The sequence below is a fragment of the Apteryx mantelli genome, chromosome 21 (assembly GCF_036417845.1).
Source record: "Apteryx mantelli isolate bAptMan1 chromosome 21, bAptMan1.hap1, whole genome shotgun sequence".
Taxonomy (NCBI): Eukaryota; Metazoa; Chordata; class Aves; order Apterygiformes; family Apterygidae; genus Apteryx; species Apteryx mantelli.
Window position 1 is genome coordinate 5,583,947 of NC_089998.1, and position 122,263 is coordinate 5,706,209.

The 122,263-nt window shown below is 42.0% G+C and overlaps 1 protein-coding gene across 1 annotated transcript; it reads left to right on the plus strand.

The window, feature by feature from the left end:
* Window positions 1–345: 345 nt before the first annotated feature.
* On the plus strand, window positions 346–100,449 carry MED27 (mediator complex subunit 27). The gene is made up of 8 exons (XM_067308919.1): window positions 346–578; window positions 3,665–3,809; window positions 38,198–38,328; window positions 68,562–68,655; window positions 81,329–81,436; window positions 88,440–88,481; window positions 97,343–97,420; window positions 99,960–100,449. The coding sequence occupies exons 1-8, from the start codon at window positions 373–375 to the stop codon at window positions 100,092–100,094; spliced, it is 939 nt and encodes a 312-aa protein (XP_067165020.1). The 5' UTR covers window positions 346–372; the 3' UTR covers window positions 100,095–100,449.
* Window positions 100,450–122,263: the final 21,814 nt, after the last annotated feature.

Here is a 122,263-nt window from a genome sequence, read left to right on the forward strand (position 1 = left end):
GCACGGCCGGTTCCTCGCGGCTCCCCTCACACGCCAGGGGCGCAGGGACCAGGGCGGAGAACCACCTTCGCGGGAAAATAACCCCCGAGGCTAGAAAAGGCGGGCGAGGGGCTCGCGAGCGGCCGCCCGAAGCCTCCCCCGGCCTCCCCTGCCCCACCATGGGGCCGGGCGGTGCCTGAGGGAAGCGCCGCCGCCGCCCTCTCGCGCCAGCCCCCCATCCCGCGGCCCAGACTACATTTCCCAGGGTGCCCCGGGCCGCCGCGGCCTCGCCGGGCTCCCCGCGGCCCGCCCCCCCGCGGTCTGGACTACATTTCCCAGGGTGCCCTCGCGGCCCGCCGCGGGGAGGCCGGGCCTGGTCGGTGGCGGGTTAAGATGGCGGAGGGGGTGCTGAGCCCCGGGGTGAACCTGGAGGCCTTCTCGCAGGCCATCACCGCCATCCAGGCGCTGCGCTCCAGCGTGACGCGGGTCTTCGACTGCCTGAAGGATGGGATGCGGAACAAGGAGACGCTGGAGGGCCGCGAGAAGGGCTTCGTGGCCGCCTTCCAGGAGAGCCTGCACTCTGTCAGCCGCGACCTGGGGTGAGCGCGGCGCCGGCCCCGAGGGGGCTCCGCGGCCGCCCTGGCCCCCTCCGCCTTCCTCCTCCTCCGCCCCCCGGAGCCGCCGGGCCGGGTGGGGAGAGCAGGCCCGGGAGGGGGCCGGGCCCCGCGGCGGGACCCCGGGGCCTCCCCCGCGCAGCGCGGCCTCGCCGCTTCTGTCCCAGGAGCAAGTTTGGGGGGAATGACCGGGAAAACACGCCGGTTCGTGTTTTCGATGCTGCGCCCGTTACCTCGTGCTTTCATTCTGGAGTCTCCAAATGGATGAATGCTGCCGATAATACTTATTTATTGTTGTTGTTGTTATTTTTAATAAGGAGCTATTGGTGGTTTTTCCTTGGGCCAGGGAACGCCCTTGGTTGTGGGGAGATTTTTCTCTGTTTTTCTCAATCCTCATTAAAAAAATCTAAAAATAATCACTTTACTAGCTGAAAACGTTCAGTAGCATCTGAGTGGGTCAAGGATGACCTTATTACCTGAACTTCTGTGACTGAAAAGTTAGTGTATATTAGCGTAGTTGCGTACATGTCTTGGTGTGAGCTGGTGTATTTGATGTGAAGCCACGGGACCAACGCTGAGGTGGACGGAAGGACGGTAACCGCAGCCCAGCGGCATCACCCCAATGTCCGTTCAGTTCAGTTGGGTCCCGAACAGGAGCCGCCGCCTGGGCAGTGTCCCAGGACAGGGCGAGCGCGTGGTGACTCTTTCCCAGAATATCTCCTGGCCTCCAGCGATCTAGAGTTCAGGGACTTCTGAACGAGGAGTCGCATCTTTCTGGCTTGTAGTCCTTGCTGATCTTTATTCCATGAGTTTATCCAGTGGCTCTTCCAGCAGTGCAGACTTCTAGCGTTCATCGTGTCCCGTAGTGATGAGTTCTCCGGGTAGAAGATGCGCTTCCTTTAGTTTGTTCGGATGGTGATACCCGACAATAAAATTTGTTCTCTAATTTTTCCCCTCTATTAGGAAAGATGGCAATCAATCATTCTTATTAGTGATGTTGTACACAACTTTATAGACTTCTGTTATATCCCTTGTTTTCTATCCTTTCCAAGTTGAAGAGGCTTTGTTGTTCCTGACATGATGCTGTGCCGTTCCTTTGGTCGTCCTTCTCACCTTTTTCTGTAGTTTTGCTTTTTGTAGCTTTGTGATAGGGATGCTGACCTGCATATGGTGTTCAGGATGTGGGTGCACCGAGCTCTAAAGGCCTAATGTTTTCTGGTTGGTTTTCTGCTCATTTCTAAGTAATCCTGTTGTTATATTTGTTCTTCTGCCTGCTTCTGAGCATGGAGCCAGTATTCTTAAAGAGCTATCGATTATAACCCCAAATCTTGCTCCTAAACAATAATAGATAGCTATAGGCTCTGACCTAGCTTTTCTCATGTGCAATATTTTACAATTCTCTCCATTGCATTTTATCCAATGCTTCAGTACTGTGAAGTTCTTTTTCAACTCTTTGTGGTCAGTCCTTGTCCTTCCCACCATAGATGAGAGTAGCTTCATCATCAAACTTTGTAATTTTGCTTTTCAACCTCTTTTTCAGAACACTAATAGATATTTTTATCAGTACTTTGGTGACCATTTTTTTTTCTGTTTCTTTGCTAGATAATATATTTTTGGTCTTTTGATGTATATTCAATTTGTCTTTTTTTGAAGCATAACTGCTCAAAAACACTATCATTTCTATAGTATCCAAATATTGGATATTGTGTTATGTGTTTGGGAAGCATTGATTTCAGGTAGCAAGGGGATGCCCCAAAGTGCATTGACATTAAAGATATCAGTGAACTTCAGCTCGTGTCATGGAAGTATAGACTGGGATTTCTGTCCAACAAATTTATAATTAGTGTGTCCATTCCCGTTTATTTTATTGTATACCTATGTCAAGAAATATGAAGCACATTCATAAATGTTCACAGCACCAGAGCCTTAGAAACAGTATAGGCCATAGAAACTTGAAGGAACGTTTATTAATAAAAGAGAATTTTGTGGCAGGAAAGTGTAGAAGCTTCTGAACTCTCAGTTCTCTGGTCTTTGGTGTTTATTCCCGTAAGCTTCATTAAATGCCAGCTGAGATATTTGGGATCTTTCTTTCAGAGACTTTCATAAGTCATCCATGTAAGGGACTGAATCCTGCTCTTAATTTAGTGGAAGTTCTGAAGTTCAATCAGAATAGGATTTGACATTCAGGAGTCGAAAGGAAAGGTACCTGATTAGTCATGTTGCTTGAAAAACTGTATTTTATATCTGTGCAAAGTGGCCAGTCCTCTTCTCAAGTTGATTAATGCATGTTTTTTAAATTGCTTAACTCTTGTTATTATTAAATGCAGTGTTTGACAAATGAGATATGAAGCAATAATAGATCATTTTCACAGTGGGCTTTTTTTCAAGAGAAAATGGTGCTTATAATGCTGTAGTTTAGTATTTTATACAGGTCCACAGATGTATGAATTGCTCATGGAAAAGAGGAGATACTTCCATGCCTGAGACCTTAGAATGCACATACTTGATTAGAGTAGTCATAAACTTTACAGGATCATCTTCAGGATTAGGACTGATATCAGTTCTGTGAATTTACATGAATAAAATGTTAATTTCTAGTACTTTAATGAAATGATGAGGCATCTGCCTGCTTTATGGGGGGGAAAAAAGCTTCTACTCGTACACAGTATTGCAGCCAGTGGAGAGGCTCAGGTCAGCATTTTGTTGTTTCTGGGAGAATGCTTTGCTCAAAAGATGCCTTGTTCTGGAACCGCTTGCAAACAAATACCACAGTGCTTGTAAGCAGATCCACAATATTTTGACCCTTTCGAGGCTGCCTTACAAAGACCCTCAACTTGTGCTTTTCTCTCCTTAAAAACAATGAGCTTAAAGACTAACAGAGCACTTAAAACTGTTTGGATAATGACCCTGATTAAACTTTTTTCGGAGTAGGCAGATATTTAAAAAAACATGTCGATATTTAAATAGAGTTCATATGTGATTGCTGTCTCTGCAGTAAGACTGTACATCTCAGGTATCTGTATCTTCAGATCTGGCATTAAAAGGCGCTCTTCTCTTTTCTTTTCTTTTAGCGAACTGGAGCGTCTGAGCAATCTAGTTGGTAAACCGTCTGAGAACCATCCCCTTCACAACAGTGGACTGTTGAGCCTAGATCCTGTTCAGGACAAAACACCTCTTTACAGCCAACTTCTTCAAGCCTACAAATGGTCAAATAAGGTAACAGGATATATCAGTATTAAATAACCTACTTCTTACAGACCTCCATCTTGGGTAATTTAGTTGGTATTCCTACAGAACATTTGATCTGCAATACAGTAGACCTCTGAGTGTTTGAGACTGTCAAGACTGCTGAATTTGTTATGAAGTTGGGGAGCATAATGTATATCTCAAACACTATTTTTAACCTTTGAAGTACATTTAATTGAGGGGAGAGACTACGGCAGTGTTAAGGTGCTCCCTTGTTTTTCTGAAGTGGTGTCATCTCCCAAGTGGAATAATACTTTGTGTTAGCTGTTTAGCTCCTTGTCTTATGTAAATGTCAAACAAAAGTGTGTTCTGTCCTTGCATCTGACAGTAAATGTTGTAGCAGAGGGCAATAGGATGTTAAAACAGAGAATTAAGAGCTTATGACACTTCTAAACTTATTTCTAGAAAAGAGATTTAGAGGGAAGTTGTTATCAGAAATCTTGATGGTTTTCTATACCTTTTGCTGCTGCTAAAACCATATGCACTTGATCTCTGAGGTAAATTTGGTTTGAAAATCTTTGGCATAGCTCATGGTTCTGGTCTGTATATATTGCACTGAATTTAAAATAATGTAAAAAAAATAGTTTATGCAGATGTTAATGCTTTTTTTTAAGTTTTTTAATGAATTATTTATGTTGGAGAAAACTTACTTCTGTTGAGAATAATTCAATTCAATAATCCTGTTTGAATATGTCTAGAGACAGAAGCTGGATAGATATCTTTCCTTTTCTGCTCTGAACATAGTCTGGTTGTGGTGGATCAAAAATATCCCTTTCCTCGCATCTGATTTTATTTAACGAATAAACATTGTATTACTGCACTGATTCTTTTATTACAAATCCCAATCTGAACACCAATATGCTTCTGGTTGCCTGTTTCCATCCTGACTTTAAGCACATTTATTACTTTTTATAGTAATATTTAAATGAATACGTATTTTAAAGCTTTTTTAATAATTTATTTTTGAAGTACTAATGAGCTGATACAAAATGTAAAAGATGGGTTCATTTCTGTTATAATCATGGTTACTAGTGAGAGATTCCACAGTTGTAGCTCTTAATAACAGTGTGCAAGACAGCAGGAGTTAGCAAGAATAATAAATATGAAAATATTTGGGCATTTAAAAAAAACAGTTCCACTCTAAAATACTTACCATGATATATGAGCAAGGAAGATTTTCAGGCTGTACAAGATGTTGGTGGGCAAATTCTTGTCATAAACTGAGCCAACTGCTCTAGTATTATTCAGATTTAAATTAAAATCCTACAATAATGTTTGTACAGTCACTTTTCAGAATGCAAATATGTGTTAACATCTTGTAAAATCACTAGAATTCAGCACTGATGGGAACATGGAGTGGTTGGAAAATGGGGGAAAGGAGGGTTTTTTAAGTAGAGATTTATTTATTGAGAAAATGTTTCATGTTTGCTTGTGTTGCTTGCTGTTGCTTATAAACAGATTATTGGCACTGAAGAAAAACTTGTTTTGTTACTTTTAGAAAAAAAATATAGGTACTAAAGCTTCTAAACTCATAATGCAGTTAAGTCTTTAGTGATTTAATTTCTTCAGATGATTGTCAGAGTAAACTGTTGTTAATGAAATAGTGTTGGCAGAGTTGTTCTAGTGGAGTTTTTTTTATTTACTTAGTGTTATGCAGCTTTGAAGAGCAGTTTTTCATAATACTGTGCACTGATTTCAGAAAGCTTTAGTATCCTGTGCACTCATATGTGGCTTTAAATGTTCCAGGAGAAAAACAGTATTTTATTCTTCTACCTCTGTTGCCTTTCATTTCTGTTTATGGCTAAAGTGAAATATACTGTTCAAGTACAACTGGAATAATTATCTTCTACCCAATGTTTCTTCTAAACTTGTGTCCTGTCTAGGGTTTGTAGCAACCAGCAGGCTTTTTTTTTTGCCAGTGGATGGATAGATTGCCTGTGTTTCTAATAGCAGATGTGTTGTTACCTGTGTGAGGGTGTTAGCTGCTGGCTTTGCCATTAACAGCAAAGATTCTAGCGGAGCTCATATATACAGCTGCTTAATTCTGCATTACTAAATATACTTCCCAAATAAATGTTATTTCATTACATCTTTTGGCCACCTTCTGTTCTTACTATGTGTGTCTGGTGTTTTCTGTTGCTTGGAAGGGAGGATTCAGATGTGGTGATGTGTCAATACACTTTATGCCTGTCCGCATTTAATTTTTAATTTGTGACCCCTTTGTGGCTTGCTTGCTTGTATTTTTGATGAGCTGAGATAAGGGCATTTTCCTCTCTCTTTGATTGTTCATGCATTACTGATGGCATGAGTAGCCATACAGCTGCTGGGGAGGATAGATGGAGTAGCATTTTGGGGCTATGGTGCAATTCCAGAAGGACGTTCATGAAATGTAAGGAAAATGAACACAAAGACTTTAAATGTTGAGTATATGTGCTATTTATTTATAAAACATAGGAAGGTTGGTAGAAGAGTAACTTGTAAGACAGAAAAGGTCAGTAATAACTGGGCTATCTCGTGAGAAGTAAATAATTGTTCAGTATATCTTAGTACTGTACATTTTAAAAAATGGCTTTGCTACTTTTTTAAATCTAAAACTGAAAGCACAATTATAGTGCTGAAGTGGTAATTAAAAATCAGCTTTTCATGAGGTATGTCTTATAATAGTCTGTCTGGTTAAAAACTGAGATTCTTAGTTGATCCACTTCCATTGGCATTTTTGCTTTGGAACTGGTATTCTCAGCTCGTCTTTGAAGAATATAGTGACACCAACCTTCCAAGCACCATAACCATGTGAAGCTCTTTAAAACATAGTATTACCAAATTGTTTGTCTTTTTTTTTTTTTTAATAGTGTATGAAAATATGTAAAACTTCAGTTTCGTAAATCTAAATGTGGATCATATTTACCTATGTGACTCTTCTCACAGCAAAATTGGTTACACAAATACAAGTTTTCTGTTTTTCTTAAGTTTCAACTGGGGCAGTATTAACCATTGCTTTTGGTGGTTCATGAGACTTTGAATGTTAGAATAGTTGCTATTTCTTTAGATTAGCAGCTTTGTTTTGATGCTGGGTCAAGACTTCTCATAGCAAATAGCCAATTTTGATTCAGTCTTGCATGCGTGAACAAGCTTTTTGAGTTAAGTAGCAATGCTGTGTAGTGAAGATTCCATACTCGCAAACCTAAATAGGAAATTCTCTGTTTAAGATGTGAATATTGACATAGGAGATTAGGCTTTACCTGACAATGTTTAACTTGTTTTATTTACCGATGATAAATGTGTGTAATTGTGGTTGATTATGTATTTTGAGGAGACCCACTTTCAGGTGGCAACTTACTGACCTAATGCTTTGGCTTAGTGTCATAGAGGTGGGTTGCATTCACTGTGGTTTCAGAGAGATTTGCTCCAACACTTATTTTACTGCTCCTGTGAGTCACAAAGCTAGTCCCTGTGTTTCTGAGCATCTTAAGTTTGACTGTTCCAGGGATACAGAAAAGTACAATGGAAAAACTAAAACTTTCCATACAGAAGTGTGTTATCTTGGCAGCTCTTGTTATTTATTAGCACCTGCTATCCTGATATTTACTTATTGTAGTTTATCCAATAGTTTTGCAGATGGTAGAATTGTCCATGTAATAGAAGCAGCTGTTTGGGAACACAACAGCTTGTCAGATGTATTAATTACACACACAGGCAGCTGTAAAGGAACTTTATTTTTACAGGTGTTTAATAGAGCTTACAAGCTATAGCTGGCATAAACACTGGAAGTATAAGTCGATCATTTTGCAAGCAAGAGCTGAACAGTTTTCTTTGCTTTAGCTAACTGAATTCTTTTTTTATGTGTTGGTAGAAATCGTCCAGGTAGATTACTTTGCTGACTTTGGGGTGCATGGAGGAATGTAGTAGACATGAGTCAGTAGTTAGATCTACTTTTATAAAATGTTTTGTTTTTTTTTTTTTTTCTCCTCCCCTTCAATTTTGTTTAAGAGAGGCTGAGTTCTTCATTGCAGTGGAAGTATTATTTCCCAGAAGGATCCTTTCATGCCCTCTAATGTAATCCTGAAGATATAATCTTAGAAAAAAATTAGGTTATTTTTCTGCATGGGTAATGCAGCTTAAGTATTGTTGGTAAGTTAGGAAGCTCTCAGAAATCAGCAGATTATTTTTTTTAACACAGACCAGTTCTGCCTAGTAATTGTAGTTCGTTTCTGTTTCTAGTAATTATGTACATCTCAGCTGTTGCATTTTTTTGTAATGTGCTTGTTATTTCTGAGCAGCTAATAAATCTAAGATTACAGTAACGGTTGCAAGGGTTACTGTATTGTGTGTGTGTGTGGCCCGATACTAAAAGCAATCAGTACCTGACCTGCAGAGTAATGCTTCGTTATTTCTTGTTACCATGTACTGATTTGTTGCGTTATATTAGAATTCACAGGAAACTGCCACAGGAGAGAACACCTCAGCTGTAAGTTTAGGTGAAAGGAATTGTTGAAAGTGACTCATTAAATTAGACTGAAATACTATATATATATATATATATATATATATATAATTTTTTTTTTTTTAATCAAAAAGAGTGGCCTCACGTTTGTGACAGAGCAGGGGAAGGACTTGCTTCTGCTGTAGTCCAACACGCTTGCTTTAACCCGTGCCCTTACGCTGGCCTTCCTGATTCCGGGCTGCTGCTCATTTTCTGCCACAGAGCAGAACATGCTCTTGTTCGTGAGAGCATCCTTTACTAAGCAACTGTGTATTTCTTCATATTTGTTCTCAGTACTGGGTGATGAAGGGGCTTTGTGGGGGAGAAAATATTGATTATGTGATACAGTCAATATTGTGATACATATCCCATAGATAATCCATTTGTTAAAGCTTGTGATAGTATAGTTGTCTGATCCAGCTGTAGTAAAGCTGGCGATCAGGGCAGATACACATTTATGGAATGCTGGAGTTTGGGCTAACTCCTGGAGTGGAATAAACTTTTTGTTTTTCATGTGCCGCTTTAGTGAGGTTATTGCCTGTAGTGTGTATTTGTTCATCCTCTTTGCCCTTGGCATAGCATTTGCATACCCTAGCCCTGTGCATGCCCGAGGCAGTGTCCGTTAAGGTGTTTCTGTTGACTCCAGTGGAACAGAAGATACGCAGTGTATTATGTGTCCATGGAGCTAGGCAAATGCTTTTACACTGCAAGTTCTGCCTCTCTTACAGGGATGCTTTCAAGTGGTTCATGCACAAGATTTGAGCATTAATTACTGGTAGAGATTTTTTGCAGGTTTATTTGAAGAACACTTGCAGAGTGTCTCAACCACCAAGCTAACGCCGTAGAATCACTCTCACGACCAGACTTAAACACTGAGTTTGTTTGATAGCAACACACTGGAACAGCCTTCCTTGAGCTGGTGAAAGTGATTGTAGTAACAGTGGAGTTCACGTGCCCAGGTGAAAGTACTCGTTTTCTACAAGTGTTCTCCCCCCCCCCCTTTTTTCCCCCTCCCAATAAAGAGTGTGTTTTCAGGCATTTGAGGAATTTAAAAAACAGTAGTACAAATGGGGGAAAACTTAGAACAATTGTCTTCTTGAATAGGTGGTATTATTTTAAAACTTTTCCTGGAGCTGAACCTCACTGGAGTACAGTGCTGTGTGCGCTACTGTTTTCAGAGTTGCGTTTGTCTGTTTGCTGAACTCAAACGGCAGCGCTCGTATAGTCTGAGCCCACGTGCTGAAGTGTATGTGAGTGCTGGTGGTGGTGGTTTTATTGTAATGAGATCGTAGTTACAAATTCTGTTAATAGTGCATTTGGTAATGCTGTTATCGCTACTTAGGGCAGAAAGCCAAAAAAAAACCAAACCCAAACTTTTCCAACTTTGTGATTGTCTGGGTGAGTGTGATTTAAGTCAAATTATTTTATAAGTTTATCTGTAAAAAGAAGGTTATGGCAACTTGCATGGGCTTTACAATATCAGTGATGTTGTAAATATTCTAAGTGAATGAAAGTGCGTAAATATTGTTATGAATTTATTTAAAAGTAGTAGATTGGCAAATAGAAACTGAAGAAAAACTACTGTTGACATGCATGTTGAAATACATTAAAAAATATATGGATTTAAATCTGTTACTTCATAGCTTCCTCTTGTTTTTTACATAAATTTAAAATCGAACTGTTGAGATAATTACCATTAATGAGTTAAAATGATTTTCTGTCACATGAGAAAAGAGAAAAGGAATATATAATTTTTGTTTATTAAATTATCTTGATATGTTCCCTGATAAATTATTTGTATAAGTTGTTTGTTGTAGGTCTCAAAAAAAGGAATCAATAGAGCCTGTAGAGAAAGTCCAGACTTGTTAGACTGCCCTCGGTAGCTTAGTATTGATTAGACACAAATATTGAGTTTAACGACAATAAATGCCATTAAATGTTAACCATAATAGTAGAGGAACACCGTTGAAGTAACTTTTTTTTTGTCTTGATTGTAAAATGAAGTACTCATTCCAAGGAACATTAATTTTAATTTCTGGATGCGCTCAAACATTTTGAATTTAATGTAGTTTTACAGTAGCATGGACAATGTAACTGAGTTATTATGTTGGCAGTTCTTTGGAAGTTCAGGCAGATGGCCAAGATTTTGTCCTTTCAGGCCTTTATTTTGTGAAAATGCAGTGCTGTAATATTTTGGCATACTGTTGCATGCAGATCCAACTCTTCTGCTCAGGTTTCATTCACTCAAATAGTGAAACGTTTTCCTTTCAAGCATATTATAATATCAGTGAGCTGACGCCCATAGGTGGCATTGAGGAAAACAGTATTGCGAGGGGGTGCAGCAGGGCTAGTGGGGCAGCTCTAGATGCTGGTATTCTCAGCGAGCAGGACTGCTAAAGAAGTTATTTTGGGGACAAGATTTGAAGTGACCCAGATCTCTTGATTTGCCCCCCAAAGGGAATAATGAAAAATAAACTAAAATTTGAATTGAAACAAAATGACTGCTTGCCTAAGTCCCTCCAAGGATATTTCTGTTGCACTCTTCTAAGTGTATTTTAATTTGCTTTGTAAGTGCAGAATCAGTGCTTAAGGGAGGGACCCAGAGTGGAAAGGCTGTTACGGATTACCTTTTCTAGACTATTTCCCTGTGTAGATAAGCACTTGGTGTTTATGTTCCTATTACTGGAGAAATGGATGATAGGCATATTGGTGTTTTCTTGTGCACAGGGTACAAAATAGGAGCTGGGCCACTTGGATTCTATTCTTGACTTTCTTATTAATTTTCTTTGTAACCTTGAACAGGATGCATGAATCTTCCATGCCTCATTTTTCTTAGGATAAAATGGGATAATAATACTTAACCTACTTCTCGGCAGAGTTTCTAGTCTAAATGCGTCTCAAGTGCCTTGGGTTCTTTGGACAAAAATGCTCTGTAGATGCCAAGTATTATCCAGTTAGTGACTAATGTTGTTTGTCTGGCAGTCTGGAAAAATGCCCTTTATGGGCTTTTAATTTTCTGCGATTTTAGGCGAATGTTTTGGTGAAATGTCCTTGCTTCTTCAGAATTCCATTAATGATCTAGTTTTCTAAATGAATAGGCAACAGGTGGTTACCTCATTGCTTCCAGCGGCAGGAGTTATTAATTATTGCTCAGCTGTCTGCCTGAAGAATTTTTTTTTTTTAATTGGAAGATTGGTTTTAGTGACCAGCAAAGAGAGGAGTGACAAATTCAGGTAGTATGCATATTATCTTTGATATTACAGTACTGGTGGGGAAAAAAGCACTGAAAAAGGCATTAGGAGGAAAAAAGGCTTGTGCCAAAATGTATAGCGGGGGGGGATTAAAATAATCTACCAGCATGTATAAATTATTAGAGCAGGAAAAAATGCATGACAAAGACTTTCTCTGAGGGTCTCTGAGCTTTGAAGGATATTTTAAAAATATTAAAAATAGTGGGGGGAAAAACAGTGAAAACAGTGAAAACAATCAGGAAAACAGGGAAACTTGCAATAACAGTTCAAAAGCATAGGTGGACTTGCCAACTGCTGTATGTTGGATGGGGTTTATATTCCCTAGAAATCCTATGTAAAGCAGCATCTGTTGGGGGCATTAGAGATGGATACCACCACTTATGTGCATCTTGTTGTTGTTGTTGAGAGGGTGCATCTTCCCTCCTCAGCTGGGAATCGGTGGCATTTGGACATCTTGGGACTCTGTTTCTTTGCCTTTGATTCCTATGCTGTTTTTGAACAAATGAACTGAGCTGGGGCTGTCCTGTTTTACTGCTAATATATAAACACTGTGAAAATGTTTTGACGCCTAAGAATTGAAACAAAAGGAAGTGAAAATTCTGAGTTTTGTGTTTTGTTTTGTTTTTCTTCTTTGCATTACTGAAAAGATGGAATGGCAGGTGGGACTCTGCCATGCTTGCCTTGTTGGGCCAGTATAATTCCCTTGCAGGCTGGTTGAATTTCATTGACATTTTAGTAGAGTAAGGTTTGTTTGTTATTTCAGAAAGAGAAGAGTGATGCCAAGTACTTTGTCACTTTAAAAGTGAGAAATAATTAGCCTTTAATTCAGGCTTGTTTGTTGTGTAGTTTCAATGTTTTGTGTCCATGATCTTTCCAGATTTGTAATAATAATTTGCACTAGGATGCTGCTGTAAAATAAGGCAATATGTGTTTAACCAGAAATTGCCTTTCTTACTCAATTTTGTTAGAATACTTGGTTTCAAATCTGAAACAGCCTGAGAGTATGATATGGTGCTTTTCTATTGTTGTGCCTTGTGTGTGTTGTTATTCAACAGTATTTTTCAAGGCTCTGTTCAAAATAATGCTGTAAGCAGTACTGGTCTCACTTTTCCTAATTATGAGAAGTGATATATCAATACACACTATTATAAATCACAGCCCCCTTGTCAGCTGGTGGGAATTATTTCATGCTTTGCAACACCTTTATTTGCTAATGAGTGTGGTTTTTTTTCTGTTTCTTTGATAAGTATTAATGTTCTAGCTGTTAGCCTATTTCAGGATGGAATGATTGATGTTGCTCTACTTCAACCAAAATGCTTCTGCCCCCTCCCAATTCTTCTCCCAACTACTTTTTTTTTTTTTTTTTTTTTTTTTTTTTTTTTTTTTTTTCTCTGCAAGGGCTCTTCATACAGTTCACTCTGGAGGGCTGAATTACGTAGTTTGCAAGCCAGGGATCACTTTCCATTTCTAAGCTGCATGCTGCAGTCATCAAACAAAATTGGTAAAAACTTCATTGTTTATATTAAAGACTTGTTTATATTACAGACTTTGATTCAAACTAAGTCATGTATATACACAGAAAATGAAGTATGTAGATGAATAAGTTATGATACAAATATTAGATTTGAAGAAAAGGATTCACTTTTGGAAGCTGAGAAATGTGACAAAGAATAACTGGAAATCCATGTTGTCTTGGAATTAATTGAAGAATATGTAGGACATCAGAACAAGAAGAGCATAAGAAAGCATTGGACCCAGTGTTTCTTTGTATTTCATATTTATTTGCCAGCTAGCTGTCAGTGGCTCAGGCTGATGTGCTACCTGTGATGAAAGCCCAACTCTCTTCCAGTGCATGGTGGCCACCATGAAAGCACAGAGGATGTTCTCAGAGACTTGAGCCCTGGGGTTGCCCCAACAGAGTGCTGTGCAAAGAGAAGGAGCGTTACCTAATTTTCATTGTCCTCCTAACAGCTTGTTTTTCTAAGGCTTGTAGATCCTCAAAAAACTTGAGCTCTTTATTAGTCCTCCTGCATCTAAAAGTATGCAGGAATGGGATAGGAATCGATAAATGTGAAAAACAGCTTTCTTCTGTTTCATAGGATAGATACAACTTAATTTTGGCTATTTTTAAGTTTATAGATTCCCTTAGGTAAACCAGATAGAATTTACTGAATCTTCTATGGCTATCTGTAAACCTATTTGATATGTAAAACAATATAGAGGGGTCTAGTCTTTAAGATTAATTCTTTTTTTTTCTTTTGTACATAGAGAAGTTTTCTGAATAAAAGATGATCCACCTTTAGACTGTAGTTTCCTTTCTATGTGGAAGATAGCACAAAAAAGCCCCAAACAGACTTGGTTTTATCCTATGTGAAGTTGTTTGTTTGTTTTTTCTCTTATTTTTTTATTTTTTTCCTCTTCATAGTTAATCTAAAACTCCATTTCACTTATTTTGTTGTCTTAAATTGTCTCATAAGGCATAAAACCAGAATCTCATGTACCTACAAAAGTAGGACTTGCCTATAAATTGACTTTAGGAAAAATTTCTTAAGGTTTGGCCCCTATTATTTGTAGTTTCTCAGTACTAGACTGTAAGTTTTCACTGTGTTTCAAAAGAAATGGTACTGCTGAAATACCCCTTTGCAGGCCACAAGTATGAGTGAATAATGCTTTGGGTTTTTCATTTCTCAAAGGAAGTTATGTCTCACTTCCGCTAAGGCAAATTGAAGATGTTTGTAAAGCATTTTGGGACCTTCATATGAAGGGTATTCAAGTAATACGAACACTAATATAGTGTAACTGATAGAGGCGATAAGCAGCCCATTTTTATTCTTTATATGGAAAAGCTTTTCTTATAGTTTCTAGAGGAAATCAAATAAAATGGAAATTTTAATGATCTCACCCTGTTGCTCCCAGCTATTGTTGCTGTCAGATCTTTTAGCGTGGCTGTTATTTGTTGTTTTATGCAGAAGTACACTCATCTCTCTAATCTTCTGGGGGGTTCTCTTTTGGAGTTACTGAAGTTGGTCCCCTCAGACCGTTCACAGAGAGACTTAGTTGTCTGAATTACATATGAGCAGTACGTGATTCTTCCCGGGTGTATCTTAATCAGATACTGTTGATTACAAAACATGGAAATCACATAGAAGCTAATAAAACTGGAGATAATGTGTGTCAGGAGCTGTATATAATCAAAATGCCATTCAGATCACTGCTTTGGGTAGTTTCATGGCATTGTACATTTGGCAAAACTGTGGCAACGGTTGCGTGTTCAGCAATAGTTAATATAAAGCTTCAAATGTTGGGAACTTGTAACCGTAAGTCTGTGGTGATTCTTGAAATTTCTAGCCTCTTGGGATCAATACATACTGATTTTATTTCCCCGAGAGAAAAGGATAATTATGCCCTGCAAGAGTGTTGTCATTTTGTGGCTCTGATGCTATGACTGTTGAAGAATGTGACTGAGAACTTACAGAGCATACATCACTGTTGTTGCTGAGCGGCTGCCTAATTTTTACGTAGATAAAGGGGTATTAAAAAGGATGGGCAGTTGACCTCAGATGAGCTTCCAGAATGAGTTTTTTGTTGCCAAAACATGCCTGTTAATAAACTAAAGTTTTGTTAGATCAATTGAAGAAAGTTGTCCTCCTCAAAGGATTGTTAGGAATTCCTTAGGACATTAATGGAGTGAATATACATCTTGCAGTAGGTGTGGTCCTATTATATCCTCCTGAGGGAGAAAATTCCTTATTTTTGCAGGTGAACTTTGTTTCAGATTTGGCCAGGTACCTGGCCAAGCTTTTACAATACATGAATTTTGTATATTAGACTGCTTTTCTGCTTTGTGAAAGAACTCTGAATGACTCTTCTTGTGGCGAAAACTAAGAGCTAGCTCTGCTGCAGCTGTAAAATGCTGCCTCTTGAGCAATGGACTTGATTTTTAAAATTTTTCTTAATTATATTCCTATATCTTGGGTCAGCTGGGAGCAGAAATGTGGCAAAACAATATCCTAAATGTGGTAGTAGGAATTGTAGCCTATATAACTCTATGGCTGGCTGTCAGCCTAGTTCTATAGCTAAAGAAACATTTTTTAGCCCTCAGAAGTTTGAGTAGGGCCACAGTGGGGCAGACTGGGAGATGAAAGTACGAGCACTGCACTCAAGGCTACTTGAATCCAAACTGCTTTTGTTGCCGTGGTACATCTTGGTGGTATAAGCTCTCATTTAAAAAAAATTAGAGTGAAAAATCCCAAAGGCTGGAGCTGAAGGTGATCTATTAGTACATGTTATCATTTTCTCAGCCAATATGAGATTAGCCCCAGCATGTAGCAGTTTATTTTATCTCATTTGAAATGTCCTGAATATAAGGCTTCCACTTGTACAAGAAACAAAACCATAGATAAAATCTTTTAACCACTGACTTATGTTCAGTTACAGTATAGTGAGGAAAAATATCTGCTCTGGTTTAATAAAAGTAGATTTAATGAAAGTTGATTGATTCCACTGGGTGCTGGTCTTTTTGCTTTTTTGATCTTATCACAGAAAGATCAAAAGTTTATGTATCCTGAGCAGCAGTTACCTTGTTGTGTTCTTTTTCTAAGGTTTTTGGCTTAGTGTGAAGCATTCAATCATACTCTGCTGTTCCACTGAGTTTGCCGAGAACCTAAGTACTCCAGTTAAATGCCTAAAGCTAGACTGTGAATAATCTGAAAGCTGAAATTGCTCATGACTCTAGTTACACACTTGTTAGATGTCTTAGGGAATTAAAAAAGCCTTTCTTGGAATGTGCTTTTTTTCTTTTTTTTCCCTATGCTCATGAATTGGCTTGTTCCCAGATAACTTTTCTTCAAAAGCAGATATAGTGACAGGCTGACAGAAATAAGTAACATACTTATTGGGTGGAATTAGTACATATCATCATATTATGAAACATAAAGAACATGTTGAAGCACTAAGAACATTTCCAAAGATGCCTTAGATTTGGTTGGAAAGCAGAGTACAACAGCTACATCTTAAAAAATGAAATAAAAACTCAATGGCCTTTGATATTCAGGCTTATGCTTAAGAAGAAGTTATATTCAAAACCAGCACCAGTCTTGATTAATTTGTCTGTTGTAGTTATATTCTCTAAGCTTCTGTAATTGTCAGCGTCATGATAAAGTAGGTGCTCTATATACTGTGTGAGATATTAGACACAAAGGAATTGCAATTCAATGTGACATTTTATAGTATATTCTAAAATAGATGTATTTACTTATTATATGAAATTGTAATTCCTGTGGAAGTCAGTGTTGAAAATATTCACTAAAAGCCTTATAGGTTCTGCAAGCATGCAAAGAAGAAGGTGCAGTGTCTTCGCTGAAAACATTGCACACTGATCTAGTGCTTTATGCTGAAAGAAGGGAATAAACTGCATGCATGTACTGGTACCTGCAAGTATTGGGTTAAAGTGAATTATTTTAATCTTTCCATGTCATTAGCAATTTAGTGTTTTCTCTTTATTTTAACATGCTGTTACTGCTACAGAAAATGTGGAGAATGTGGACTAGAGCTGAAAGAGTCTTCAGGTGTCTTTTAAACTGTTTTAAGCTGTCCGTGGTTTGAAAATATTCAAGAATCTGTGATATGAGCTGTTTGACATTTTTCCTGTTCCAAATGCTCAAAGGAATAAATCTACATAAAAAGCAACTTAGTTTTAAAAATGAGAGAGTCTTTGAGACAGTGACTGAAATCTCAGAATGTTACTTTATTTCCCTCTTTTGGCTGACCACTACAATAAAACAGCTGAATCAAATACGTTCTTTTATGTATAAAATATATTTTTTGGGTCTTGACAGCTTGTTTCCAGTTTTAGTCTAATTCAGTTTGAAACAGCTGTTCCTAATCTCTGCAAAACAGTTTTTTGATGGAAATCATGACATTCTCAACTACAGCAGTGTTACTGGGCTCTGTCTCATATCAGAAGTTGGCTTTTCTTTATGTTAAGAGAATTCTTCATTCAGGGAAAATGTCACTTTTACATCAAATAAGCTGCACTTAAAAGAACAATAGCTGCTTCCCCCCCCCCCCCCCCTTTAGAGTTTCCTTTAGGTTGGATATGTTTTTCTTCCCACAAGACTGTTTTAAAACAAAAAAATCACTGGATGTTTCACCATTAGTTAGATTTTTATTCTAATGTTCCTTGCCCTACCCATATGCTTTCTGTTGGGTTCTATTTAGAGTTTTCTCTGCAGTTGTCTCTGCACTGAGACTTAACAAGTTTTCTGGCTTGCCTTATGGTTCAGTTTTACTCTGGAGTTAAATCTTGTATTTTCAGAAATTTCAGTGTAGCATTTTCAGTTTGCTCAGTGCCATTTTTTTTTCTTTTTTTTTTAATTTGATTGCATTGCTTGGTTCATCTTCTGAAGCTCTTTGTAGAGATTTCATAGATCGCAGAACTAATCAAATCTGCAAGTTCTTTTATGCATGGTAAGCAAAAGATAACCTGTCATGTCCAATTTCCTCATTCTTTTGGACATTCTGGCATGTAATATGGAGTGAAATATTTGCCGGTTTTCAGGCATTAAAGCCATTGTGATGTTCTCCTAGCCTTAACAGGGAAGACAGAGGAAAAGAGTATTTGTTAGTGACTTTCTGTGCGAAAGAATTTGCTCTCTAGTTGACTGTGTGAACACAAATGGATGATGATATTGTGCGTGGACATTTCAGGAGATTTGGGATGGGAAGGATGAGGGTTTCAAGAGTTGCAGTGTTGCCAACTTTACATGGCACTGGAGGAACTCTGGAGTTCTACTTGTCTCTTCTGTCATTAGCTGGCTGGGTGACATTTCACAAGTCACTTCACTATGCACGTCTGTGTTTCCCTGTCTAGAAAATCATGGTTGTGGTGCATAATAAGTACTCTGAGAAGCCTGACAGAGACTGCTGCATAAGAGTAGGATCACTAGTGCTTGCCGATCTCGTTCCTGAGCCCACTGTAGACCACCATACTGAAGTCTCTTCTGGGTTATTTTTTTTAAGGCACATTTTATTAGTTGAAATAAAACCTGATGTAGAACGTGACACAAAAGTTATTCCCTTTAGCACAGACTATAGTAGCCCAGAAGCCTTTTTCTCTGTTGGCCTTCAAGAAAAGTCAAACAACTCAACTACAGTCCTCATGCCTTTCTCGCAGTTCTCTTGGTACTTCAGTGAAAATTCATAGTTGATTCTGTTGGGCTGGATAACTGAAGCGTGTCCTGTTAAAACCTTTATTAGAGCAGGGCACCTTTGAATCATACCTTTACTACTTTCTTGCAAAACCAGGGAAGTATGTTTGGGATTGTGAACATGTTTTTTGTGGCTTATACATCTCTGCTGTCCTCCCTGTTACAAGTCTTTATGAAATGTAACTTCTCTTCATCTGTAGTCTGGAATTGAGCATGTGGTTCCTGTCACCCGCACGTACCTGGGAAATAAAACTGGCTTGAGCTATGGCTCCGGGGCTAATCTTCATCTGAAATTGTGCTCTTGAGACAGAAAAAGCATTTATGTAGTAACTGTTTCATTTTTTGACGTGCTTTATGAAAATATCTAGTGAGAAGCTGTCCTGGTTCATGGTTCTGCAGTATTATCTCCCCACAACCTGTCGATGGCTCTGATAAGTAACGGATAACTATGCCACTAACAACTTTGGGGAGATAATGTGTTTGAAGCAGAAATTGATGTGTCTGTGCAATGGAGTGATTAAAATTGCCTTATGGTGGTATAACTTGTAAAATACAGTAACAGTAGAGGAGAAGACTGGTTCCAAAGCAGAGCACACCATGAAAAAGGAGGGGGGAGAGGAGGAACCTTGCTGGGATTTTTACCATGGGACCGTGTCAGAGATCAAATGATTCATCGGACAAATGCTTTAATAGTGCTTCCTCGCTCCTTAAGTTCTCATGTATTAAAGGGGAATAGGAAGGAAATGCTTTACTACTTAGAGCTGTTAAATGTTTTCACTTCCAAATTCAGCATTCTGTCTGGCAAATACTTTAGGAATGTTTATAACTTTCCTTGATATTTTTTTTTTTTTCTTCCCACAGTCTAAAGAACCTGACTTGGGACTACTTTAGGATTAAGTGAGATTACTAGCATCTTCTCTCCATCCCTCTTGTGTACCTTCTATGAATACATCCTAATAACTATTGATACTGCATTCATCCTGCAAGAAGCTAAGACCTTTAATGTTTGCTGATGCTGCAGTTTTGATGTTGTGTTTTTCTTGCAAGTAAAATCAATCGAGACAAATCTTGGTAACTTTTCCAGCAAAATAAAGTGACTACACCAGGCAGACATTGAACGTTTCTTTTTTTTAAATATGGGCATGCTCTGAGATCGCATATACAAGGTTGTTCCAGTACAATTGATTGGTTGATCCACTGGATTTAAAGGTCAACTGTAATCACATTTCAGGAAGATTGAAGAAGGTATAAAAGTGCTACTGTGCTTTCCTTAGCTGTATACCCCCTTCTGGTGTTCTTTGGTTTTCCTCCCGTATGTCTTAATTTACTCAGGTAAAATAGATAAAGGGCACGAGTCGATATTTCCTCAAAGCCAATACCTTCCTTCTGGAAGACCTGAAGTGGATGAATGGACTCTACTACACTCTACAGAAATGGAAGTAAAAAATCTTTTTGAGGCGAAGGCTGCAGCCTAGCTGTTCTGTTAGATGATCCATTCAGTTGCTAGCGTTGGCAGATCCAAGAGATGATGATGTCCGTTCAAAGTGCAGCACTGTCGAACAGATGGAAGTGAGAGACTGCACAACACTTTTAATGGGTGGAGACTTTTGGTTGTGGGGAATCAAAAGAACATCTTATTAGTGGTGTTTTATGTGACAGCTTGGTGCTATGTAGTTGTCCATAGAGACCAAGGGGCTTTGGAATATTATGTTTTGTAAATGTGGTGTTTCAAAATCATGTTTCCATGTAATAGACAACCATATTTGCATACAGATATGAGTAAATTTCTTGTTAATTTTTTGCAACAACCCAAATGAGACAACTGTTTTGCTGTAGCAGATTGCATCAACTAGAAGAAGCAGTGACATGGAACATCCAGGTTTTCCCTGCAACGTAGCAAAAGGAATCCTGCAACAGAAAAGAGGGTGATGGAGTAAAGGAAGACTTAACTTAGGTTCATAAACCAAAACATGTTTCTGATTCTTGAAGATTTTTCCCTCATGACCATTTTGTTGCTATATTCATTTGATAGGAGTTTGTTCATAGTAAGTTTTGCTTTTTCCCTATATTAACAAAACTTGCAGTTCTTCTGTGTGGATCTTTAAGAGAACTATGGGGGAGAAAGTGTTTAAAACAGCATAAACTTTAATGGCATGGGAACTGTTCTTGGACTGGGGGAATGCTATGTTACAAATGTAATTTGTAAAATTACTTTTATGCTAATCTTTGAACGAATTTTTAAATGATTGTTTATGGTTTTTTTTTTTTTTCTGAATAGTAGTGTGTATTTGATGATGGTGTGCCAGTGGTGATACCATAATAGGGATTTCACTAGCTTACCAGTACACTGAATGATGACTCTAAAAAGGGTCTTATTAATGCTTTCTGTTGCTTTCAAAAAAAAAAAAAAAAAAATCTGTTACAGGGAATATTAACTGTTAAACAAAGACTAGTCTTAGTAGAACTCCAGAAGTCTAAATTAACTAACAAAGTACTGTCCTTGGTACATTTTCATAGGTGCTAATTTGCAAAACGTAGTAACTCCCAACTGTGGGGAAATGAAGGGTCTATGGCTCTTCACTAAGCATCCATGACCTGCTTTTAAAATTGACGCTGGCGTGCAGCAACAGTTGCAGAATGTGCTTGAGGGGACTGATGAGACATTTATCGTGTGTTTATTTAAGAGTTTGCTTTTTGCTTTCTCACCACAGTGTGAGGTCTGGGAAACTAATGTCTCCTATTCACGATGCTTGTGGTAAATATGGAAAGAATATTTATTAAATAAATAATGGACCAGGCAAAGTTTTTTAGAGGCTTGAGTGATCAGAGTGGCAGCAAATCCTTTGCGATTTTCCAGGGACTGCTGAAGTCAAACAGTGCCTTGACTGACCGATTTTGCTTAAACTTATTTTATAACCCTTGGTGTTGTCTATCTTCATTAAAAGGTTACTTATTGAAACAGTGAGTCTTCTAAAGTGCACATAAAGTACTGGAAATATTCTTTTTGTATATGCAGTGGCATGTCATCCTGATCAATAGGCTAGAAAGACATTTTTGCAGGGACTTCAAGGAAGTTAAAAGCAGGAATAACATATGTTCAGGAAGCTTCCAGGTGACAAGGAATTGTCTGGTTGTAAAAGATTGTTTCTGTAAGGAGAGAAATCTGCAAGGCAAAATAACTCCCCTTAGACCTGTTGTAGCGGAGTGCTTACTCTTATGCCTTTTTCCTCCAGTGTTTTTTCCCTTCAAATCACTAGCTCGCTTCCTTTCTTGAGTTTGGTAATCCTAACAGCAGATTGCTATTTTGAATGAAAACAGTGTAAAATAAGATCCGTCAGTTGCCAACAGAAAACACCCTTTAGAAAAAGGGAAGAAAAATCCCTTATTATCAAGAGTATTTAACCAAAGTAGGTATTTAATCTAACTTAATCATTTGCATTCTTGGGGAGAACGCTACCAGTGGCAGCTGTCATGGCAGGCCAAATGCTGTGCATATACGTGCTGGCAATTACTTTGCAGGTTCTCTTTGAACTCTTCTTGCACAGTGTGTTAATCGGGTTGAAGTGCAGAAGAGAAATGTATTTTGAAAGCATCTTCCTTGAGATGAATTAATTTAATTTCCTACTTGATTATTAATTTAATGATCAATAATGTTTGGTACTGAGAGCAATAATAAACTTTCTGCTTTCATGCTTCTTGTGCAAACTGAACGCAGGTGCAGCCAGCTGTGTGTTTCCATTCTGCCTTCTCTCAGAACACTGTCTTGGGCTTTTATCAGTGTTCAGACAGTGCACTCTCACTGCACTTTGGAAATGCTTCAGACCAATTTATTCTGCTTTTTTAAATCTAGCAGCCTCCAGTTGGCATCTGTTATCCCTGTACGTGTATATGTTTGTATAGTTGCCCACTCCTAACAATTTTAACTTTCCTCATCTACAGCAGGGTTTGTAGTGGAATCTGCTTTCCAGAAGTTGTTGCGGCCTCATAGGGAAACTTTTGGAGTTTGGGCAACACTGTTATAGGCAATGTTTGTTCCAGTGAAAGATCATGATCTCTGTTATTGAATAGTTGAACAACTATTTATCTTTCTTCTTTGATAAGAATTTGACTGATTGGCTTTATGGTAAATCACTGTCCCCATTTGTTGCACTTCTGTCCTCTGACTTCATTGTGAGTAAGTTCAAGGAACTAAACTGGCAAAAGACATTTCTTGGTGGGACTGTTTTTTTGTCTAGTTCAGTCTCTGGACTGGCCTACCACTGGGTTAGGTGCTCACAGTCATGGGAGGGGTGATCCTTCAGGCAACAGTTCCCTGGGTCTTTCAGCCCTACTGTAAAACTGCAACTCTGAGACCTTCATTTCCCCCTGCCTTGCACCAGCAATTATCATCCAGTGAATTTTGATTAAAAAATAAAAATATTCTACAGCAAAACATTTTTCTTTAGTTGACATAGTCTCGTTGCTAAAACACAGAAGATCTTGGCATAATCTGGAGCTTAACAGTGTCACCTGTCATGGTGTGTGTGTAAGAAGGTGGTACTGCCTCTGTTCAATGATAACCTTACCCTTTGAACAATTTTTTTTTTTTTTTTTTTTTTATCATGGGAAAGTTGCAGAGGAAGAAGGCTCTTTTGCTTGACTTTAAACCTAGGTTTTCATCCATGCTGTGACTCCCTAGAGAGTATTTCCATGTTTGAAGAGGTTCCTGTGGCCAAAGAGACTATAATGATTTGGACTTTCTGAAAAGTTGCAGGTTGGGTTTTCAGAATATTTAAAGTCCTTGCATGGCTGGTGTATCATTTGGTCCCAATGACCTGGGAATGTAATAGTTTAAGAAAAGTTAGTTTGAGCTCCTTACGCATTGCTGTGAAGCCTTTCCCCTGTTCTTTGTGCGTACGTGTGTGTATGAGCACCGCTGTGAGTCCATTGCCTCTGATCAAGTCCTTAAGGTCTGAAGCAGTACTTACGTTTGAAACCAGCCAGCCGCTTGTCTGCTCCAGAATGCAGTTGGAAACTTCCCTTGGCAAATGTTGTTTTTGTTCCACCCAATTAAATAAGTCTGCCAGAATGAAAAACAAAAAATAAAAAACCCACAGCTTGGTAATGCTGCCCAGTTGCAGTCTGTGCCATCTCCATGGTTTTGAGCCTTCATTATGCAGCTTGCATTCAGCACACTTTTATTTAAAGCGGAGCTAAAAGTAGAAATAGCTGACGCTCAAAGCCGTTCTGTGTGATTCAGAATTATTGGGAGGGGGGTGGGACAGGGAGAGCAACACTGCTCGTGCTGGGCAATTTAGGTATATTTATTTGCACGAAACTATGCAGGACCCTCCAAAAAGCCTTAACTATGCTTTATCATGGAATAAAAGTTTACTGAACTAATTAAGTTCTATTTTGTTTTGCTTTGTTTTTTTGTATATCCTGAAATGATGGAATTTGGTTTGCTATGGCTGTTGCAACAGGCCCACAAACTAATGCTACTACATTATTGCACCATCCCTGTGCCCACTGCTTTTCATGGAGCCATCTCCATATTGCAGAGCCATCTGTTTTCCTTACTGTCCAAGCATTAGGCTCAGTAGTATAAATTACTAACTACTCCATGGCTTTCAATTGTTCCGCTTGCTTAGCGTGCCAGAAGCAAGCCTTTAGCTCTTTCAGCACCATTTATGAGTTTTACTTGCTCTTTTGTTTTTTTTAAGTGCCTCAGGCAAAAACTGTAGTTGAATGAATTGTCAGTTGTTCATGTTGCTATATTGTTGGCATGATAAGAAATAAACTTTGGGAGGTATGTAGGGTAGTGTCCTTGTTCACAAAAGGCTCCCTGGCTAGAGAAGTAACAGAAATGAGAAGTTAAAAATTCATGTTTTTTTTTCCTTCCTTTTTAAGCAAAAAACCCTCCAGTGTGCTTTTTTTCCTAGTTTCCTTAAATGTGTACTGGTTTGTCACATAGACTATATGATCTCATACAGATCTGTATGATCTCTGACGAAAGATCCTTTTGGACTGTATAAGTGCATGCACTGCTGAAGAGTTAAGGATACTTTTGGAATATTTAATGCTGGATTCACCAGCTTGTGCCTGTTTCTAAACATAAGTGTAGTAGAGCATACTTTTTTTTAATGTAGTTTCCTTGTCTATCTTGAAGACTAAAAGCTGCGATTTATTTTTCTTGTATATACAATATGCTTTTATCTTCTCACTTCACTGTTCAGATGAAGCCAGTCACTTCCAATGACTTTCCAATGTTTTGCACATACCGCGGCTGCAGCAGTGAGCAGTGTCCCGAGCTAAGCCGCATGAGGGGTTTGCTCCTGAACAGCTTGGTATTGTTAGGAGGGAGGGTGTTAAATTGCCTTTTGAGGGGGAAAAAGAAAGTAATGAATGAGCGATCTTTTTTCCAGAATATAGCAAACAGCATTTTGTGGCTTTTCAGGAACAGCAAGTTTTGGAGGACAGCAGACCACTTTTTGATATATCGGGTGCATGGTGGTTTTCCTGGAACCAGCTGATAAATTTAGCTCTGTTGCCTATGTAAATGGGTGGCTTCCAGCTCACAGTAAGGTGATAATTGAAATTGTGGCACAATGTAACATTTGGGAAGGGAAGGCAGGGCAGGTCCTCCAGGTCAGCCAGACTTCTTGGTGTTTTCCAGCTCAGGATAGAAGGGTGGTTTTGATTATATACCATAAAATGAATTGGAAAGCAAGGACAACATTTTTTTTCCCCCTCTGTGTATTTCAGATACCGTGTCAGATACCTCAGATTGAGCCGGAGGGTCTAGCTGACTCTAGCTGAATCTCTGTAGCATCTGAAATCTCTTGAGGCACTGCGGCTCTTCCGGTGAGCTTGCGAGCTATGGAAGTGAGGAGTGTCGGACTGGGCAGCCTCCGCCACGGCAGGAAGTACCGCAAGGATGGATCCTGCCGTCCGCTGTGTGATCAGTTCTGCTGGGGATTTCCATGGGGGCTGAACTGTTTGGGGCTTGGATGGGAGACACTGAAGTGGTAACTGGGTTATGGAGGAGCGCCTGCAAGACAGCAGATGTGTGAGAAGTCACGCATGTGTCAGTATCTTCTGAGGTCCAGAAAAACGAATCACTTAGGTTCTCCTGTGGTTTTAACTGTGTCCCACGGCAACTTAAAAATGGCTCAGTCTCAAAGTTAAAACTCTCCTGATAAGACCAGAGCAAAATTCTAGCTAAATAAAGAATTTGTAGTGTTTATTGTTTCCAAAAAGTAGCATTTCAAATTGTGTTGTGGCAATTAGTTACACGAGTATTCAAGGGCTTGTGTGGGTGGGGACACTTTGTGCTGAATACAGTGACAGCTGCAAGTCTAGTCCCCAGAAACTTGGGATTGGCCCTGAGTGTCGTTCTCTTTCCCCTCTATTCCTATTTTGAATCCACTAAAGAGAAGCATATGTTTTCTTCTATCAGATACATTGGTGTTACCTTGTGAAGGATGGCAAGGTCATGTGTTTATATGGCAAAAGAGGAAATCTCAAATAATGTTTGAGCTATCTTAGACTTGTTTTTTTCTGTGATGTATTAAAGATTTCCACAATATACGTGGTTAAACTTCCATTCATATAGGTATGCATGCACTGATGCTACATTGCTGCTCCTGAAATTGGTACTGTTATATTATTAATACTGCAGATCGTGCCAGGAAGGTGTCTTGCATTTAATACAGGACGTAAGAAGCTTTGCCTACTCCGTATGAAAATCTCAAATTGGAACTGAAGGTGCTATAAAATTTTAAAAGGGACAAGGTCAGCCTGAAAATTACATGTTTTAAAAAACAAAATCATGCATTTTTAACAACAAATTTCCTTACCTGTATTAGTACCTGTACTACTACCATTTTGGTTATTACAGCTTAAAATGGTTTTAAGCATTATTTTAATTGCTTTTACTACTTTGTGATCATTTGACCAGGTGCCTGTTAATTTGGGGTTTCCCACTTGAGACATGTGAGAACTGATCAAAAGCATTTGAGTGCCTAAAATCCTTCTGTATGGTCAAACCAGTTCAATTTATTTTGCTTATAAAAGAAAAAATAATGGATGACTTGATTATTCTGTATCATCATCTTTATTGGGGGCAGGGGGAAGTGGATTAAGCGCTGGAATATGGATTTGCCTTCCTTGGAAGACTTGAAAGACATGTTTGCATTGGGTATTTTTTTCTTTTTAATAACTACTATTGCTAAATTCTGAAGACAGAAGTATCTTACATTAGGTGGGAGGCAGGACTAAATATTCATAAAGGTTCTTTTGGACTGGTTTAATATTTCCTAGACAATTGCAGAAAGGATGGTATCCGACTGTCCAGGGTCTTAACCGTGACCTAACCCTTTTTTCCCCTGTGGCATGTTCACTGACTACATGCTTTCAAAGTTGAGGACTCGAAATGAGAACGGCCTGTGTCCATGAGAACATGTTGTCCTCCAGAGCTTAGAACTTAATTTGAAAGTTCTAAACTTGGTTTTAACTTATTTTCAGCAAGGAGCTGGCAAAATGTGTTTCAATTCCAATTAGTGCCTGATTGAGACAGAAGATGAGTGTACTGCTACCAACTACTCCTGTATCTCAAGCGGTAGAAGCAGAGGTAAAGATTCAGACCTTGCTCATGGCCCGGTTTAAAGCCTCTTTGGACTGTGTTGAAGAATTGCTGAGCATCTGACTACAATTAATGCCTATAGGAACTCTACTCTACATATAGTAAGTACTATAAAACATCTAGTGGTGTTAAAAATGCGAGATTCCTCAGATCCACACCCAAAATGAGTGGAATAAGAATTCTGTGGATAAATTTAGTAATATTTGTAGAGGAGTAAGATAAAGAGTATCACAGAGGAAAAATCTGAGGCGATAAATGTGGAAATTGTGAAATACTGTAAATAACATTCTGTGCATGCAAGTAGGTGCTGAATAACTGCCTGTTCCAGCTATGTGATCCTGCACACTGCTAAGTCAAGGTTCACTGGAAAAAAGAATGTGACTTAAATTTGAGTACTCAGCCCATGGAGACTGATTTAAGATTGCCTGGGCAATATGAATTCAAGCATTTCCTAGGTATTGAATGCTTGATTTGTAACCTTAACAATTTTTAATGTAACTTTTTAGCATACGTAACAATACATGGAAAAAATACTACTTTCTTCTTCCTGTATGTTAGTCTTCAAATCAGAAATTATTCTTGGGTTAGCACAAAGCTCAAATCTCATTATAAAGGGTGTGTTATAAATACCTAGATAAATACAATAAAAAGTTTTCGGGAGAGGGTTTCTTCCTTTTAGTGGTAGTGGGAGAGGGGTAAATGAAATAATTGATGTGCACTGTTAGCTGTCGACCAAGTTTCATGTGGCATATCTTTCCTTTGGCATGCATATAGCAGCAGCGCATTTTAGCACCTCGCCTACAGCATCCACCTCCTGATAGCAAAACTTGCCAATAGAAAAGCATTCAGCACTTCATTATTTCTACAACCTGAGTGCATTTGCAAATTAATTGATGTGTGGGAGGAAAGACATCTGCTATTGTAGAAGCTCTTAACTAAAACTAGAAATAAACTGGTTAGCCGCAGTCAGTGGATATGCAGTTGCAGGTGTTGAGGCTTCTAAACGAAAGTGGCATCTTGACCGTTTTTCTCACCATCTTTAATACATTATTTAAAAAAAAAAATCCTGATGTTGCTCACTGACTAGTGAACGTGGAAGCAGGCAGTATGGTAAAGATAATACATATATACTTAGATATGGGTAGTTAGCAAGTCGTTTAATATTTGTTGCTGGCTAAGCACCAAATGAGATTTTTAATTAGACCTGTAATGAATGACTGGGAGCATTTTAAAGGCTCTTAATTCTGTGGTGTAATTGAGTTAATTACAATATCATTATAAGCTCCCATGAAAATAACGTGAAGTATATTCCATTTCTTTTACTCCTAAAGATCTTTCTGAGGTGCCCCTGGCTTCATCTAAAATATTCCTACAGAAAGTCTTAAACAGTGACAGAGGAGGAAAACTGCTTTATGTTCCCTTCCACCAAATGTTTCTGTTCCATGCATCGTGCTGTTGCCATTCTCATGGTGTCTGAGCTGCTTTTCTACCTGTAAATTGCTGGTAACTTCTCGTAATGGAGTATGTCTGTCTTAGCTTTCGTTGCAGTGTGTAGTATTTCCTTGTTTTACTGGTTTCTGTTCAGTTAGCCTACCCAAGTGTGGCAGATGAGAGTAAGAATATGTGATCTATTTTCAGAAATAAAGATTACAGCAGCTTTAGAACTGTTACTCTTTGTGCTGTGGTAAAAAATATGTGTAGCAAAAGAGGTGTTTTTGCAAAGCATATGGCTTTTACACTAGTTCAGACTACAGTAAGTTTTGGATTTGGTTGTAAAACAACTCTTTGCTTTTTTGCACTCTCTAGTCTGAGTGTGACATCTTCAACAGATCGACAGATAAACTCTTGGTAAGCCGTGTCTTTCCTTTCAGAAGAGGAGATGAGATTCTCATTCGTTAAAGTTGATGAGGAAAACCGCATCTGTATAAGTCTGTTGTGTGCTTAGATGTTGGGATATGAAAATTTGATAGATATGCAGCTGAGCACCAGTTACTGATTTGGGGCTGTAGTCTGTTTACAGACATAACATACAGACATGTGAGCTTTGCTTTTGCTTGTGCTCCAAGCCTTATTAGAACATTTGCTTTATCTGTTTTCAGAACCGTGCGCTTAATCTTGGAACAAGCATGTTGCTCAAATCCACCTTATCTCTGTTTTGGCTAATAGGTTGTCTTGTTTGCTTTTGGTAACCCTAAATTATCAGGATTGGATTTGTTTAGTATTTTAAATTCTACAATGAAGACTTATTTCCAACCTTAATTAAGTCTGCCAGGATGGTAGAACTGCCTTTTCTCTTTCAGTAACTTTGCTGGTCACTCTTCTATATATTCCATCCTCTTGACTATTACAGATTTTGTAAATAGTTTAGAAATGCCAGCTTGTGATGTATGGGCCTCTTTAACATTTCTTTGATTTATGTGCAGTGCGCTGAAAAAAAGCAGAGAAAGCATATTATTCTGGGAAAAATGTTGCCAGTCTTCACTTTTTTCAGTGTTAGTTAAAAGCTACACTTTTATCAATCAAACCTGATGGATTCTGTCTTCCTTCCTAAAAACATTCATAACTTAACTCTTTGGAGTCTAAAGAAATAATTTGACTAAGATTTTTATAAATGTCTACTTGTTTTTTGAATGTCTAAGTTGAACTTTCTTTTAAATGGATTTTTCAAAGTGGGCTTTTTTAGGCATTTCAGGTTGGTCATCTAAAAGTAGAGACATTCAGAATCACTAAAGGTGGTTTATTTGTTTTTTAAATGAAGTTTGGCCGTATGTTGCTGTTATTAATAGTTCATTGCATAAACTGGTGTAGTAAAATACATTGTAGTCTCTAGCAACGTGAATTAAAATGATTTCCTTACCTTGTGTACAAATGACAAGGTTTGCTGATTTATGATTGTCCAATTTCTTATATAAACATTGTAATGAAATGCAGCGTGCTAATTCTGTGTAAGTTCAACATTCTGTTTCAGACAAAATTCCTGAAAGTTCCTCTTGTAAACCATAAAATTATATTCTGAGGGGTTAAAAAAAAAGTTTTAATTTACAGTTTCTAGTTAACGTGTAATATTGTATTAGCTGGACAAATTCTTCAGTGAATCTTCAGAATGAGGCGCTCACTGCTGCTAGTGATGAATTGCTCCATCTCCCAAAAGCTGATGTGAGGTTGAAAACCAGGATTCAAAGATGTATCATTAATTTTGAACATAGAAACGTTGAGTGAAAAGAAAAACTCTTTGTAATTACCCTGTGACAAAAAGCAGTTTCAGTTTTTGTTGACCGTTACGTTTCAGGATTCTGCTTGCAAATCCACTGCTCCTGGTTGTGCCTTCCAGCGGGGGCTCTCGAAGGCCCGGCAGTGCTGAACATGGCATGTTGCGAAGGGGGAAACAGTGCATTTCTTTCCAGTGCTCATCCTCCAGAGCGCAGCTGATCTATAACTTCCAACCACCCAGGGTGATTCTGGGGTTTGTCTGTGCTAAAATCTGGGTTGTTGCAAGGGAAGGTGAGAATTTAAGCTGCTTTCTTTAAGTACATATAACAGTGACCTGTACTGATTGCTCTTATTTTTGTGTGTGTGTCTTCTGTGGGTTAGTTTATACTGTCTTGGAAGGGGTATAAATTAATCTGATGAAGAATATTCTTGTACTGTAGTAAGAATGTTCCTGTAAGGAAATAGGCCACATATATTCTGTTCCAGATCTAACTATACTGCTTAAAGCCATTATTGGTTGTCATTGCTAGCCAGCTGGAAATTAGCATTCCCATCAGCACTGCTTCGTGATGCCTGTGAGATAGAAGGAAAGACGAGTTCATGCTTAGAGAGCTAAGAATGAAGAAAACAACTGAGCAAAAAAATCGGGAGATGTGACCCTTTTTTCGTTCTGTGTAGTAGCAGAAGGAACCATTTGAGGAAGAAGCCTCTCTTCTGATTTGGCAAATTCAATCAGACTAGTTTAAACGGTGTTCTTGCAACCCCTTCTGCTGGCACAGCGGTGTGATAACCTCTGGTAGAAGCAAGCGGCGATGCCTGATGTAGCTTTGCAGAGTGTATCTGTTTGTATTGGGATAAACTGTATGCTTGAGTTCAACTCTGAAAGTATGACTTCCTCTTCAGGAAGGCCATGAGAGGTTGAATAAAGCCATGTTTTGGTATGTTGACAGAAAAGGCTAGACTAATAACTGTTCTCTGACAATTAGTATGGATATTTGCTAGTCCAAGTGTATTGTGCATTTTAATGATTGTGAGAGCGACTAAAGCTAAGGAAAGGCAGAAGTTAGCAGAAGTTAAAATAATTGAATTTAATGAATTAGAAAAAAGTATATTAGCAGGATGAATATGAGCCAGAGTCATTAATGCTACTCTGCTGCATCCACTAACAAATTTCTCTCTCGTGTTCTCTGACCCTTCTTCCCTGCTGCCTCATTGTGTAACTGGACTGGTTGGATTTGGCATAAGCTGCACCTTGTTGTAAACATTTTATTGAAAAAGAGTATTCAATTCTTTATTCCAGTGTAAAGTAGTTTACTTGTTATGGTGGGAAAGCCCAACCACAGCGCTGCAGATCGTGGCACACTGCTGCACACTTCCAAGGGTGTATATCTGTAGCTTATTCGAGCCCTTTTTTCTACCACCCAGTTTTAAAGTTTCTTCAGATTTCTTATTTAAGAACCTGAGCATCCCCTGTTACCAAGGCAGCAGGCCATCCTTGATATCGACATAGCTGCCACCTGAGCCTCTGACACCGAAGATTTAGTCTAGGGCTTTAGAAAATATTAATTTTAGCATGAGAACAGTGTCTTCAATTTGAAGTTCCAGTAGCTTTTTGAGGCAGCACAGCAGCACTGGGGAAAGATGCTAGTTGTGTCCTTACTCAATCTTGAGTTTTAATGATGACTTCTCCCTGTTACAGGCTATTTACCCTGTGCAAGGAGAATCCCCTTGTCGAAAGGAATTTAGGGTTTTTGTCAAATAAACTTTTTGGTCTTTAGGCTTTAATGGGATCCATTAAGTGCAACACACCAGTGTGAATATATAACATAGGGTGATACTAAGACTGTTTTCACATTAGTGGATTTGATGACCTCTGTGCCTACTACTACCCTTTAAGCCGAGATTACTTGAAAATAGTACTGTTTGTTACTGCACATGTTTTTATTCTGTGATTTACATGCAGAAAGCAATGTAATAATTTTACTCTACTTTTTGTGAGTCTTTTAGGTATCTGAGTTGTAGCTGCATATCCAATTAAATGGTGGTTATTTCCATTTTGTTATACTTCAGGAGTGCATCCCCAACCCTTCGGAACACTCACAAATGTTTATAAACAATTTAAGCATAAAACATGGTTATACCTCTGAAGAAGGAAATGAGGTAGTATACAGCCCCATATTATGATTACTCTGCCGTGTTTATTAATTTCAAATTTTAGATTTCTTTGAATCTCAGGCCCTGTTGCCTTTGTAGTGTCCCTTTGTGTTGATGTTATCCTAGAATCGTAGATATGTCACTAGTGTAACTGGTAACACCACCCCCCCCCCAAAAAAAAAACCCAAACAAACACAAAACCGGTAATCAAAACACTTTAAAAACTTGGAGTGATAGTGGTTTTTGCGGAGACTTTGGACAGTGCAGCTGATTTTATTGGGAGCAAGATGCTGATGCTGTTGAGGTTTTGAGCAGCTCCCGCAAGAAAGTGCCTGGATTTGCCATCTTCTGCATGGCAAAAAGCCAAAGATCTGCAAGGAATATTGGAATAGGGGGAATATTGATGCAGTCATTCATCAGCAGAATGTCAATGTGTTTTTGGAAGAAAAATATGGGACAAACACTTTATGGCTGGAATATCGCACCAATTAAACGGCACTCAGCAAAAACCTGAGTTCAAAGATGATGGGCAGAGGGTGTCCTGAAGACAAGGCATGGAAAGAAACAGATGGAGAAACATGCCGATGCTTTGGGTACTAATGTATCTTAAAAAGAAACATTCTTATGTATCCGTGTGTCTAAATTTGTTTTTCAGTGCATGGCCCTGGGATGGGAGGAGAGAGGGGAGGGAAAAGCGAGGTTGGTGGTGCAGAAGCGCCTGCAGGTGGGTTTCCTCGGAGCGCTCCCTACCCCGGGTTTATCCATCAGAGCGGGGCAGTGGCGCCGTGCATCCGAGCGCAACACAGACGAGAGCAGCGGCATGCAAGAGGCTTCAACCGAAACGCGAGCTCGTTAGTGCCGCAGCTTGGTTAGGTCAGGGAGCTCAGGAAAAGAGGGAATAACTTTCGTATAGGGATTTAAAAGAACGAAATGGGGGTAGCCTTTGTTACCATCATGGATGCGTATTTGTTGCTTAGGTAATCTACTAAACTGGGAAGTGTTTCAGGGGATAAATGTTTAAAATAATGGAACAAAATGTCCTAATTGTAAACTAGAGCAAAGGCACAGTGTCTAGCTTTCCTGTTAATTGAAAAGCCTGCAGCCCGGTTACCCAAGAGGAAAACCAATGAGTAAATAAATTGGAGACTCTGCTCTTTTGGTTTATTGATACTGTTTTGGCCAAGTCAAGAATTCAGCTACCCTAAAATGATCAAACATTGTTTAGAAAAAAGAACTTCCAAACTCGCCTCATTATCTGAGACAAGCTTAAAAAAAAATCAATTAAAGTAGTGTAATTTTTCTCTTGCCTACGTTAGTCTGCAGAGATGAAACTGGGGGAGTGTCCTCCTTGCTTGCTCATTGCTCTTTTCAAAAGAAATACCACGGTTTTATCATAAATAGATGAATCCCTTGTTAGCTGAAAGGGAGAAATAATTTAATGATGAGGGGCACAATACTCTGCATCTTAAAAGGAGGCAAATGTGCATTCATTTGCCAGTATCATAGTGAACCTGGAAAATTCCATGGTGGAGAAGTATCTGTCAGCCACTTCTGTGAAACTGCATTTTGCTAAGAAGTGGGAATAAACAACTTTTTATATTACCTGTCTCTGAGAAAACCCTTTTCTGTTTATGTGGTCTATAATATTTAGATGAAAGTGTTCTTGGAAAAAATATTGCTGCAGAATAATGTGGTCAAAAACAAAAAAAGTCTTCTGATTTCGCTTTTTAAAGCAAACTAATTGGTGCTTTAAAAGCTTTAAAATTAATATGTAAATGTAATTTTCAACTGGGAGTTGACATGATAATTGTAAATGCTCCAAGTGATTCCCCTTCCCCCCTCCCTCTTCCCCTGCAACTTTAAATGACGTTGTAAGTAAGTGGAGTGTAATGACTTGTTTGGTCAGCAGTCAACACGTGTAAAATCTCCAGTGCATGAATTATGCAAGCAAAAGACCTTTAGACCTAGCAGGATTCTAACGAAGAAGCTTTGATTTGAAAAGGTTTAAGTTAGCATTTATTTAGTACATGTATGTAGCTTCATAACACGCGTTGTAGAGTAATTGTGCTGGCTAAAATGTAGTCTGTCAAGCTGATGTCAGTACACTTTACTGAAGGAAGGGGCCTTAATGCTGCTGATTAGCAGATGGACTGTAGCAGAAATTCTCTGTCTGTTCCAAAGTGTAATGGTCATCCCTAGAAGATAGTGCAATTTGGGGGTGTGTTGGGGGGATGGATTGCTTTGTTTTGGAAAGAGGAGAGTCATCAGGATAGAATAAATACAAGATATTATGTGATAACTTTAAATCTTAAGGCTTACGGAACTAAATCCAGACTGTATTTATCTAATACTCCTTCGCTATTTAAATTGTTCTTGTGAAAGCCAAAGATATATTTTATGTGAATGAAAAATTTGCCCTCCTACAACTGAAAAAAAAGGGAGTTCAAGTGGTCTCTCTATTACAATGAAGTTCACTTTATGAGGAAGCTTGAGAACCGTTATTATATGAATGTAGTTTTCATATACTCAGGTATGGCATGAAAATATAGATTTTGGCACCTGGAAAACATTAGCGATAATCTCTTCTTGAAAATATAGACTGTATCACCATTAGCAAATGTAGAAAAATCCTGAATCTCAAAAATAATGAAATTTAAAAGTAATCTGAGTTCTGTTTTTATTTACCTTCAGGTAAAGCTTTTGTATATATTCAGATGTTATTTTCAGTAATTTTCCTACACCATGAGAACTAGAGTCTTTTTTGATTTTAAAATGTGAAATTCACACATCTGCTTGATGTGTGGATCTCCTCTCCAGTCTTAAGAAAAATATCAGCTATCATGAGACTCATCATAAAACTGTACAAGTTGGCACTGGTGTATATCCTAGCTGCTAAGTGTTATAAATTGATTTTCTTGTTGTTTTTTATTTCTTCATTTTCTGAAAAAGGTTTTATGTTTCATCTGCATGTATTGGGGAAAAAGGATCAATCTCGTTGAAGGTTTACAGAGGAGCATTTCATTAGGAAGTAAAGAGCTTAGCTTCTCATAAAGCAGGCAGAATTCCCCACAGCTGAAAGACATGGATGTCTTGCTGTAATAAAGCCTCTGAATGATGGGGGATTCCTCAGTGGCTGATAAAGAAATGATTTACGATGCTACCTAGCATGCCAATATTCAAGTTCAGTAAGCATTTAGCATATTTTATGGATAAAGCTATTGCTGTTGATCATTTTGGAAGCCGGTAAGGTGTTGTGAGCATCCCGCAGGAAGCCCCATCCCGCAGGTGCCCAGCGTTTGGCTGCGTTGGGTCCATTAGACGTGTAAGAACAGCTCGACCGGGTCAAACCAACGGCTCATCTAGCCCAACATCTGATGGCCAGCAGTGGCTATGAAGAGATGGCTATGGAAGACTAGAAAAACAGGATGGGCACGCACGATATTCTCCCCAGCCTTCTTCCAGCCATCGGCAGCCTCCGGCGCAGGGACTTCTTGAGCCAGAAGTGGTTTCTGGGTGTTTAGTAACCCGCTAAGGATTTGTCTCCCATGAGCTCGTCTTCGCTTCCCTCATACCCGCGTGAGCTTTTCAGTACCCAGGCAGTACGCTGCACGAGGGATCCCTGAGGTGAAGAGGAAAGGGTTGGAAATGGTGTCCTTTTGTTGGTAAGCAAAAATTTTAAGAGGTGATAGTTTGGTATGTTTTTAGCCCAGATCTGCTGTCATGGCTGACGCTGGCAGACAAGTGTGTTTATTTTGCAAGTGGAAAAATGAACTATATGCACTGTTTGTTATCCATCAGTTCCTTTGAATCTCATGGCTGTATTTTTGATACTGCTAGTGCTGCTCTGGAAGAATTTTTGGGCCTGTTTCAGCTCCTCAGAAAACACAAGGAAAAATTTCCCAATCTTTCAGCTAACATCCCTGCTTCCAAAAAAAAAAAAAAAAAAAAAAAAAAAGCGTTTTATGGAATATGGTATGTGATACTTTAATAATGTATAAATCAAGTTGGACAGAAGCTGCCTGTCAGTTTTATTAACTTTGACCTTTTATCCCATTATAAGATGGTTTGGTTAAATATTTAATGGGCCCTTATAGATTTTGACAGCTGGATCTGCATTCCTGGAAGCATAGTAGATTATGTATAAATACTTATAATTAATAAAAATAGTTTAATCACTGGCACGCGGTGAAGCAGCCCAGGAAATCGGGAGCCCTCTAAGCCTTGCGGGTGCTGCGAGCGTTGACGTTTGAGTCAGACTGGCTCACTGGATAGCTTCACTCATTTTTATAGCCATTTTGGAGTAGATCGTTTTACCTAGCTTTCTTGCCCGTATTTTCAGTCTGTCCTCGGTGGAATAGCTACGTGAAAGACAACTTTATTTTCTGAACGTTTGTAAGCCGTAGTTTCCTAACGGGAACCTTTTCTCTGTAGGGGTCATGGGATTAGTTTTGTTAACTTGTAAAACTGTTAACCTTTTCCAGAACAAATCTTTAGAGGTTTTAACAAAAACATTGATGTGGCAGTAGAGTAATGAAAAGAACTGCATTTGTCTATCACTGAACCTTGAGCTTTTTTTCTTCTTCTCCCCCCTCTTCAAAAGGGGGGACTAAGAAAGTGGGTTGAAGCCGTTTAGGGGTGAACTTGTAATTTGTTGCACTTGAGGCTGGTTTCAGGGCAGACACAGCGCTGTGGCAGTTCTTAAACCTACAGGCAGTGAGAACTCACTCAAAATCTCACAGCTTCATGCCTGTCCTTCATGAATTTATCTTTCATTGGCAAGTAAAATAAAAGGGTAGAGGAGGAAGCTACTGAACGTGAATCTTTCAGTTGCAACACTTTTGAGCGAGGTGCTAGCAGCTATTTTAAAGACCTAGGGTTTTCTTTATAAAGCGCCAGAAACTTCTTTGTGAATGTTTGCATTTTTATGTTCGAGAAGAAAGATGAGAATTATTTCTACGAAGTCTGCTTACGGAGTGAAGGGATTACACATTTCTTCCTCTCGTCTTCTTCCAGCCGTGCTCCTCTCTGGATGTGGTGTTGGCTATGAGCCCCTCTAGGGAGGGAAGCCTCTTGTAAGACCAGCGTGGTAACTTGTCAATAACAAAAGAAAGTAAAGCTTGATCCTCAGAGAGGAGAAACAGTTTTAACATGTAAAAGCAAGTCCCAGTTTCAGAAGAATTAGTGACTTGAGGAAGTCTTTTGATTCATCTTCTTATTCGCCCTGTGGCATAATTTCTATTTAACTTCTGTTTCACAGCAGACTCTTCTATATGTATTGGTTGGTGTCATCTCCCATCCAAGCAATATATGAAATACCATGCATTAACTGACTGGCTGTCATTTTAATCAAGTGTGTGTGTACAGATGGTAGAGGTGTGGCATGAGTACTACAGTGGGGAGTATTTTAATGTGTATATTTTTTTATTATCTAGTTGCAGTACCATGCGGGGCTAGCATCTGGCCTTTTGAATCAGCAGTCTTTGAAACGTTCGGCCAACCAGATGGGAGTATCTGCAAAACGCAGACCAAAAGCTCAGCCTACAACTCTTGTCTTACCTCCTCAGTAAGTAATGGAATATTTTGAAGAGTTTGTGTCGTAGGTGGGATTTTTCTTGAACTTTTTATTTTAATTGTTTTAATTAAAAAAAAAAATCGGTAATAACTTCTTGCTTACATTTTTACTTTAGAAAGATGAACATTCAGGTTGTTTGGGCTTGTGGAGTAGTCTGTGGAAACAATATTTTATTTCTCCCCTTTATGAAGGGACTCTGACAACAGAAAAGTTGCAAGGATCCTTCTTTGTAGGTGACTGTGTAAACTTTCACAACTCTCAATTGTCATTGAGGCAAGATGTTTCCTTCATTAGTATGACTTGAAGCTTCAAGTAGGACTTTTCTGAAGGTCCTAAAAGGCTGAAGCCAAAGTCTTTGTGAGTACTTTCTTGACAAATGTCTGTTCTGAGTCCATCTGTTCACCATATGTTAATTTTGCATCAGATCTAAACCTCTTTTACAGGTGACGAGCAATTATAAGGACACTTACAAACTGTTTAAGGACACAGGCTATCAACACTTTAGGCAGTCTGTGTACTGATGCCAAAAACAGATGCCCACAACTAAGCTTATAAATTAATAAAATGCCTAAAATATTTAGTTACATATAAGAAAAAGGTTATTATGTAGAAAATGAAGCGCTAAGTAACTATTCATTGTATTGAACATCCTTGCAGTTTGTGGACACTGCCTGCTTTTTTCACGGAACGAGAGTCATTGATGTATAAACACTGCTACCAAAAACTTCATAGTTGTACTAATAAAAGTCCCTGTTGTCACCAGAGTCCACAGGCCTAAGCTGATGAAGGAACCAAAGGAAGTCTGGACTCTTTTCCAAAATGAGATCAGATCACAATCAACAGAGCTTTCCCCTTGTATGTTAACTTTAAAAAGCTGCTAATTCAAGAATTCATAAAATGCTCCCTCGTTTACCAATATGTTACTAGTAGAAGAATAATTAAAAGGGCAGCTTTAGCAGAACCACAGGTTTGGAAACCCGATATTGTTCTGTGAAGCTGCAGTGGTAAATTATGACAAATGTTGACTAATTAATGTAATTGTTTTTCTTTACTGGAGTGTCAAGTTTATTTGGAGCTTAAAATGGAGTTTTCTATTTGAAGTTCATAACTAGAGTGCCATAGTGCCAGTTGTCAGAGTTTTTATTTAGAGGTCTTAAAATATTTTTTTTATCATGGCATCTCCAGTTGTTAGAAATACATATAATGAGAGAGAAGGAACTAGCCTCCATTTTTTTGCATAGAGATGTCTGTACCTATATACTCTATGTCAAATTTAAAACTCTAAAGAGGTGCATCTCTATAAATCATAATATGGAGATGTGTAATATACACATTTAAAAGTTTTGTGTATGTCTTTTTATCTGCAGATTTTTCCATTTCATTCAATGGTGCATTTACCTAGAAGAATGAAGCTTTAGCATGCTAACTAAACTAGCTAGTCTTTGTATTAATGTTCAGTATCTTATTGCTAATGTCAGCATTATTCACAGGGAAACTGTGCTCATACTGAGCTGGGACTTTATCTGTCCCTGGTTTCTGCCTCTCTGTCTTCCCTTTGACCTTTCCATTTTTGTCATTACTCATTATCTTGGTGTGTCTTTAAAAGAGAATAATAGTTATATCAAGACAAATCAAATACCTGTTGAGCTCGGTATCATGTCTCCAATGCAGGACAGTAGCAGATTATGAGAAGATTTATGAAAACAGACTAATGGAAAGTATTTAAAAAAAAAAAAGTATGCCAAATGGATTTTTTAATATCTCAGCTGCGCTGTAGTTTCATGCAAATAATGAAGAATCATTCTGTGATTTTTATTTATTTATTTTTATTCCTTATGCAAAAGGAAAAAACATCCAGGTACAGAAGTACATATCTCCTTGAAAGGGCATTTTAGGTAGTAAGCAGAATCTTCCTAATTCAATATTAATTTTCCCATGGCAATTCAGGGTGGGGGGGGGGGTTAGCTTTATTGATTGATTTGTGGGGAAGGGATAAATATTTCTTCTTTTTTTTTTTGTTTTGATTTATGTTATCAAAAGTATTAAGTTTCATGGTGAGTCTTTGGGATAATTTAATTTTTGTTTCCCCGTTTCTTAAAGAAACAGCATAGGTAACACTTGCTATGGGTAATCATTCACCTTCCATTCTTTCTCAGTCCGTCCTGGAGGCTCAGGCTGATTTTTCTGGTAGGCCACTCATTTGAAATGATGCACTTTGGAAGTGAGAAGCTCTAGTTTGTTACCAGTAGATGTTTGAAACATTGGCAGCAATTTTGAATAACAAGTATTTTTTTAAAAAATGAAAGGTCTCTGTCCTGTGCAACCACTATCAGTATAATCTTCCTTTTCTCGCTGTTCTTGTCTGAAGGCTTCTCAGAGTTGCTGAATTGAGACAGGCTATAAAGCGTCAGGTGGCATCTCTCGCCAGATTTTGCTGTATCTCAGTTTTGAAGAGGCCTTTGGTGTTCATGTTTGCTTTTCAGTGTTGGTTTTCACTGGCTCTGAAGGTGGAGAAAGGCATACTAGATTGATATGTGTCTCATTTCTAGCCAAATGTATCTGTATGAGAAAATGACTAACTGCTGGCTTCTTTCTCTCCTTTCTTTCTCCGTCCCCCCTTCTGTCTTCTCTCTCCCTGTACCCGCTAATAGATGCATTCCCTCGCATGCCTCTCATCTGGCTTCTGCTTCCTTCCTTCTGTTAAAGGCGCTCGGCGCGGTGTTTGCTGAAGTGCTGAAAGCTGTCAGCTCCTTCCCAGTGCCTGGGAAAGCGTATACAGGCAACACTTCTGAAAACCAGAATGGCTTCTTTTGGTCCTTAAAAAACAGCCAAGGAACAATGGCTCTTACATTTTCTTTTTTCTTCTCTTGAAACATAGTAATAGACACAGTTAATCTTGTATTATTTTGTTTGGCACCATGTCTTGAAAGCAACTACCCATTTGTGCCATTGGCTCCGTGAAGCCCCAGGGACCATGCGCCGTGGCCAACGGAGCAGGGATGGCACAAGCGGCGAGCCGGAGGGAGGCAGCCCGTGCCAGCGCGGCGCCCCGCTGACAGCGTAATGGGCTCTGTATGTCACTGCAGAGCTGAGAAATGGCAGCCGTGGAGCACCGAGAGATGATGAGGAAGAGAGAAGAGAAACCGCAGGAGGCTGACTTGAGCTCTTATGGTTGTACTCATTGGCACACACAGGGAGAGTCTCTTAGGATTAATGGGGAATTTTAGGGGTCTCAGTTGAAAAGCCTGCGACCTTGATAGCTCTGTTGCATGGGGCTTTCTCAGTGCTCCCAGATTATTCGTTTATCTTCCCTTGACTGGGAAGAAGTGGCAAGAGCAAGACCTTCCTCATAGTTGCTGAGACTCTTGCCCTGTGGTTCCTTTTAGGGTTGTTTGCTGTGACATTTGTAGTTTGGGGGATATAAAAGCATTAAACAATAGAAGTCTGGTTCATGTTTGACTTCAGGCTCAATGTGTAGGGAACGTTGAGTAAAAATGAGTAGTTTTTTTGTTTCAGGGCACTTCAATTTGTCCTGTAAATCTCTTGTGCTCTGATGTATTCCCTAACCTGACAATGAAAATATTGTGATAGCTTGAGTAGAAATCTCTGAATTTGAACTCTGTTGCTGAGAGTAGACCAAAATAACTCTTCCTTTAAAAATAAAGACAGTGCTGTCCATAATACAGTTATAGGCAAATGAGCAGCAAAAAGCTGAGGATAGAGTGCTGGGCGTAGACTCGGAGGGCTAGGTTTTATTTCTGCCCCTTGTGCTGGGTGACACTGAGGAGATCTCTTTGGCTTTCTAGCTCAGTTTCTTCACCTGTAAAGCAGAAGTGATACTTCCATTTGTAAAGCGCTTGCATTTACTGATGAAAATTGCTAAATAACGGCTAGTTATCACTGATTTTAATCAATCCTTTGGTTAGCAGTTACAGAAGATGATAACAAGCTGGTTTGTTAGGTGGGACCTTCTAGGATTTCTTTTCTTTCAAGTTTTTCCTCTATAATCTCGAAGGAAACTTGGGCCTTTAAATGGGCCTCTCATGCTCCTGTTTGGAGAGCCCTTGGCAGAAATAGAGGTTTGTCCACTGTGTAGTACCTGGAATAGGGCTTCATGGCAAATTCCAGCCTGGAAGAGAGTGTGTTTGGGAAATCTGGACAGTCCTACATCATTAATAGTCTATTGTCACAAGTGTCCCTGTGCTACACACTTGGACACATACCAAAGGAGATCATCTTCCTATCTGTCCCCCTCTGGTTAGGGGACTAAGGTAGATTTTGAAATTCCAGCAAAGCCTTTCTTGCTTTTCCTAAGGAAGTGAGAAATTATCTTATTAGGATTGTTAGCAAGAAAATCCCCAATCAAAACTCTTCATTCCGAGAAATGTTGCATAGGATTTTATAACGCAAAGAACAGTTGATATTTTGTCAATATAATCAGGCTGAAGTTTCTTAATCAGAAAAAAAAAAAAGAAAAGCATTTTTAGCTTAGCTGCAATGAAGTGTTAACTGTAGAACGTAGAAAGCTATTTATTTTAAACATAAACCATATAACCTATACCCTAAAATTATTTAGTGGGCATGAGACCATTTTGGTTCACTTACTAGGTGCCACCTACCACAGTTCTAGTCCCACCTGTCATTTGACAGAATGCTGAGTTTGGCACTGCCTTCTTCCATCTATCTGGCTGTTTAAGTGCCTGGATTAATAGCCAATTTTTTGTCAAAATAGCTTCCAGAGTTTATTATACAAAACTTCCATTTCCCCTCCTACATCCTTCTTCCAGAGAAGATGGATGTATTCAAAAGAAGTTCATGAATGCCTCCAACCTTTGGAGCTGCTCTAGTGAGAAGCAGCTCTTTAGTGAGCAGCCTCCTTTAAAAGCTTAATTTACTGGCTCAGCAGACATCTGTTCATGTGGATTTGGAAATAAATTTATAGATATCCCAAACTCTGCATTTACCATAGCTTGGTTCAATACACGAATGGTCAAAATGTTGCTTTTTTTGTAGTATTAACACCCTGTCAGTTCTAATGACTCTTTCATATAAGTAGCATTATAAGGTTCTATTGTATTTGCTGAAGAGCTTTTTTCAAGACGCACCAGTTTCAGTCTTGAGGAAAGAATTTTATATTAAGTAGTCAGTGATATAGTATTCTAAAATAAGTTACTATTTTTAACTGCTAACTGAAAGGTATGTGTATATATAAACCATACACCCAGTGATCAGATGTGCCAGAATAAATTATTTGGAACTTAACTGGTGTAAATTATCACTTTTACACTATGAAAAAAATCCTGATGAACCCTTTGCCAAGAGTTTTTGAAGGAAAGGTTTTTTCAGCATTTTGTTTTATAAACTGTATCTGATTACTTCCTAGGTTCAGGATTTTCCTGATGAAAGAAAGAGGCAGATTATTCTGCGGATAATGGCAAAGCATGCTTAAGCCACTTTTACACCATATATTTAAATAATATTTATCTAGTCTGACCTCATTGTATTATAGAGGTCTGAAATCCCAGCCAGGGATTCATACTTTGAGTCCAAGAATTTGAGGTTCCAGTTAAGTATGACACCTGGTGCGTCGGCTATGGAGAATGTGGTTATTTAATATACACATTTGCACAATCTTACCAGTATTATGAGCCTGTTACAGGCCCTGTAACACTTGGGCCTGTTCTTAAAAGTATTCAGGAGTAACAGAGAAAAGTGCCTGGCTGTTTTCCTTGCTTTTTGAGAAAAGTCATGGAAAGTTCCTTGTGCGGTTCTAAAATTCTGCTTTCCCCCTACTGGCAAGGCAGTATTAAGTATCAATATTCATTAAATACCACAGAGATGATAATGTAATAAAGGAATAATCCTCAGGCCCACACCTATACTTCTCTCCAGAAGGGCTGAAGTTGAGAATATAATTAAAGATTAAAACTCTGTTTGCATTCTGGAACATGGAGATATCTTTTTGTACATGATGGGGAATTGTATTAATAAGGAAGAGATCAGTTTCCAATAACTTTCAATACTAGAAGCTCATTTAATATCCCTGTTCATGTTTAAGTTTCTCCTGGTATTCCTTTAGCTTGACTTTTGCAAGAGTGCAGCAGGAACTGTAAAAGAACATATTGCTCAAATATATGACCCTTTTGCTCCATAAATTAATCCTTTTGCTTTAAAGAAAAAAGATTAAAAATTGGTTCCTTACAGTGTAAGACAATAATATTTACATGAATAGCTTTATTAATCTCGCAGCCGTGCACCGTGTAGATACAACATTTATTTTAGTATTTGGTATCCTGAGCACAGTTTGGATCACACTGTTGTACTGTTTTCTTTTTATTTTTGGTAAATTAACAAACATCCGTTCCTCAGATGTTTTGTGAAGCTATTTTAGTGTAAATTGCAGCGTATTGGCATACAGTGAGATTAATTTTAACCTTAACTGGTATATTGATTTTTAGTGTGTTCAGAGTTTATTTGTACATCTTTAAAGATCTTTTGATACCCAAGTCACTAATATTTCACTTGATCAGACTAAATAGAATGTTTTAAATAGACTTTCTATATTGTACTTTACCATGTTAAATAACTCTTACTTTCAACTAAAGAATTCTAGCCTACTGGGTCTTTTCTTTTTTTTTCTTTCTTTTTTTTTCTGCCTATGTAGATATTTTTATTATACAGAGTAAGTGTTTGTTAAATACTTTGTTGTCTTGCTTTGTAATAAGCTCTGTAATTTTGGACAGAAGGCCCAAAATGTCTCCCCCCCCCCCCCCCCCAGCTAGGTAGGATACAAGTTCTTAGTAATCTCTGGTGAAAAGCGTTGTGTTAAAATAACTTAAAAAAATAATAATTAAATAGCTGATTTTGTGGGCATTTGCCCATGAGCTGGAGAAAGATCTGTTTCTAATTACCAAAATCATGCTGTGTGTGTCAGTTTAGTATTTCTGCTGTTTCTTAAATATTGTGGTGCTAGAGGGGTATAGTATAACTAATGCTAATAATATACTAGTACATGGTATGTATTCTTTCAGAGTGTTTTCAAGGGAATACAAATACTGAATAGTATTTTGCTCCTTTAAAGAAAAACCACAGAACAATATGAACCTATTCAAACTGCTGCCTACAACGCTGTTTCAGAGAATAGCAAGGTCCCCGAGTGAATTATTCAAACTGTGTAGAATATAATAAAGAATAATGAGCAAACTGGAAACCACTATTTTGACAGCTTCGTTGCAAGAAGATAAGTGCTGAAAAATTCAAATCTTAATGAATTTCAGCAGCTATTGAAAGTATGATAGTTTCAAGTTATTTTAAGATACAGCCCATGTTTTGTTTTGGTTTGGATTTTTCTTCAGGTTTCCCTTCTGCCTGCCAAACAAAGATGACAAGAATTGTTTCTAGACAAATTGTTTTAGGCAAATGGGGCTGGACCCTGTTAAAGAAATAGTGCACCTGTGTTTCAGTTTTAGTGAGTCACACGGGTACTTTAGTTTCCTGAAATACAGTATTAAACTTACATTTTAGGGCACATTTTAATTGTGTAATCCAAATTTCTTTGTTTTCTTCTCAACCATCTTTCCCCTCCACTGAGACTTAAGAAATCTGGTTGTCTCAATTTTTACAAAATACTCCACCATGACAGTATGAGAAACTGTAATATAAGTTACCCTTAAGCTAAATGAGAATATTTAATAAGACAGTTCTGAGCTGATCTGGTTCTTTTCAGGTTCAGTAGCTGGGACTTTCAGATTCCATAGCCTGGGAGCGTGTGCCGTGGTTGAACCCATATTATGCTATAAATTGTGAGGGTGAAATCACATCCTATTGATGTGAGGTCAGAACACATCATTAAGCTTTTTCAAGCTGAGTTTTATCAAGAAAACAGCTGTGCACGTGGGCATCACTTTGTTCTTTCTGGGTCTAAAAAGTAACACAAGATAGTTAACTGCTCCTTGTCGTATAGATGAAAGGCGATTCCACACTTTTGAAGAGAAAATTTTTTGGTGTGTTTGTTTTTATGGCCCATGTCTGCGGAGGTTACTGTGCGATGCCAACAAGAGCGGCAGCGGGCCCGTTTCACGGGACTCGGCAGTCCGCGGTTCACAGGCACCGCGTGGCTTCGAGCCTGCCATCGCTTTGTCGTCTCTCTTGTGCGTTTTGTTGAAATACTGAAGATGCGCACTCCGCATATTCAATGTAACGGCGATCTGGTTCTTTCAGTTAAGGGGTATTAGCTGTTTAGCACTCAATAATTCAAAAGGAAGAAAAATCCGTATACTGTTTTGATTCTTGAGAAGTTTTATTAGGTAACTCCAGTGAGACCAAGTCCAATAACTTAATGGGAATATAACATTAGATAGTCATCTTAGCATTTTACCAAAGATACTTTACCAAGGTATGCTCAAAAAAAAAAAAGGGGGGGGGGGGTAATCCAGCTGAACTTTTCATTTCAGAGTTGGTAAGAGGTAAGTTTTAAGATACAGTGCTGTTAGTTTATCTGTCTGCTTTGTTTTCACTGCTCTTCACTAGGGTTGTTGGTCCCATTGAGCTTTGAAGCCACGCACGGGGTTTGCAACTTAATTAGAGGCCAAAGATACAGCAGGCAGTTAGGTTTGGGGGGGGGGGAGCTCGTTTTGTTTTCTTTTTGGTCTCCAAACGCGGAAGCGTTTGGGTCCCAGGCAGAGCTCTGTGACTTGGAGTTGGGGTAGGATCTGAGCTGGACCTTTATACTGGTAAGACAGAGCAGGTCCTTAATTTAGTCTAGTATGTTTTAGCAGATTTAGTCCCAGTATGTGTTACATAAAGAGTGGTGGGAAAAGGAAGCACTTCTGTGCTTTGAGCACGTAGCCCTGCTGCCGGAGCCTGTAGGTGGGTCATAAAGTGACTTTCACGAAAGCTGACCGAGCTGCCAGAGATCTGGTGAACATCTGGGCTGACTCCGCTTGCTGCTGCTCTTGGGTCTGACTTACACTGAGTGTGGAAAAGTTTGTATCAGCTGCTCTTCCTGTGCCTGTTAACGCTCAATAACTCTACTGAGCCAGCAGCTTTGCTGTTCTGTGCAGCAGCAGGAATATGATTCTTTTAAAAATTTTAATCTTGATCTAATCTCCTAATGTGTTGATATATCTGACAGCAGGGGTCTCTGTAATAATCTCCTTTACTTTGTTACAACAGAACAATGCTTTTTTCCTTTTTTTTTTTTTTTTTTTGGCTGTAGTTATTTGCTGAATTTCGTTTCATTCCATAAAGTATTATACAGCTGCATATTTTCATACGAAGTAAGTGCAAAAAACCAGCAGGCATTGATCAGCGCAGATTATCCACAGAAAAGGTTTTGACTAAAACCAAATGCTCCATATGATATTCACTAATGAGATGATAATGTCCGTCCGTACAAATACAACAAATACAAGAGATGAGTGTCTTGGATATTGCCTTAGCTCCAGTAAATTACTGCAATGCCTATCAGTGATGTTGTAGAACTGCACGGCATATTTTAACACTAAGGAAAAAAATATTATTTAAATCACTTTTCAGGAAATATTCTAAACAAACACTGTGGAATTAAGATTTTACTATTCCTTTATAGCGTATAGAAGCTCACATAGTGTTATGAGCTATTATAGCCTGACGGCCTTAGCTCAAATGTCCTCGTAGTGAATACCTCCATGAACGCATCTTTCATGTTGAAGACATTAGCCAGAAGAGGCCTTTGGTTTTTGTTATTAAGTAGGTGATAGTCATTTGAGCAGATTACTGATCGCTGTTGATGTTTTGGTGTCATATTCCACAAACTAATCCCACAAATAGGATTGCACTGAGTGTGATGTGCAGCCCTGTGTGACTGAGCACAGTGATCTGAAATAATTCCCATCTACTTTGCTGAAGATTAGCTGGAACACTTCATAGCTGGGAGACGAAAAAGCCGTATCTCTTTGGAAACTTTGGGCCACATACCCTCCTCCATCTGCATGTGCATTTTCCAGAATATGCCCAGATCCAGAGCAGTGTGTAGCCCTTAGTGAACATTAGTGTTACTGGGAATTGCGGCTCTGTTGTAAAAGAGCAAATTTCTGGGTCTTTGATGTATGTTTGCCTTAAAGGTAATGTTTGTGCGAGAGCCGTGCTATTAAAAGGCGACAATTAATTAAAAGTTGTTCCACAGTCCCTACTGTTAAAAAAATGCCCTTACAGCATTTAGAGCAGAACACTAATATTGCACTGTAGGAAATCCCTGTACTTCCAGTAAAAAGTAAGTTAAGGATGAAGATTTTAATGTGTAATTAAAGACTGCAAATACTAGTTTAACTGCTTGTTTCTAAGTCCAAAAAATGGAATACGCACTACTAGTGGTTGGACTAATTGGACATTGAAGAACAAGCTATGTAAGAGAGGAAATTTGTACAAACTTAATGATATTAAGGCTCTTGCTAAAGCTGTGATTTTATCTTATGCTTGCTTTAACCTTTTTTTCCTTTTTTCTTTTTTTTTAGTTTGAGTATTTGCAGGGGAGTTTTAGAGGCTGTTAAACTGGAGCAGACGATCACTCTAAAAAGAATGAATTAAAACTGCTGCTTGGCAAATTACAAAAAATATATTATAGCAGGTTTTTCCATGTGCATTGGGTGTATATTGCATCATTAAGGATGACAAGCAAAAAGTGGAATCTAATTAAGGCAGAGGGAGAAGGTTTCCATTTTTGGTGGCTTTGCAAGAACAGCATTACTGCCTAATCATCCTGTGTAATATGATGCAATATAAACACGTTGCGTAACATTTATTAATGAATTCATTTTTGTACCTCTGCATCCTTCCAAGTAACATTTTGGTATTTAAGAGAAAAACTTGCACAGCTATACAGTGAGGGGAATAAACGTACTTTCAGATGTCAAATATGTACTGCTAAGGAGAAGGAAACTCAAGATGTATCACAGTAAAAACACTGTGTTATCTAAGACTTGCCTGAACATACAGGCAATTAGAAAGTCGTTTGTAGTTTGGACAGTAACTCAATAGAAAAGGAAAGTTCTCCGAAGTAACGATCTGCGGAAGGGGATTTACTTGGGGGCTGGAGTGGCTGTTGCCCCGCTGAGGACTGCGGCAGGAGTTTGCCCTGCGGCCCCGCGCGGGGAGCCTGGCCGTGCTGCCGCGCCACCTCCGGGCAGCCGCGTTCCGCGCTCGTCACCCGGCCAGGCGGCTCTGCTCGAGAAAGACCATTAAACGCCCCTTCTAACTAGAACGGGTACAGAGCAGAACTGCTTTGCTGTGCTTTCTTTACTTGACATTAAAAATAACTCTTATTACTTTTTTATTTCGCTTGAGGGCTTTCTCTGGGTATTCATGTGTTTGCAAGGAACCCTGAGAATGGTTAAATGGAAAAAGCTTGGGCAGCGGATCCTAGCTGATGACTTCATAGAGTTTTCCTTTAAACATAATCTTCATTTGTAACAGTTTTTGAAATATTTTGATGCAATTATTCTGCTTGTCTCATTTTCCCAACTCCCAAGGGAACAAATAAATAAAATGCAACCATTAGATCTGTGTGAAACAGAATTTCCAGAATGCCGTTTTTAACATTGGGCAACTGAAGTTTCATTGTGAAGTGTCTTGGTTTTCATTCCCTTACAGAGATGCTGCTCTTTGGTTATTTTCGCTCCTTATGGTTTAATTCTGCAAAGCACTTCCTCTTTGCCATACAGATTTTACGTGACGGAGTCATACCAGCCTCTTTGTGATTTGTCTACGGCACTTGGAAAACAAGAGCGTAACACGTATCGCTAATTAAATGTAGGTAGGTCTGCCTCAGTGTTTTAGTTTGTTTATTGTTTGCCTCAGTATTTTAGACTCCTGCTTTTCCGTAACGCAGCGAGTGACGAACACGCTGTGGGCAGAGAAGACCGTGTTAACATCGGCTTAATTTTGACTCTTTTCTGTGGCTGCCCGCCGCCTCTGAGGGATTCTGTGTATTGTCTCTAAGGCATGGCCAGGGGACTCCGGTATTAAGCCCTCTAACCTGAGTGACTGATATGTGACCGCACAGACATTTTTGCAGATATTTTTGCATTAAAGTGATGTTTTTCTTGTGTTGTAAGCATACTGTTAAGGATTGTTCTTACAGGTTCTATTTTAGGAAGGAAAGTAGTACTTTGGCACAGAGATAAGGTAGTGAATCACTTGTTTAATCTTTGCTAAATTTACCTGGACACCTTGAATTAGGTGAAATAAAGATTACATTGTATGTCTAGTTTGTGTGATCAGTGTGCTCCGTTATTGCCTATAAGATTTTGTTTCAATCTGTCACACAGTATAGTTGTGCAATAGTGGTCAGCCTTTTCGTTCTGTAGTGCTTATGTTTAAAAGCACTTGAAGATGCGCATATTACAGAATTAAGCTACGAGAGTAAACTCTTATTTTGCTGAGTTATTCTGTGCCTCAGTTTCCCCACATGCACTCTGGGAATTGTGTCATTTGGGAATTGTGCAGGAGCGCTGAGAGCGACTTGAGTAATGTTTGTACAAAGCCACGAGAGAAAGCACTGAAGCTTTCATGCAGGTGAAGAGTCTGGATTTTTGTCTTTTATTGACAGTTGTTCAAGAATGCTTAATTTTTTTACAAAAATTCAGAGTCCAGGAGTGACATATTGTAAAGAAATGAATGACCATATCATTCCTACTTGCAAGACCTGATAGGAAGCTCTAACTATCCACTGTCAGCATTCATTTTGATAAATGAATGGTGATGTATTATTCTGTATCCTTTGTGTTCTTGCCTTTAGGTGTTCATTTCAGTGATGGAAGACAAAGTGCAGACACATGAAATAATTACACGGCAAGCTTGGCTGGAGCCTGTCAGTCTGTGTCAAGCTCCTGAGACTTCTTGAATCACTAAATTGTTGAGCTCTTTTGCTGATTGTTACATTCAATGTTTAGTGTTAAAATCAAATGCGTTCTAGAAGCAGCAAAAAATACCTTACTCTTTTGATGTATTTTAAGTCAAAATCTAATAGCTCTGTCCAAAATAGCACTATAAAACTGAGCTCCCCTCAAGCCAAAGACAGGCTTATCTACTTTGGGTTTTTTTACATGCAGACCCTTCTATTTCATTTTGGCTTTCCCATTTTGACAGTTGTTCAGCAAAGGTGATGCTTTTGCTTATGACAGATTTGTATGTGCCTTGTAGACAGGTCTCATGAAAGAGGCTTGTGTGTATTTGTTCTTCAGGCACCACATCTGTTAACCCTCTGCCTGCTGCAGCTTTCTGAATTTTCTAGTCAAGTAGGTGTTAATGGAAGTCTGCTGTGGCAGTGGGTACTTCCCGTTCTCAACTCTGAATCATATTTGATTTCTGATTAGAGAATGAGTTGGATGGGACCTCTGGAGTTCACCTAGTCCATCCTCCCATTTGAAGCAGGGCTGTTGGCAAGACTAGATCAGGTCAACTATTGGTTCACCTAGCTGAATCTTGAAAATCTCCAGGGATGGAAATTCCACAGTGTCTCTGGGCACTGGTAGAACCTGCATTGGTAGAACGTGTCCAACCAAGTGGCTTTGTCATTTCTGCAGATGAGATTTCAGAAATGAAGACAGTGCTAGGGTTCACTTTCAGTGTTCATGCTAAAATTTTTTATTTTATTTTTTTTGTACAGTGGAAATAAATAAACCATAGATTCTATGAAGCAATTGCAGAGATTTCTTGTTTTCTCCTGAGGTTACCCTGGATGATGATTTAAGAGAACTTCCCCACTTTGCCTTTTTGTACTTTTACTAAAGTATCAAGGGAGATCTTTCTTGGGAAAACCAGGGGAAATTGCAACAAGCCTGATTTTGAGAACACAAGAGCAAAGATCTTTCAAAGGTGGTGTTGAGCTGTGAGTAGAACTCCAGTTGAAATGTAAGTACTCTTTTTCTTGGGGCAACATCCCTAATCAGGCCAAGCGTGCGAGAAGACAGCCTAGATAGATTTCAGAGAACATTGTGTTGGCCGAAGTGTTAGTTGGCATTTCACAAGTGGGTCTTGCCAGGCCCTCTCACAGGAGGAATGTGAATCAGTGCTTCTTTGTGTGCCTCTCAAAACCATTTTTAAGATATCTTGTATACATCTAATACAGAGGTAACTTTCCACAGTCATTGTTTTTGAGTCCCATTTACTTTTTATCACGTCTCCTGGATTAATCTTATTGTTAACTGATATCAAAATTATATCTGAAAAGTAAACAGTTGAAGGGTTAATCTGCATGGTATCGTTTCATTGTCAGAAAGCCACATTGCTAAAGTTTACGCTTGCAGTTGTCATCAAAGCAGTTGAGCTGCTTCTGGAGTTCCAGTTAGTGTTTTTCTTGTCTAAACAGGTCTGCTGAAAACTCGCATCTTGAAAATGATCCTGTTTGGGGAGGGCGCGGGGAGGGGGTTATGGAGCGAGAAAGTAGATATTTTTTGAGAAGCTGCCTCCTCTTAATTAGTAATGATTGAAAAAATAGGCAGTGAGAGGTAGATGAGTTAAAGGTGTCCTGCAGTATTTGGTGTGCCAAAGGGAATGTTTATGATTAGTATTTATATGATTTGTATTTAAAATTTATACATGATCCTTTCTACTTCCAAAGTTACTCTTCATTTAGACAAGATTCTTCCTCAACAACGTGATTGTACAGCATAATAAATGGTAAGCAAATATAGGGCTGTCTAATCTTAAGTATTTCTAAGCAAGTGAAGAGAGTTTGTTGACATGCCAGAGCAATGGTGGCTCTTGCAGGCCGCTTCTAAACCGAGCCTGTTGGCAGAAAATGCCAAGTAGAACTATTTTAACATGTGATTATGCTTTAAAATGAAAATTTATTTTCAATGCAAAGATAGCAGCTTGTACGACCACTGACAGAAAATCAATTATAACTTTTGCTAGTACAGCTAAAATATATTATCTGCTGCTACTAATTCTTTTGTTCCATAATTGCTGTCTTCTCTTTGTTTTTTTTATTAACTTGTCAGTGGGGATACAAATTCTGGCAGTGAAGCTTATGTGTTGCAACATGCATCCTTCTCCCCTAGTCTCTGCTTTTGCTGCTGGTTGCTGGTACCACGGTTGGATTATCTGTTTATATGCTTTTATGTATTTAAGCCACTTAATCATGTCTAAGGTGTCGTCCTCCTCCAACAAGCTCTTTTGTTCAAATGAACCATTACTTGCTTGTACTATTAGTATTAGTTGCTTCATTAAAAATGTGTGTATATACTGCATCTTTAAGATCTGCATTTTGCAGATCTTTCAGGTATCTTCAGCTGAAGTTCTCCTCGATATCTTACAACTCTAGTATAAATAAGCTACATAAAGAACCCTGTCGTAGGATGTTCCTTAATTTTCAGGTCATTTCAAATGTTTCCTCATCTGTTAACTTGTTCTTGTTGGCTGTTTCAGAGAATTAATTCACAATTATTGTGAATTAATATTCACAATATTAACAATGGCTAGTATTTTTTGTCTCCTTTTTAAAAATCCTTACGAAGCGCTATTAAAATGTGCCTGATTTATTAGATCAGTGCAGTTGTATTTAGTGTTTGTCTTTTGTGTGTCAGAATTTACAGAAGACTTGTTGATTGCAATTAGGCAAGAAATTGAGAGTAATTAAATGATTAAAGAAAACTCAAATAGAGAGAAACCTACAACAATGTAGCGAGGAGTGAGCACAAAGCGGATCTGACGGATGCGCGAATTCGCTGGTGTGCGGAAGGGTGACTGCAGGGCGATCTCTGAGACGATAGCTCCCGTTTGGTAATGTCTTGTCCCTTTCTGCAGGGCATCGTCTTCAACGGGCTGACTCTTGCTAGCTGCATGTTAGCTAATTAATGGTATAATTTGCTGTCATAGTGCCAGGCAGACATGTATTCTGATAGCAGGATAAATTTGGGATAGCAGTTTCCTAATGATTGAAATGGCTGTAATAACTCTGGCCCTTGTGATTGGCTTCAGCGGTCCTCTGGTCATTTTTAGAAAAATATTTGCCGTAAGGTTGCTCTTAATGGAAGTTCTGCTTGCTAATACACCTAGTTATTAGCTGTATGTGTTAATATATGTGAGTTATTTTCCTATTTTCTTCTTGTATAGAGTACATTTTTATTTAAAATAGCGTACTACATTAACAAGTTGGTGTGTATTGTACATGTATTTGATATTAAACTGTTTTATAGCTTTTGCTCTGTGGTGAAGTAGAGTTTTGGGTGTGTGGATGTTTTTTTGTTTGTTTGTTTGTTTTTAAACTGGGCATGTATTGTGGTTAGGCTATCTTAAGACCTTTTCCTAGGAAGATGCAGTGCTGTCTGTTGGGTATGATACTCTGAAAGATTACTCTAGACAGTTTTTAATTTAAAAAAAAATACTGGACCTCTTTCACAAAGATGCTTTAAGCTGACAGTGTAACTGTATAATGTGAACAGCCAACTCAAGAAAAGGAAAAATATAAGCAGAATGCTTAATACAAAGAAAACTGAAGTAACCTTGCATTAAAGTACATTATCAATCATCTCCGTATTTAAAATTTCATCTGTGTGCAGGGAGTGTCTTTAGTCGGTGCAAAAATGTAATTAAATCTTCTCATGATAGTGATTCATAGCTGACCCTCTCTTTATTGGAGCATCTTAGTAGAATAATAAACCACTCCCTGCTGAGAGCCACCGCCACTGACAGACAAGCGAGACACTTTGGCTGCTGATGAGGAAAGGTTGATCAGGCTGGTGGTGTCGTCAGTCTGCAAGAAACCTTTTCTTGCCCCTTTTGTAGCAGAAGACGCCCTCAGGCAGAGTTGCAAAGCTCTGGCTCGTGACCATCCAGGAGCCCGTCCAGTCCTGGGGTACTTCATGCCCCTCGCTCACATTAGGGTGGGCAGCGTCTTTTATTTATTTATTTATTTGTTTTCTTATATAAAGACTGTTAAACACCTATTTACTATCAAAAGGTATCTGGAAATTTGGATCCTCTCTACTTTGGGTGACCAACTTGACGTATCTTACAGGAACTTGTTTTTCATAGTACTTTGAGCCCCGTACTCTTGAAGTGGATGCTCAGAATAGCATATACCTTATATGATAACTTAGCTGGAAACAAAGCTAGGCAGTTTTAATAATCGTGTTTGTACTTCCTTAAGGAGATCATCATTCCTTGTTTTCATTTATACAGTTTTCTCTGCTAATGTACTTATATAAACAGAATTGTATTTATTTTTAAATAGGCTGAAAATTTATCCCTGATAGCACTGGACACAGTAGTTCTAAAGTAGCTATCCTACTTTAGATACATATGGCTTTAAAAGCTGCTTTATGTTTCAATTTTAGGGATGCTTTTTAGGTAATGTAAAGAAATGCATGCACAGAAATATACTTATGAATAGAATCTATTTATTTACTACAGGTTCTTTTTGGTTGGTTGGGGTTTTTTGGCTTTCACCCAGGTCTCAGCCCTGCTAAGTACTTTGCTCTGCCTGTGCAGCACAGTGGAGAGCACGCAGGCAAAGCGGAGATTGAGCATTTGAAAAGCCACAGTGAACCTAAAGCCTTTCTGATCTTCGCAGTGGTTGCACACTGATCCTTGTGTATGAGGGGAAATAACATCAGATGGGGAAAAAACTGATTACAGGAGTGGGAAAATGGCCAAAAAGGTGTTGTGGGTTTCTGGGGCAGCTTTGCTGCGGTGTCGGGGCTGTGTTTGGCAAGCCCAGGAGCAACTGGCAGGATGAGCATTTTCCTTGAACAGACTCTGTTTACTTCTGCTGGTGGTGGTGGTGGTAGCATTGAAAGGTTGCTTAAGGGAATTAATCTGCCTCCCTACTGATTTTCAGTGGAAGCCACGTGATTCATTTCCATAACCCCTATAAAGATCTCAAGCTGAAGAAACTTGCTCTGGAATGAGAGCAACTTGTTTAAAAAGCCGTAGTGGAGGAGAAGCAATGCAAAGCGTTGTTTAGAAAGTAATATTTTGAAGGGCAGCTTCTCCCAAAATGTTTGCGCTGGAAGAGTCTTAAGTTTATAAATACCTAATTGTACTCGTTATATGCAGTTTTCCTACTGAAGGGGTGTAAAAATGACCTTGCAGAGGAGACTTCTACTAAACCCGAGTTTTAAGATAGATTTCCCAGCTCTGTAGTATCACAGGCAGATTGAAATATTTGGTCAAAGCATAATCCTGAAGAGAAATCTCAGGCCTAATTATGAAATTCCCTCAAGAAAACTTAAAAAGTAGGAGCTCATAAAACTTGAAATAGGTATCTGGTAAAAGTTTGTGTAATAAAATGATTGCACTGGATTGTATGTGTTGCTTTTTTTAACCATATTTAATCTTTTTGTTTCTTCATTTCCCCCCCCCCCCCCCCCCCATAAAAAGTTAAATAAGGGTTTGGATATCTGTTGTTGTATCAGGTGGAAGCTGGTGGAGTTCAGGGTACAAAGGACTGGAGATGTTCCTTTTCTGAAAAGGCGAGAATGAGGGCTTTCCATTTAAGCGTTAATCCGCTCTTAATTTCCAAAGCGGGCCTGTGAGTCTGAATGCCTGCTAATGGCTTCGCTGAATGCACTGCTTGAGATGCTCTGTTTTAGGATACCGAAGGCCAGATTCTGCCCCTAAATCAGGTGGGTTGCCCAGGGTCAAACAGGAGGAGATGGAGACTCGGCTGCCCTGGCCGCGGCAGGGGCTGCTGGCTGCCAGCGTCGGAGGGTCGCGTTGGTCGTTCTGTGGCACTGACCGTCCCGGTCCCTGTCTCCAAACGTGTCTGTTACTACTTACAGTCATAAAAGTGCTTTTGTAATCCCGATCCACGTAGCTCATTGAGAACTATTTAAGAGCCACCAAGCATGGATTAAAAAAAAATTTTTTTTAACACTTTTAATGGGTCTTCTGTATTCAAGGACTCCTCATGTGTAAATTGATATTTGAAGAAGTAATAAGTTTTCTATGTGGGGGCCTTCTATCTTGTTGCTTTTTTGTTTGCTTTTTTTTGGTTTTGTTTTTGGAATAAGTATAAACAGGTCTGTCTGGGGGGGGGGTGTACACACATGCACAGCTACTATGAGCTTTCTTTTATAGAATGACAAGCTTTAAGGCCTTTTTTTGGCATAATAAAGCACGATTTGGTAACTTCATTCACAAGCTCAATAAAAGTTGCTGGATACAGTTAATATGACTGAACGGTTTGTGGCCACCCATCCATACTTTATTCTTCAAAACTGTGTTCCAGGTTTTGAGAACACACCATGAAAACACAATCTGAGTTACTGATAATCCAAGGAACATGACCAAATATTACACACTGAGTGCAGTAATACTGTTGTCATTATTCCAGTATATAGTGTACTTTTTTTTTCCTTCACATTGACTTTCTTTCATAATTACAGAAGAACAGATTGATCTTAAGTATCCTTAAAGGCTGTTATCAAGTATTATAAGTACCTTTAGAAATAGTGCTATTAAGGCTTGCCCGTTTTTACCATGGTTTATCATTTTAATAAAGTACTAGATCCTGAAGTGAAAGCCCTTTTTGAGTGCTGCTTGAGTGCTTGAAGTCTACTGATAAGGCCTAAAATTGAGTCTTTGCTACTTAGTGTTTCCATTTTCTATAGGAATAATGTAATTCTAAAGGAAAAAATCAGATATATAATCATATGTCACTGTGAGGACCTCAGACAAAGGCCTTATTTTTAATCATTGAGATCTTAATGCCTTCGTGTCTGTGGTGCAAGGCTTTTTTTTCCTGGATTGTGTTTTTTCTTTTGCCCAATTTGCTCTTTCAGGCACTTCAAATTCAAATAGTCATAGTCTTCCTCCTAACTATGCATAGATATTAGCATGATTACAAGCTTTAGAAACCTATCTGTAAAATGCAGCAGGAATCCAGTACAGATTCTAAGGTAATAGATAGCACTAAGTCTTAGCTTACATCTGCAAGAATATAACAGTTTTTGATAACCATTGAGTATCTTTGTTCCAATAGCTTCTAACAGGGCATGAAATATTAGATATGGTAGAATAAATAACCATACAACACACACTGTGCATTAGATAATGAAGGCTGAAGGTCTGATACACATGCTGGTGCCTGCATTAGATGCTGACCCAGCAGAGACAATAAGCTGTTGTGTTTTTAGCCAAAGGTAAAAGAAACATTTGATAAGGATGAAAAATCCCACTGAGACAGATCTTTTTTTAGCATAGTGAACTATTGTGAACTTAAAGAATGATTTAAAGCTACACGATACTGCATTCATACTATCGGCATGTGATTTAACTAGGGGGCACTTTTTAAAGCAGAGACCATTAGGGCTTTGGTGACTAAGCTGATATAAATAAAACCTGTCTTATGAAATGCTCTGCTCTTCTGTTTTGATATTGTTAAAAATCCTCCAGAGAACTATATCCTTAATCCTCCCTTCTTCGCATCCTCTCTAATTTTTGTTGCCTTCCCTAAGTTCTGGCGCTTGGTGTTCCTAACATAAATGATCTCTTCCTTCCAGCAGTGCTAATAATATGGTCAGGCATCATGCATAAAAAGGTCTATGTGCAAAACATGGTATGTTTCTTACTCATCAATCTCTCAACCCAAAGGTAAAATCTCACTGGCCTTGATAGGTATAGAATACGTAATAGGTATCATGCATCATCTGTAGCCTTTCATAAAAGGCGGTAAGTATTGTAATTTCTGCTCTGCTGAGGGAGAAATAAAGTACAAAGCAAGAAAGTGAGAAGACTTTTTCCCAATAACTCTTCAATAGCAGAGCCGAAAATAGTGTTAAAAGCATGAATTCAGGAGTGACAGTGTGCAGTAATGTATAGCATCAGTCAGTCCAAGCAATTGCACCTTTACCATCTGCAGGGAGCCCTGTTCACTTTGCTTAGGAATCTGGTTTTCGGCTCACCTGCCTGGCCAAGTTAGCCCATTAGCTCTTCTAGAAACAGGCCTGACCTTGATGCATTATTTTGAGGTCTCTGTTAAAGCAGCATCTGGTGTCTGCAGAGCATCAGCGTGTCACAACTTATTCCTCTTTCTTGCTCTCCCTCACTGCATGATTCACTAGTAAGTGTTTGAAAGGTGGTTGGTTTCACATTGCAACGTAGACCTGAGCAGCCTGAGATGAGCTCTGCTAACCTCCTGGTGATGGAGAGGATGGGGATTATCCATCTCTCTGATACTCCGTGGGGGAGAGTTGTTTGTTTTACCTGCAGACAGTTCTCTGTAAGGGCCAGCTGAATCTCTCAGCCCGGATTTCTTCTGAACAGTTCTGTTGGCTTAGCTTTACAGTAGGGAAACATGTATGGCCGTGTGCACGTTTAGGCTAATATGTGGGGCGCAAATGGCTTGACAAGTTAGGAGTAATTCAGGAACAGTCTTTGGAGATAAATGCTCATGTAACGCTGATTCTCATCCAAGCCCCCCAAAATTACTGCTGTTAGCATTTATTGTTAGGTTGTGGAGCAACTTCTAATTTTACGAACAAGTGTGCTGTAAAGTGTTGCCTCTGAAATTCTGTTACTACTGATGTTGCATGGTTAGCCTTGTTCTTCCTTTCAAGGTACGTATAAAAGAAGATGTTTTGCACAAAGCACATGGACTGGTAGCAGGCTCAGACAAGCTCCTAGTAATGACTGTAAAGCAGATGCAGGCTAATTTTGTTAACCAGCATTCACACTTTCTGATATCCATATTCTTCCCTTGATTACTACTGTGAAGTTGAGGCATTTTGGAGAATATTCCACATAAGTACAAAAGGAAGCTGTTTCAACAGTATTAAAAATATCCGTGCGAATTTGACTGTAGGGTCGGTCTCTCTTTCTAACTACAATGTTTCCTTAAAGGTATGCTATTTAAGGTGACACACTGGATTTTGATATTGTGAACAGAAGTCTTTTTGCTCTTATGACTTAAAAACCAAGCAAAACTATGCACTGAGAAAATGCATGTTTTCAGTGTGCATTAAGGAGATGTTCATATTTAACATAAATGTGTAGATGTCTGGAGACTGTTTGAGTTGATTCGCAGGCAGCTTTTCCATTTTGTTAGTATGTGGCATGAGAAGCTCCATGTGTGTTTGTACTGTCAGCTCATGCCTTTGAGGAAGTTCCTCGCCTGTGTAGACCATGTCACTTACCACTGCATTCACAGTGGCACTGAAGAACGCAGAACTGCATCTGCGCTATAAACAGCATGTTATAAATAACCCATTTTACAATAAAACAGTATTTTGTTGTTGTACAATAATAGAATGATACCGATCTAGAGTATTCCTGGCCCATGCTGTTTGCTCTCAGCCTTAATTGTGCTGGCTCAGAGTGTGTGCAGCCACTTATTGAGCTGAATTATGAAATTGGTTTAGATTTTAAATCAATACTTTTTTTTCTTTTTCTTTTTTCTTTTTTTTTTCCAGATTAGTTCTTTGATCCAGCTCTCCCAGCACGGCACGGTTGAGGAGGCTGTACTTTGCAGCCTGGGGAAGGGGATGTATCAATACCTTATGTCTCTATTGCTGCTGACGACTGAAAATTGTTGAATCACAACCTCAGCTTTCTAAATGTCTTTATAAATCCAACCCTTAAATGCTCTGTCTTGGCTTCTAGAGAACTGTCCAAACTCCTTAACATGCACTTTTAAGTGCTGTACCAGGTTTGGCCTTTTGTGAGTGATAAGTGCAGATGGTTAAGTGTTTGATACAGCAATACATGCATATGCTTTTGAAGCAGACCACCCTGTGTTTATATGTAAACACTTCTAGATTATTTAGGCACATGACTTAATCTCTTGCATCCACTAAATAATGAAAAGTAATTTCTCTATGACCAAAATAACATTCCTAGCAAAGTCAAAAATAAGTGAACTTACACAAAAAAAAGGAAGGCGGCCTTCTTTCAGGTTTGAGGTTGAGTCTTTCAGCACTTTCAAATGCACGTTGTGTTACTTCTCCACTGCAAGGCTGAGCTAAGATGAGCATGAATCTTGGTCCAAAATAGCTTAGAGAATTTGTCCCTTACAGTCCACCCAGGTTGGCTTGTTTCCTCCCGCCCCTGCGGATTCATAGTACAGAGATGCTGCAGGGCTGAAGCTCCCTGCTGCTTGTCGCATGTTGTAGCCCCAAGACTGATGAACTGCACGTAACTCAAGCGCTTTGGTTTTGCCCCTTCTACCTTCAGTTATCTCATGGCAGTTTGAAATCAGCTAGGTATTTGAAAAAAGTTATCTTCGTTTATAACGTATCATGGATAACGAATTCCCGACAGGAATGGGGGCATTGAAGGAGTAGTAGAAGAAAGAGTTTGCGTGCAGATGATAAAGGAGTGGAAGGACACCAGAGGAGCAGTAGTTAGGAACCTGGCTGGAGTCTTCCCCCAGTAGCAGCTTTGAAGCTGGATGAAAAAAGGGAGAGGAAACCATCGAAGCAGTTGGTTCAGAAAGGACCGGAGGACGGCGATGCAGCAACGAGACCAGAGAGCCTGGCAAGGAAGCTTATAGTAGCTGGGGGGGAAGTTGGTCAAAACAGGCAAGTGATTTTAGTACAGGCTTCGGGAGACATAAGCATTTTCAAAGAGGTTTTAGAGAGGAAAAGGTCAAGTGCTGAAAATAACAGTAAGAACCGCAGCAAAAACCTGTGGAATTTGGGGAAGGAGGCAGAGACGTCCGGGTTTGAGGTGCATATGCCGCAGCTTGTGCCAGCTGTCTAATTGAATGTCTTGAGACTGGAAGTTGCTTTCTCTGCGTGAGAGCTGTTGGATTTCTTTTCACGCTCTTCACTGCCTATCCAAGCAGGAAGTGTCATTTCACGAAAGCTGGCAGAGGTCACTGTTTTAATAACTATTGTTAATTGATGCTTCTCAAAAGCCTTCTCTCAAGTTGAATTTGTAACATGCAGAGACTTGCACAGCAGGTAGCTGAATCAAATTATAACTTTAAGCTCATGATTAATAAATTATACTAGAGCTGTGACTATTTGTGTGTTTTAAAATACAATATTTCCGTAGTCGTGTTCTCACAACTGTTTATTCTCTTTGTAAAATCTATATCTAAAATTCTGCCACTGCTAATAGCTTTAAGTTGCGTATTTAGCCTAGTTTTGTAAAAACTAGTTGTTCCTTAAGTCCTGGTGGATTGCAGTCAGGCTTTTTGCACCAGTGCCTGCGTTAGTGAATGCTGCAGACGTTAGCAAGAGTTTACAGGACCAGCCCATACTTCTGAAAAATCAGATGCGCGAAAAGTAATTAGCTATAATGAAAATAGTAACTAAAACAGAATCTGGGAGACAGAATTTAAAAACAAGCAAGTAAAACACTGTTATAGTAAACAAGAGAGTATGTGTGGAGAGTTTCTTCTACTGCTCTCCAGAATATAGTGAATCCCAGATTTAACATTTTAAGAGTTTGTCTTCATTCCAGTGTGGTGTATTCCACCCTGAGTATGAGCATGGTGTGTAAGGGAAGGTTAAGCTCCGTTGTATTACAAATGCGTATTCCTCTCTCTTGCTCTCTAAGGTCATGTAGCAAAATCTTTTTTCTTCCCAAAGCCCTCCTCCCCAAATTATTATTATTACCTACATTTCTAATTTTTAAATTGTTGTATTGAGTGGAAAAAATGAACAGCATGCAAGGTAAACACTGTGTGGGATAAATGCTATTTAAATCTTGTCTAAACTGCTAAACATCACACTAACATTGGATCACTGGATCTAATCCAGTGGGGAAAAAAAAGAGAGGTCATGTTAGAGAACTATGCCATCTGTCCAGTATAGAATTGAAAGGCATTTATAATGAATTACTTTTCCATATTACTGTCTTTTGGGGGAGAGCTTGGTGTGAATCAGAGAGTGTTACAAGAGCATTTATCTACAAAGACAGTTCCTGAATTATTTCTGCCTTGTCAACCTGATCTTTTAGTATGCGTTTTTTAGTTTAGCATTTTGCAGAACTAATTAGTCCATTAGAAACAGTAGTTCCTAACTGGCTTCAGAAGTGTCTTCTATCTCTTCCAGGCGTTGTTCTTCTAATACAGGCTAAGGGATGTATGTATATGTATATGTGTATTGGCAAAATTGCTGAGAGATTTTCAAAGAATCTCTGCTACTTTATTCTAGAGTTGATTTATCTGCATGTTCATAACAGGAAAAAAGATTTAAGTTAGAGTGTGACATTTAGAATTAATTGTTGTCTTTGCTAATGTTTATGAAGTAGATTTTGTCTTTCACTCTTTCAGTATTAATATAGTATGCTTGTAGAAAAAAGTATTCCACTGCATTAAAAATAACGATTCACAGTGTGACAGCCTTGTAGAGCATTTGGTACTGGGTCTAATCTTACTGGCTGGGTTCTATTGCACATTCAGATGCACACCCCTGAACAATACTATTTATCATTTTAAAATAAAGATTTTTCTGTCAAAGATATAATTTTAAGACCTCCTTTAAAAAATCATGAATCTGTGTCCTAAGGAGAGAAGAATGAGGAAAAAATGGGAGAGGGAAATTGTTAAAAACCTGCTATTAAAGCTTCTTTAAAAATCCTCCCTTTGACTAGTGAAATTGCTTTAGTATTTGATATGCTTTGACGATCGGAAGCCCTGCTGGTCTGGGCTGTTGTTCCTTGCTGACCAGGATGCATCCGGGACTGGATTAGGACGCAGTTATTGATGAAGTTGCTTGAAGCTCTTTTGAATGGGACGGGACTAACTGAAGATGTTACGATTATAAGGTGTTAGTGAATTGTCTTCTGAGGCCTTGAAGAATAAGTAAGATGAAATTCTGTCTACGAAGAGTTTAAATACTGTGCTATAATTGAATGCAGGGGCTGCTGGGTATGATCTGAATTGCAGAATCCGCCGCTGTTTCAGACCTTTCCGAGTGCCCTTTGCACGACGGAGGAGCTATGGGAAGGGAGGGCATATGTTCAGACAATTTTTTTAGCCCTTCATAGGTGGAGCAATTCCTGTTTGAGGGCAAGAGGGGAAGTTACTACTGAATAATGCCAGGTTGTTTTTCATGCTGAGACTTCCATGTCTTTTTTTTTTTTTTTTTTTTTTTTCCCTTAAGATGAAGAGATGCCTGATGTTTCACACACTCTATTTCCATTTGCTTTTCCCTGCTCTGCATTATTTTTCTTTATATTTATAAATGCTCATTCCAAGCAGTGTCATTTGTAAGTAGGAGAAAACTGAGATGGGGTAAGTACACTAAAAGTCTTCTGCGCTAGTAGCGAAAGTAAAAGTAGACCTTTCTCCATCCGTAAGTGCTACGCTCTGAGACTGTATAAGAAGTTCTGTAACGTAAATAGGAACCATAATATTTTGAAGTTATAACTGATTTGATGGAGGTGTGTAAATTGTGACTCTGCTTATTTTGGCACTAAATTAATGTATTTCAATTTTGCAAAATAATTTCTAGGCAGCAGCTTTTTCACTGACCCTCTTTCCAGACAGCCCCAGGAGTGCACTTTATCTTGTCTCTGTCACGTATTCTTCAGATTTCTCTAAAACCATCACAAGTTAAACTTCTTACGTTACTTTGCTATGTCTGACTTACCATATCTGTCTCTTGTCAAGATGTTTTACCAGATGTCCTCTCTGAAGGGCATCTCTATAGAAGAATTTTGCCTCAGATTAGGTTGTTTGTCATCTCATATTTGAGGCCGTCATGTAGTCAGGCTAATTTAGTAATTATGCGTGCATCTTTGCAGAATCCTTCTGCTCCGATGAGTCCTCAGGAAACCCTGACGTCTGCTTTGGAAAAAGGCAAAGGGGCAAAACAATGAGATGTGCATCAATGTTGTTTTATTATATTGGTCTTGGAGTTCCTCTGTCATCCTCTTGCCTGAGAATGGAAGAAAAAGGTTCCCTGTGTGGCCGGTCCTGTGAATTGCTGTGCCTTGCCGAAGAAAAACATCCCAAAATGCTTCTTGTGTGACTACTGACCTATAAAGAGCACTGCAAAATTAACAGGTTTCTAAACCCAAGGTGTCATAGTAATTCATCTTTAAAATCTTTAAAAAGCTGGTTAGCACAAACAACCGAGTCTTTGGAAGATTTGTGTTCTGTATCAATTAACTTTTTAACCACTTGGCTAACTGTATGCTTGACTTATTAAAAGGCAGGCTTTTCACAAGCTTCGAATCCCCTGTTCTGTCTTATACCAGTCTTTTCTGAAAGAAAAATCAGGGCTTTTGTCTTTATAAAACGACCATTGGGTTTGAGTCAAGTTTCAAGGCACACAATCAAGACAAGTTTTGCATTTAAAAATAATCAGATCTTCAACTATTCCTTAAACTGATTACTTCCAACTAGCCTGCATCACATTTTCAAAGGATAAATATAGATGTCCACTGGGATTTTTCAGAATTGCCTAAGCAGATTAAATGTCTAACTCCAACTGATATTTGTATAATTTAAAATCACTTTAATTTTCCTTTCTTAATGCAGCATAGACTATGTCAGTGTGCAGGCAGCCCTTGTTTTATGACTGCAACTTTGTATTTTGTTTGGTTTTAATTTGTTATCACCCAAAACTTGGAAAATTCAAGTGTTTAAGATATGCAATCATTTGCATCATGATGTCCAAAGCTATAATATGCATTCCTAACTGTATGCTAATCAAGAAATACAGAATTACTTCTTGCCTTCTCCTCAGGCAATGATCTCTGTTCACACACAAGTGACAGCTGAATTTGTTTGCCGAGCCTGGAGTAACTGCATTTAAGAAACAATATTAACTCTCTCATGCGGTATAAAAAAAATGTGTATGGGATAAAGTAATGTTTAAAATGACTTAAGTGCATACTGTTGATGTGCAGAGTCCTCATCCTGAAGCACTGTCTTACGTGTATCCTGTTTTACCATGCTAAGGAGTTCTTGGCTTATGGTTGTTTTGACTTTGTTGATCAGCAAGCAAGCTGTTAATGAGTCATTCAAATGAATGAGAACTTTTTTTTTCTTGCAACTAGAAGTGCGGATTAAGATTTTCATGGTAAATGGTCATAACTAATTCCATTCTCTTGTTACTTTGAAAGTGGACTGACTGCTCCAGTTGCATAAGTATACCTTTCTTGACTTTGTGGTGGTGTTTTTTAATGCCTTGCAAAATAGCAATTGGAGCCTAATACCTGATTTTTTTTTTATTTTTTATTTTTAACAACTAATATCAGGACTGATTTATTTTAAGGAGCATTGAGAAGCCAGAGTTGGGCAGGTTGGTTTATGAAAAATGTTCTTCCCTTGCTTATTTTTAATTTCTGTCTTTCTTGATTCTCTTGTTCATTCTGTAATGAAGTGGTTTCAGTCCCATCTTCCCCTGAAAGTGTTTAGTGATTCGGATGAATTGAGTGAATTGTGTTACGCTTTGAGATGTGCATGTGTATAATCCATGGGTTTGGTGACTCTGGGGGCCTGCTGTGGTGCCTGGGAGATGTGGCAAGTTCAGCAGCAGCTGGCTTGGCCTAGTCTCTGGTGTTTGGAGTATGTCCGTCTGTGGGAACTTTGCAGCTGAGAACAAGGTGAGTGAGACTGTGGGATTATTTTAGGGATAGGAAGGAACCTTCTCCCATTATAGGCTGTAAATTGTGTAATGATTTTCTTAACTCTTAATATAAGGTGATGTGACAACAGTTGCAAAGCCAAATTTTTGGTCTTTTATTCATAAGCTGTAACAGTATTCATGACTAGTTCTTACTATATTTGTTCATGCGTGCATATTCAGTAACGTGCAAAAGATGTAGTCTGGAACTAGAACTTGGCTGCTCTTTTATTATTTACAGTTGCATATTTAAAGCTGTTGTTAAGTGCACTAGGTATGTATAGTCCTTTACAAGCAAACACAATGAGCAGGTTCCAGCCCCGAGGAGCTAAGTTCCCAAACTCAGTGGAGTGAATTCTGACTTCCAGTCTGGATTCCAGGGAATAAAACACTGTTTCCTAGCTTTATCTCAGTTATCCTGTTTTGCCAGTCTACTGCATCTTCTTTCTACTTGTTTCTCATTGTCCCACCACTAACAAAAAGAAAGACAAGGACAGAAGATGCAAATACTTTTAATGTTGTGGGGCAACCCTTTGTAGTTTGATATTGACTGACAAAACACTACTGTCACTGTTTTTTGTTGTTGTTGTTGTTGTTGTTTTTAAAGAAGAATAACAACAGAGTTAAAACCAGGAACTTGATAGCTTTCCTTATCTGTTTGGAAATGCAGGACAATCACTGAAGAGTAGGTGTCTGGTGAGGGCTCGTGGAGAATAGCAGCTGGCCTTATGTTATTGAGAATTAATACTTATATTAGTAGCCAAAAGGAAGCATAGAAACATCATTGATAAATTTTGTAGATGAGGTAAAGGTAGGGGGAACTGAAAATAATATGGAGGACAGATTAGTATACACAATGGTATAGACTATCAGTAAACTCAGCAGTAGCAAACACTAGGCACTTTTGTACGTCCAGAAGTATGGCTGCAGAATGTGAGCCGTGCTCATAGGTGCAGTGAGCAATGTGTCCTGGGAAACAGTGTCTCCGAAAGGAAATATTCACTGTTGATGGACGTCAGTTCTTAATGCAGTGCCAAGTAACCAAGACAAATGCATGCATGCTAGTCCTGGCCTGCATATACAGAGGAATTATACCCAGCAGAAAGGATGTTATCTTACTGCTGCATTTGGTCACCCCAGAGAAACTCCGAGAATGCTCTAGCCAATTTTGGAGTCACCAGTGCATGAAGTAAATTGGAAAGGATTCAGGAAAAAAAAGCCCAAGAATGATCTGAAGATTAAAAAAGCAAACAAACAGTTGTGTTGAGAAAAAACTCAATCTCTTCATATTATCAAAGAGAAGATAAGGAGGTGACAGCCTATGAATTCCTATGCTGGAAGAATAATTTTGATAATTGATACTTTACCCTGTGTGATAAAAGCATAAAGATACGATGGCAGGAATCTGAGGCTGAGAAAATTGAGCTAAAAATTAAGTGAGTGCATGTTTTAAGGGCAGAATAATTAATTATCCGAACAACTTACAAAGGGGTCTGGTATGTTTTCTATTATCAATAACTTAAGATGGGATGCATTTTTGAAAAATATACATGTGTCAAAGAGCAATGAATTCAGTAAAGTCCTGTGGACATTGATGAAAAGGAGGGCAGGTTAAGTGATGGTAACAAACCCTTCTTGAGTAATAATCTGTGAGTCTGTGACAAGGAGTGTGCGAGTGTGGATGTAATTCTGGGTTTGTCCTGTTCTGTTTGGTAGGTATGTTGATGATGTGATCAATCGCATTGATAGGATGTTCCCCGAAATGTCTATCCAGTTATCCAGGCCGAACGGAACCTCTGCAATGCTCCTGGTAAGTTGGAACTTTTGATCCCTTGAGAGGGATTTCTGAATGGACCAAGTTACTATTCCTAAAATGCACATTGCTAAGGATGCGTTTTTTTCAGAAACATACAGTTTTTCATTCTTCACAGCAATGCAGGATCTTTGTTCCTCTTAGTAAGAAGATAGGAAAATATATTTGAAAGCCCTTAAGCGGGCAGTGCTGGTGCAATACTAGAAGGCTGCATGGCAGAATTGAGTTTCAGGACTGTTTTATAGGCTGCAAACTCCAGGACAAGTTTGTATATCTAATGACAAAATTGCAGTAAAAAATTTTAATTATATTGAAGAAGATGAGCATAAAATGACTTTCTGAGGATGTATAAATAGCTGTAATTGAGTTTTTATACTTTTGATAAGCAGCAGCCAAATGTGTCACTAAAAATTTTTGCTCAATTAAATACTTAATCCTGCAACACTGAAGTCAAAGTTGGGTTTGCTGATTCACTTGGAATGGATTAAGGCCTAACTTCTTTCTTAAATGTGGTTTTAGGGGCTTTGTTGTTTTCACTTTGAGGTTTTTCATTTTGAAAAGGCAAACGGAAGATAAAAGAAAATTTCACCTTGAAAGGAAAAATATACTAATTGTTAAATGTGGTAGTAGAAATATGAGTGCACCCAAACTCAAATATTCACTGTGTTTTTAGCAGTCTTGGCAGTGAGTGAGTCTTAATCGTGATAATTAAGGAGAAAAAAAAGCGATGGGAGGAAGAAAAGAAAAAGCAAACCAATATGATTTAAATTTCTTCAAATTGCTCTTGGGTCAGCGAACTTCTGTTTTATGATGAAGTCAAGAATTTGCCTTTGAAGTAAATGAGCGGTAAAAACTGGATTATAGATAAACAAGTCCAATACATTAGACTTATTTCTGCCTGACCAAGCAAGATTTTATTCCAGAAGAGCCTATTGTTCATATTAATTTTCCCAGACAGCTGTTGTGCTTATAGCAGGAGAAAAGTGTTAAAAGTTTTTACTCACAAACAGCAACCTGTTGAAGTGGAGAATGTTGAACTGTAATAGCACAGCACTTGGATGTGATCTTAAGCTGATTTTTCTCTGGTGAGGTGAAGGACAGAAGGCCCATCTTTTGACAAATTTTAAGTAAAACCACAAAATATCCTACACCCAGCAGAAGAACTGGACTAAATCAGTCTTTTTCCACCTCAGGTATTTCATGGCATTTCCTTTTATTAATTTCCTTGTTCACATAAACTGTTACAAAAGGCTTGGGTATAACACTCATGTGAGTGTATTTCTTGTTTCCAAGCAAATAGTAAAACAAAACTAAAAATTGGATGTTTCATCCAAACAGAATTGTTGAGTCAATGTAAGTCAATGTTAGGATCGCTGTTTAGATGTAATAGTATTTTTATAGTTTGTTGACTTCAAAACCCCATTATGGATAGATTTCTCCTATATTTTTGGATGTTTGTGTTCATTTCTCTATAGTAAGTCTGGCTGTGATTATATTTAGTTGCAATTCATCAACTGTCTAACATCCCATTATTAACTTTCTTTTGAACAGCCCCAAATTTGCAAGAGATTAACTGAGTCAGAGGTTAAAATAAACAGCTGGCTTTAACTGGCATTAAAACATTTAATCTGCAATTGTTGAATTCACCAAGTGGAACAATGTATTCTGTAAAAGAATTGAATTTATCAGTGCTGTCTTAAGAAGCTCTAAGTCGTAGAAGCTTTTGCATTTGCTCTTATGTTGTCTTTGTATTTAACTGTTTCTCTGCAGAACGAATCATGCCTGTCTTCACTTTTGTGCTTTGAAACCATTTCTGCTCAGTTAGAGCCTCTCTTGGCGTATGTTAACTGCCTTTCACTCCTGATGGCTTTTGGGGGTCTGAAAGTATTTGACACATTTCAAGGTTTAAACACAATTAGGAGATTCAGTAAATTGTCTTGGCTATGGCTGGTTAGGAACAAAGTAGGTTGGAAGGGTGATAACTGTGGAAGAAGCCACTTTCATAGTCAGTAATAACTTAGTGAATTCCATGTTACAGCAGCTCTCTAAATCAAGGACATTAGTGCTGCTACAAGACAGTAGCCCTGTATTGAACCAGTGGTATGCATGTTTTCCTTGGATCAGAGATCAGAAAGATTGTTTTTGAAGTATTTTTGTATATGATTGTGATGGGTTTATCATTTTTTTTCTTTTAGGCAGGTTTTCCCTCTTCCCCATCTGTCTCAGTTGATGTTGCCAATATGGCACTTTCCATCTGGCCCTGGCTGCTACAAAAGCTTTTGCTGTTTTCAGCCACAAATCCTTCAGTGGAAGGTGCTGCGGGCTGGGCAGTGTGAAGAGCACCTCCCCCAGAAGAAGGGAGCCGCTTTGGGACTTGTGATTTCTCACTCTGAACTTATCCCGAGTTAGATTGGGAGCCGCTTCCTTGCAGCGGCATCATTTGCTGTAATACCAAAGGATTCAGATAATGTCTGTTATTGTATTTAACAACATTTCACAACCATACCGTTTGCCTGTTAGAGTTAGTTAGGTATAATCTCAGCTGTTTTAGTCCTCTGACTGTCCACATGCTACCCCTTAACTTTATATCCTAGCTGCCATTGCATATGAAGACTGTTGAGGCAGAGGTCTGGTTGTTATGTTAAGACATCCAGGCATCTTTAAACACAATAATTCAGTTTGCCAGAAAAACACATATTGATCAGCAAAGGCACTGGTAAGCAGGGTACAGATACTCAGAAGGTGAAAATTGTTGGGAGGAGATGGGGAAGAAGGAGAAAGGAGCGACTGTGAGAGTCTTTGAAACTTCAAATTAGCTGGAGAGACTTTGCCAAACAAATCATGTTTAGGAAAAAAGACCTAATATGGAAAGTTTCAGCCCCGAACTGATATAAAACCTTATGCGCACATAGAAATGGATTTATGTCCTTTGCTGTAATGGTGGTACTTTTACAGTCTGCAGTTCATCCAGGGTTTCAAGAGGAATAGTTATCAATAGCGTGAGTCTCCTAGTCTAACTTTTCTGGCTAATAAACTTTGTATTTAGCTTCGCTCTCCCTTAACAGGATACATCTTTCACAGAAGCTGAGAACTTTAAGAAAACCCAAAATCCCCAAACAAAAAAAAACAACCTCCCCTATTCCTGAGAGCATAAATGCTGCATCTGAAAGGTTGCTATCTCTAGTCTTTTGAGGTTACTGCTTCCTCCAGACAATAAGAAGGTTTTTTTATGTTTTAGATTTATACACAGCAATTGTACCTCATTAGTCTGGATTTATGCTACACGGACCAAACACATAAATAATTGAAACCTTTCAGAGCTGTGTGAAATCCTCAACTGATTTTAAAAGCAGTTTATCATGGCATTTCAAGGTGCACTTTAATCCCAATCTTCACTAGTGATTTTTCAATTAATCTTTTAATCGCACAATGCATGAAAAAGACTAAACATAGAATTCTATCAGCTTTAATAACAGTGCTATGCAAAATTAATTTCCAGCAGCAGCAGAGGGAACTGAGGACTCCTTAAGGTATTTGTTAGATTTTATTGGTCAAATGCCAGGAATTGTAAATAGATAAACCTCATCTCATATGTTAAGAAAACATGAACTGAGTTTATTTAATGAAAAATACCTGGACTTTTGCTTGTTTTGATGGTTAGTTATATTCCTAAATGCACATTATTGTTTCTAATAAAATGTCTTGATGCTGTGATTATCATATATAATTGTTTCACGTATCTTGTTTCCATTATCAAAATTTGGAATGTTTTTTTCAATGTGAAACTTTTAATTCTTGTATATAATTCATTTAGATATCAAAAACATTGTACAAAACAGCCCCTGAAACATTAGCCCCGTGTTTCAGTTGACGAATATGACTTATTCAGGGTCGTGTAGCCAGCCAGTCCTAGCCAGGCATAGAAACGTATTCTCTTGTCTTCATCCAGTAACTAGTTGGGTTTTAAAGATCTCTTGTCTGCCCAGTGTTTGCAAAGCAGTATAAAAGGACTACTATAGAAGTTAAGAACATTGTGTAAATGTTTTTACAAGTAATGAATGTTTTCTGTATTTTAAGCTCTTTCTAAGCATAATGATATGTATAACTGAATTTCAGTTTGAGAAATTGAATCGTTTCTGAGAAAACAAAGCTCACTTCAGAAATCATGATTTATTCTTTTCATGTTGTTATCTTGAAAACTTTTAGATAAATTTATTCTATACATTTATACTGATGCCTAGATTTTTAGCAGATCTTTCATATAAAAATATGAAACATATTTATACAACTTCTATTCATGCTCAGTAAAATCAGACACATTTGCATTTCAACTTCTAAATCTTGTTCCAGACATTTTGAGCAGTCTGACTGTATGGAAGTGGGTTGTATTAATTGCAAATAGGCTAAACATCTGTTCATTAAAATTGAATAATTTCTTGAGTCTAATTTTTGTTTATCTATCAGTGGTTTACTTAAAATTGTATTTTCTACTGGAAGACTGAATTCTGAAAATTTTTATTTGCCTGTTAAAAAAGGGCCATCAAACTGATTCTTGTTCAAGACAACCTGATTTGGGGAGCAGTTAATAATGAAATACTGGCCAAGTGATTAGAAATTAGTATACATGTCATACTTGATTGGAAACAATTTAATGCCTCTATTTATTTATTTATTTATTTTTAAACAATCTCTGCTTTCCAAAATGCTGATCAGAGTAAGTGTTCCCCCTTACCAATGTGATAGTTGATTAGGGAGCTGGTATTTCCTCAGGCCTTGGGGTGCTCCCCATTTCCCAAAGGCGGTCAGCAGAGGCACGTATGGCATGTGCTCCTGGTCACGGGGTGCGCGCGCCGGCAGCGGCACAGGTCTCCCATTCCCGCCCCTTCTGTGTCCCTACCTGAAGACAGGAGTTCGTTATAAGCAACTCCTGCCAATACCTTTTTCTAATTAAGTTGACCCTTACGGCTTGTGCATGGCAGTCAGCAAGGACAAGAAACCTTTAATACGTTACTAGTTAATTCCCTGAGGTGAGAATTAGGCATTTCCGCTTGGATATTACAACATCTAAACATTAGACGCCTGGTCCAAGCAAAATGAAGCTGAGTCTAGTGGTCACTGGGGAGCTTGGTGACTCCAGAGGGTAATTAGGAGGTCCTGTTTGCCTAAGGCTAGCGGAAGATCTCTGTCCTTACATTGGATTTAGCTGTGTGACCTCTCTGGGAGCTGCATAGCAAAAGTCCCTGTGCACTCATGGTTCAAACCCTGGAGTTCTCTTCCATGATGAGGAAGGTCCTGCAACAGGACTTGTCCTCTTAAAAACTGGATGAAAATGGTGATGGTGGGGCCTGCTTCTGCAGTGCTGAATTCAGTGCTGGTGCTGAGCTCTGAGCCTGCTGCTAAACCAAGGTGGAAATAGATTGGAGGTATCACTGACTTTCCAATCTGAATTGCAGAATAACTTGGGCAGAATCTAGACACCCATCAGCTTGGGAACCTTAAATGGTGTCTTGTGGGAACTGACAGTTGCCAAAGTAGGCACTGGATGAATGTAGGCAGCTTTATGGTAGGCATATAGATTTGATGATCACCTTTGGTGGTTTAGGCGCTTAATTTTAGGCGTATATGAGGAATATTCATTTGGGGATTTAATCTGTTGGAGATACTAGCCAGGATTTGATTTATAACTGAGCTACTGGGGTGCATAAGGATCTCCTGAGCAAGTTGGGGTGTGAGGAACCACTTCTGAATTCAGGCTGAGACTGTCGTGACTGCTGTGGGGTCAAGGTTTGTTTCTTAAAATTGAGAACCAGCATTTAAAAAGCATTAAGCCAACACTTAAGGTCAGATATGTGGAGGCAGGGAAGAATTTCTTGAATCAACAAAGTAAATGAGCAGGGGTGGGCAAGTAAAATGTAAGTTGCTGTCTGCTTTTCTAAGATAAGAATGAAGATGATGAGGAAGGATCTCTTGATGGGAAAGTGAGCAAGAGTAGAGAAGACTGGAGAAATATCAGAGAAATTTACTTAGCTTTGCCTCCTCCATAGGGATTAATGCCCAGGGTTGCTATCCAGTCCCAAAGGTTCACAGGCCTATCTTGATATGCCAGTAGACTTACTTTCTGAGAAAACAAGACATTCTTTTCACCCCTGTAAAATTACTGTTGTGCTATAATTCAGAATGGAAAAAAAAATTCAGAATCCATTTGGTTATCAGTAGCAATGCTGGACTCGGACATTTATCCCATAAACGTGACTGGCCCACTGTCTCTTAACGTTTTAACAATATTGTGTGCCAGTTTGTTCATGTTATTAAGAGAATATGTCGTGTTACCAAGGAAGAAGATCACCATCTCATCCTTATTATGGCAAAATCATTTAAAGTCCTTAATTTATGTTGACTTTTTAACATGCACTATTGCAATTAGGTTAGATTAATGAAAGGTAAATTCCAGCCCCTATGTTTAAAAAAAAATCCTTGTAAAGAGCCTAATTAGTATGTTTGTTTATTTAGATTCTAATGGCTTAATTGCATTTTATCTTGCTATTTACAAATAGGCATCATTAAAGAATAATGAGCATGTGAGGGAAAGTGCAGCATTCACAGCAGCAGCAGATGAGACAGAAGAAGAAAAATAACTAGTTGAAAGTCAGGTATGGGCGGGAGTGGGGGGGCTTCATTTGTTGTTTTACAAAATCTTATTTTCAGTACATATAAATATGATTTCCAGCCATTCTACTTATTAGTAAGATAGTATACAAGTGGGAGGAAAAGATTAGAGCTGGCTATATAGAGAGGAGCCAGGTGCCTGGCCTTTTGCTGGAAATGTGCACAGCTTGGTTACATCTCTGATTTGATGTTACCTTATTGTTTCCTAAGGTGAATAAAAAACACACATACAAACTTGTCCTCCTAGTGATACTATCAGGGAGGTACCTGTGTTAACTGAAAATAATGTTTTCTTTCTTTTAGCTCTGCATTGCAGAGCATCTGCAGTTCAAATCAGCAGCAAATTCCCTGGGATGCTGAGAGGAAATCTGGCGCTTTGGGAATTTTTCTGCGAAGTGGTGGAGCTTGGCGTTGGCAGCACACCCTCTCCTAATACCCAACTTTAAGTAAATCTGAAGAAAGAATGTTTATTAATGCCTTTTTTTTCTAATTGTCTGTAAAAGGGCTTTTCATTTGGCATCAGTTTCAGTGAAGAGGGAAAGTTAAAGAGGGGGCTTTCAAGCTGTTTCCTCCAGGCAGAAGTCTGACTATGTAAATAAATGTTGATCCTTTTCATTTTGTAAATTAATTTTGACCCTGCTATTAACTGATTTGGAGAAGTACTTATTTCTTTTCCGATCACTAAGTGAGACCTTTTTATAGCAGTCTCATAAGAAGTTATCTGAACCATTTTCACTGGTTATTCTAAGTTTCCCCTTCCCCCATTCTTGGCATACAGTGGTTGTCATATGCTCCTTGAGAGTTATCTTGGTGGTAGACAAAATATTTTTAAAACTGGGATATTTCAAGAAGATTTTTATTTTATATATTTTTGTCAGAAAAGTTGCATAATATTGCAGATTTCAATCAGCTGCCTGTCCTACGTTCTTCTGGAGTTTGCCATTTTAGGAAGCAGGGGCATTATGAATAACTTAACTGTCTGAATTTAGTATACATGAGAAAAGCAAGTTAGAAGTGCATTGTTATTACACAGACCAAAACAGCAGCTACATAAGTATTTTGCTTGCAACTGTTCCATTTTCAGCTCACAGAACTGTGGGGCATATTTTTTCATTCATATTAATTGAATTTTAAAGTGACCTTGTACATGTATTGATTTGAATTAAAATTTTCTACATCAAGGACAAGTTGGCATATATCCTACAGGCGAAATATTAAAAAGCCAAGTGCTGTCTTAACAGGGTATCGACAGAAGAAGTTGCAATTTAATGGGAAAAGTTGGCTTAGGAGGGGAATCATTGCCTTTTTGTAACAACTAAGAGGTATCTTTTTTTGTATAATGAAAGAAGTTTCTTGCAATTGTTAACTGTGGAGATCCAGGGGCATTTTATTGCCCTTTAGAAAGGGACCATCCAGATCAGCATTGACCTCCAGAAGGAGAGACTGGCAGTACTGGAGTCCAGAGCACAACTACTGAATTTCCTTTTTTTTCTTTTCTTTTCTTTCCTTTTTTTTTTTTTTATCAGAGCCTTTAGTATTTTATTACCTTCTTTCAGGTGATCTATAGGGACACATTTATGACTAAAGGTGTAAATTATATTCCATACATAGATCTTTCCCGAACATTGACTCATTAGCTAAGTCGAGCAGGCATTGCAAGAAAATTGTTTGCTGGAAAACAGAATGTGTAAAATACAGCTGAGATGAACACAAAACCATTAAGTCCTGAAAACCGTTATGAGTCTTGATTATTAGAGGAAAAAATAAAACGTGTCCATATACTGTATGCAATACCAGACATGCTTTACCCTGAAAAGAGCTGTGGAAATGCACTTTTGGCTTCCAAATCTAACAGCATCCTCCAGGCTGTTCATTCTTTGTACTACTAGCCTCATTCTTTCAATGCTGTTAGAATGATGAACTATAATTTCTGACTTACGCTTACTTTTACAAAATTTGTTTGTCAGACTTAATTAATGTGTACTGTTCCTAATATGCCTTCTGATACAGTCCTAGAACAAATCATCTGAAAGTCCTGATTTTTCTTCGAGCCACTGAAAAATTTACAGGAATCCCATGTCAAGACAATAGTGGCATGAAACAGGAAAGTTTTCTGTTTCGGTACCAGACTGCTGTAAATAAAGAGCTGATTCACACAACCTAGCACTGACAGGGTCGAAGTTGTGACATATTCTGTAGTATCGTGATGCCTGGGTACCCCAGCTCACAGAGCGGGACCCCATTGCCCAAGACCTTGCCTAAGTAGAGATTGCAACGATAGTGCCTTCCTCAGGGAGCTTAAAATCTAAGTATACGTGTAAGGATGTTTTTACACAGCCCCTTCTGAATGTGGGGTACAGGGGGAAGGAAGTGAGCGGTGCTTGTTTGACATTCAAACAAGTGGGTGATGGATCCTGGCCCCATCTGCAGAAGCTGCCCTTTCCGTACTGCGTGATGGATGAGAGCTGGGATCAGGGTGGCTGTGACAGATTTTGAAAGTGAGGAGTGAATCATTGGAAGGATGTGAAAACAAATGACCTGGAAAAAGGCAATGGGCTAACGCAGAAGCGGTTTGCAAGGATTTGTGCAGGGTAAATCTTGGGGGCTGGCGGGGGGAGCTTGAGGCCAGCAGTAGGGATATGCAAGTAAGCTGGAGTGCCAAACATTGGATTTTTCAGCATGTTACGTCCCACTATTCACTCTGAGCAATTTCAGGAGCATCCCACACAGCCTTCAGATCAACTTCATCCAATTTTTTTTCTGCCTACTGACAATGTGAGATATGATGAATGCAGAGCGTAAGGGGAGGAGGAAAGAAGTGAGCATCCACAAAAGCATGTGAAGGGAACTGAGATATCATATATATATTATATAAAATATTATATATAATGCTGGGTCTGCATATTTGTAGGGCAGTCTTTGCACTCTTCATTAAGAGGATTTTTTTTTACTTTTTTGTTTACAATTCCCTTTTTTCTTTTTAATTTTCCTGTATATTGTTGATGCCCAGTGTGAGGTTCTAAGAGTCAGTTCTCTCAGTAGGCGATAGCTTATCATACTGCCAGTCTTACTAAGGTAGAAAAATAAATAAAACATTAACACTAATTTTTTTTTCAAAGTGGTTAGCTAATTATGGAGCCAGACACTGTCTTTCCGATTCCAGTGGATGATCAGCATCATGGATCAGATGTGTCTGGGTAATGACTTGGTATCTTTAACTTGGTAAAATGGAAGGTGCTGAAACGACTCCTGTCTTTATTCTTTGCTACAGTACATTCTACAGGGTACTGCTGCTTCACAAGTGTGTTTTCTATTACGATTTTTTCATTTGCTGTCTTAGTTTTGTATTGAATCTTGCTTTGAGATGGAAAAGGAGGATCTCTGCATTAAGCACTGCAATCTCTGCACCATTCATTGCTTTTATTCTGCTCTGTTGTTTGTATTGGTCCCTCAGTCTCATCTTGAATAGCAGCCTTGAAAGGCATTGTTGTATCCTGGGTTTTGCCAAGCTGTTCTTCAGGTGAAGTGGCTGAAGTGGCCCAAAAGTAATGAACCAATCATGATCAGAATGTCTGTCAGTATATATATATAATCATTATGTTGTACTTTCTTTATTTTTCTGCACTTAAGGTAAAAAATGAGTTTTAGATTGTTATCTGCGCATGGAGATGATTTCATATATGTCTATAATTTTACTTAGAACTCCTTTTTAAAATTCTGCATTTCAAAACCTATCATCATCCTGTATAAGAATTTTACGTTAACCCTTCCGAAGTAAACTGATGCATATGAGACTTAATGTTTGCCCCCAAAACCCCAGCAGGCAAAATTAAGCCTTGTGACAGGGCATTTGGTCTGCAGGCTTCACAGAAGTGTCCTGGAACTAAGCATCATCTCATTGACTTAACACCATTTCTTTTGGGGGTTCAAACCTTCATGCTTTAAATCCCAAAGAACAGCATGTCCACTGGACACATTTAAAGCAAAGTGTTCCCCCATCCCCTCCTAATGTGTGTGGAAATTACTAACTTCTGGATGTGTGTTTCTAATATGTGATATCTCTGGTGTCTGTTAGTGTCCTGAGAGCCTGCCGTTTCTGAGCAGGCAGCTCATCACTGGTGGCAGCATTAGGTGCTGCAGGCATGCTGTGCTGAACTGTTGTCCCTGTCTTGGTGGACCTCTCTTCTCGAATTGCTTGTTAGCAGTGACATTGTTCTGAAGTAGGCATGAGCCCAGGTTCCTTACTCAATGCTTCCCTTTGTGCGGTTATCTGGTGGCCTTTCATCCTCTTACCTTGATTTCCCCCCCATTTCCCCACCACCACACACCATCAAGTCCAAGATCAAATGAAAAAAAATCCAAGTTCATTCTTTAAGATTTCTGCTGGATGAAATAGTTTTGGATAACAAACCTGTAACGCATATTCCCAGTATTGCATATTCCCAGTGCAATCTCTCCTACTCCCAGACCAACTGTCTTATAACAGAGTATCTCAGCAAGTGCTATGTTTAGACCCAAATTCACAGCACCTGATATCATGATACTGTTATCTGAGAACACTAGGCAGCTCCATACATGTTCAGAAAATCCCAATCTATTGTAGGAAGGCAGGAATCAGAAAAAGTATTCATGGTGTGCATAGCGCAGGCCTTGATACCAGTTATCCACAAGTACTTCAGCCTGTAACATTTTTTCTTAAAAAAAAAAAAAAATTACCAACCCCCCCCCCCCCCCCGACCTTTTTCTCCAGTTCGTTCTTGTGAAATCATGCCTACAGCCTGTCTTCCTGAGGTCTGTCAGTGACTCTTTTTTCCCTTCTCATCCTTTCCTCTCTACCTCTTGTCACCTTGTTCTTCTCTGTTGCTTAGACTCTTCTGCCCTAGCATTGCTTTCTCCATCTCCTGTATCAAGTTGTCATCAGTTCCTTTTAGGATTTGTAATGCTGTGTGCTGCTGTATAGGTCTTCAAGGTGGAAAACCAGTATTAACGATAGTTTGAGTAACTGTTCTCCAAAGTCCTGTATTGTGACTCCATCCTCCCTCTGTTTCCTTCCTAACCCCGCTCCAGCATAGTCCCTGCATCAGCTTTGAAATGGAGGTTTTGTGCCGGATTTCCCCTCTTCCTACCAGGGGAAAAGGGTCCTGGCGCTTCAGCGCCGGAACACCAATGGTAGAAAGCAGGCCTCCGCTGGTCGGGGAACAGATTTAAACAAACTAATCGTTTCTTTCTGCTCTCAATTTTATGCTTTTGTGTGCGAGGGAAAACTCTGACAACATTTGTATAACAAAGCACAAAGACAAAAATCCTTGCTAGATGCACATCTTAACAATATTGAAGTATGAATTCATCTTTGAAATGTGAATTGATTTTAGATTAAAATGCCTTCATTATTGTATTTTGTCAATAATATAATTTAGGCTTATTACTGTTTTTATATGCTGACAGACCATACATATTTTCTGTGATACTAGTTTTATTCTATACACTTTTCCACTTTTACAGAAGAGTATTAAACCTTTAAAAATGCAACATTTTTACTTTTGTAGCTGTAACTTTTTCCCTTCTGCTTCTCAGTTTCTTTATAAGTAACTTTACATTTTTATTGGAGCTAAAATATTTCACATTAAACTCATGGCATCCTTTTAAAGGATAGCATTAGAGGAGTCTGATTCTTCTTTCAAATGAATTTTTTTCTAAGTGGAGTTATTGAGTTGTGTTGTTAATAAAATTGAGACAGTTGCTTGGCAGTGTCGTGTCTACACAGGGGAATTTTGTGAATTCATACATTTTTAGTTGCAAATGAATGATGCTATTTGTTTATTCTGCACTTTTTAGTTTGTCTTGTCCTCATAACGTGCATATAACATTTTAGATCTTTATTTTGATTTGTCTTTAAAATATTGAAAACTGAAATTCCTATCAGCTTCAGCCGTTAACTCAATAACCTTGTGAATTCAGACATTAGCTCTCCTTCAGCTCACTTTTGTCCTCTTGCTCTTGACAGGTTACCTTAGGAAAAGTGTTAAAAGTGATAGTGGTGATGCGGAGTCTCTTCATTGACCGGACGATAGTAAAAGGATACAATGAAAATGTCTATACTGAAGATGGCAAGGTAGGTTGTCATATATCCAATAGTGTTAAACTTTATTTTTACATGGTATTTAAATTATAGAGAACAGGAATCCCATCACAAGTATGCTAGTAACATAAAACTGTCAAAATACTTTTTTGTGGGTGCTTTGCAAAGTGCTCAGGTTTAAATTTATCATGCTTTGCTTGGATTTTTCATACCCTAATGTCTGACTTCTTTCTAAGCTCTGATGCCCTCGCTTGAATTTCTAATTTATCACCTTAGACCTCAGTTGCCTCGTTAATAGTGTCTACTGAGAAAACATTTTTTTTTTAGTGTACCAGCACAGCACTAGCCCAGGGTTCAGATTCTCTTTTCTGAGAGCCATTGGGAAATCTTGGGCTAGTTTTATGCTCAAGTCGATAAGCTCAGCTATGAGAATCATTGGTGGGTAGTCCTCAATAATTTGCTTGTCAGTAATAGCACATCTTGAACAGCAGCTATTAAAGCAAGTGTTACCTGTTTCCATAAGTGATTTGTTTTATGAACAGTTCACCCTGCTTGAACCCTCAAATTTCTTTTGACTGCACACACTCCATATGGCTCTGTTTAGCGCATCAGAAGATGTTAATGGGACCTGACGGCCTTCAGCTCAGTTTGTTTCTCTTTTCAGGTGGAATGGTCTCTCTTACTGAGACATCCACCAGGACTCTCCTCTGCCAGTAACAGTACTAAATACCTCCATCTTTCACGTTTTCTCTCTGGAGCTTTCTCCTCTGATTATGAAGCCTATTAAAATACAAAGTTCATTATATCAAGATGAGTACTTGGCACCCATAGGCCATGTTATAATGAGGTGAGACTTTCTTTCCTTTCAAAAGTGATAACTATGTTTTAGCACACAGTAGCACATTATGTACTGACCCAGAGTTCAGCAGCTCTGAGTCTGAACCTCTCTTCCCTAGAAAAGGCCAGGAGCTGATCAACTCAAGAATATAGTACAACTGTTTCCCAGGTGACAAATTCTCCCTCGAAGGGCAGGGGATTGACCTAGGAAGTAGTAAAATAACAATTGCCTGATTTTGATCTGCCTTATTCAAGTATGCAGGTTTAAATACCGCTTTGCAACAGAACAGCTGCATCGTACTCCCTGTATATTAGCATGTAATTACAGACTTAGAGCAGCAGCTCCTCTTCACCCCAAGTTCTGCTTGCAACTAAAATGATATTCTGTCTGAAAAGCATCGACAGTGCTTGATGGATTCCTGTGTCACATTTCATTTGGGTGTGCTGATTTTCTCTGATGCATCCAGTTTCCTTTGAAGCTCCCTTGAAAAGTAATAATACTGTATTTGCTGAAAAGCTGACTAAAAGAGTTCCTTTGTGAAACTGGGCATCTGGTATTGGGCTTCTATTTAGCTCAAGACTAACTCCCTTGAGAGCTGTCTGCCCTTTCCCTGTCACCATTTGCTGCGAGGGGAAGAGCGGTGCTCCCAAAGGCTGGCTTTGGCCATGGGGCACTAGCCTTTGCCTGCAGTTCGCTTCTCCCGAGCGTCAGTGCTAACACCTGGCTTATTTTCTTGCTCTAAACCAATCTGCAGGGGCGTCTGTATTTTCTACCGATCAGCTTTCTGTCCAAAGCTAGGCTATGTGACTACTCCCAAGAGGCCGAATGAACCGGTGTCATTTACATGGCATTTTGCTATATCGTTGGGCCATCCCGGGGCTCTAGCAAACCTGAAGGTCTGCATTTTAGATATAAATAGGACTTAAGTAGAATTGGAGTTGCAGCCACTTAAATCATGAGTAAATTTGGCTTGGGAGATTGAATAAATGTGTAGCTTGCTAGTTTTGCCAACTGGAGCACATATTGACAAACAGTGGGCTCCCTCTTTTTCACTAATTAACTACTCTGGTAATTGGAGAATAAGAATAAGATTGTGCTCTTGCAATAATTCGCTTTACTCATTGTGCCTGCTGGGAATGAGCGATTATAGTGAATAGCAAACATAGTCCAATCCAATTCCTTCTCTGTTGCAGCAGATGCTGCTGGGAAAGTACTCCAGTGAGGTTCAGAATGCTGTTGTAGCTCCTCCATTTCCAGTCTGAGGGGGGAAAAAAGCAGTAGCGTCTTTGAAGAGGCACAGAGGAGCTCAGGGAAAAGGAGAGGATCTTTTATATTAAATAGGAAAAATGTGGAGAATCCTTGGGTTCACAGAAGGTGATGATAATTTTTTCCATTGAGCAGTTTATTCAGTAATTGCTGGGTTTTGACTTTGCTAATGTATTCCTAGGAACCATTTAATATTTGTAGGCAGTGGAGATGAGATTAACTAGGTGGTTTCATACAGTATGGCAGTTCTGAAGCCCCTGTCTTTACTTGTAAGCCATGTTGAAGGGTCACTGGAATAAGTCATAGCATCGTTGTGCTTCTTTACACTTAAATAGCAGGATAAAGGTCACTTGTGTAATCCTCCTAAGTACACAGTGCAGAAGGTCCATTAAGCAGTAAAAGTGAAATTCACTGAGGAGCTTTCTCAACGTAGACCAGATTTGGGCAGGAGAGGCAACATGAATAAAATCAGTTCTGTAAATATTTCACAGAAGGAGAAAGGGCCACCACTGGGAGACTGTATGAACACGCAGACAATATTGACCAGTGGACTGTGAGGCCGAAAAGAGGCCAGCGATTTGCATGTGGATCAGAAAGTGGCTATTTATCTCTGGAAGTACAACTTTTATCAATTTTTTTTTTATTACTGGAAAGAGAAAGGAAAGAGATGAGTGCAAAAAGAGCAGTGTAGATGTTGATAGTCCCCAGGTGCATTTGTCAGGTAAGTCTAGAGGTACAACAAATTTGGTGGTCTCTTGTGGTGGTTGTGGAACTGTGCATGGTGGCATAGTCAGGGACAGCTAGCGGATATACAAGAAAACTGGCACTGCGTTATCCGGGTTGCCGTTGATGTATGTTGATGTAATTATGTGAAAGAGGTTCACCCAGTTTCTCCTGTATTGGAGCCTGGCTAAACTGGTTAGTCCATCATATGTATTTAAAAACCTTCAAAGTGAAGGTGGAAAAAAAATTAAAAGGTCATCTTAAGCTAGTAGTAGGTAAAATGGGACACTGCATTTGGGGGTTTTATCATTTATTTATTTATTGGGTTTTTATTTTTTTGTCAAACGGACAAAAGACCAGTGCATGTCCTAAGAGCTTCGTGTACCTCTCTTGTGAATTATTCACAAACCCTACAGATATTATGTCTTTGCCAGGTTGCCAGCTGCATAACTTACACATTTTTGGTGTCACTTTGCAAAACAAAAGGTGAAATCTGGCAACCTCTGTCATGTAGTCGGGTCTCTATTCTGATTGTTCTGCAGCCTCTCTTGCTCACTGTACGAACCCACCGCATCCACCACAGACTGATGCATTTTAATGAGTCCTGTAGCTTTAGTAGTGGCACTGTGCCACCCTTAATTTCAAAACTTTGACATACTCCTTCTACCCTGGAATTTAACCACGGATAGTAATTAATTACTCATGTTGTCCTGATTCCTGAATAGATGAAACTGTGGAGCTCTCTCTTGCAGGTCACGCTTATCACGAGCTGAACCATTAGTAGCCCTAGCCTGCCAATAAAAATAAAACTGTATTGGGTTTTATTCGGCATGGTAATATCCTGCTTCTCTTTGTGTACAGAAGCCAAGAGCAACCATGACACAATGTACTTGGACTGGATACTTAACATCACTACCTAGCCACATTCCTATTTTTGCATCTGTTAAACTTAACTGAAGAAACATTAGTGTCTCTGTTGAATTATCATGTTAAGGAACTTGGGTTATGTTAATGCTATGGCTTCATTAATTACCCCATATCAATAAGAAAAGGCAGCTTTTAGCCTCCTAGCGTAAGAGAGGAAAAGAAATAGTAGTATCAAAGGAAAGCTTCAAAGACAGCCAGAGCTGTCTCTTGGGTAATTTCTGATCCCTGCATTCTTTCCACTTCAAAGCTGGATGTGTGTGTGTTTGGGTGAAGGGGGGGTTGAATCCGATTTCTCTAATAAGTGTTGGCACCGGACCTGTTTGATATTAGATGCAGGGAACATTCTGATTTGTTATCGTCTTTGAAATCGTTCAGACGACCTTCAGAAAATCGCCTCTTGTTACTTATGCTGGGGGTGGGTGGGGAGAGTGGGGCACTGGGAAAAAAAGCCCCGGTTTAATTCACATGCAGAGGATGCCCTGAAATTGTGCTTTCAGCAGTTTTTTAGTTACAAATGTGTGTCTTGATTGAAAGTGAAAAGTTGAAGAATAATAGACCTGTAACAATGCATTCTTTAATCTGCCTCTGCCTTAATCCTCTGTTTCAGGGGGAAAGGTGGGCAGTCATTTAGGATGTCTGCATGTGGTTTGGGGATTTTTGGTGTTTTTTTGTTTTTTTGATTTTTTTTTTGTTGTTTTTTTAACATGGATAACGTGATGTCTGTAAAAACACTCATTACTTCTTCAGCTTTTCAATCTTCATGCCAACTAATGAACAATCAGAACCTGTTGGGCTCTTCTTAATACAGTATCTGAAGTGGATTTTTTTTTTATGATCTTGAATCTAAACAGAGAGGATCACGTACTTGGATGGATCACTAGAGATTAGCAAAACCATATATACATTCCAATTATAGCAGCTCCATCTGTCGTCAAACAAAGTCTTAAATTACATGAAAATAGTTAAAATAAATTCTGTATTCATTTTTTATTTTCAAATGTAGACTCTTCTAATATGGAAATACGATGCTTCCTTCCCTACAGGCACAGGTATATAACACTATTAGCCAAGCTCAGGTCTGAGACTAGGCTGAACTACTGCTTGTGGGTGCCTACAGTACGACTGTTGCTGGTGTTCAAGCAGGTTTTTGAGCCCACCTCAAGAGCCAGTAATGTAAAAAGGTTTGTAGCTAGGTGCCTTAGGGTACTTTTGCCTTCATCTAACCTGGAAAAGGCTTTAAGACATCAGCTGTCTTTTGTCTCACGGCAAGGTCAGCCTCCTAAGTCACGACACATCAATCCTGAAGAGATTTTAAAAATAATTAACATTACCTCCTGTTAAACCTGAGGTTTGGAAACTCAATAGTCGCTTCTTGTACCAGTATTCAGAAAAGTGGGCCACTTAACGGTATTGCTCTCAAACGAATGACACGATGCCATTAGCTTTGTGAACCTTTTTAGCCATGTGAATTAATTACTTGGGTTCAGCGTCCTTCTCTTTCTCCTCCTTCATCCCCCTCCAGTGTGTTTTACTCACTTCATAGGACTTGCTTCATTTCAGCCTGTAACCTTTCTGCCTTTTAAAGATGTGCAATTTCAACTAGCACTTATAGGCACTCCCATAAGTCAGAATTAAGATAATTAGCTGTACTTCATAATAAAGGAGATAAACCCAACTTCATCTTTTAAATCAATTACTCTCAGAGTGTAAACTTAGCAGAATGTATCCAATATACCATGCCCTGTTTAGTCTGAGATTTACACTCAGTTTGGTTACTGTTACCTATTTCAATTTTAAGCTAAAGTATAGAGCATGCAGGTGTAATATCATTAATGGAATGATAAAATAATACAAATGCGGGGTTTACATGTGCATTTAAGCACAAATTTCTTAGAGAAAGCTGAAACCATTATATGTGTTTATTTCTTAATGATAAAAAGTGTGTTTGCGACAGGGGAGGGGTATGCTGTGTGATCCAAAGAGTTTGTGCCCTTCAGAACCAACCCAGCGGTAATGAATGGATGTGCTGGTTTCCTATGCCTTTATCTTAGTGGTACTATTCACGTGCACAGTTTTTAAAGGGGTTTTAGGTTGCCACTCTACAAAGATTTGTCTCCCAATCATGAAGGTTAAAATAAATAAAATCTTTAATCTGCTTTATTGGATTTGTGCAGATGCACTTTTTGCCTCTAATTTTTCAACCACTTATCCAATTTCAATCAAATTTAACACAGTTTAATATTTTGTGGTTTATATTCTTCCAAGAGGCTGAACATGGGAGAGAGGTGTGGATTAATGTCTCCATTGTGGGAAAGCATGTGTCACATCATATTATCAAGCAGTAGAAGAGCTATACCTGCTTCATTAATTCACTCAAAAATTGTTTTTATTTCATCAAGATTAAGATTCCAGAGGTTAATGTTGTAGCAAACACCTTTCCTGCAGCATATGAAATTGTTGAATATAGTGGGATCTGTAGGCAAAAAGTGATTTGCAAGCTATGGATTGATGGAAGGAAATTCCTCTTTTTTCTGCTTCTTTTCCTTGACAGAGTGCAAGATATTCCACAAGGTTGGGTTAAAAGAGCACTGGCATGTTGACTGAAATTGTTTAACATGCAAGTCATTTGAGTGTTTAACAAGGGCAGGCTCACCTTCTGGTTTCTGTGGTTAATAAAATTTACTTCAGTTTTGTTTGATTTCTATTTTGTATATTGTTGAACATGCATTTAAGTCATGGATGTGCGCAGTTATCTGCAGCCTTAAATCTCTGTTAGCATGATTTTCATCTGAAAATGTAAATGCAGTTTCCTAAGGGATGTTTTATTTAGCCGCAATAGACCAGTGCTTTGGTTTAATTCAGCTAAATGTTCTTTGTGTCATTTGTAACTGAATCACTTATTCAGACACAAGACAAGCATAAACTTAGTAGAAATGCCCTTGTTTTAGAGACAGACTGAAGCTGATGAATATTTGCATAGATAACACAGCCTCATACAAATGAAGATTTTGCTGTTTATAAAGAGAACACACTGATTCAATAGGTCCTGTATATGTAATTTTTTATCGAAACTATGATGAACTGTGTTCATTCTTTATTGCAAAGGAAGACTTACATCATTGCATCCCCTTCTTGGATTGTAACAGGTAAAGGTAATGGGTCAGAACAGAACTGAGAGGTTAGGTAGATCTGTTTGCCTACTGTCTTAATCTGAATAGCTGTTTACCTTCTTTGTCTTGGAAATCATGTATGATAATATGTAACTTTTTTTTCTTTCTGTAGCTTGACATATGGTCTAAATCCAACTATCAAGTTTTTCAGAAGGTAAGTCCCACCTCATTTCTCTCTGTATATTGTATATAGGTAATATGCGAAATTTATTTTAAATATCTAGGCCCCCATGTAAAGGAATTCAGAATTTCTTTGTCAGTCGTGCTTAATATGATTATCAAACTTCTATCACAACTTGCAAATAACAAACAGTAATCTGTAGTAATGGAAAACCATGAGTAGAAAATAAGGAGATCAATTCAGCTGTTATTACTTAGTTTAGATTTATTTCCCATCACAGTTCCAATCCATGGTTTGGAATAGGAAGCTGGAGATTTTAAGCCTTAGAGTATCATGAGGAATCTTCAGGTGCTCTTTTTAGTTGAAGTCTTTGGGGGGTACTGCTTCAGGCTTGGTTGGGCTGGGTTGGATTTGGTTTGTTGTTGTAGTTGCCCCATCTTCTGCAGACTTGATTTTAATAAATTTGCAGAATTTGCTTTCCAAAATGACTTTGACGTTTTTTTACCTGGAGTTATTTTGCTTGCTTCTCTTCTCTTGGCGGCGTAAGCAAAGGGCATGACTTACCAAGATGAATGGCATTCCACAAAGCATGAAAAGAGCAGTGAGCAAGTGGGAGCAGTAAGTGTAAAACTGCTAAGAAGGTAGAAGTGTGGTTTTGGATAGATCTGTACCTTGCTATTTTCAAGGCAGGCAAGAGAAAATTTCTCTTTGAAGGCCTCTTGTCAAAATGCTTCAAGTTCAGATTGATCTGGCTTCAAATTCCAATTTCCTTACCTTCAAGCCACAGTTCAAGGAGCTTAAGTCTCCAGCGAGTGTGCTAGCTTCCTTTCATCTACTTTTGTGGTTTATGTAACAAATATGGGTCCGGGACTGTAAAGGGCATAAAAGCAGGGGTCAAAGCTATGGCATATTGGCTGTGTTTGTGCATCTTCCTTCCAAGATACCATATGCAGTCAGAAGCGAAGACGTTTGACCTGTGATATTAACCTGCTAGAGATCAAAGAACAGCTTTGGGGGAGGCTGGTTGCCTTTCCTGTCAGACCAGCATTAAAGCAAAATTTTGCTGTGGTCGATCCTTTACTCCAGAGATTAGGGGATTAGATAATCTTTTTTTTTTCCTCTCTGTCTTTTTCCTCTCTCCACAAATGTATTCTCTATGCTGTGTCAAGTAGGGGAATAGAGTGAAAAATAAAACAGCTGGAATTGTAATTTGCTTATCAGTATGCTTTTAAGCAATTATTACAAAGGAATGAGTGTAAGATTTTGTAATTAAGTGCATCTTCTCAAATTCTCCTATGTGTTCAAAGTTGGAATCTCATTTGGGCCCAGGCATTGTCTTCCTGGATGTTTTAGCTTAGAATAACTTGGAAGGGTTAAGCTCTATCACCATCAAAAGTAGATAGGTTTTGACTTTTTGATTATAGAAGTTTAATTTTATATCTACAAGGTAGCAAACTGTGTAGAATAGATGTACAGATTTTCAGAGAAGTCCAGGTTAAGGACTCGGAGTGTAAGTACGTGGAGTGGATTTCTCTTCAGGTCCGGGTGATGGCCTTCACATCAGAAATGAGAGTTGAGTGAGAAAATGTGAAATGCCTGTGTTACTGCTGCCAATATGGCTTCATTATGGTTGGATAAGAATACTTATTCTCTAGTTCTTCTATGATGCTACAGTTAATTAACTAAATACTCCTTTAAAACACTAATCTCAATAAAATGCCTAGGATGGAAACTAAAAATATGTCAAGAGAGAAGATGTATTTTTGCTGTGGTCTATCTGTCTGTGCGCATGGCTGTGTGCATATGAAGAAAAGTGACTGGTCTCTTCCTAATTCTTGACATTAATACATTTCAAAAGAAAAGAAAAAAGCCTGCAGGAGAAAGTGTTGCCATAGCAGGCAGAGCAGCTGTCTGTACTCTAGGTTTTATACATTGTGTTCCCAGCTCTGTCATTGCGTTACCTTGGGCAACTTAACCTCTCTTTGCATCAGTTTTTCGCATCCCTTAAGTCGGGGTTGTGCTAGCTGACTTCACGGGAACTCTTCAGCTGAGTTGGTTGCATAGTGCTTTTAGATTCTTGCATGAAAAACATGGTAAAAATGCAAGGTGACAGTACTTTCTAATCAAGAGATGCTGAACTATTGAGCTGATGGTTAATAAGTTAAGGCTGGGACCTAAGTCAGGTTTTCAAATAGACAATAGAAAATGCAGTGGTTCTGCAAAGTAACTTTTCTCTTTGTGGTGCTGCGTTTGGTTTGGTTTTCTTTTTATTTTCTGAAGCTGCACTTATATCCATTTTTAATACCCTGGGATAGTGATTTAGGAGTAGTGAGATAGAGGAAATCAGATAAAATGATGTTAGAGTAACTGTTTTACTCTGTTACTGTTGTGATAATGCAGGATCTTTAGAACAAATGTCTTCCTGCCATTAAAAAACTATCAGTAAATGTATCACAGTGCATCTCCAGTAACCCTGGTGGAAGTGCTATGCTGAGAGGGGAAGATACGGACTAGTAACTGTTCCCACCAAGGAGGCTGGGCAGCCCTTTGAGCTCTGCTGCCTTTCATACTGTAAAATCAGCCCTTGCTTTGCAGGGCAGGGATATTTCTCTTTAATAGCTGGACCAAGTTCTCAAAGTCTCTCTTCAATGATAACAATGAGAACAACATCTGGAGTTCACAAGGTACCTGCTGGTGGTAGCTGCAAGCCTGTCAAATTCTCACAGGGTTGCAGCATGACTTTCTGGGTTAAGGACCAGAGACCTCTGATCTTCAATCCAACCCTGTCAAACGAAGCTAAATTTGTCCTGACTTTTGTTTGCAAACGTTGGCTGTGTCAGCAAGCCTTTTCTCTCTCCTTATTAAGCAGGATACCCAAGTGTGTATAATTTGATGGGGGACAGCTCCCGGTAGGCCCATTACTGTTAAAGTGTACAGTCGTTTTCAAAGTTCCCTGGAGACTTCTTGAATTTGGTCCTGGAGTGAATAGGCTTTTATAGCCATTGAATCCACCAGCAGGGTTAGATTCAGAGAATGGGACTTGGAAATAAAAGAGGGAAGGCTGAAAGGGCAAAAGCACAAGGAGCAAAGAAAAGGTTTTCAGATTTCCATATTTGTCTGACATTTAAACTCGGCAGGAGCAGCAACTGTTTTGATCTGAAACCTCCTTATTTTAACACCTTGCATGTCTTGATCCAGTAGCATAAGAGAAAGAGCAAAACAGGAAATAAGGAAATCTTTATTGGGTTTAAATCTTGGTGTGCAGAAGAATGTACATGAGGACTGCAGAATTTCAGGTCATTGTGCAGAGGATTAAAAGAAGATATTGTAGAGAAAGGTGCAAGATTCATAGCTTTGCAATCAAAAAAAAAAAAAAGACAGTGAAATTGCTCTTAAGGGATAAAAACTGTGTTGCTTGGGAGATGATGTCTAACGTTAACTGTTTCATTTGTCAAGCTGCTCAGTAAGAGAGTGTTTTTTCTGTGTAATATCATTTTGGCTGCTTGAGTCATACACACTGCATGGGTTTTAAACCCAGGTATTTTGTTCTGACCTCGGAGCCCCATTCTTATTTTCGTGTAAACAATCTCCCAGTTTTAGCATGCCACTCGCCGGTTGTGTGGTGGTTTGATATGCTTCTTCCCGAGTCACGTTTTAACCTAAACTTTGAGAAGCTATTTGTGTGCATCCAGCCGTTTGTCTGTGAGATGTATGATCCCAAAGCGATGAAACTCAGAGCACAATTTTCACCACTACAAGGGCACATAAGTATTGTAATGTATGAAGATGTATTCTTGTCAATAAGCTGGGAATAAAATCGCATGCAGGATGAATGCATGCATGAGACAGCTATTGGGCTATTGATAATGTCTGCTCAAGGAGAGGAGATGGTCTGTTCCAGGGTCACCCGCACGGTTGCTCCTTTGCATGATCAGTACTTGCCTCTGTTTGAAGACCTGCTTAGGCGAAACAGAATCCCAGCGACCCAGTCCAAGTAGCAGAACAAACAAAATAAGCACTTAGGCATGCTCTGAGCTCTGAAAACACCTCACAAATACTAGCTTTTATGTGAGAAATACTGTGGCATTTGAATTGGAAGTGGGGAAGGGTGTCTGGAGTTATTTTTGTGGAGCTCATCAGGGCCTGTTTGTAGAACGCACCATCTATCTTCCCGAGCGCCTCGCAGGCACCGGCTTCTCTGCTTTCACCAGTCCCTCCAGAGAGACTCAAATGTTTTCCTGGAGAGAAGATTGAATAAAGGGACTCTGTGGGAATGAAAAAGGCACTCTTACAGTTTTCCACAGTATAAACTGTCTAAAAACTAATAAAATAGTGTGTGGGGGGGGGTTGTTTCTTTTTTAATGCTCCAGTTATCCTCAGGAGCTCATTGCCACAAGCTACTGTTAAGACCATGAACTTAGCAGGGTTTAAAAAAAAAAAAAAAAAGTTAAAAATCTTTTTGGGGATTTAGAGAATCCCTTTGTGTTAGATTGAGTTGTCAGTGCCGTACTTGTGGGACTAAACCAATAAGTAAGTGGGGAAAAAAAGTTGACTGTTAAAGGAAGTTTTGCACCTACTTTTGAAAAGCCTGTTTATGGGAAGCGAGATAAAATGCTAGAATAGTGAGACAGCATCTATAATGTCTGTTATGGTGTTCTAAATTTTCTGTCTTAGTTTTTATGCTGCTTTCAGCTCCGAATGCCTATGAAACACACCTGTGGTGGAGCAAAGCTATGCCATAGGTCCTTGCTTTTGTGCTACTTGTTCCAATTAGTGGGAGCACTTGTTCAGCTTTCTCAGTCTGTGAACTGTAGAACTCTTTTTTGAATAAATTTGCAGCTTTGGAAGCATTATGCGATTAACAGTGCTTGTCAATGCTCAGTAGTACCTTTTATTTTATTTTTTATTTTTTGGAAAAGTGTAACCTTTAGAAAACCCATTTCCACGTAGCCGTACCATCAAGTAGGTAAGGAAATAGAGAAATGGCTGGTGCTGGCTTGGCTGAGGCAACTAGCAGGGATTTTGTTTGCTGCTCATCACTTTGCGTTGCTCTCGTGAGCTATTTATAACCTCACTAAGCGAGCAAGCTGAGCGGGCGGATGCGGGCAGGGAGTCGGGAGGAGGTACGTGCCTTTCCGCGCCGCGGCAGGGCGGCAGCGGGGCTCGGCAGGTCGCTGCTCGGAGCAGGCAAGGACCCAGCGAGCCCTGCTGTCCTGCTGGGGCCGGGTTGTTCTCCAAGAGCGACAAGTACGTAAGATTTAATTTGCACAAGGTCACTACGAAGATTAGGTTTGATCCAATATCGGCCGGTGTTTTGTATTCCCGGTGTATACAGCGCTCTGATTGAGGAAGCAGAGATGCATTGTGTAGGTGCGCGTTTATAATCGACTTGGAAACAGAAATGGGAAGAAAATATGTCAGAGACAATAAAATTAGCTGTTAACAAAAAGGGAAATTTTCTTGTTCAAATGGAGAACAAGACTGTACCTTGCTAAACTAGTTCATGCAGCTTAAGGCAGCTTAGGTTTGTTTAAAGGAGAAGGCCAAGACTTGCTCTTTGCCAGAACTAAAATCTTTTTTGCTTGTCTCAAAGTGGGAACATGTTTAGTTAAACAATAGTTCTTTTCTTTAGCAAAATTGTAACTTCAGAAGTTTTTTTTTTTTCTTTTTTTGACAAAGCTTCCAGGTGTTTTTCAATATATGAATTGTGAATTACTGAGCTTTTCTGCAAGACTACTTGAAAATCTATTTCAAGGTCCAGAGCAACAGCTATCCTAATCAATTTGTGCTCTTCTGAATGTGTTCCTACATAAAAAGGGGTAGAGAAATGAGAAGGTGACCAACAACTTGGATAGCAGTAGGTAAGATATAGCTATAAAAGTGAAGTTAATAAAATAAAGTCCTGAAATACACAAAATGTCAACCTACACCCAAAATAAATTAGCTTGTGATTCCAGCTTGGCTGGAAGAAAAAGTGCGTCCCATAAGTGAGCTGGCGCATATGCAGTTTGTTTTGCTTTGCTTTGGTGTGAAATCGTATTGCCATTAGTAAAGCTGGGTATTGATCCTTTTTTTTTTTTTTAAGATCTTGGACAGCTTATGCTTTCTCTCATCATCTCTGTTATCTTGGGTTTTGGGGGGGGGGGTTGTTTTTTTGTTTGTTTGCTTGTTTGTTTTTAATTCTTCCCTCACTCCCACGCACTGGCCAGTCTGTCATTTTTCCCAGCTCTTTGCTCTTCTGTGCTTGACATCCCAATGTTGGTTGCTGATTTTGGGGGGGTGCTTCATCCCCCTGCTCCTCTTCCTCATATTTGACACCCATTTTGATCTTTTTAGAAGCACTTTATCACCACTTGTTTATGGTAGAAATCGTCTCCTTTTTGTTCAGAAAACATTATTAGTGCTCTAGCAATGCTGGGATGGCTTTTATCTCCCTGTGGAATCTCATTAGCTTTACATTACAATAGGAACAGCATATGTGCAACTTTGCCAAAGTGGCCAGGCAATTTAAATTTCTTAATAGCAATTTTTTTTCTTTTTTTAAGCAACTTTTTCTACATCTTCAATGCCAAGAGAAAACAACTTTGTTGTACAGGAAAAAACACAGTTTGTTAGAAGTAGAAGCACAGCAGAAGGAGAACGGCTGCTCATAAATATCTTCAGTACTTTCTATTCTTTTACATGTCTGGTACTGTCCTATAAAAGCATCTTAAAAGAAAAAAAATTCACATAGCTAGTAGGACTTGGATTACAGTAATTTCTGAACACTACATGAGAAGATTTTAAAAGAAATGATTGACTGGTTAGAGTTGCGCTGTACTGTTAATGCACAGTTAATCGTTTTATTTCTAATTTTTTTAATTTGTTTGATGGCTCAAGCAGGTTGAGGTCCATTTTGTGAATATCGTTGCAAACTTGCCAGAATATGCACAGTCCCAAAGGTTTTTACCTTCCAAATGTCAGAATCTGACGTCCTTGCTCACACTGAAAGGAGCTGCTTTTGGAGTTAGGCATGTGCATGAATGATGGGGAACAGAATCCGTTTCTATAATTGTAGTGTAACTTAAAACTGGATCCAGTGTAGGATAGACTGATTTTATCCAGTGGTCTGTGGAGGAAGTTTGTATGGTGTGAATTAGAGCCTGTCTATACATGGGTTTATTCAGGGATATATCTTTTTCAGATTTACCTCCCTGAATAGCTCCATGCATGCGCTTCTCTCTTCAATGCAAGTTTGAGTACTCTAGCGCAACTCGCTTCAATGCTGAATTAGGCTAAATACAGATGAGGACAAGTGGAGTTAGTTGAGAATAGCTTTTGCAGTTTCAATTCGCACTTTATCTTACTCCAAATTTACTGTAGTATCTAGACAAGCCCAAAGAAATATATAGACAAGCCCAGAGAAATAAATAGACAAGCCCTGAGAATAGCACTTCTTTTTCTTGTTAAAACTGCAAAATACTATTTAATCACCACCTAGGCCATCATGTAGTTTGTTAGATGCTTTGATAGTACTGATGAGGACCATTAACAGGTTTACAGATCATAAGATGTGGTTGTGTTATCTGAGTTTTTTAATGGTCCAGCCCAACGACTCTTGCCAGTAACTTCTGCATGAAGCCCATAAGTTCTTATAAGAAGCAGGCTATTGTCCGTGCTATTTATTTTGGGAAGCTCTAAACCTAGAGCTGACAGGTTGAATCCTGCTACTGAGTTATATCATGGCTGTTCAAAAACTACCTCTTTCCTGATTTCCCTTGAAGTCTGGATTTGAAAATTTTAGTGATAGAAAATCTATCAAAGCATTGGTTAGTTCTGCTGATTTTTTTTTTTAATTATCCATGCTATTAAAAATGTGCATTTTATGTCTATTCTGTCTAGCTGTAATTCCCAGATGTAAGATCTTGTTATGGCTCTCTCTGGTAGATTAAAAAGCTTTCTATCAGAAATCTTTTACTAGAGCAAGTATTTATAAACCCTAATCATATTAATCGATTCCTGGTTTCAGAGGAAATGAAACTGAGAGCTCAATTCATATTTGTTCAACTTAAGCAAGATGAAATAGGACTACAATAGTTAAATATTTAAAATATGTATGTTGGAAAGGAGAGTACACATTTTTGCATTAAAATGCAGTTTTAAAATTGGATATTTTATCCTAGTCTTTTTCTTTTTTTTTCAGTAAAAACAAAACCAAAGCTTGGTTTTTTGGAAGTCTTTACCTCTATTCCAATAACTTAGTCTACCAGAACTATTTAATTTTGCTAAGTTATTGTCAGTGTTTCTTTTGTGGAGTAAATCAACATATGTTAGGGGAATATAAACTCTATGAAATACGACCAAAACAAAAAAGATGGAAGCATATAAAGAGAAAAACAAAGTGCTTTCTTCTGACGTGACGGGTTTAGTGGCTTAGCTTGTGTATGATTTCACAGAATACATGGGATTTCAATCACGGAGGCATAGCCAAGGGGGGATTGTTCCACTCTGCTGCTGTAGACACCTGAAAGTTAGGCACACTATTTGCTGTGGGTGCTTTCTTTAGTGTAGTACAGCAGATCTTTTTTTGCCCACCCCTTTTTACAGAATTCTGTCATTTTAGCAGTGATAGAGACCGTGTCTTCAGTACGTTCCCTCCTTGGTTCTTCAGCTGGGTCAGGAAGCTAAGGGCAGGACGTCAAGCACGTTCTTTTAGTGTTGCACTGTGTGCATACAGCTGGAAGCCTTCCTGCCTCGCTTAGCTCACTTTAACCACCGCTTAGGCTCTTTTACCAACGCTATTAGCTTTTATCATGCTTTTGACCTTCCAAAGGCGTTTTTGATTTTTCTGTGTAAATACTGTTTTGTCTGAAATACAGAATGAGTAAGAGGATAATCTCCTTTTGTCCATATAGGTGACGGATCATGCAACCACTGCTCTGTTGCACTACCAACTGCCTCAGATGCCAGATGTGGTAGTCAGATCTTTCATGGTAAGTGTATTTGAAAATGCATTCTTACAGATAGACTTCAGCACGCTGACAGCTATTAATACAAGGCAGGTTGTGAAGCAGTTATAATTCTGCCTATTTCAACAAGCTAGACAGTAGAGATTGACTATATTTCTTTACATCTCATACCCGGACAAGAATCAAGATGTCCTTCTTGGTACCCTGGGATAGTCGATGTTTGAAGATTGCTTTGTATATAGTTCTTTTATCACAGGTCTCAGTACTTGCTTGCTGTTTCCTATTTGCAAGACTGGTCTGGGTTGTCTTTAAAGCTAACAGAAAAAGCTCTTTCAACCAAGCTCTTTGGTATGGTCCAGGCCCTTCACACTGTTCATGCTGTGGATGTGAAAAGTCTGCGCCAGTGGAAATTTCCCAGTAAGAGGAAACTCCCAGTTTTCCGTATTCCAGCGGAGCCAGCTTGCTTATCGGTTTGGCCCATATGGCAAATGGCATCAATTATTTGAAAAATGGGGAGAGACAGGAATGTGGCTGGGAAAAGTCCATTTTGCTGCATCCACTTTCAGCCCCAACTTTATTCCTAAGGAATCGCATGTATTCGTTCAGCATAACAGCAGATGGTTTTCAGAACTGAGGAAATGCTTACTAAGATATTCTACTTTTTTTTTTTTTCCTGAATACAATGAATTAAATACTATTCTCTCTTGATACACAGATTTAAGTTTGTTGCCTTTAATTCTGCTTATATTTAGAATTTTATTTGTGAAATAAACTTGTTTATTAGCAGTCCTGTTAATCAGAGGGTTGAGGACAAGGGTTTATGATTCAGAATTCCTTCTACCAAGATGAATTTTGGCAGTGGAGACTGTTGTTACTCTCTCTGCTGCAGTCTCCCAAAGGAAGCTTTTGTGGGCAGGTTTTCTCTGCTGTTCAGTCTTCTTACTTCATCTCTGACATTGGTCCGGAACAAGGGGTAAGGCAATGGAGACTTCTTAAAATCAACATCTAATTCTGCCATTCACAGTCTTCAGGTGTATAAGGTATAATGGATTCTTTTATGTTTTTAATTTCCAATATGAAGTTTCAGAAAGGTCAGACTCCCTTACCTGTTGTGCTTGCTAGTTTGTTTATTTAATAAAAGGCCAGTAAAACGAAAGATTTGTGAAAGTCTTCTTTTCTTAGAGTGCATCCTGAAATAATAGGCTTTGAAAGGTGAAAACAACTCTTACTGGTGTAATCCATGTTTAACATGTGTCTGAAAATTAATTTTTAATAGAACTGGTAGCATGTTTGTTTAAGACATGGGCCTGCCTTATTGATTTGATAAAACACTACTAAAAATTTTAACAAAGCAAAACCAGATGTACATCAGAAGTGTCAATATAATAGTGCTTTCATGTCAGTTGTGCAATCCACTTGACAGGATATAGTGAGTCTGAATTTTTTGATGGGAATGAAGAACTTTTTTTTTCTTTCAACAAATTTATGAAGTGCGCAATTTAATTTCATTTACCTATTTTTGTATTATCGTTCAGAAAATTTGATTTTTTTCTGTGATGCAAGCAAAGTTCATCCAAGCTGATGTAAATAACAGCCATTTACTTGTAACGTTGTATTGCCCTTGTCCCCATACTTACTGCTAAACCCAGAGAGGATCTGGTTCTCCTGGAGGAGAGTTATTGATGGCCAAAGGTTCGGTTGCTATAGAGAAGGCTCTGATGAAGAGGGAAGGATTTGTTTCAATAAACTCGGCTGACCTCTTCTTCGGAGACCAATTTTCTCTTATCGATGTAATTCAATAGGACTTTAAATGACAAGATTCATGTGCATCCTTCAGCGTGTAAATCTGCTGGTCTAGGTATTTTTTTAGTTGTGTATCTCCTTGAGTTTAGAATTGAGTTATGTAATGCTCATTGCTGTGTATGACATTAGGAACAAACCAGTTAAGAGACAAGAACTTTATCTAGGAACACTTGCACTTACTGTTTGTTGTTCAACACTTGACTTTTTTTCTTTTTAAACATGGATGTAATCAGATTTAAAATTGTGGAGTATTTTTATGACCAATGAGTATCGATCTTGAAATCACATTAGAAAGGAAGTTAGCTTGCTGCGAAAGTGCTTGTATCTTCAGCTATTAAGAGTTCAGACTCTTGCAGTACGATTGCAGCTGGGGTGTGATGGATGATCATAGGAAGAGACAAACCAATATTCAGTTGAAGAGGGTACCCATCAAGAGTAATTGTATTCCAGTAAAAATATGAGGAGCCTTCTGTGGCAATTCTCTAGCTACAAATACCTCCTGCTCAGAGCACGTGATTTTCTATTAACAAAGTTGCTTAAGTAACTAAAAAATTAAAAAAACATTAATAAAGTGGAAATTCAGCTATGTAGTGACCTTGTAATCTTCTGCATGTTTTCTCTGTTTATAAAATCACTGTATACCTCACTGGGGCCAAGCCAAAGTACGTTCTCTGTCCTTGGTATCACTGTGTGACAAGAATGGTGACATAGGGGAATGTCCATATCCAGTTTCTTTAATTTCTCTCCCTTTTCCTTTTAGACCTGGTTGAGAAGTTACATAAAGCTGTTCCAGGCTCCGTGCCAGCGCTGCGGAAAGTTTCTGCAGGATGGCCTGCCGCCCACATGGAGGGATTTCCGAACGCTCGAAGCTTTTCATGACACTTGCAGGCAGTAGCCGCCCAGCCCGGCTGTTGGCGTGTATGGACAGAACAATCTGTCAGGCTCCGAGCAGAGCTGCTGCTTTAATAGCTGGTTCCATTTCTGAACCTTTCATCCTGTGCACTAATACATTTGACTATTTAATAGCCATCGCTCTGCAAGGTACATGAGTCTAATGGTGTACAGGCGGCGAGGGTGAGAAGCTGCGTGTGATTGCTGGATGCTTCTGTGCTGAAATGATGTGTTTCGGGTCTGAGACTTGTAATCCTTATCCTAAACAATAAGAATACCCATGTACAGTGTGTGTTTTGCCACAGAGTTTGCAATGATGAAGACTTTTATAAGCTTGAAATAAATTTTGTATTCCAGAATTTGTGCTGTTTATTTCATTATCTGATCAACAAAACCCGTGATTTGGGTGTGAAAGCTGCTCTTTTCTTTAGAAAAACTGGAAGCATTTAAACATGCATGCTGATACGATAGGGGATTTGTTGTTGTTGCAAGGCTGCTTATCTGTGCTGGTCTTTTTCTGGAAGAGATTATGGTGTTGATTAAACATGGAATTTCAAAGGCATGTGGCAGCTTGGAAGATGGAATGTACTTTCTGAGGCGGGGGGGAACAGATGTTTCCCTTTACTAAAATTGTAATGAAAAATGTTAGCAAAATCTGCAAGTATTAGGTGGTTAGAAAATGTGTGATGAGCAGTGGCAGTGTGTATAAGTCATTTGTCCCGTTTTAGAACTGAAAGGAGTAAAATAAATTCAGCCTTTAAGCGTAGCTTCTGCAGCACAGATGCATGCAGCATGTTTCTTAAATGGTTTAAAATTTACATGCAACACACCAGGGAGGTGGCAGATGTCGCTCCCAGGGATGGCTCCACCTGGGTGGAAGTGTCTAGCTCCTACCAGCCACGCATCCGTCAGCCCAGAGCCTGGCAAGGTCTCTGCTTCTGTCCCGGCTGAACGCTTGTTGGCCCGGGGCTGTAGCTGGATAAGTGTCTTCCCTGGTATTTCCTTGAGAAGTTGCATCTCCTCTGTCGTGCCCTGCTAGCTAATTTGACTGCCTTTCCCTCCAGTGCTCCCCCGTTGCCTCCACAAGCCATGAAGGGTTCCAGAATAAGCTTGCTTTCGGGAGCCGGGAAGACATCTGGGGAAGCCCTTTGTCACTCTGTAATTGTCTTCTTCAGAAAATTTCATGTTAAGGTATAGTGCCGCAAATTCATTTTTGAGTTAAGCTGGTGTGAAAAGCTTCTGGTGCCGAAAGAAAAGGTGTCCCTTTCAGAGGCTCTGCTGGTGGTAAGGTCTGGTTTGGTTTTCAGCGAGGAAGGTTGAGTGAAGCTACTGCATTTAATAATTTAAAAAAAATTTTTACAGGAAAAAAAAAGAGGGTGGGAATGGAAGAGACTTTTTTTTTTTTTTTTCCATGTGAAATAAGATGTTCAGCAATCTTAAAATACTCATTTAATTTTAATTCGAACCTGCAGCGTTTATGAAACAACCTGTTCAACAGCTGTGGAAACCAAGAACTATCACGCTGTACTTGGATGGTGCTGAATTAACTGTGTTTTTTGATAACATCAAAGACTGAGCTTCCAAAGACGACAGCTTCTGGTTGTGAGGACAGCGAGTGGTGTGGGCTTTTCAGCTTTCTAGGCATAGCACTCTGTGCAAGCCCAGCTCCTATGAAAGAGAGAGAGATTTGAAAGAAAATACGCGTTTATGACTTCCTTTGGAGGCGCAGCGCTGTGCATGAGAAATGAATGTATATTTGTTTGAATGTGTTGGTAAGGGACTTTTTTTTTCCCCACTCTCTTTCAATCACCAAGCAGAAAAATGTCCGTAAGAGTGGACTCTTATGGACAGTCGGTGGCTGTTTCAAATCCAGCTGCAGTTGAATTACCTAATGAAACTTGTCGTGCTGTTGTTATTTGACCCAGGTGCAAAGATCACCCAGGACAGAACAGTGTGTGCATCTGAGATGAGAGCGCCTCGCAGACAGGCGGGTCTGCTCTCGGTCCCGGTAGTCTGCTAATTGGAAGGACTGGGTGTCCGATGGCGTAAGCATTTAGTTGTTGTTAATAAAAAGGTCATAATGTGGTATCCAGCCTGCTCTAGGGGCTGCTGTCTGCTCCGTTTTGTTTATGCTTGGACAGTGGTGTAGAAAGCGAATCCTGAAGTTCACAAAAATATACGTGGAACCATGTACTGGCACTTGGAGATAATTAGTTGTAAAAGCGGCATCAGCCGGTCTGTGTGTTAGCTGAGCCTGAAATTCTAAACCTGTAATTGGTGAGCCTGATGAAGAGTTGTAAACTCGCACTGTAGGTACCTGAGCACAAAAATAATTGTCTTGGGAAAACACAACACAGACACGCTTGGCATATTTCTTCCAAAAAGAAAAAACAAACAAACAAACAAAACCCTGCCGTAAGAGAGGATCTTCTCCTCTCTCGCAGGCCCTGGGAGAAACTGTGTCCTGCAGTACCCTGTGGTGTCGCCTTCTACTTCTGTCCCTGCAACCTTTTAAAGTGTAACGGACTGGAATATTTCCATTGCGGGGAATGGAAGTTAACTGTCTAAACTCTTCTAAAGCTCATACATTTCAGCAGTTTGGATGCAATATGTGCTTGTCTCTGCTTATTGTCCTGGAACTCTAAATTGCTCAGTGGTGAGTGCCTGATTATTGCTGAGCTGGGACTTTCCAAGCCAAGCAGAAGTAAGCTTCGGGTCTGGAATGCAAGGTACAGGAGCCGGGGACAGGCCCTAACTAAAAAGCTGTTCTCACGATAAAGCATTTTGCTGCTGTTCTTCCTCCGGCTTTGTGCCTTGAGTACTGGATATTATTTTTCTTTCCCGCCCTTAGTTTAAGGGGATGGGTGACAGAAAGTTTGAATGCAGGTTGGGCGACCTTACATTTTGTCATCACTGGAGTTTGTTGCAGCTTTTAGAGCTGGTCCGAGCTTTAAGGCAAACAGCCAGGAATATGTTCCCCGAAGAGCGGTTGGCTCTCACTTCTTCTAGGCTGTTGTCTTCTGGAACTGCATTTCTCACGGTGCCCTGTTTCTGCAAGGCAACTGTCACGGCAGAATCAGTAGCAGTCGAAAATGAGAGAGGGAGCAGAGAGGGAGAGGAGAGGAAGCGAGGCTACGCGGCCGAACTCGTGCTGCTTCCCGTGGCTCGGGTGATGGGTTATGTGTTACAGAGCTGCATTGTTCCAACAGTCTAGTTTATACTGCAATGATATATTAATCTCACCTAATACCGCGGAAGAAAAATGCTTTGCCTCCTTCTGTTTAATATCGTCCTGGTATCACTTATCCTTATCAGAACATGTGGTCTACTACTGCATCCCTGATGTGAAGAAATCCCTTTTTATTTTCCCATGTGCAAACCCCACCTGCTGTTCCTGTGGAGCTTGCAAGTGCTAAAGGTTACAAAATCCATCTTTTCTCCAAGAAAGCAACTTAATTAATGTGAAAGTTCCTCTTGCGAAGGGAACCCTCAGCAGATATGCAGTGCATATTGCAGCCAGCTCCCCTCTTCCCTTCAACACCCCTCCCCAAACCACTTTAATTTCTCTGCCAATATTGGACAAATGTAACAGGCTGACTTTTTAATTTTCTACTCCCAGGTCTCCCTTGTCCCCTCATGCATTTTTCATCACAACTCATGGCTCCCTCCCTGCCTGCCCTGTGAACGGTATTGATCGACTGATTAAGCCATCAAGCCATGGCAAACAACTTTAATTTTCTAACCAAAGCCTTTTAGTTCTCTTCCTTTTCTTGTATATTTGTTACCTTCTTATGGAGTTTTTAATGTCTCCTTGGAAACAAATACGTTTTTTTAATTAGTCCCTAGGTTAATTGGGAGCTGTGCACCACTGGTAGCAATGCACATTAAAATATTAACCCATAAAACGTAAAAAGAGAAAGCTGGAAGTGCTTGGCACATTCCCCTGATTGAAAGTCAGCATCATCCCTATCCAGGCTTTTGGCGAAGGGCTTAAAGAACACTCATGGCACTTGCCTTTTCCCTTGGGTCTCTCCCAATAGCATTATCATAAATTCTGCTAAGAAGAGCTGAAGCCCACTGACCATACCCAGCAGCACTGGTTACCTGGGCTTTCCTGGTCCCAGGGTCTGCTGCTGCACGGTCTGGGACTGCAAATGATGTTCTCAGCTAAACCCACTAACAGCTCATTAGGTTTCATATGTGCCACTGGCTGCATGCTCTGAACAACAGAGTTCCTGCAAATGTGTCTGAGACCCGACTTGTCTTGCAGGACACTTCTCAGCAATGATAATGTTGAAGGAGACTCATCCAACCTGAATCCCAGGGCTGGCAGGTGGGTAAAGACATCTTACTTGCAAACTCAGTGCATGTGGTTTCAGCAAGGCTTGTCAGAATTGCCCTGGGGGTTTGCAAATCGCTTTTCAGAGTAAAAATGCAGCTGCAGGATCGAGACGCCTATGTGTGACTGGAAGCCTTGCAGCTCCGCGTCGTGGAATGATTCTGCAGCCCTGTCTTGGATGCTGGTCCTTTTGGTAGCAGTGAGGCCTGAAGAGCACTAACGGTGAGTTGTGGCATTTGTGGAGGACGCTCGTTTTAGGAGCGTTGGCTCTAGTGCTGATTCCGCTGTATCCAAACTTGTGGATCAGAAATACAAGTAAAACCCTCCAGAGGAAGCGAGCCACCGTCTACCTAGGGTTTGCACACAGGCAGTGCTAGCACAAGGCCTCCTCATACCTGCGTGACTGCCTTGCCACTAGTCTTTCTGTTAGTATTTAGCTAGGAATAAAGTCCTCGTTGCTCCCCCCTGGTTGGCAGAGCTCTGCCAGTTCACAGAAACGTAGCGGAGCCCTTGGAGAAGGGAGATGCGTCTCTACGTGCTTATAGCCAGGTCGTTCAGCAAGAGGCTCCGCCATCGGATTCAGTAGCTTTTACCCGCTGGCGAGTGTAAACCGTAAGCGTTTCTGCTGCTGTCCACACCTCTGCCCGTGTGACCTCACTACCCATTCGTGCTATAGGTTTAGTTCAGATACAGGCACTAGGGTGACCGAGCAACCTCAAAGCTGGCTGTTAATGCTGGTTTCATTGGTGAGTTTAGCACCATAATCCGTTTCCTGGACTACCTCCCGCCAGCTTAGGCACGGGAACCCTTCCCTTGATCTAGGCTGAGCGTAACAGTCTGCGTGCGAGTCCCAAATCCCCTTGGTTTGTCGCTGATGCACTATTGCAGCGCAGGGCTTTCGTGCTCAGCTCACCCGGTGTCCTTCGGAAGAGGAGATTTTCTGCAAGTACACGGGGGAAGAGGTGACTGGTTTGGCTGGAGTTTTAATTCTTATTTACTTATTTATTTGCATCGAAAGTGCGCTGTTTTGCCCCCGGTCAGAAGCAGCCCAGCTGCGGCTGGAGCTGGCTGTTCCGGGAGGAGCAGCTCCGAAACAAGGCTGGCGTGGAGGTGCCAGGGGGGGTCTCACCTGGCTTGTTTCGAGGGACTCTGGATCTGATTGGAATATCAGGTAGTTATTTCCTATAAAAATGTGTGTCATGAACTTGTTAGAATTTTTGAGTTTTTTTCTTTTCTTCTTCTTCCCTTTTAAAATCAAGCGATGAAAACAAAAGACATCTCCAGGTTTGCTCCCTGTTACTGTGCGGAGAGCAATGAACCCTCGGGGAGGGCAGCGGTGTATTCCTTTGCAACAACCCGGCTTTTTTTATTTTTATTTTTGTCATTTGGCGTTTTATCATCTGTAAAGCTCAAGAGCGGCACTAATACCTGATTACCAGTTTTGTGTGCGAAAAATGAAAGGGAAGAAAAAATTGAAGTATGGCATGGGAGTGTAAAAACGGTCTTTTATTATACATTCAATTGTGAGAACCCAGGCACAGCGGAGCATTTCTCGTTTTATTTATTTTTTATGTTAATAAGGAGGCTAATTTAAAATGAGAGTCTTTGTAGTTAGCAATAGAGGGTTTTGTGTGAATGATTGGAGCTGATCAAAAAGTTGCTGTAAAATTCAGAGGACTGTGGGACCAAGGACGATGGTGTTTTGTCCTTCAGGGTCTGGGACTAGGCACTTCTGGTTTTAAGCCATGCTTGGGTCTACCCGTGTTCAACGTCTCAAAAAAGGTCCAGTAAAAGAGTTTGGAAACATTTCCAGGACACACCGAATATGTGAAAATATTAATGGGGAGTGAATTTAGAATTCATGAACGCAAATGTTTGCACCGAGACCCTGATTATCAGAGTTACGCTCGCAAAACAGTGACGCAGCCTGGGATTTATGTATTCAATTACAATTAACCTGCGCCGCCACCATTGCAGCTCTCGCGCTCTCCCAGCAAGCTGCTCGTTCCGAATCTGCAGGTGAAGAATTATTAGCAGGAAATTTCACTGTCGCCTTGGTATAAAAATAAAATTGAGAGCGGGGAGAAGCAGCCTGTGCGTGTACGGTGCTGCCATGCCCTTGTCTCTCACCATCTGCACTTCCTGCATGCATTTTGGTTTTATTAGGGTATTTTTAGCCCTTTTCCTTCCCTTATAGCCTCCGTAGTGCTCACAATCCCTCTTTAAAATGCTGAGAAGAAAGCAGGAGTCTTTTTTTTTTCTTTCTTTCTTTTTTTTCTTTCTTTTTTTTCAAGGCGCTGCAGTCCCGCCGGCCGGGGCTCCGGGCTCGCATTGAAGCTGCAGCTCCCCCTGAGCTGCGAACAATCTCTACGGCAGCTGCAGGAGGAGGTGACCTGCGGACTCGGTTCATTTTCTGCTGGGTGGGAAAAAAAAAAAAAAAAAAAAGAGAAAGGGAAAAAAAAAATCACCCCGTCATCGTCTTTTCCTCCAGCCGAACGGAGGCTGGAGCCTGCCGGGGACCTGAACAGAAGTGAAATGTCAGAGGAGAAGGGCGAGTCGCGGGAGCTGCTCCGCCGCGGGGCTGAGCGTCGCCTGCCTCCCGGCGCCGGAGCCAAGCCGAGCCCAGGCGGGGGCAGCGGGGCGAGCGTCTGTCCGGCCCCCGCCGCCGGCGAGCGCCCGAAACGCTGCCTTTGGGCAAGACCCGCTCTAGCAGGACCCTGCTGCATGGGAGACCCGATCGCACATGTCATCTTGAGTCTTCATCCGCGTTAGCGAGCTCTTGTAAGCCGTGCTCTTGCGAGGAGCTCGTGAGCTGGAGATGAGCCTGCTCCTGCGAAACGCTAAAGCTCTTCCCGACCTCTCGCTCCTAAATTCGCAAAAGTTGCCGGGCAGGCGGGAGGGAGAGCAGCCCCGCCATCCAGCCCACCTCTGGCTTTCGCCTGACACGTCCCCGTTTGGGAGCACGGAGCGAGAAGCGTCGGCTGCTCTGGGCTTGCAGAGCCGCGGTGCTGCCGTCCCGCTCGGCGCCGCTCCCCTGCGCGGGGCTGGGAGGCGCACGGGGACGACGGCACGAGCACATGCTGCTGTTAAATAATTTTCTCCTGCTGAAAAACAGGAGCAAATTAAAGCAAGAGGATTTAAACAAAACGTGCCAAAAAGCCAAGCCGCTAAGCTCTCGCTCTTACTGTTGGCCTCACTGCGCTCGCGTAATTAGACATCAGTGGAATTAAACCTGCGGCTGCAGATGTAGCAGCGGAGGAGCTGTGTCATCAGGCACCTAAATCGCTGCGCCGCCGCCTTGGCGTTGCGCATTCCTTAAGGATCCGTGATCAGTAAATAAGGAAGGGCCCGTTCGAAAACGGACATCGATTCCCTTAATTGCCTGGGGAAATGAGCAATTTCTGCTCCCGCATCCTGCTCCAGCTCCTGCCAGCGGGGTTTGCGGGTGCGCAAGGGAATAGGTATTTTGAGCCTTTTGATGTTTCTGTAGTACCCAGAAGGGCAAACTCTTCGCAGGCTACAGAAATAATGGTTTTCCTCATAACTGCAGTACTGCTTTATCTCTGCCACCGTTAAATTTTCTCTGGGGTACTGTAAAACCAGGTGCCTGTGCGCCAGCGTGGCTGGTAAGGGGCTGGTCTGCAATGTGCGATTTGGGTTTGCTTTTTTAAAATATAGATTAAGAATGAGGAACTGACATGAGACAGCTTCATCTCAGGTGCCCAGAGGACCGGGGAGGGTTTTCCGGGGAGGGCCGGGGGCTCTTTCCATTGCTTGCAGGCGCCTCCCGGAGCAGCCGCCGGCGCGGGCGAGGGGCCGGTTCGGCCCCCTGCAAGAAGGCAGCTCCCGCGCTCGCTCAAGGGGCTTTAAACCCATGTCCTCGCTCAGTACCCCTGGATCCGGCCCCAAGGCCGGCACACGCGGGTGTCACCTCCGAGCAGTCCTGCTCCTGCCAGTCTCCAAACTAGGAAAGAGCTGAGTGCGGGCTTTTCCTTTTGCCTTTTTCCTTTTTTTTCCTAAATGCGAGGCACCTTATAGCACGAAGCAGAGAAATCGATACACCCTCGCCCAAGTGATCAGCAGCACTGAAAATATTTACCATTAAACAGTGGCTGTATAAACAAGAAGTAACACCTTGAGCAGCAGTTGCCATTGGAAGTGCATTTACTTTGCTTTTCCCGCGTGCAGGGACACGGGCGCTGCTCCGGGCAAGCGCTGTGCCGAGTGCCCTGCTCCACAGAGACGCCGGGTGGGAGAAGGAAAACTTCTAACGAGCGCTCGGAAAGCCAAGCAACTTTAAAAAAAATTTAAAACGGCCTCACCGATTTGTAAGCTGGGTTTGGAATCGGTGCTGCCAGCCAAGACTGTGTCTCGCAGGAGGGTTGCGAAGGGCAACGCTTCCGCGGTCGAGCACCGTTTTACTTCTCTCGTAGTTTTACCAGCTTTAAATAAAAGCTGGTGAGTTTTAGGCTCCTCTTCAAAAGAAGTAGGATTTTTTTTTTTTCTTCTTTAGGTGCCTGGTGTTTTGGTCTCTTCTTCCCTTAGTTCAAAGAAGCTGCAGAAATCAGGGTTTAGTTCTTCCGCTTTCCTGCTCGTGCTCGAAGGCTGCCAGCGTTGCGGAGGGTCGGGCGGTTTGCAGCGTCGCGGGAGCAGGCTCGGCCGCGTCCCGAGGCGCATGTGTCCCACGCCGTCCCCCCGTCCCCGCTCAGTGTCTTGCTGAACGGAAATGACTTCCAGGCTCGAGGCCTGGCCGAGGGCAGGGGGATATTGGAGATGTATTTCATAGTAACGGGGAATGCTGGGGTTTGCTGGCCACGGAAAACTGGATTTCTTTAAAATGTAAATTCTGAGAACGGGTCTATTTTGTCTTTTGTCCCAAGGGTACCGCAGAGATTTCACCAACCCCTTTTAATCTCGGATTGATTGATGTCAATGGGAGTTTTCCACCGGCTTCGCTAGATCTTGGACGGGTCCCAGGGTGCAGCAAGGCGGCGATGCCGGCGAGGGCTGCAGCAGCTGTTAAACCTTGGCGGCCGGTGCCGAGGACGGGAGCAGACGCTGCATCCGGCTGCAGCCGCCGCAGGCGTCGAAGGAGCCGTTGCGCAGGCGCCTACGGCGAGAGGTCGGGGCCAGGCCTGGGCAAAACGCCCGCATCCCACCGCGTTTGGGGAGCGCCGCTGAGGACGCGGCTCGCGGCCGGTGCAGGCGGCGTCCGGGAGGCACCGCGCTGCTGCTCGCACCGTCCGCTTCCCCCAAATGTGACCGCTTTCCCCCAAATCCGGCCGGGGCTCGCGGGCAGGCGTCTCTCTCGCCAGGATTAATTGCACCCGGTTAAGCTCCTCCGCGTCGCTATCGGTAAGCAACGTGCCACTGTGTGTGCTGCCCATCCCTGCGCTTGCTCAGGGACCCGCTTTAAAAAAATATTCTAACATATGGTGTAATACAGACATAAATCACATCACTTCTTTGTACTGTCGTTGATCAATCTGCGCTATGGATTCCTCCCCCCCCCCCAATTAATAACGATCTGGACGTCTTTGGCGTAAGATTAATAGTAGCCGGTTCAGGAACATTAAGATGACATTATCTCGGAGGAGGACGAGCCCCGTTTGAATTACGGGTCGTAACGGGATTGACGTTCCCGGTTTTGGTGGGAAAAGGCAGCCAAGCACTCGGGGAAACCCCGGCCATGTAGGCGGGCGTCAGCCGTGGCCGGGGGCGAAGCATCGGCGCAGTGAGGGGCAGCGCGGCCCCGGGGCCGCGGCGGGACGGCTCGAGGCGACGCCGGAGACAATCCTGACGCCAGTCACTGGCGGGTGACGAGCAGTGACGTTTCGCACGCCCACAACTAGCAGGTACCTTCTGGCGGGGCGCGAAGAGCCGATAGATTTTTTTTTTTTTTTTTCTTCCAAGGATCTAAAAGGCAAGAGGTGAGACCCTGGGGGAGGCTTTAAAGCCACCGTCCTCCTTGCACGCGCTTTCAAGAAGCTCGGCGCAAGGAAAAGCCGATCGTGCCGCAGCCTCATCTGTTGTTCTCAGCCTCCCTTGCAGATCCCCAGCGCCGGTTTCCAGGACCTTCGCGCAAAGGGACCTCGGCGACGTGCCGGCGTCCTCTATCCGTCCCGCTTTGAACTATCCGGTTGCAAGCTGAGCGCTAAAAATACTTTACAGGCAAGCCTGGAGCGGCTCTCTTGGCCGAGCCCTGCTCCTTCTGCCTGCTCCTTCCCGGGCAATTTCCCCCGCGGCAGAGCTGGGTCTTTTATCCCAGCGGAAACGCCGTATCGATGTCGCCACTCTAGCCGGGGAGGGGAAGCGCAGCCCCTTTCATCTTCGCCTCTCGCCGCCTGATCCCGCTGCCAGTTCCGCGTTTGATGGCGGGAGAATTTTAAGCTGAAAGGATCGGAAATCTTTACGCGATCAAAGCCTGCTCCCGCGCAGCAAGCGCAGGGGGGAGCAGCAGCCGCGGCCAAGCCGGGGGCGTCCCGCTCCCGCTCCGCAGGCCCCTCCGCGCTGGGAAGCCCGGGGGTTTCCGGGGACGTAATCGCAAAAGGAGCCGCGGGCGGCATCAGCCCCGCACGGGGCAGCCGCGGCCGTCGCCTCCAAGGAAACCCAAACCCTTGGGTATTGGTTTTAATTCCTCCCCCCCCCCCCTTCTGCTTGTTCCTTAACTCGGTCGTTTCTGAGCGCGAGCAGCCGAGCCGTAAATCTCGGCGCTTTAGCAGGTTGGGTGAACTGTGAGAAGCCGCTTTGCACAATTTGCAGATTGCTCGTCGAGGCGAGAGCTGATGCTGCTGACTCACGAGCCGTGCCAGCGCCACCGGCGCTGCCGCAAGGTCCTGCCGCTCCCGCCCTCCTTCGCCCGCTCCGGCTCCGGCCCCGGCAGCAGCCGAAGCTCGGTCCAAGAGCGGAAGTTTCCCGCGTTCGGCAAAGCCAACCCGCTCCCCCCGAGCGAGGCGGGTACGTGGCCGCCTCTTCCGGCCCCGGCTCTGCGTTTCGGTGGCCTCGGCTCGGAGCAGGAGCCGGCGCGCAGGCGGGAGCACGGGCCGGCCGCAGTGCCGGGGCTCCAGCTTCGCTCCGCGGCTTCGGCCGCTGCGACGCCAAAGGGGCCACGGCGTTACCGTTTCGGCACCGTTTCCATTCCCCGAGTCCTCCCGCGGTCGGGCTGCGCAAGCCCGGACCAACCCGGCCCCCCCTTGCTGCCGGAGCAGGCACGTCCCGACCCCTCCAGACTTTTTCCTGCACCTTTCTGAGCCGGTTCCCACTGATCCCTCACACCCTGCCTCTGCCGCCGGGACCCCCCGCCTCCCCCTGCCCGGGCAGGGGCCAGGACACATTAATCCCAGCGACGATACAATCAATAATTTATGCTGCTGTTTTCGCTCGCTCGGGGCCGAGGAGGACTTTGATGGGATTTGATGGGGTCGGACCCACCTCGCTTTAATTAAACCCGGTGCTGAAAATCTAAAGGGAAACCTGCTGGCTGCGAGAAGCGAAATCAATCCCTGGCCAGTAACGAGGGCCTGATTAAGGAGGCGACGGGCAGGCGCGGAAGGATGGATTCAGCAGCCGCTTTTGGCAGGCCGGATTCGCGGGACACATTGAACGTAAATGCTGCTATTGGCGTTTTGTCACGGCGTGGCCTTTCGCGAGCAAGCTGTTAGCGCGGGGTGATAAATGGCTTTGCACCAGGCACGGCGCCGCGGGAATTCAGGGCCGCGCTGGATGCTCTCCCGGAGAAGCCTGTCGGGAACCGGCTGGCAGCAGCTTGGACATGAAGGAGCCGGGGGGAGTTTCTGGGAGAAGGGCTGAGCCTGGCGCCCCGCGGCACCCGCCGCCCCTTCCTCCACGGGAAGAGGCGGACTAAGGGCCATGGGAAAGGTGGTTTATCCCACCCATGACTGCGCAGCTCTAGGCGCTGCCATCCCCCTTGCGAGCTGTTTCCTCGCCCCACAGGCGAGTGGCGGCCGAGCTTTGTCGAAGCAAAGCTCCCGGACACTGGAAAAAAACAAATCGCCGTCCAGCCGGGAAGCGGAGTGGAGCAGAGGTTCCAGGGCTGCGGAGCGCTCTGCAGCCGCTGCTGCGTTGCGGCCGCCCTGCGAAGCGGAGCTGCTCTTCCAGGAGAAGCATGGAAGGAAGGAAACAGAGACCACTTTCCATAAAGATGTCCCAAAATGCTGAATCGCGGAGGAGAAGCATTATTTCTCCTCCAAAGCTCTTTGCCCATCTCCAAAGCAGCCGGGAAAAGCAGCGGCTTCACAGAGCCGGGCCCCTGCGCTGGCGCCGTGACCCCGTTTGCAACGTGCGGGAGCCAAAGCCGCGCAAATCCCGCGTGCGGGAACCTTGCGGGTCTCTTTGCAGGGCCGGACTCCTCCTCCAGAGAGCGAAGCAAAACCGTGCCTGAACTTTTCCTCTCTCCCCAGCCCATCCTTGACTCTGTTTTGTGCCAGACTGGGGAGAAAAGCAGTATTTTTCCGATCCCTGTGGGCCCCGCTGCCCTCCCCGCTCCTCCACGGCTGCAGCTCAGCGAAAGACGCCCGCAAGGGAGGCGCTGAAGAGGCTGGAGCGGCAGCAGGGGCCGGGGAAGAAAGGGGGAATTTTCTCCCTTCATCTGCTACAATTGCGCCTTTTTTTTTTTTTTTGGAGCAGCTATGGATTTTGAAACGCGAGTTCTGCCTGGCAGACGCTGCTGGGACTAAAGGAGCGGCTTGAGGAGGAAACTGTATAAATTTTGGTGGTTGTTTGTTGCCGCTTGTAATCGCTAATCTCCTTTTTCTTTTTCTCCCTCTTTTATATTATTTTTTTTTTCTCTCCTTCTGCAGGCCTGTTTTGTTGAGCAGCATCCCAGCCGGGGCGCAACGTGGGAACGGGAGATGTTTCCTGCTCCTGTGCCCAGGCCGCCGGGAGCGAAGGAGGCTGAACATCGCCTTGGCTCCTGCCGCCCGTTGCAGCCGCGGGGCCGGCCAGGACGTGGCTCCCCGCGCGTGCACGGGGAGAGGCGATGGATCGGGACGGATCTGCAAAAGACCTGGAGATGCTCCCTGGCGCCCGGGGACTTTTGCTGGTGGATTTGCGTGGCCGGGGAACGACTGCGCTGCTAGAAAAGCCCCGAAGCGTGTGGGAAAAGCTACCGCTCCCCTTGCACGGGACACAGCGAAGTGGCTTAACCGCGGCTTCCCCTGCCCGGCTCTGCCGGAAAAGCCGTGCACCGGCCTCGGTATCGGTGAGAACCGCCGCGAGGCTGCATGGGTGGCTTAAACAACGTGTGTTTTCGGGTTATCTTGTAGCATTTGTTAGTTAAGACCCATTTCTGGATCTCTACCACCTCCTTACAATGTGCAAAGATGCGCCCGTAGCGGCAAAAAGAGCTTCCAGCGCCACCGGATCGCTAAACGCCCCCGGCGCCGTTCGAGCGTGCAAAACGCCCCCGGCACCCCCGGGATCACGCCAGCAGATCCCCAGGAAGCCCACGGCCTGCTAGGAAGGGAAACCGCACTTCAAACTGTTGGATGAGGCAAAATTAATGATAAAAATACTCCGCTCTGAGCCAGCCGGGAGTCGCAGCCCGAATCGCGGGGGTTCGTCGCTGCAGCCGGCGGCTGCCGCCGAAGCTGCTGGGGCCCCGCTCGAGCTAATGCAAAACCGGCGCAGGAGAATCTTTGCTGGAGGGGGTTTATTTAGGGAAAGGGGAGCAAGGCGCAGCCGTCTGCAGCGGCGGTGTGCACTGGGGAGCGGACGAGGAGCAGAATGGCGGCACTCACCCTTCCCGGCCCCGCGTTGCCCCCGGAAAGCCCCTTTGCCGGGCCCCGTTGCGTGACTTTCTCCCTCGGGTGGGAGTGATTTTGTCGCTCCCAACAGCTCTCGTTTGCCAGAAGAGCAGAACCGGTGCAGAGCGTCGCGGCGGAAAGCAGAGGGAGGGCTCGGCGCGTTGTTTTTTCACGCCCCTCGAGGCGACTCGTCGCGTTATTTTACTCTTCTGCCGCAGGGTAAGGAGGCGGCTCGGGGGTCTCGGCCCGGGGGCCGGGGAGCGCGGGAGCCGCCAGCCCCGGCAGGACCCAGCGCTTTGCAGCAGGTTTCGGCCTGGGATTATTCCGGAATTCGTGCCGGATTTTGACAAAGGCTTGAGAAACGGCGGTTTGGTCTTTAAGGTCAAAACGTTTCCTTGTAATGCTTTAAAAAGGAGCGTTTCCACTGCGTTTCGAAAACGCGGCCCCCTCTGATTTCTTAAGGAGGGGAAACACCTAAATAGTGCGAAACGCCGAGTTTGGAGGTGAATGAGCCATTTCCAATGTTTCTTCTGTTCCCTTATTTTGACAAGGAAATAGGATGGTGGCGTCCGTTTGTCTGGGCTTCTTGGTCAGTTGGTTGTTTTTCGGAAGGCTGAGGCAGGTCGTACGACCTCTTTCTCCTTTTTTTTGCCAGTCGGGTCGTTGAGCTGAAGAACCAGCTCTTCACACAGCCCCGGCAGGCGTCGGTCATAGTCCTTCCGCAGCAAACGCGTCATTAGCGAGCCGGGGACGTTTCCGTGCCCTGCTGCGCCTCAGTTTCCCCCTCTGTAAAATGGGAGCAGCGCTCGCTCGCAGGGAGGCTGCAAGAAAGGTTCGGCGCCGCCGAGGTGCTCGGGGAGAGTAAAGCGTCCGCACCCGGGCGAGGCGGCGAAGCCCGAAGCCCCGGCTTTGCTCCGCGCTCAGCGGCGTTTTCCTCCTTCCTGCGCGGGCTGGGGAAGTGGTGATTTCCGCACCGCAGCTCCTGCTTGGTCAAGTTATTCCTCCTCAAAAACAGTGGTGCAAACCCCAGCGGGAAACGCGACAGCCGGAAGGTCAGAACGGTTGCGTATGGGGCCGCGGCTCCGCTCGGGGCTCGGCGGCTCCGAGCAGGCTGGGGCCCGGCCCTCCGAGCAACCTGAATATCCCGTTCAAATTGAATAGCGGAAAGGCCAGGGCTCGGATGCGAGGGCCGGACGCAGGCTTTATTCCAAGCCTGCCACCTGCGCGAATCCCTGCGGATGCTCCCGACCACTGCCATGGGCGCCCTGGGGAGACAGCCGCTGCGCTCCTGCCCACGGCCGGGAAAGCGCTCCCAGCCTTCGGCCTCGCTCGGGGCTCCCCATCCTCTTCGCCAGCCCCACCGCTCGGGTTGTCTCCGTGGCCGGATCAGGAGCAGGATAACGCGGCTCTGCACTGCGCGCCCGGGGGGCAACGACCTGCGAGGTGGGGGCCGGCCGGGGACCCTGCACCCGATGCCCCAGCGGGTCTCGAAAACCTCCAAGGACGGAGAGCTGCGGAGGAGAAACGCTCCGGAGCAAGCGCAGGAGACGCGGCGGCGCCGGGAGGCTTTGGCACGGCACAGGGCGAAGCCGAGCCAGCGGGTCTGGTGGCAGTGCGGCATCGTTCCCCGTGGACCGGCCCTGGCCGCCGCCGCGGCTCCGTTGGGAATAGCCCGAGCTGCTCACGCGCCTTTCGCGTGCAAAAGTTATGGGAGGGGGGCAAAAAGGAAAGGAAAGGAAAAAAAAGCAAACTAAACGCGGCGAGGTTTTTTTCAGCGTTTAGTTGGACGGAGGCCCAAAGCGCAGTCTGGCGAGGCCTCGCGGGGAGCAGATGGGAGTCCTATATGGGGCTCCTGACTCACGGCACTAAAAAAAAACAAAAAAACTTGTTAGTCAGCGCTGGGAAGGGGCTGCCGCTCCGGCAGGCGCTTCCCGCACGGCAGGGCCCGGCACCCGCTCCGGCCGCCGGAGCCGCGGGAACGCTGCGGCCGGTTCCCGCGCATCCCCCCGCCGGCGCGGCTCGGGGGCTCGGTGGGTTAATGATGCGAATATTATCGACCGGGGCTTTTTAGGAGCATCCCGCCTCCCCCTCGCCTGTTTACTGATTTTCCCGTCGCTCCTCGGCGCCCTGCGCTCTTTAATCCATCCGGGTCGCGGCGCGCTGGGGCTGGGGCCGGCCACCGGGTCGTCGCTAACGAGGACGGGGCGATCAATCCCCCCTTAATCAGGCTGCCGGGCCCCGCCGCAGGCATTTCTGGCCTCGGGCCGCGCGGGCGCAGCATCGGTTTTCAATGCGGACCGTCGCTTTGAACCCACTTGGGGCTGCGGAGCCGGGCTCAAGGGGGGGGGGGGGGGTTCAAATCGCAGCTTAAAAATAATAGTAATAATAGTAATAAAAGGGAGGCTGGCGGCGGGGAGCGTCCTTTGGAGCCCGAGTGCCAGTCTGGGGTGTGCGGACAAATCAAAGCTCTTGTCTCGGGGTCGGGGCGGCCCGGCGGAGGGGCCGAGGAGCGGGTGGGTGGGCGCCTGCCCCGTCCCCTCCGCAGCTCCTCGCCTTCGCCCGGGGGACATGGAACGTTTCACACTGCCTCCGGAGCCCCGTGTCCCCTCGCGCCCCCGAGCAAGCCCCGCTTCGCCCTCCCACGGGAGCTGCGTCGGCGCGTGCCGGCCGGTTGGGTCATTGGTTGGGGCGCTGGGAAAGCATCTCCAAACGCTGCCGCCGCAGGGCTTTTTCCCAAGCAGGCTGGAAACGATGGAGGTTTCCAGCATGCCGGGGGTTTCTCTGGCGCAGCAGGGCCTTGCAGGGGAAGGTGCTCTGAGCGAGGGCCGTGGGCATCCCGGGGCGGCACGAGGCCGTGGGGAGCCCTCCTCGCCCCCGGGACGTTGTCCTTTTCCACAGCAGCATCCACCCCCGGCTCCTTCCTGTCCCCCATGTGAATCCGATGCTTTCGGGCGTCTCTCTCCCGCGCTGCTGCTGTCGAAGCGATGGGGAGACTCTCCAGGACCGGCTGCCCCGGCGAGAACCGAAGGCCAGTAGCAAAGCCGCTTTTCCAGCACGAGTTTCCCTTATTAGCCGTGTGTGCCGCGCTGGGATGTTTACGTGCCTCTCTAATTTACTCCAGGCAATTGCTTTTAAGGGCTGATTATTTATGGAGCTGCAGCGCACGGTGCCAGCAGGAATGAATTTCCCCATCCGAATCGGTTGTTAGCCCAGCACGACGCGCTCCCCTCGGAAGAGATGCACCTGTGACACGGCTCCTGCGTGGCCACAGGGACCCGCGAGGATGCCGACCCCGCACCGCCGCCGGCCGAACGGCTCCCTCGCGCCCAGGGGTTTCTGGAGAAACCTGCTGCGAAACAGCGCTGCCTTAGTGCGTCTCCTCTTTCTGTATGCAGATGCCCAAGAAAGCATCTGAACGGGTGAGTTGGATCCCATGAATCTTTTGTGTTTGAGCACTCCAATAGTTTCCTGATATGGAGCCGCGGGATGCTCCAGCCCGGGAGCATCGCGAGCCGGAGGGATTTGCATGTGCTAGCAAGGCGAGCGCAGCTTTGCCACAAACAGGCCTGGAGCTGGAGCAGCCGGCGGAAAGCCATGATTCGGCTAGATATCGTCCTGGGAAGCTGGAATTGAAGCTGCAAGGTTGGAATTGAAGTTGCATGCGTACAACTGCCCTATGTCGCTGCGCGGGTGCGAGGAGGGTGCAAGCCCGGCCTGGAATTAACCCGGGCCGTGCTCGGAGCGAGCGGCAGGTTAATCAGGGCTCGCGTCCGGAGCGCTGCTATCGCCCCGTCGTGCCCTGCGCCCAATTAATTCACGGGCTCCACAACAAGGGCCGAAAGAGCCAGAAAGGCACTTAAAAAGCGACCGGCGTGTTTGAAGCAACCGCGTCGCGGGGCAGAGGGGACGAACCGCCCTCGCGCCGGCTGTGCCGGAAAGCGCTCGGGAGACGGGGCCGGCGGCGGCGGCGAGCGGGTGGAGGAGCCGCTCTCTCGAGCAGCGCGGCGAGGGCGAGGAGGCGGAGCGGGTCTCCCTCCCCGGGAGGAAGCCGTCGGCAGCGCCCGCGCCGCGGCGGGGGTGGGGGGGGGGGGGGGACGGGGCGAGAGGAAGGTTTTGCGCTGGTTAAGGGCTGCACCTGCATCGGGGGGGGGGGGGGAGCTTGTTGCGTTTTCTGACAGGTCAATTATTTCTACGTGTTTTTTCCCTAACCTACCCGTCAGTCCCAATATTTTTGCTAATTAGAGCCCATGTCCAAAGGCAGCTAATCCGCTGTGCACGGCCGGGTGTCCTGCCCCGAGCCGGCTTTGGGGTAAAGGCCAGGCGTTAAGCTGATTGCCCCCGAAACGGCCCCGCTCCCACCGCTCGGGAGGGAAGGGGGGGGGGGGGCACACTCTCCGTCGCTAGTGCTTATATGCTCTTAATCGCCGAGCCGTGCCGGTCGCCTCCGCGGCAGCGCTGCTGCTGGCACCTGCGCTGCTGAGTCAGCAGCTTCCTCGCTGCCGCTGAGTCAGCAAAATCCCGGCACCTCCATCCCCGGAGGGGGCCGGCGCACACGGCTGGGACCGGGACTGGGCACCCCAGTGTCCCCAGTGTCCCCGGCCCCCTGCACCCCGTCCGCCCTCCACTGAAGCCTCGCGGTCCCGCCGTGCCCGCAGCTGCCTCCGGCTGCAGCCGGGAGCCAGGAATCTCCATCCCAAGGCCGGGGAGAGGTGCCGCGGGGCCGGCTCTGCACTCTCGCCCGGCTCCACGTCCCACCGGCCCGCTCCCCTCTTCTGCGAGGAAACTGCCTTTTCTTAATGCTTCTTAAGCCCCGATTTTCATCTTCTTCATTATTGCTAAGTCATTAAACTGGCAAGGAATTAAGTGAGGTGAAATGAAAAGAATTGCAAGAAGACCGAAGGGTTTGGCTTTTTTTCTTCTTTTTTTTTTAAAGAGAGCAGAAAATAATCTCCAAGATTAAGCAGGGGAGAGTGACTAACCCTGCGGCCGGGCACGTGAGCCTTGGAGCAGAGGTTCCTAACGAAAGCGCGGTGCGGCGGGGCGCCCGGGGCGGCCGCTCGCTCCTCCCTGCCGCGAAGGGACCGGCGAGGACAGCAGGGTGCCGACGGCTCCGGCTCCGGACGTCTTAGCGTCTCCGCTTAAGCAAAACCAGCTGCAGCAAGCGAGCTGGTGGCTCACGGGACGTTCAGCGATCTTCCAAAAACAGGCTCAGCCAGAGCTGCGGTTGCCAGGTGAAGGCCCCAACCTTATCTATGTGCGCGTACGTATAAATATATATATTTAAAAAAGCATTGCTTTCACAGGAACAGTCTTCAGCCTGCAAAGTCATTGGCTAGACGCTGCTGGGCACCTTCTCCATGGGTGGCTTCGTGTCAGGGGGTTGATGCGCCCGCGCTGGCTTCGCCGTCCTCATCCTCGCCCCGGGGAAGGAGCCGCGTGAGCTGGGACGCCGACAAGCTCCCGCGGTGCCCTGCTGGCCGCGGCGTCTGCCACCGCTGTCACGTGCCCCCAGCACTCGTGGCCCGCCGCGGGGAAGGGCCAGGCAAGGGTGCGGGGCTCCCGGTGCCCTGCCTGGCCCAGGGGGCTGGAGCTGGTGTTACTGGGCTGAAAGCATCCGCCGGCACTGGGAGGACGTCTGTATATGTCCTGGAAGGATGTCTATACGTGTTCTGGGTGGCCATCTATACGTGTACCAGGAGGATGTCTATAGAACTGGGAGGATGTCTATGCACATACTGGGATGTTGTCTATACATGTACCGGGAGGAGGTGTATATATGTGCTAGAAGGATGTCTATGTACATCCTGGGAGGATGTCTATCCACATATTGGGAGGTTGCCTATACGCATCCTGGGAGGATGCCTATACAGATCTCTGTATCGACCCCCAGCCTGGGCGGGAAGCTCTGACCATTCCCAAATCCCCCGATTTGCACAGTGCTCGCAGGCTGCACTTCGTTTCCAGCCTCGCTTCGCATCCCGCACCTCCCCGGTTAAATCGTGACCCCTCCGGTCTCCCATTCGTTTTGATGCATTCAGGAGCGAAAGAGGCTCTTATTTTACGACGGATTAACGATGCCATATTTGCTTTTAGCCTGTTTTACGGTGCCCCAAGTGCCTTGGCTATAATTCTTCTGTTTACTTGTTTTATTATCCTAACAGGCTGCCCGCGGAGATGACCGCGAAAGCGCTGCCTCTCCCCACCGCGCGCTGCTCCGGGGAGGCCAGCAGTGACATCCCGGCCCCGGGGGGCTCGGCAGCCGGGGGGCCGCGGCGGTGCCCCCGGCCCGGGCTCCTCTCCTCCTGCCTCGCCGCCGCCGCTCCCGTCCCCTCGCCTCTCCTCGCCTCTCCCAGAGGTCGGCAGAGTTGGGGTGAAGCAGCCGAGCGCTAATAACTCCCATTAGCACTTTCGGCTGGTGGATCGATTTCAGCCCAAAGCCCGACCGCTAATTTCCAGTCGCAAGGATGAGCCGGGAGCGCCGGGGCCTCGAGCGGCGGGCGGGGGGGAACGGGGATGGGAAGAGGAAGATAAACACGGGAGTCGTACAAAACAAATTGCCAGCAGTAACTCCATTAAATCAGACATTTTTATAAGGCAATATTAAAATATTAACTATGTAATTAAGTATTTATTAATTAAAAAGGAAGCCAGCCGCATCGAGCCAAGCAGAGCCCTAATCGCGTGCAAATCCCTGTTCAGCTCAGCTGCCAGTTCAGCGCATCGCCTATCTGGATCCCAAGGCCACTTCCCATTCCCAAGCTGTCGAGGGGATCGGGAAGCAGATTCCCACTGAAATCAGGAGGAGGTAAATCCCCTCGTTTGCATTTTTCCTCCCCTTTTGATGTAGGAGCTGCTTGGGTGGGGATGCTCCTCCGGCTCCTCGCTTGCTCCGGCCGGCAAACCACAGCAATCGAGCGGGAATCGCTGGGAATTGCGCTCCAACCTCCCCGCCTCTGGGGCAGGCTCCGCTGGGCACCGTCCCTGCTTTTCCTGACCCACAGGCGCAGCAGCCCGGCGGCAGCACCGGGACCCCCGCAGCCCCCGCCGGCCCCTGCGCCGGCAGCGCATCCTGTCCGCTGCTGCGCCAGGCTCGGCCGTCGCAGAGCCGGGGCCGGCGCGGGCGAGACGGAGAATTAAAAGAGGGAGCGAGGAAGAGCAATCAATACATTATTTAACAGTGGGAATGCAAATGACAAAAAAATTAATGAGCCCCCCCCCCCCGCGCCCCTCCTCCAACCCTCCTTTGCAGTCAGATTGCTGACAAATTCTCTGGAAAATATCAAAACAGCCTCCGGGTGCAACCTGCCAGAGTGATGCACCATTATCTATTATTGATGGAAACCTTGACAAGTTCCCTTTTAAAAAAGGAAAAAAAAAAAAGAGAGAGCGGGAGGGGGGGAAATTGCATCTAATCTTTGTTTGAAAGCTGCGGCTGCTCGTTTGCTCTTCCCCGCGGGCGGGCGGCAGACTTTATCCCCGTGTCCCCGCGCGGGGCCGGGCCTTGGCTCGGGGCAGCGAGGGGGTGAGCGGCCGGGTGGGGGGTTGCGTCTCCCCTCCGTAAAGAGTGTTTTAAGCCCCCTCTGCAGATGCGATGGGGCTGCATCGGGGCGCACGCCGGCTAGGGACCCCGGGGCGGAGGGGGGGCAGCAGCCGGCCGAAGCAGCCCGAGCAGCAAATCCTGGAGGAACGACTGCAAGGGGAGAGGAGGAGGAGGAGGAGGAATTCCTGGCAGAAAAAGTGCCTAAGGGGGGAAAAAAAACCCACCTGGCAAGTCCCTGAAGCATAACAAAACCGCTCCGGAGCGGCAGAGAGGCGAGGGACCGCGGGAGCCAGCACCGCGCGACTATCAAACACGCTGACAGGTGACACGCTGCGGGGATTAATACTTTATAAATGTCACCAGCCTCCTGACAGGCTCCCGGATAATCCTATTCTTTGGCCTCTTAGAGCAAAGCGGCGCAGCCCTCGGCCCAGATCAGCGGCAGGCGGAAAGGCTGGAGCCGCCGATCCCAGTGTGACCCGTGGCACCGGAGCCCAGCTCTGGGCACGGAGGAGCCACCCATCCCTGAA

Bases quoted from the DNA above. Each gene is read 5' to 3' on its own strand.
- MED27 (XM_067308919.1), top strand. From the start codon at position 373: ATGGCGGAGGGGGTGCTGAGCCCCGGGGTGAACCTGGAGGCCTTCTCG. The intron at 38,329-68,561 runs GTAAGTAATGGA...TCTGTTTGGTAG, and splicing joins ACTCTTGTCTTACCTCCTCA to GTATGTTGATGATGTGATCA. The intron at 97,421-99,959 runs GTAAGTGTATTT...TTTTCCTTTTAG, and splicing joins TGGTAGTCAGATCTTTCATG to ACCTGGTTGAGAAGTTACAT.